Below are 144,179 nucleotides of genomic sequence, written 5' to 3'. Positions count from 1 at the left end.
GTTCTGGGACCTTTATATCCCACTAACATCGAATATCGAATTTAATATTTCGCAATCTGTCACTCTAATGCATGGCTCCTCTACACGATGGGCCAGCGCCGGCCGATCCAAGGGACGCAGCCATGCGGTAGAATAAGATAGCAATATCACTTGCTCCCTCTAACGCATAAAGAGGCAAATCATGAACAAATGAACGAATTTTGAGCTAGTAGACCAGCGGTGGAACAAAAATGGGTTTTGATAACATTAAAGTTTTTTCATTTTTGATATGTTATTGTAAGCATGTTAAATAACATTCATGTAAAAAGTTAGAAAATTTTAGGTGGAGCGTTCGGCCATATTTAAATTTTTAATTTTTGCTAAATAACTATGTAAATATAAAATTAAAGTTACAAAAAACTTTAACATATTCAATAACACTTTAATTTATTCACACTATTCGGTTTTTAGAAATCTGGAACAGCTGCTTTCTGGTGAACGTAAAAACAGGAATTATTATGAAAATACAGAATTAGAGTAGCTGATATTGCAAAATTACGATATTATCTATCAACTTAGTATACATGTAAAAAGTTAGAAATGTAGACAATGTGCTTGTCTAGATATTGATTTCTCGTTAAGCAGTATAGCCAATATTGAATTAAAGTTTGTAGAGTTAATATTACACGGTCATAATAAAGATCTTACTTCTCACACAAAAGATTAGAAATATAAAATCACGGCGACACTAAATACTGATACGTAAGTATGCATTCCGAGCTTATATTAAGTTACATTTCAAACGCGCGGCGTTTGCGCGCGCCGCGCTGTGCGCCGTGGCAGGAGGCAGCGATCGACGGTCGCGGGCTAGCGGTTAGCGCGGTGCCCTTAAAAATACGCAAAGCGTTTATAAAATTATTATCAATGGTAAATAGTTATTTTACACAGTACACTAATGGAAACTTACCTTCCCTTATTTATTTCTATATGTACTAGGGATTGCCCGCGGTTTCGTTTACGTAGAATTCGTTATCGTGTTAAGTACAGAAATAATAGATACATTTGAAAATTATTTTAGGTGCATTGTCATACAGATAACTACCCTTGTTAAAGTATTCTTCAAATTCAATACACAGGTGTCATTTCAATATAATTTTGCGTAATTTGGCGCTTTTAGGTTATAAATGACTAGCGACATATATTTTTTAAGAGCGATCATCTCCGATAATATTTACTTTATCATAAAATTAATTTCAAACTGACGTTATTCAATATTTATCATTTTAAAGTCAATATTACCAACCAACTGATCCAATTTACCTACGGTAACAACTCAAAATTTGCATCAAATTAAATGCCACTTTTCTTATCCGTTACGAACAATCAAGAGGGCCTTTACGAGCTGATGTGGTGAAAATTTTATTTAACCTTCGTCCCTTGAAACCTTCACTACGCTCAAGGTTCAACTTTACGAACCACTAACTACGCTCGTGGTTCAATTTTAGAATGTTTGAATTTGTGAATGCCTCGAACAGCCAAACTGTGGAATTAACTGTCCGATACGACCTTCAAACCTTCAAAGACCCCCATCTTAAAGGTCGGCAACGCGCTTGCAACCCTTCTGGTGTTGCGGGTGTCTATGGGCGGCGGTAATCGCTAACCACCAGATGATCCGTCTGCTCGTTTGCCTCCTATTTAATAAAAAAAAATGTTTCGCTTGTTTGGGTATCAATATTAGCACGAGCGGTTAATCAACAACTTTTCCCCTTGTAAAACAAATAAATAAGGTAGATGAGGTGCAGGCATATGAGGCTCGGCGGGTAACAAGGCCCAGCATTCAAAAATAGCAGTTGCTCCCTATTATTCCCAATTATTCTGAATTTGTACTTGTTGCTAAGAAGGCCCACTGTCAGTGCAGGTAAAAAGGTCTAGTCCCGGGCCTTATTGAACGTATGAGATGAAATATTAGATTAAAATATTTTAAGATAATTTTCAATATTTTTAATCTCTTATTAATAAGGTCGATTTGAAGAAACTTCTATGAAATTATGACTTATAAATAACACTTGCACTGCGTGGGCTGTCAAAATTGCTGCAGACTTTTCTTGGTCTAACTCTAATAATTTTTCACTTGCTTTATTGACCTAAAGACGTTTTAAAGAATCAAAAAGTCTAATAACATTGAGGCACTTATACTTTTTAAAGGCAGTAACTAATTACAAGTGACTTTTTTTTGTTAATACATAGGTAGGTATTTACGATCATCATCATATATTTAAGAGTATGACTCTTGTCGGTGGAGCAAATTCCATGTTTGGCGGTCCTCCGCCTTCTCTTTGACAGCCCGATACGACACGACTTTGATCTTTTCCTTTATTTGATCCATGTACGCTCTCCTTGGTCTTCCCCTCTTCCTGTTTGCTTCAACTTTCCCTTCTATGATATTTTTGATAAATTCGTCGTGTCGTATCAGGTGCCCAAGCATCCTTCCTCTTCTATTGTCTATAGTTCTTAACAAACTCCTCCTCTCTCCTACTACATAGGCCACACTGAATGTTTTGCACTACTGGCCACTGGTAAACATTTAAATTATGAATTGTATATTTAAAAAAAATACAGGCTTTTGATTATGGAATGTGACAAATGTTGGCGACAAATCGATCGTCTTTTGTTTTTAATGGCTTGTCAAAGTAAGTCAGTGCGTTGAACGTGGCTTTAACGCGAAAATATTTTTAGAGCTATGATTTTGTTATGATTTTAAAAGTTCGCTTACTCCGCAAGAGTGTAGTGCTTGCCTTCAAAATGCTTTTGGGATTGAAGCACCACATCTGAGCATCGTGAGGCGTTGGTATGGTGAATTTAGTAGAGACAGTATTATTCTAGATAATGATTTTCGTGAAGGTCGACCGTCCACGGCGATCATTCAAGGAAACGTGGCTACTGTGAGACGACTCATTGAAGAAAACCCACGAATCACCTATGACGAAATTTGAGGACAATTAGGGATAGGTATGAGACAAATACAAAAGATTTTACAAGAATATTTAAAAGTCGGGAAGCCTTGTTGTCTTTGGATTCCTCACGAATTAACTTCAGTCCAAAAACAGGTACTTTTTGACTGGTGCCGAGAAATGCTGCGTAAGTACAAGCAAGAAAGTTCAAATGCTGTATATAACATCGTTAGAGGAGATGAAATCTGGATTTACTGCTACGATCCGGAAAAGAGGCATTAGTCCAGTCAATGGGTCTTTCGAAGGTGACAGGAGGCCCATAGAAGTTCAACAAGCCAAAAGCGTTGCCAAACATTTTGATCGTCTGTTTTTTTTAAACGCGACTTTTTTGTACCGTACTTTTAAATAATAAAAGAACGTTAAATACTGAGTAGTACACTACCATTTGTGTGCCCGCAGTCATTGAAAAAGACCGCGAGAGACGACCGAGAAGCCGCATCCTCCTGCGTCATAATAATGCGTCCACCGATACCGCAATAAAGGCAAAAACATTTTTTAATTACGAAAACGTGGAAAATGTCTCTTATACGGATTATAATCCAGACATTGCACCCTGTGACTTCTATCTATTTCCCAAAATTAAGGATTTAATTTGGGGTTTGACATTTAAGACCCCGGATAAGGCAGTTACTACGTTTCATCACCACGTCGAAAACATGCAGTCAAGTGATTGGGCCTCATGCTTCCAAAAATGGTCTGAGCGAGTGAATATGTGCATAGAATGTAAAGGGAAACATTTTGAGAAGCAATAAATGTATTATTATGGTTATAAATGATTTAATTCAAAAGTTACGCAAAACTTTCAGTGCGGCCCTCGTATGCGTAAAACCTCTTCGTTAGTTTTCTTTTCTTTTACGATAGAATTGCGAAAAATAGATATTTTGCAACGAGTGACGAATTTTAAAACACGGTCAAAGGGAGTGTTTTAACGTGCTTATTATAGCACCGGTCGTAATGTAGCACCAGATGTACTGTAAAAATTATGTTAAAAGATAATACTTACTGTTACGAATAAATATTTTTACTGTAAAAAAATATCCCACCAAACACATTTTCATGTAAATTTTGTTGCTAAGACGAAACCATAAGACTCGCACTGTCAAAAAGTTGTCAGATCTCTTGTCGAGCCAAGCTTCAAACTCTACAAGCCCTAACTTCACTAACTCTACACCTTAGTCAAAATATGTGGCTTGGCTGTTTCGCTACCGCCACATGGGCATAAGGTGAAAAATTTATTAAATTCATTATTTTTAGGGTTCCGTACCTCAAAAGGAAAATACTGAACCCTTATAGGATCACTCGTGTGTCTGGCTGTCCGTCTGTCACAGCCTATTTGCTCCGCAACTACTGCACCAATAAGTTGAAATTTGGTATACACATGTAAGTCTCTAGCCCAAGGACATACACGTAAAGTAAATAATAGAAATTCAAATAAAGGGGTCACTTTTGAGATGAATGATAAATAGAAGAAAAAAAAATATATCTTGTTATAATTAATATAAGAGAATTAGAATATGAATTAATATAAGAGAATTTTGTTAGAATTTTAATTAGTATAAGATAGATATGTATATTGTCATGTTATTTTCTCGAACTCCCCATCGGCATACAAACCTCCTCAAGGTTTTGCCCACGATGGGTCTTGTAATAATAATGTACTTTATTTAGCTTATTGTTCAATAAATTAAAAAAAATATATATATATATATATATCAAACGAAGGGGCTCATTGTAAGAATCTCAGATATATTTTTTCATAATTTTAAAATAAATAGTTTAGAAGTTATTTAAGAAAATACGCAAAAAATGACCATTCCCCCTCCCCCCTTATCTACGAAACTACTGGGTCTAAAATTATGAAAAAAATACACATATTAGCTCTCTTCCTATAGATGACAGGAAAACCTATTAGAAATGTGCAGTCAAGCGTGAGTCGGACTTAAGTACCTAGTTTTCCGATACCTACGGGTTTTTTAAAGACTACTCACTTTTCTCTTAAAAAAATATATTGTTAAAAATTGTGTAATGTACAGAACCCTTGGAACGCGAGTGCGACTCGCATTTGGGCGGTTTTTGTATTATACTTACATACAATAGTTCTTGTAGAAACGAAACGGCCAAGCCACACACTTTTGGTGTAGAGCTAGTAAAGTTAGAGGGCTTGTAGAGTTAGAAGCTTGGCAAGAGATCTGATAACTTTTTGACAGTGCGAGCCTTATGGTTTCGTTTGGGCAACATTGTACATCAAAATGTTTTTGATGGGATTTCACTTCTTTTTGTAAGTTGTTTATGACAATCTTCCATCCCCTAATTTAAAGGGTTGGGGGTGATTTACTATTAAAAATCCTGAAATAAGTATCTGGGGGCATCTGTTACACAATGTACTTCCTACTGATTCCCCACCCCGTAAGGGTAAACTTTGGGGTTGAAATCTGCCTTCACCCCGTAAGGGTAAACTTTGAGGTTGAAATCTATTCTATATCCTTCCCCATGACAATACCTATCTACATACCAAATTTCAACTAAATCGGTTCAGCGATTATTGATTTCCCATACAAAATTAAACCCCATCTTCATCCCCTTAGGGATAAATTTTTTTTGAATTTATTTGTTGTTTGTGTACTAAAACTATCTTACATACCAAATTTCAGCTTCTTAAAGGACTTCAGGAAGTACCCGGTATTGATGATCATCAAGTGAGTGAGTCAGTGACGAAATCGAAGTTTTTAGATATGAATAAAATCTAAAGTATAAGAGCTATGCAATTGATATGCTTAATAAGTCCGAGAACTTTGTTTATCTGGTATAATCCAACCCCAAGTTATGAGGGTTCCAAAAAACGACGAAGCGCTTCGAGAAAAGGTAGATAGTGCCCTTGCGCTTTTCTCGTCTTGGCGGGGGCACTGCCGTGCCCCCAGATGTTAAAAGATGAGACTACTGTAACTAATAAAGATTTATGTTTAGTTACCTACTATTTTCGCGTAAACTAGACAATTTTTATATCTTTAGTTATTAAGACCCAAAATAATTATTTTCACTTATTATAAATAAATCCTCCTGTTATGAAGTATCAAATATTGTTATTTGTATATGTATAAGTCTTAAGTTAAAAACAATAAAATCTGTTATTACCTACTGTCAAAATGATTATTTTTTGCGGGATTAAGTAATACACTGGTAGTGTTCAATAAGGCCCATAATAGGACTTTTATAAAAGGTATATTTTCCAAGAGTATCGTAATATTTTTATAACTATTTTGGTATAATGAAGAAACTTAAATAAATGAGAAACCTATTTGAGTGAGTTTTTCATACTTCATATCCTGTTTATTAAAAAAAAACCATTTTAATTTAAGGTGGGCTGTATATAGGCATATACGGCCCACACGGAATATACAATAAGGTAAGTGAGGCCACTTACCTTATTGTATATTCAGGATGTATACCGTGTAATATTGATCAGTTGGTTTATAATATACATATTATGATATTGACGTTGAATAGGACAGGACATGACAATAGGAACCAGAAATAGGTATAGTTGGTCAAACCAATTTGTCAGTAAATAAAAACAAAAAACTATATTCATCCTTTTCTTTTGGGTGCTAGTACTAGTGTAAGTCAAAGATAGTATGATGATTCTCCCTGTCTATGTTTGAAATGAGACAGTCCTTTGACAAACTATGTATAGTAAAAAATGGTTGTGAATATCTTGTACATTTTTATTACAATATTAGTCAAGATAATGAAATATAGCTGGTCAAGCAAATCTTGTCACTACAAAAAGGCGCGAAATTCAAATTTTCTATGGAACGATATCCCTTCGCGCCTACATTTTTCAAATTTGCCGCCTCTTTCTACTGACAAGATCTGATTGACCAGCTGTAGGTATTTTTACTTAATAAGATATTTTAATTTCACGTAATGTCCGCATCTAATTTATATATGTATGTGCACGGTAAACAAACAAATGAATGATAAGAAAAGACAGACAGTGTTACTGAGCGGGAGGTGGGGCGAGGGGCGAAGTATAGGTAGGCTATGATAGGCTCTCGAGCGCCGCGCCGGCGACTGACGGACCAGCGCGGCGTATGTATGAATTTCGCGCCTTTTTAACTAGATTTTACTATTACAATGCAAGCTACACACAGAAATTTCTTACTTTCCATAATATGGCTGCGTATATTATTTTATAGTAATAGACTTATTTTTACAGACTCTAATTCAATATTAGATCTTATAGGACAAAAAACGTATATTAATTCTAAAGCATATATCTTATTCTTCTAGCTTTTTAGCTTGCCTATTAACTTATAAATTTAGATATGTTGTTGTGGATTTATTAAACTTTAATTCAATATCGACAAAATAATAAGCTAATTGTAGTTTGACAAAGAAGCACGTTAAAAAAATTTCTAATAATTTTACATTATAAAGCGTCATACATATTATAAACAATGGAACTTAAACATTGCACTTTAATTCAATATTAAAAAATCATTACTAAAAATATATAAATACCTAATTTATATCTAACGCTCGTTCTAACTTTTCATCATATATAGCATATATGCTTAAAAATATGTCCTATATCAGATAAGTATCACTTTTTCAACTTTAGAATTATCAAAACTTTTAGTGCAAAAATCCGGTCCCACTATTGAGCTATAGGCCCTGTTTCGTCGCGTGAACACAAATCAAACTTGACTCTTTTTAGGGTTCCGTACCCAAAGGGTAAAACGGGACCCTATTACTAAGACTTCGCTGTCCGTCCGTCCGTCCGGCCGTCCGTCTGTCACCAGGCTGTATCTCACGAACCGTGATAGCTAGACAGTTGAAATTTTCACAGATGATGTATTTCTGTTGCCGCTATAACAACAAATACTAAAAACAGAATAAAATAAAGATTTAAATGGGGCTCCCATACAACCAACGTGATTTTTGACCAAAGTTAAGCAACGTCGGGAGTGGTCAGTACTTGGATGGGTGACCGTTTTTTTTTTGCTTTTTTTGTTTTTTTTTTTTGCATTATGGTACGGAACCCTTCGTGCGCGAGTCCGACTCGCACTTGCCCGGTTTTTTCATACTATACTGAAGTGTCACAATATTTATACTCGTACATTAGAATAACAGCACCTTCTTGGCAATGGTCATATATTACTGGCTTAGGCTTTTTATTGTTCTGGGACCTTTATATCCCACTAACATCGAATATCGAAATTAATATTTCGCAATCTGCCACTCTAATAGGTATCGCTCTTGCCCATTCTTGCGATAAAGAGGCAAATCATGAACAAATGAACGAATTTTGCGCTAGGCCCTGTTTCGTCGCGTGAACACAAATCAAACTTGACTCTTTTTAGGGTTCCGTACCCAAAGGGTAAAAGGGACCCTATTATTAGGGTTCCGTACCCAAAGGGTAAACGGGACCCTATTACTAACACTTCGCTGTCCGTCCGTCCGTCCGTCCGTCCGTCCGTCTGTCACCAGGCTGTATCTCACGAACCGTGACAGCTAGACAGTTGAAAATTTCACAGATGATGTATTTCTGTTGCCGCTATAACAACAAATACTAAAAACAGAATAAAATAAAGATTTAAATGGGGCTCCCATACAACAAACGTGATTTTTGACCAAAATTAAGCAACGTCGGGAGTGGTCAGTACTTGGATGGGTGACCGTTTTTTTTTGCTTTTTTTTTGTTTTTTTTTTGCATTATGGTACGTGCGCCCTTCGTGCGCGAGTCCGACTCGCACTTGCCCGGTTTTTTTCCTTTTTAGAAGTGACGTAATTTACCGTCTACAATAATAAAACTCGGCATTCTCACAAGATTAACGAGACTATTTCTTTTCGTAACCTCAGAAGTACTACTTAGATTTCACTTCTATTGTGATTTGAAGCAGCTATGTTTTAGGAAGGTTTTTGTGCTCAGAAAAGTTGTGTAGGCGCTTTTTCTTGTTAGTGCCCATGATTAGTCTTAGGAAAGAATAACTTTGCGATCCTTATAACTTTTTTGATGAAATTACTATTTTGGGAGAAAACAGTTTCTACTAACTTTGTTTTGATGTCGATCGCTTCAGCATAATATATCGTAGGATTTGCTTTAAAAAAAAATCTATTTTATTGAAAATTTTGAAAAAAGGAAAACCTATAAACCTTATCTTTTATTGTGGGAATAACGTACTAAAATCATGAAGCCTTTGATGGATCGCTTTATCCACGTGATAAAACAACTGTCACTTTTTAACTCTGCGGGATAGAAAGAGACGGACCCCGTTTTATCACGCTGTCACGTAGACAAATACGACCATCATATCCGTACTGATCATGAATAATAGAAAACATTTAAAAGTGGAAAACATTCAAGTACTCTTTCTGTATGGACGAGTAGGTAACGTAGTATTTTTCCCTATTAAAATCTGGTTTACCGAAACAAGTAAGTACCTACTTAATTATTTACCTATTATAATTAAACTCATTTAAAATTTAAATATGCATTAGATCTACTGTTACATTAAATGTAATGTTAAATACTGTTGTTAGCATTATAGGCCCTTTGGTACTACTGTAAGCTTATAATTGTAATTGAGTAAATAAATAAATTGAATAAATAATTAAATACTCATGTTACCCATGTAACGCGCGATCATTGAGCACTTTTTGTTACTTACAAAATTTTGTCAAAAAATATCGCAAATATGATTCGATTTGCCTAACTGATTACTGATTTAACGCCTCACCGCTGATATTATCATGCTATATTATCTAGTACAAATTAGAGGTGTGCGCCGATGGCAAAATCATCGGCGGCGGCGTCCGATGATTTTTTGACCGGCGGCGGCGGCGTGATCGGCGTGAAATCGGCGTGGCATAATTTTTGATACTGCATGAGAACGTGGCTCTTACGTGGCTCTACATTAAAGCCTTCTGAGTATTTACTAGGCTATCCAAAGCATATTATGTGTGTTTTCTAAATTATTGCCGAAAATTATATCCCGGCATGTCACTTGGCAACCATTTATTACCAATACCTACCTAATGGTTACCAACGGTATGTTTAAATATTAAATTAAAAAGGATACTTTAAAACGCATCATTTTATTTTAGTATTTTTACTTACTTTTAAGCGAAATACAAATAAAACACAAAAAAATCTTTAAGTTGCCTTAAATCTATATTGACTTTTCCCAGCCGCTGTCGCCTCACTTAGGATTTGTTACGATATAATGATGAATACTTTACATTTGTCTGAACTGAAGTTTAACAGAAAACTATGTAAGACTAAAGATATCGTCGTTTTCGAAAGTAAACTTATCTGGCCGGTTGATTCGCTCAACATCAGAATGTCTTTGGAGTGTCCCGTTTTATAGAATATTAAGGTCTACTTTGTTTTCTTTACTCCTAGCTTAGTGAAGATATTTGGTGATTTAAGTTCCTATAAGTAGGTATCGTTGTTTAGGTGTAGCTTATTACGAAGCTTTAACCTGACTTTTATAATTTTGATTGAAATATATATTACTAAGTAAAAGAAGCTGATAATCACCATAAAATGACTAAGAATTGATCGTGTGTATTTTTAAATGAAATTGTACATTATGTGATAAATAAATCAAATCATATCTATCATATGATGACATTGATGTCTTGTTGATGACCCTCATGCGTGTCACCAGAATCATACGAGAAATCATAAAATACGCAATTACAGCGTGCTGGAGATTCTAAGAAGAAAATAGCATGTTTATGTCCTAGGATATGAACCTGCTATTTTCTTGACTTTAGTTCACTGATTAAATTGACAATAAAGAGACTATTGATGTAAAACAAAATGCGTTCTACAAAAAAGCTGTGCGATGAAATATCAAATAATAACCTGAGATCCAGAAACAAGATCTTGTTTAAATTAACGCTAAATCGTTATCACAGCTAACACCGCAACAACAAAAATTATGCTAATATGCTTCACTGGCAAATAATAAGCGAAAAAGCATAAGGATCTTTAAATTATACCTCTGACACTATCTACTCACTACGCAACATGGAATAAGACACGATAGGTATCAAAATTTCCCACGCCGATTATACGCCGGTCAAATATATCGGCGGCGGCGGCGTGGAAAAATCGTCGGCGGCGGCGGCGCGGCGGCGCGGCGCACATGTCTAGTACAAATCAAACTAATTTATTTGCATAAAATGTAGGTACCTAAGGTAGATAGGTACATAATAAACAGCAATATATTTTAACTTGTAGGCATCGGCTGCCATGTTCAATCACAGCACCAATAAAGGAGGCGAGGATCCAATTTCGAGGCCGTTTACAGCTCTGGATTTCATATAAAGGAGACACATTCAGATTTTGAAATATACATACGATATTAATCTTAGTGCGGCTTGCTCTCACTGTAATGTCACAAAAGGGACGCACGGCACACATACGAATATCAAATCAATATATATTTTTTTAAAGTATATGCGCTTCAATGGCTATTTGAATCAAACTAGATTGATATTTATGGGAGAACGAACTGCTTAACGATTTCATGAAAAGCCTAATACTTATGCGAATATTAATATCACAGCGGGAAAAAGGGTAGTTAAGTTAATATTACAAATTATTGTATCCATAAAGAATAATATTTTATTTATGTACCAATCTAGCTATGTTTATTACTATTATTTTAATATGTACTAGGTTTTTAGGGTTCCGTACCCGAAGGGTAAAACGGGACCCTATTACTAAGACTTCGCTGTCCGTCCGTCCGTCCGTCCGTCCGTCTGTCTGTCACCAGGCTGTATCTCACGAACCGTGATAGCTAGACAGTTGAAATTTTCACAGATGATGTATTTCTGTTGCCGCTATAACAACAAATACTAAAAACAGAATAAAATAAAGATTTAAGTGGGGCTCCCATACAGCAAACGTGATTTTTGACCAAAGTTAAGCAACGTCGGGCGTGGTCAGTACTTGGAAGTTGAATGGGTGACCGTTTTCTTTTTGCATTTTTTTCCGTTTTTTTTTTTGCCTTATAGTACGAATACGAAACCCTTCGTGCGCGAGTCCGACTCGCACTTGTTCGGTTTTTTAATTAGCTTTAATATGATTTTAAATTACATACATTTTAATAGCCATGATGGGACGCTGGTGCCTGGTGGCCTAGCGGTAAGAGCGGCACCTAAAAACTAGTGCCTAGGTACGCCAATTCTTAAAATTAGTTAGCAAGCGGATCATTTATTGCTGCACTGAACATTGGTAGCAATAATAACCTTAACTTTAGGAGCCGATATACAAGCGCGACACCCACATTGTGCAGCGAAGATTTGCATGATTACGTTTTTGCGAATCAACATCGGTAGCTTATTAATTCTTTGTTTACTTTTTTATTTACAACAAATTTATAACAAAATAATTACCTATTAATTACCTATACTGTCATATTTATCTTATAATTTTAGTACCTATAGCTTTTTTATTACCTACTTAATTTTACAGCGCATTGGCGATGGCGCCCCTTAGCTGTGATGCTGTAAAATTTTATTTCAATAAATATCAAATATCACTTTAACTGTATACATTTTATACCTTATTTCATACACTCCTGTGAGCTCACGAAGCCTTATTGCAAATCCTAAAACGGCTATATTGCCTGTGCCGTGATCCCCCTTACCTTTAATGTCAATAGATAAATGTCACCAATAATGTATAAAGGTTACCCACTTATATAAAGATGTCTCTTAGAGCATTTAATAACCGGAGTCGCCGTTAAGAGCTTACCTACCCCTCTACGGAAAACCTTGCACAATTGTGCAAACTTTTGTATGGACTGACGTTTATCTGACATGGCTATTTGTACGTTACAAAACATGTAGAAATAGCCATATATTTGATATCCCCCTCCCCCGCAAAAATTGGCAGACTGTTATGTACAGAAAATAAGAGCCAAGGCGTCTCCAGTTAAGTTAAGGAATGTGTTTATGAAATTACTTTAGAGTTTAGCCCAGGAAACGTCGAACGTCATTGGTCAGGAACGTTATTTTATCAACACATGAAATTTATACTAAATGCCATGCGAAGATATGCTACGTAATTCTGCACCCAACGTGTTTGGTTTGTAATTTCATTGTTAGAAACGCTGTAGTTACAAATTTTCTTTTACTGACACATTTCGATCTGCATCATATTATTTTGACATTTGAGGAGCGGTGGGTGAGCTCCGGTGTGCGGTGACACGAAATCACCTTGGAGCGAAGTGTTACACGCCATTAGTTTATCATGTCCCCTCCGGCTTAATGAGGATGTCGGTCCCTCGGCAGGGAGCCCCGTGGCCACAGTGGATACAGACGCAGCAGGCTCATATAACCGTAGGAATGCCGGTGCTGGCATCAGAAAAGAATAGCACCACCCCATCTCGTCCCGTGGGTGTCGTATAAGGCGACTAAGGGAAAATTGGCGACAGATATGCATATGAGCAGGGCTCGCCCGTATCCTTAGCGGGGTCCTTGCTCACACGAGCTGTGCGCGCGCCACATCGAAAAAAAAAGAAACCGTAGGTGGAATAGGTGCCACTAGTATTATTTGATCAGTGGTCATACTGACAAAAAATAGTTCAGTGCAAGTTTAGGATATTTTACCCCAAATGACCGGGGTTTTAATATTAGTACCAAAATTGTGGGAATTTATTCTCTTATTTTTTTTAGTTTTGGAAATAAAGAAGACAAAAATAACGTACTCATAGAACCAAAATCTGTTAATAACCCACCAGGGTATATATTGTGTATTATCATTACCTTAAATGTAAACAAACAATTTGCACATTTTCGGGTAGTTTTAACATTTATTTGTTAACGCTTATCTTGGCATCGTAACACCCGTGATACATGGAACTTAAAAAAATCTAGCAGGTTCACTGTATTACCTAACACAATAATTCTGACATCAATATGTCGAGCTACCCTCCTTACTTATAGAAAAAAATAATTGACACGAGTGTCATTGTAAATTAATTAGTAATAATCAACATGGCGCCACGAAAACAATAGATTTCGGTTCGTACTGGAAGTTTTGCATTTATTTCTTATGTTAGTATATATTTTTCCATAATCTACATTTTGATATCTTTACTGTCTCTTAGTGCATACATATTTACAATGCCTTCGAATTTAAAAACAATTAATACACAGAACCTTACATGAAACTGTTATGTATTATATTTGATACACTGCCAAGAACTCAGAAATGTACATATCGAAAGGATTGTATTACATTTAATACATTGCCAAGTTATCGTCAAAATATTTTTACATGATTTTTTTTTTTTGTGGGGTTACAAAACATGCTTCAATTATTTAATATTAGTTGTTGTATTATTTAGTTATTAAACTTTGATTTTTTTTAAGTACTAGATGTTATTTAACTATATGTATATTCGTACGCTGTAGCATTATTGCTACGCCGTAGCCCGTAGCACGGACAAATATGTGTATGGCAAAAAATGGCCCCAAAGTAAAAAAAATGTATTTTTTTTTACTTTTCATATTTTACTCAACTTTTTGCTGGCGACTTTTTTGAAACTTTACGGGATCTAATTTTCCGCCCATGTGATCAGGTATTCGTAGATATAATTTATTTTTACAGGTTTAATAGCCATTTGATGCTTTAGATTGCGTTTAATTAGCAGTAAATGCTAATTTCTGTTGCATTACATGTTTTATTTTTATTAAAATCTTCATTTTTCTTTTAAAAAGTAGGTAACTATTTTGTCGAGTTATTGGCATTGTATCAAATATGATACATTTGATTTTCCGAAACTGGAAAATCCTGGATTTTTTTTCTTATTTTTTAATAGTCTAGTATGCTAAATAGGTGACAAAAAACTAAAAAAATGTTTATATTTAAGATATTTTGAGCCTTGCCAAGATAAGGGTTAACCAACCAAATACAACACCGTCTGGATCTGTCAATGAACGACCTAACTTTCACCTACATTATTTGATCATGTAATGTCAACTGGCTTAAGGAGCCATTTAAGGGTAGATTTTGTTTATACTATTATTTAAATATCTGAATATTTTTCTCTTATCACAGGTAACAATTTACTTAAAAAGAGGTACTAATTACTATAATGTTATCTGTAACTTACTCTTGATGGAATAAATAATTTTTGATTTTTTTGATTAGATTTTTTGAATATACAGACTATAGTCGGTAATTATAGAAAATCGGATGCGATTAGTTGCAAGTTCTGTGGAGGTCTTAAGTTAAAGGAGAACCTGCCGGCGTATTATGGATGGCTTTATCCATCTTTATCCACGTGATAGAATAACTGTCACATTTAAAAACCCTGGGATAGAAAGTGACGGACACCGTTTTAACACGCTGTCACGTAGACAAGAACGACCAAGACCATCATATCCGTATTGGTCTACTGTATCTAGTCAACTATGGCCGCGAACTGACAGCTCGTCACAACTGGCTGTTTAGGCCCATTGTTAATATCCGCATCTGATCTAGATTTGTGTGCGTACACGTAGTTATCTTTTGACACACTGATGATCCAATTTGTATTTGTTTTGTAAAGCGATTCAGGTTCGAAAAAATACGAGTATGGTTGTCTGTAAAGTCGGTTTACGGACGATAATTTTGCGTGATAACGTCATAACAAAACATTACCATTAGGTATATTACGTAACGTTACCATGGAGATTTGTCCACAACGTTACCATCATGGAGATCTGTCCACAACGTGACACTTTTTCGTGCATGCTACCGGTGTTCATTTATAAGACGTTATCACGTCAAAAGTTCACTGCGCACTTCACCTAAGTAGAGTCCAGGGTAAAAAATATGGGTGCGCACAGTCATTATACTCAAAAATATGTCACATAAGCTGACAATAATCTATCTACTATCTGCTATCTGACATAAGTGTCAGCGAATTATGAACTAGGTATGGGACATATTTTTGAAAAGTTATATGCACCCATATTTTTACACTTGACGTTCTTATTTTGAAGAATCCGTTTTTATTTTTCAAATTTAATTTATATGTACATGTCTAACATTTCGGTTAGTATTTTATTAAAATATTAGTATTAATAATATCAAAGCTCATAATTCCTGAACGAGCAAATTGAAATCAGACCACATACCAATGCACCCAATAAAGTCTTCTAAAGAAGAAGATGATCTTGAATATTGTTTCACAGACCATTCTGAATCATTTACGTATAATATTAACAATTCTCATTAAAATAATAATAGGAAACAACCTAAGAGCGAACAAAGCCGTACGAATGTTCGTTTTCCACGATTCCCGCGAAGCCTTTGTGCTACTGTACTTACCTAAACGATGATGGAACATGCACAAAGACAAATGGAAAGCATTAGTTACTGGCCTGATATATAAAGGAAAATTACATAAACACGACACACAACATTTCGTCTGTAATAAGTGGGATTTCATATATTTATAATATCGAAGCGTTTTATTTGAAATTTGACGTTTGTTAATCATTAGGTAGACTCGATTACAATTCTCATCTTATCTTGTTTCAGAGAAGAATAAAAATAAATAGGTACTAGATAATAAAAATAAAAACACCTATAAATATTATGGGACATCACTCTTACAAAATACACACACTGACCCAGTCCCTGATACGATTCCAATATAATTCCACAGCACGTTAGAATTGGAAAAACATGTGAACATCGCATCTAGTTTCTAATAAGTAGCGGCACTATTTCCTATACCTATTTACTAGACTTGATTTGTTTTTAATTCAAACGTACTTTTTCATGCCGTTTCGAAACCTGAAAGTAGCTCTACTATGAGTTCCGTGAATGATAGTCGATAGTGAGAAAGTTAAGGAAAATGTATGGAGTAATTGTACAGTGCCTCTACCGGTCACGTAAAGAACTAAAAATTTCAATTTGTACCATGAGTTACAAACGTTTTTACGCGAGTTTTCCATACTTGCCTAACTTCACACCTAAAACGCTCTCTTTCTAATTATATAATGAAAAGTGAGCCAGAATTATTCTGCGTAAATACTTTACGCAAGTAAACGTGACAGATGTTATGGAAAAATACGTGCGTTTCCAACGTGACATTTCTGTCAACTTGAAAACACAACAAATACGCAGATTTTTCACGAATATTAATGCAATTTTCAACGTAATATGTATAAATTTATAACAGTATGTGAACTTCAAGCAAAACTTTAAGGGATAAATCAATTAATAGTTCGATAAAAGGCTGATTTAGTACAAAGGTAACGAGTTATACTTGACATCATATTTTCCTATTTCTACTGCTACATTTGCGAAAATCACATTGCTTACGAGCAGTTTTTGGTTTTAGGTATGAAGCTGATTGAAAACAACATTTCCATGAAAACCCGGATTGCATCATGTATGCATGCGTATGCATGTAGAAATTGTAGAAGTTACATATTTATTAAGAATTAAGGCTCAATACAAGGAGCGGTACATAGACATGTTGCTGTTTTTGTTGCTGGGTGCACAGAACACATAGTAAGAACATACCGCAAGACCTATTATAATATTTACACAAGAATTGCTACGTATTTTATTGAGCATTATTATCTTAAATAAAATAAAACATACAAATGTTCTGTGAGTTTATTAATTTTTCTTTACTAAGTAAGTATTATTTTATTTTCCGTTGTTCAAATTATTGTGTTTGGTACCTAGGTAATCGTTTTTCATGTCAACTTGGTAACAGGAAATATAAAACTTTCTTCAAAAACTTTTGCTGGTGGTTCAGAATCTGAAAATTTAAATAAGATTTAAACACATTTATTGCCAAAAACCCGCTGCGTGGGTTCATTTTGTATTGGAAATGGGGCGCTTGGCACTGAAATATACTCGAGATCATATAGGTACTATAAAATTAAGATTGCTATTAAGGTCATACGTAGGGTCTGTGCGGAAAGAGAAGAGTCGTAGGTAGAGTCTGTGCGGAAAGAGAAGAGTTGTGGAATGTATGGGGCCCCATACATTCCACAACTCTTCTCTTTCCGCACAGACTCTATAATGTATGGGCTCCCCTAAATTTCACGACTCTTCTCTTTCCGCACACTCTATTAGATAATGTTACTTAGCAGTATGAGACGGCCGCTGTCATGATGCGGACTGAAGCGGACCATTATAATACATACCTATTTTAATATTTTAAGATTTCTTCTCGTGTGTACTATTTTCATCATAGGTAATAAATATGTAACCAAAAGTAGCCTGTATAATCGCGCCGTATACTTTGCTTCCTATTTTTTAACACGCAAAGTCATAATTTTAACTCGATTATTAATGATATTTACGTAATTATCATATTATGCAAATTTTGTCTTGAATACAATATATTTTAATTTATACATTGTTTACTAACATTGATGTGTTTATTATTTTCGTAACTATGGCAACGTCAAATCTTTAAAAAATTGTAGAATGAAGGTTGAGTCAGTAACAAAGTGACAAAAATGGTCTTAGAGCATTTAATAACTGGAGTGGCCATTGAGTGCTTACTGTTAGGATTTAGGATTAGGGTTCCAAGCAGGAAAGAAAAGCTTGTTTTAACACCATATAGGTAATGTTTATTAATCTCAAGCAAGACTACATAGTAATGGCGTCTCATACGAGAAGAAAGAACACCTACATTTGTTTTATATTGACAACTGAATAAATCAAATATCATAGTCGTAGTAGTCTCGTAGGTATACTCTTTATTTTTTTGTTGACATTATTACTTACCCCTCTGCCGAAAAACTTGCACAATTGTGCGAACTTTTGTATGGACTGACATGGCTATTTGTACGTTACGTACAAATCATGTAGAAATAGCAATACATTTGACGTCCCCTCCCACGCAAAAATCGGCAGACTGTTTTGTAAAGAAAATGACAGCGATGACATCTCCCTTCTAAATGCTCTTAGTGGATGGTAGAGGTAAGGAATACAATCTCCATGTAATTAATAATGAAAAAGTGTCCGTCAAAAACCTTAAGAGGGAAGTATACTACGTAATCCTCCATATAAAAAGAGAAAACGTTTTTCCGCTTGTAAATACGAGTATCTTCCATTCTCCATGAATTTTAGTACGGTATTGATACAATGAAAAACTAGGTTTATGGGTTTTCTTTTTTTCGCTACTCTGGAGAGATTTAGAAAAATTATAATAGCTGACAGCGTGCCCAGTTTTTGCAAATATTCTCCCATAAAGGAGTTTTCTCATAAAGTCATAAAGGATTCTCCTTACCTCTACCCTCCATATTCACGGCTACCATCAGTATATGTAACATTACTTTCTGTGCATCTCACTTGCACTAATATGCGAGAGCGAGATGCATAGATAGTAAATTACGTAGACGTGAGAAAATGTATCAATTTTGTTATTTAGTTCTTTAAGTGAGTCCTACAGGCGCTGTATAAAACTCCGATATAACTCTTGCTCTGTTTTTTAGTATACTTAGAAAGGGACAGCACGTTTGGAGTGGAGTGAAGTTAGGTACATAAGACCGTAAAGAAACGTAAAATGTGACTCACGGCACGTTTATTCACTGAAAGTATGTGAAAAATACTCTGCCAACTGATGGTAGAGGCACAGTTGATTGATAAAGTTTTATAGGTTCCTTTCCGGGAGAGGTTAGGGTGAGAAATTCGTGTAGGTAAGAAACTAATTACATGTAGGTGAGGTGCGTTAAAGTTAGACACTCAGAAAACAATAAATCCGGTAACATATTTTGTAAGGTATGTACAGCTCAAGCTCGGACGTCTGAAAAATGAAAATATTTAAATCTTTGCCTTATTTTAATTTGATTTAAATAGTTGTTATAATACTGCACTAAACATACACAGTACTTAATAGGCATGAAACAAAAAGTCAAAGTCGGCGGCATTATCCGAAGACCGCAATAGACAGTTGTAGCCTGCAGTTGTCATCCGAACGTCTCCCATAGACAATAGACATCGGTCACCCACTAATTCTGGCGTCAGTTCAGTCCATCATTCCGGTCAGACAACAAGACTAGAAATGACTGTGTTGCGTTCTGTGTCCAAACGGCGACTGTGTCATAATTTTATCAGTCTGTTGTCAGTCTGGACTAATCTTGTAAACCGTGTCCATTTTCCATCATTCTGGCATCAGTCAAAACTCGAATAAGACTTATGACTGAACTGAGGGCCTACCGCGAATCACATTCGACGTGTTACCTCTCCGTCGCACTTGTAAATTCGTTCGCAAGTGTAACAGGGAGGCAATACTTTGAACGTGGTTCGCGGTAGGCCCTCTGACGCCAGAATTAGCGTGTAACCGATGTCACACCGACGCTCGCTGCTGGAATCGCCATCCGATTGTAATCTTATATTTGATCGCCTTTCCCCGTTGTTTATGTTTGCTATTTTATAGTAGGCAACGTTTAGCAAGTTTACGGTATAAAAGTGCTAATCGGAAAATAAATAGCTACTTTATATTGCACTAGCGCGCTGCATTTTATAGGCAACCGAAATAAAATTTTATGTGCCGCCTCGAACTGCCATTTTCTCTGTTTTATGCCACTTTTGTGCAACGGAAAGCATAGATAAGTGGGAATATTATTTTTAAGTTCGATAGGGGCATAATTTACAATTTTATTGCTGTCTGGGATTTCACTGTTCATATTCCAACCATCTGGTTGCTGGAAATGTAGGTATTAATATAATATAATAGTAACATAAGAAACCAAATATTTATTATGCAGCATGTGCATCCGAGGCACACGCCACCGGTTTAAGTCCACCGCCAGGTGGCTTGGGCTCGACGACGGTGCCGCCCTTCCACACATCGACTGAAATCCCTTTTCTACCCTACCTACATATGTCTTACCTAACCCTTTGCCTATGTACAAAAACCGCTTAATAATTTTATCGAAAGTTATACAAATCTAATAGCTGGAGTAACATAAAAGATACACTTTTATCCCGGAAATCATCCCAAGAAGGTTAGAAGTTAGTATCGAATATAACGAATATAGGTAGGTGAGTACATATTAAGGGCAAAGTTTATAAGGCAGCTGTGCGCCCGGCAATGACGTATGTCGTGTGGTTCTGAGTGTTGGCCACTCAAAAAATACCTAGTCGCTAAACTGCATGCAGCGGAGATGAGGATGCTGAGATGGGCTGGCGATGGCGGAGGAACGCTGTTGGATCATGTTAAGAATATCCACGTTAGAGGCAGTTTCAGAGTAACGCCAATCGAAGAAAAACTCACCGAAAATCGACCGATGAGTGAGAAGCCTAGGGCTCGCGGCAGGTCCAAGACAACATGGATAGGTCTTGTAAAAAAGGACCTTAAAGAAAAAAGAATACCACCATGCAGAGACGACCCAGTACAGACGCTCCTGGCGACGCCATATAAGGAGAGCCGACCCCAAGTAATGGGATAAGGCTAGGAAGAAGAAGAAGAAGAAGAAGAGGTAGGTAAGTACATAAAATGTAAATATTTTATAAATAAATAAGTTAGGTAATGCGAGGTAATGCTGCCAGCGTCTACGGCAACTTGCCGAAGGGCGTTTTTTTATTGTAGTTTAGGTTTTATTTTTATTAATTTAGTATAATTTTAGTTTATAAGTTTTTATACAACATTTATATTTATTTAATAAAAACATAACTGAAAAATACATATATAGAAGGAACATCGTTACTTTAGAAAATATAGAAGTTAATATATATATTCCCTATTTCGTCAACTATATCTATAAATTATCACCATGACTTGAAAAAAATAAATAAGTTAGGTACCTAGTCGAAAGTATCAATCTCGTTTACAACTTCAACAAGGTACCTACATGCTTACATACTCGTACCCCCTCTGCGTTGAGTCCTATTTATTAAATATGCCACCATAGGTAATGTATTTCCACGGTTCCTGTGTAACCTGTGATTGGACTGTACTTGTCGATCGTTGGGCCGAGTGGCTCGCCAGTCTGAGATAAATCTCAGTGGCAGGCAAAAATCGGATCCCTGGCACGTACAATTTTTATACTCAAATAAATGAAAATAAGAAGAAAAGACGGATTTTATGCTCAACGCAGCTTGACTTGAATAATATTGAAATAAAGATTTTGCTGTGCAGTGAAATAAACTCACAACACAATATTTAAATATTATTGCAAATAAATGAAATAGGCTTTGAATACAGTCAAGTTCATTCATATATTAAACGTTCAAGGATTTATTTTTATCTATTCATACGTAAAAATAAATAAATATATTATGGGATACCTTTACATGATGTTCAATTGTTCATAGGTACATGACTTAGTTCTACAGTAAGCTCAAAAGCCTTAACTTGCGGGTACTTTTCAGTACCTACCTACTTAGAGGACAAAATGTATCTATTTAGATATACCATGGTATTTATTACCACACCACACAAATAATGCTTTTACCGGGATTCGAACTTAGGACCATTATAAAGGGACCCACTAATTAACAGTCCGCCGGACGGTATCGGCCTGTCGGTTGTTCGGAACTGTCAAAATTTTGTTCTAACTGATAGGCCGATACCGTCCGGCGGACTGTTAATCTGTGGGCCCCTTAAGGCGGAGTTACTAAGCAACTAGCGGAACCTTATCATGCGAGTCATATAAGGTGAAAAACGCCAACATATTTGTAGACTACCTATGAATTCCCTGAAATTACCTGCAAACCTCTATCGTATGCAAAACATGTGTTTATCTCTTGTATAATGTAATTCGTGATAAAATTTGCATATCTATCCCGTAATCATGTCCTTTCCGGGTGTTTATGGTACACGCTTTCGTTCATTATAATCATTATACTTTTACATTTTTTGAACCCCAAATCCCTATTATGTAGGTATTAGTAACAAAAAGACGTTTTATTATTGCATTTTGTAAGCAGTTACGCCCTTTTGGATTAGCCAGGTTGTACTTGTAAATGCTTTGTTTATCCTTTTTAAAACTCCGTAGACCGTGATTAAAGGGGACGCGAGAATTATTACACTCATTTCCTTCTGAACCAAATGACCTTTATTAGACTTTCGAGAGGCACTGGCAGAATACCTAGATTTACTGGAATTTTTTGTATTCTACTCGCAGCTGTTTCTCGGGCCTTAATGAAGTGAAGTCTTTGAATTTAATAAAGATTTTTTGAGGTAGAATATTTTTTGGGGATGCAGAATTGGCTGAGCAGTATAGGTGGTCAAAATTATTTTAACATATCTTAATTGTTAGGCGAGTAAGAATGCAGCTCGCTGATCCACTTGTCTTCCTCTTTCTATACCTATTTAATTTATCATTATCGAATCATATCTTTCTGTTGCACGGCAACTTCTCATAGGGTTTAAGACTCGCCTGTCCTTACTTAACTAATGGATGAAACTTCTTCAGACGAAACAGGAGATGAGATTTAAATATTTTAGGTAAATATACCCGTCTCGCTAACAGAAGCGGCTCCTAAAACTAGTGCGATAAGGACAAGGCGAAAAATCGTGCGTAAAAGTCTCAAAAATCGAGGTTTCGTAATCGCCTGGTTCCTCCTCCAAAAATTAACCAATCATAACCAAATTTGGAAATCTAAATGATTATGAAATTATCTGTGTCTGACCGTTTTGCTTTTAATTGTTAGTCGAGTAAGAATGCAGCTCAAATGCAGCTCGCTGATCCACTTGTCCGCCTCTTTCTATACCTATTTAATTTATCATTATCGAATCATGCCTTTCTGTTGCACGGCAACTTCTCATAGGGTTCAAGACTCGCCTGTCCTTACTTAACTAATGGATGGAACTTCTTAATGTTATTATTGAAGTTGGTAGCTTGATAGTGCCACCGTGCGAGAGTTAATTATCAGAGTTTTGCAATCAGAGCCGTTTCCAGACGTTCTCAAACTTCCTCGGCTTGACGAAAGTTCGCTCCCTTTTCCTTGACATAAGTTCTTATTTACTAAATACTAAGGAGATACAACCTAACACTCTTTTTACATTCTAACTTAAGCTATTAAATAGGTTCTTTATTGCCATGGAAAAATAAACTTCTTCGAATCCGTCTGTCCTTTTCAAGACACATTCTGCTGAGAAGGACAGAGAACATTGTTGCGATATTTCCCTGTCCCTCTTGGCAGAAAGAAAACTGTAAAGATGTGTCCGGAAAAGAATATATGTAATAACCCCTTTATCCCTACTGACTGTACACCTCTCTTAAGTTTAATATTCGTTTTTTTAATGTATAAGTACCTAGGTCTAACAGAAGTCTATGAACTTCAGTAGTTACCTGAGAGAAAGTGGCTGATTGACAAAACTTTAAGAAACTCCAAAAGTTTTGAATTTTGTTTACACTTTGCTGGAGTATTCAGCCAAGCGTTTACCAAAAGTTTTTGTGGAACAGAATTGAGACAATACAGAGGCTGTAAAGTTGCCTTTCAGAATGAACTACACGAGTAATATTAAAGAAAAGTACATATATCATAGCATGAAGTTGTCCTCTAAATAGTTGAGTAAATATAAGTATATTTTACAGTTCCGTTAACAAAACAATAAAACTTTCCTTGCGTGTCTGCCGCACTCTTTATATAATTGTGCTTACTTACTAGAGCAGAGAAGGCGAGTTACAGGTAGACTACAACCAGTTTTCTTTTTAGATCCTGTCCATGCTGACCTTACCATGAGTTTACGCAGTCGCTGACGAAATATCCTAAATTTGTTTTAAGGGACGAACACACAATATTATGATGTATGTGCGTGTGGCCCACAGATTACCAGTTCGCCGGACGATATCAGTTGTCAGTCAGTTGTTCGAAACTATCGAAGCGTGCTGACAGGCTGAAATCGGCGAACTGGTAATCTGTGGGCCCCGTAAGTAAAATTGCTAGCAACGTCCAGTCAAGTTCAAAGTCACTGTTATAGGAAAATATTGTTTAATTTTTTGAAAAATTTTGAAATTAAAATTACGAGCGATTATTGTGATTAATACCAGTTGGATAACAGAACTCAAACATTATGTCAATTAATCAGTTACGAAGTGTCCTAAATAAAGTCTTATTTTTATATCAAAATGTTAAAGTACCTACCTACCTAACCTTTAAGTATCGGGGTTGTCGATGTGATATTAGATCTGGCATTTACTCTGCTAATGGATAGCTTATTAGCCCGACCCTGATTATGCGAGGACTCAAATTCGCCGAGTGCAATAAACCCTGCAGGCGTATTCCAGATTTGTATACTATGTAGATGTTCAAAGACATGGTTGCTATATTTTAATTATTTATTGATAACAGTCACATATGATCATATGCATTTCTAAAATGTGAGTTAAAAAGGTGTTCTGCCTTTTCGCAGAACTATTTTTGGCGGAATTTCATTTGCCAACCAACATTTCGCCGACGTTTCACTTTGACAAACTAACGATTAGCAAATTTTTGTATGACAACGTTTCAATTGATACTACCAAGTCACTGTTATAGGAAAATATTGTTTAATTTTTTGAAAAATTTTGAAATTAAAATTACGAGCGATTATTGTGATTAATACCAGTTGGATAACAGAACTCAAACATTATGTCAATTAATCAGTTACGAAGTGTCCTAAATAAAGTCTTATTTTTATATCAAAATGTTAAAGTACCTACCTACCTAACCTTTAAGTATCGGGGTTGTCGATGTGATATTAGATCTGGCATTTACTCTGCTAATGGATAGCTTATTAGCCCGACCCTGATTATGCGAGGACTCAAATTCGCCGAGTGCAATAAACCCTGCAGGCGTATTCCAGATTTGTATACTATGTAGATGTTCAAAGACATGGTTGCTATATTTTAATTATTTATTGATAACAGTCACATATGATCATATGCATTTCTAAAATGTGAGTTAAAAAGGTGTTCTGCCTTTTCGCAGAACTATTTTTGGCGGAATTTCATTTGCCAACCAACATTTCGCCGACGTTTCACTTTGACAAACTAACGATTAGCAAATTTTTGTATGACAACGTTTCAATTGGTAGTATTATTGTAAAGCAGATTATTATAACGCCTCTAAACTTTTGGGAGACTTATCATTTGTCAAATCTTTCACTTGGTCAAACAACTCTTGGACGAATAACGAGGCAAGTAACAAATAAGAAAAAGATACATAAGTACAAAAAAATCAAAAATGGCCGAGTTGTTGGATTTTTTATAATATAGGTATATTTTCATATTTGAAGCCAGTGGCAGCGAGCGAGCGAAGCGAGCGAGCAAGACCTTCCTGGGCAGAGCCGACTTGGATATGGTTAGGTTAGAAGACTAAGGCGGGAGCTTTGCTCCCGCCTTAGTCTTCGAGGTTTTTTTTTTTTTCGAGTTGGGAAGTGATAATCGGCCATACCATTTTCGGCGATAAATAAGAGAACCCTTGATTTGATGTGGTAGAGAAAATATGTAATTTTTTTTTATAAATATTTAGAGTTCATCAACGTGCACACTAGCGCCACAGCTAAATAATCGTAATTATTTAAATTTAACGAAAGATATTGATAAAAGGGGGCCGCTACGTACTGTATTGTTTCGTCAATTTATGCGTCCAAAGTTAAATTAAAAGGGCCGTTTTTGTTTTTAGTTCGTAGATCGACTAATCCAGCAACATAAAAACTACATAGTTTGATGTATTCAAAAGTACTTAAATACACAATACAGCACGTATCACCTTTTATCAATATCTTTCGTTAAAAAATATCAAGATTATTTAGCAGTGGCGCTAGTGTGCACGTTAATGGGCACTTAAATATGTTGTAAAGAGCCCAAGGGGAATGAAAGTCATGACGTCATTTCTGTCTTAATTGCAATCTAATTAACAACTGTATTCTAAGATCTTTGCGAGTCATTCAGTGTCTTAAGAAAAAAAACATTTAAGTGGTACAGGACTTCAATTTTATTTTTTTAACATATCCACACCTGTGGGATGGCTCAGCTAAATACCAACTCGCCGCTTTGGACTCAGTGGAGCGCAGAGCCAGGAGGATGATTGGCGACAAGAAGCTAACGGCTAAGCTTCAGTCTTTGGCCCATCGGCGGAAAGTCGCCAGCCTGTCGGTATTCTACAGGTTGCACTTCGGGGAGTGTGCCCAAGAGCTACACGAGCTTATTCCACCGTCCCCATTCTACCATCGGACTTTTAGACGCACGGCCGGTTTCCATCCTTACTTGGTAGATATTCCACCAATTCGCACGAAGCGCTTTGCTTCTTATGCGCACTGCCAAGGAATGGAATTCCTTGCCGGCGTCTATATTTCCGTGTTCTTATAACCCGGCAACCTTCAAATCAAGAGTGAACAGGCACCTTCTGGGCGAGCTCACTCCATCGTAGGCCACGCCTACGCCTCGGCTAGTCTGTGGCCATGAGTAAGCCCATTCATAATAAAAAAAAAATCTTCTGAAAACAAACACAAATTAGGGAAATTTATTTTATTTTAACATAATTTCTGTAAACAAACACAAATTAGGTAAAACTTCGCAAAACTTCGAAACAGTCTTTTGGCACAAAACAGATAAGTACAGAAGTCAATCACATGTATGTACTTCACTTTTCATACCTACGCTCGGCGGTCGCTCTAGGGTTGTTAACTATAGTTTATGCACAAAAAACTATCGTGGTAGTGGCACTCGTATCAGCTCGTATCTAGTTGTTTGATTTATTGTTGAGGATGGAACGGGAAGAATGGAAATATAAATTAACAATCACTAAAATATTTTAATTTTAATGTCATTATTAAACTGGTAGTTTAAAAAACGATAATTCACCGTTTAATGTTGAATTTAAACAACCATCTACTGAACAATTATAATAACTTTTTTTTTGTTTCTCCATTATTGCACAAAAAAGTTCATAGACGCGTGTCTCAAGCGGATGGTACTCGCGCTCGCAGTGGTCCCAACCGGTCCGAGATATCGTGTCCGTGAGCAGTGTCTATGTGTGCGTTGCTCGAGCGCACTTTGTATGTAGATTGATTTCTGTACCTACCTGTTTTGTGCTTTTGGTGCAAGACGTTTGGGGTCCTTTAAACTTAGTAAGTTGTTTCGTAAATTATTCGCACCACAGAATCTTCGTTTGACGACGTGGATACTTAAAATTTCGTAATTTATTGGTGAAATAGCAAACGAGGTCGTTTATTTATGAATATGTAAAGTAAACGATTAAGGAATTTCCTTCGGGCGTAGTATTGCATTATTTATTAACCTAGACTCTCGGGAGTCGCGGGCTTGGGAAAACTGAAAAGGTACTGGTCTGGAAGTGTATATAAGTACTTAAATCTGTTCCAGCCTGTTACAGTCAAGTACTCCCAATTTACTGTTTTAAATGACTAAAATTATGGTAAAAATGACTAGGACACAAATCAAATTGTTTTATTAAATATGTGTGCTATTTTAGAGAAAAATCAGAAACACTAGTACAGTACGTAGGTAATTATTAGTATTTAATAATACGAGTAAGTATTTAAATTCACTACATACATATATATATAAAACAAACTCCCCGGCCGCGTCTGTCTGCTTGTGTGTTTGTTCGGCGGCCAAGTGCGAGTCTTAATGCGGTTCACAGAATACATCTACTTACCAAGTTTCAACAGTATAGTTCTTATAGTATCGGAAAAAAGTGGCTGTGACATACGGACGGACAGACAGACGGACAGACGAATCCACAAGGGTTCCGTTTTTTGCCATTTGGCTACGGAACCCTAAAAACTACTGAATCTTATGCTGGGAAAGTGAACACCCACTTTATGAATGAATGAATCCTTGACGAATTGATATATCATTTCTGATGCCTGTATATAGTTTATTCTATGACAGACCAGGCGCCCTAACCAAGGTGACGAACGCTTGCGCTTCGCCATCGAATCGCTTTGTGTCTCTATCACTCTTCCATACTAGTGTGACAGTGATAGTTGCGTTTCGTTCGCTCCGTAGCGTTAGCAATTGGCATGTTGTCTACGGGGCCTTTTTATTCATGCGACTAGCCGTCACTGACGAATGTCGGTCAGCTTTAGGTCAAGGAAGGGTCACCGTGGTCACCGCATTGTCGGGGCAACTTTGGGCTATCTTTTCTGTTAGCCAGTCTTTATATTGTAGAGACCAAGAAAAGTCTGCAGCGGATTTGATAGCCCATCACGCAGTGCACGTGTTATTTTAAACGTCAAACTTCTATGAAATTATGACGTACATAGTCTAATAAAACATGGTCTTCTCTTCCCAGAGTGACACAAGCCTACGTCACAATAACATGGCCGCTATACAGGGTGATTCATGAGACGTGAGCAGGACTAATCCTGCCCACTCAGTAACTGATAATTGATCGATCACCGTCGTATTTAGGTGAAACAACCACACTTTTTCCTATTTTTTAACTTTTTGGCGAGGGAAAATTTAATTCTCTACAATCATGGTCACCCTACAAGACCTAATTAATAAAAATAAACCTCTTTAACCGTAATGACAGCATTATGATTACGAAGAAAATAAACTGTCAAACTTGAGTGAGATACGAGTTTTCAAAAGTAACCAGTCCGTGATGACATTCAATTTGACACAGAATATCGGTAGTTTAGTATTCTAACTGTAGGGTGACGATGCATGTCGTAAATAAATTAATAACTTTTTTTTTCAACACGACTAGAAAATTAACGTTAACCTCACTAATACTGATACGAAACAGTTGCTTATAATTTACGAAATGTGCAGTGTTAGTCCTGCTCACGTCTCCTGAATCACCCTGTATATAGCGCTATCGCATATTATCTTATAGCGCTGTCGCATGATGACGTAGGCTTGTGTCAGTCACCTGATGACCCTGATGACCTAGAAAAGACGGGAAGAGAGTACCAGGCGGAGTATATTATTATACCATGATGACGTATAAATAACACTTACACAGAGTACACTGTGTGGGCTATCAGATCCGCTGCTGACTATCCTTGCTCCGACTCTACACTCGAAAGTATTCATTTATGACCCATTTTGTAGCTACCTTGTCACAGTGACAATAGTACTTATGAGGCCTCTAGCGACTTTCATATTGATTGTCACTGTGACGAGGTATGAAGAGGGTCATAAATTAATATTTTCGACCGTACAGGGGTTCAGGGATTAGCGCGTCGCTCCGGCAGGCGTGGCTCACTCCGCGATTTCGTCGCTTTGCTACAGGCAGCTAAAAGTACATCCGTTCGACCCCAATTTTGGGGTTTGCCATAAGCCGCGCGTGGCGCTGTCGCCACCTAGCGGCCATATCTGGCCTGATCGTAACAGACGCGTTTTGTGTAGCGGCGTGCTATTTATACGATCCTCATCACTTTTGTAATGAAACATCCACACTTTGTCCTGTCAAAGTTGGTGCAGAGTTAGCTTAGACGGAATGTATAAATTGTAATTTGACGTCATTTGGTTAGATTAATCCATCAACGTGATAATAGTAACACAACTATCACATTAATATACAATAGGTATCTAAATAAACGGTTAAGGAAAAATTCAGAAACTAATTGTGGTTATTAGATAAATATGTACAAATCAGTTTTTTAAACTTCGATAAACAAATAGACATACTTAAAATAAATAGGTATTTAAAAAAATACTATGGGTACTATACTTCGTTTTTTTTAGCATTAGAAATTAGGTAAACAATCTTGATGTGTCTTTTAATTGAAAAACACATTTTAAAAATAAGTTATGGCAAATATGTAACAATTATGAATCTAATACGATCATTTATATTCTTCTGCTTTCATAAGTAATAGTTTTATATTTTTATAAAGCGTTTTTTTAATTAAAAGACATATCAAGATCGCTTACCTTCTTGCAAGTTCTTTCTAATCATAGATATAAACTATGGATGAGCGCATGCATACGAATTGCCTGTTGCGAGCTTCATGTCAGCAAAAAAGCGCCATCTGTTACACACTGCGTACAACTACGTGAGCTCGACTCTCGCGATAACTTTGTACGGGCGTACAAGGCTTGTTAAGTTTATTCGCGGTTTATATCAGAGGAGCGTCGAATAAGTTTATGGTTAATCAAAACGATATTTATTGTATTAAAATGGGCGAACTTATCCTTCTAAGTTTCCGTTCTTCTACGTTATTTCGTGATGTCATTATCGTCTCAGGCGGCAATGCAATATTTTAAACATTCGCGCCGTGCGGTGTGCCGCCCTGTGTAAAGGCTCCTCTTCACGTTGGGCCAACGCCAACGCCAACGAGAGACGCATTTATGCGTTAGAAGGAGCAAGTGATATTGCTATCTCATTCTACCGCATGGCTGCGTCCCTCGTTGGCGTTGGCGTTGGCCCAACGTGAAGAGGAGCCTTAAGCCGGCTCTGTCAAGGTCGACAAGTTGGCCGAGCTACTAGCTACAGCAGTACAGTTCGATAAGTACCTCCCGAGCTTTCGCGGGTAAAATGCGGCGAACAACTATTTCTGTCAGTTTCTTGTTTGCAAAACAGGTAGAGTAAAAAAGAAGGAATCTATACAGCAATACAAACTAACTAACTATTTTGGCTCAGTGATCCAAAGAGAATCTTGGCCTCCGAAACGAGAGCGTGCCACCTGTCCACAAACATGATGCAAAAATATAAGTAGGTAATGGAAAGTAATAAATACAGCGATGTGAATTAATCGGTGTTTGAAAATGCGCGCTTTGTTCCTAGCGCTCACCTGTTAAATTTTTTTGAGTTTTACCTACAGTTAATTAAAAACTTATACCTGACAAGAATTAATATACTAGGTACCTAAGTCAACGAATAAAACAATAACAAATACTTGATCTTGTTATTTTGAATGTTTTTAATAATTATGTAAAAGAAACGGGAACAAACTCTGTAAGTCAGACAATAGGTACTTTAATTTCGGTAATTATATCCGGTAGGTAATCAACTAATCATATTTAAGTAAATTTACCTATACAAATCACGCATTATGCATTTCTACTTCATAATAACTTCCAAAGAGAAATGACGTCCTTACAAGGTTAATGCATTAGCGCTATGACGTACGAGCGAACATCAGTTGCGCGTGAGAATGAAATAAAATTATCGTTTAAAATTGGTTTTAAGCAATAAATAAACCTAATTGGAAATTACTTACCGATGATATGAGGTCCCATTTTTTTTCTTATACTTCCTATAATGGTTTTTGCACCCTTTTACAACGCAATAAGGCATTTTTGTGTTATGCTGCGTGACAACTTTCTACTGCGCAATTCGCCACACGACTGAGCGCCGGGGTGTGATAAATGCAAATATCACACCCATGTAGCGGCCCCCTTTTTAGTGCTCGTTAGCCGCGTCCTTACGAAGTAATATATATGTCCATGTTTCTAATGCTAAAAAAAACGAACTATAGGCGACGATATTATGTATATTTTTTTCATAATTTTAGGTCACAGTAGTTTTGTAGATAAAGGGGGGAATGGTCTTAATTGGCTATTTTCTTAAATTACTTCTCAACTATTTATTTTAAAATTACAAAAAAATATGTTTGAGATTCTCAGAATGAGCTCTTTCATTGGTACTGTGATTATTTATTTATAACAAGCCTCTATATACAACAATGTTAAAATAATACTAACCACGTGATGTGCAAAATGTCTTGTGCATACTCAAAATCTTAATGCACATGCACACAAAGATTAATTGTGTACGATGTGTAAAGTTTATAGGCCAAGCAATAAGAAGGTATAGAGGGAAAAGCTAGGAACAGAAGTTACGGAGTCAAAAATTCTGTTCCTAGCATTTCCCTCTACAACGTTTTTTGAGCATTCATTTCCTGACCTATTAATTCGAAGACAAATTCGTGCTTCGACTTTGACAGGCTGATGTACTGACTCGTCTAGTAAAATCCAGATAGGAAAATCTCTAGAACGTTTGTATGGAAAATGACCACTAACGTATCCTCTTAAGCAAGTTAGTAGCTACCTACATATATTATAGGTACGTCACATGTTTATTCCAGTTTATCGTCAATAGTAAAAACTGGCGACCATATTGAACTTAATAGCAAACAACGTAAAGACCAACCTATTATAAATAAAAGGTAACCGGTTCATTCAATTATAGCCTTTAATGTGACGTCATAATGGCGAAATCAGGTTTTGCGGACGCTATGAATGACGCAGCCGGCAGGAGCGGCGCGTGAGTCACTCCGGTGTCCCTCCGTTGTATTGACAATGGCGACATAAATTAAAATGTATAGAACGTTCACTTTACGGCTCCGCCACGACATTGCGCGACTTGCGACGGCGGCAGCGATAACCATAGGTTGGAGCGAGACAGATATTGGACTTTTGGTTTCCACCTATGGTTGTCGCTGCCGCCGTCGCCAGTCGCGTGATGTCGTGGCCGAGCCGTAACAGTTAGGTTAGGTAGGTACTTATTTTAAATCATTATTTATTTTCATGGCATTTAATATTATTTATTATTATAGGTACTTATTTATTTTTTATGAAGTTCACTCCCTAACCTTGTTGTTGGTAATCTACCAACAAATGGCTTTTGACATTTTCTCGTCTACGGTGGCTGGTGGTTTAATTTTATTTTTTAAAGATATATTGGAAAAGACGTATAAGTAAAAAACATAAAAATATATTTGGGCCAACTGTACCTATATTACAACTTGTGATGCCCGTTAAAAAAAATGTTTATAATCAAGAATTAATGATACAAAATTATAGTGCTCCTTTTAATGTTCTTTTCGAAATTAAATAGGCATAAATACATTTTATATGTCACATTAGTAATGTGACATTACATTGGATAAAAAAATTACTGGGTCATAATTGACGTCAAAGTAGCCTAGCTAATTCGCGGATTAGCGAAGTAATATTTTGGTTTTAATTCACATAGAGTATAAAAGTGGACTATCTGCGCCTGTTTACTCTGTTGCCTGCGCATACGCATTGTGCGCTATCGTTCCTCGTTATGTCAGTGTGACACATGGCGTTGGACAGAACGCATGTGCGCCTACCCACCACTTTGGCGCGAATATTATTAAATGGTAAAAAAGTGCCCGATGTATAATCAAATTCTGTGATGACAGAGACCATTCGGTATATCACAAGGATTGTGTTTTTAACCATACTTTATTATGCAGTGATAAGTGTTTATAAAGAAATAAAAAGATATTTGAGTGTGTTCGAATACTTGGAACAATCGCACTGATCGGATTGCAGTTTTGAAAACAATACGGTAAGTTTTTCAAATAATCTATTGACGAGTTTACAACTACCTTACTTGTGATCAAAGTTTTTTTTTAAGTACTGTGCTTCACATCAAGTACCGACATACAGTTTTAATACGTCGAAATAAAAATTATAAATGAGTTAACGGTTATTTGAATTGAAAAAATAAATAAAGTAAACGTGAGATTTATACAGTCTGCTATTACTCAATGCTAGGTATACGTATGGTGATGATTTAAACAATATGATATTTCGTTCGTATTTATGTAATAAGAATTATATACTTACTTACAGGTAATTATCATAATTTACTAGATTTCGGGTGTTTGTCGCTTGGAATTACCCCAAAGCACTGTAGCAATTAAGTCTGTGTCATATTGAGCGCGTTCTTTCTTCCGTGGTTATATTAAACTTTCTAAGGAATTATGTATTTAATTTCAAAAATAAAGTTACGCTTCTTAGGTATGTCTATTCCTAGGAAACATTATCAAAAATGGTTTAGTAAATGAGTTGAAAATTCGTAAGAGGCAAATGGTAAAGACAAAGTTACTTTAGTATTTATAGTACCCATTACTTAGTATTCATATGAATTATTTCGTTTAGAAAGAAACTTACCTATCTACCTAATTTGAAATATTAAAACATAATATTTTTATGACAAATAAAAAGCATATTTTATATGTAAAAACACATTTCATGTATCCACGCTAATATTTACCTAAATATTACAAATTCCATCACTGATCGGTTCCTTTAATATGTTGTTAATCATTGACCTAATTTCAGAAACAATAGTTCAATCCCTACATTAGGTCAGGAAATTAATGGTCAAAAAACGTTGTAGAGAAACAGAAAGTATTTTCTAAAATATTTTGCATAGGTTGTATAGAATAGGGTAGGTTAGGTTAGGTTTGTGTTCTAATTTTTCAGAAATGTTAATATTTCCAGCACAGTAACAATTATGCGAAATGAGTTTTATGCGTAACATTACGTTAGGACAATCAATTATTAATATTATTACAATGCAACCCAATATGGACCCCTACTCAAGGTAGCACCTAGTAAATACCTACATATCAGTGTTGACAGCCAAACAGGGAAACTACGTTAGCAAAACCATGTTCACAATACTATTACTCACCTACCGTGACTTATGACAAATTACCCTAATAGACCCTGTAGTTCCTATTATTTGAAGCAGCTCGTCATTTCCCACTACGGACAAACAAAACAAGATGACTGATATTATACGTCTTTAAAAACCGGACAAGTGCGAGAAGGACTCGCCCAACGAGGGTTCCGTACACTCGTAAACAAAATACTAAAAATAGCATTTGTTGTTATAGCGGCATGAGATACAGTCGGGTGACGGACAGACAGACAGTTGAGGGTCCCGGTTTTACCCTTTGGGTAAGGAACCCTAAAAATCACGTTCCTTCAATATTCAGCGCCAACTATTAAATGGAAGTTGAGATTTTTTTGACATGTATGGAACTGAGACTTTGATCTGGTTCAAAATGACTCAACTTTCGTTCAAAGGATGCGGAACCCAAAACCGACAACAGAGCCTACCACGAACATCGAAAAATCGAAAATCTCGATCTGTTTTTCTGTCGCTCGAATATCCTAAATATTTAGATTTTTTGGTGTTGGCGGTAGGCCCTGAGAGGTCAAAGCACCAAACAAAATGGATGGAACTAAGAACCTGCTGCATTAAGGACTGTGTACACCGGGTGCGTGTGCGTAGACGTGCACGTACGCGTGGTAATATAAGGTTCCTTATGAGAGACGACACACCGCTTGCGTAACGTGTGCGTGCGCAGCTCCGTCATGTTAGCGCACTCGCACCTGCACGTCTGGCACACGCAGTTGGTGTGGCCTGGCCTTAAGTGGCGTCATCTGGGTATAAACTGACAATTATAGGAACCACTTTCCCGCAAAAGATTAATGACGGTCAAAGGCAAATCCTACTTTTCTACGCATATATCCGTTTAGCCCGAGCCGATCTAGTTTGTATTCAACAGATATGTACAAAGGTTGGTATTACCTACGTATTGAGTAATAACGTGCTTTGGCATAACAAATTTATTGGAAACTGGTTGAATATAGGATTTAATACAATTTTCTAAACGCGCTTCAAACACGGTTTCGGATTTTACTAAAATTATTTAACTTTATTATAAACTAGCTTTTGCCCGTGACATCGTCTTCGTGGGATTATAATTTGAGGCCCGTCAAACTATTTCCATACCATCTAAATCGGTTCAGCGGTTTAAATGTGGAAAGGTAACAGACACACATACAAATATACTTTCTCATTTATAATATTAAGTAGGGATATTAAGAAGTTATTATATTAAGTATATAAGAAAGAAGGATAAATAATTCGGAAAGCAAACTTTATCGGATTCAAAATAAATGTTGTCTCCTGTGTTTCCAAAGGTGCCCCAACAAACGGAGTGCCCCAACTTCTGGGAATTAAATTAGCTAAGCACTCTCGGCCTAGTTTTACATTTTACCAAGATTACCAGGTTGTGAGAGCGTAACTTTCAGAAACAGGAAATAACTATTAGCGCCTAAAACAGAAGTAAATAGGAAATCCCTGTCGCAAACAAAATCACTAACATGTATGCTGACATTGCTGACTTTTCCTAAGATTTTTTTAATAAACAAAACAAGTTAATGTAAGTTGTCAATAAACATATAAATGATAAATTAAAAAATAAATGAAAAACGATTTTTTTGCTGACGAAACTGCGCATACGTAGCGAGATTAGCGAGTGGTTCGATAAGTGATAAGTGGGAGCTTGAGCGTTGCGAGGGTTAAACAAACTTTGCTCCCGAGTGAAACACAAGATAATTAATCCCACCAATGCGGGGAAAATACTACTTGAAAGTAAAACAGGCATTTCAAATCATATCCAAATGAACGTTATTAAATATTTACCATTCAAATTATCTTAAAGTCAATTCAACAAGTCAACATGAGGAATTAACTCAAATCTTCCATCTGATTACTTTTTGGGACTCTTGTGTAGGTATAAAATGCAAATTTCTTGTCAGTTTTTGAAGAATAAGTAGGTATAAAGAAAGCTTTTACTAGCTGGTGTAGTGAAAAATAATTTTCCTGTTACCTACGCACTTCTTATTTAACCGCCATGAAAAAGTACCTACTTATTGTACAGTCAGCAATACTATTCGTTTAGCACCTTTGCATACAAGCTTCTAATCTATGCTCTTCATACTAAAAACAAACGGTTTTCTCTGCAGCTGACTGTACTTACCGCACCTTTGATATTGCTACACACACTATGGGCCCAATTCGGATTTTGAAATAGACATCTATTAGATATCTTTTAGACATCACCAAGATACGATAACGATATGTTTATGATCTAACCTGTCAAATTTGACATTTGCGCGATTCTGGAGGTACTCTTGAACGATTTCCACAAGATATGACTTAGAGATCCAATTCACATCTAATAGATATCTTACTCTATCTAACGTAAAAGTGACATTGGTTGCCCGAAATGCGCTGCAAAAGAGAACTATGTAGTTGATATCTAAACTATAACGTATCTAGAATGGATCTAGTACGTGTCGTCTCTTGTGAATATCTTGAAGTTTGAATACGGCAGTGTACTTACCGCAATACCTTTGATATTGCTACACACACTATAACTTCACTAGGTACAGTCAACGGTAAAAATATGGGTGTAGACAACTTACTCAAAAATATGTCCCATAGTTCTTAATTCACTGACATAAGAGTTATGGGACATATTTTTGAAATGATTTGTACACCCATATTTTTACCGTTGACTGTACAGGGCGAGTGAAGTGACGCCGCCAGTTCTACTTTTAGCACCGGATCAATCTGTAGTGTAGGTATATCCCTTTTGAGCTCGTAAATGTCATCCGGGTGAAAAATACGCGTGTTATGTTCCAACTAAAACCAGATACTTTTAACTCGCGGCCGTGATATCAAAGCTGATGCCGTAAAAAAGGAAATAAATTTTGATTTCGCTGTTTGTAGTTTTTCTTGGTATTAAAATATTATTTAGAGGAGTAATCCCCATTGCTGAATGATAGAAAAAATAGGTTGAGTCATTTGCTATCTTCCCAGGCTAAGAAATTTTTAATTTTGTGCACGATTTTTTTTTCAGCTCTATGCCAGTTTTTCGTAAATTTCAAATGTTTACTTGCGCAGTATTTAGTAAAAAAAACCATGGCCAATTTTTTTAGGCATGAGTAGATAGCAAATGACTTAACCTATCTGCCGTTTTAATTTGGCAAACGATGTACTAAACACCCTGTATAACTATAAAATAGGTACTGTTTGTTTCTTAAATAAAAAAAATGCATGCATGTATGTTTAAAAATTTGCGCATATGCAAATTATATAGGATTACTTACATATTCTGATCACTTCCTCGTGTGAATGTGACTTGCTTTGACTAGGTATGATAAACCTCTAGCCGCCCATACGTCAAACCTCGCCAAGCAAAAATAAATTTTATTTTGTCAACACAAAGTTCGAATTAGAATGGAACAGGAGACCTTTTTATAGGTCTCTGGGCGGCTAGAGGTTAAATAAAATTGCTAGGAACACTGGTCGCAGTAACGAGATTGTTGACAGCGAAATGGGAATGTCTGGAAATGAGGGCAAACAGGTAAGAACATATTACTAATGTAAATTATAACGGAGACTGTCAATATTGTTTACGAGTTTAAGCGTAAATCTTTTTATGTATGAAAGTTACGACAGATTACTTATATTCTTGTTTTTATTTACGTAATTGATACTGTTTTTGCAGTAATGGAATTATGTACCAACAACATACCGTCGTTGGGTTTAAGGTATGACAGTCCATTTCCATTTTCCAACGACAGCAGCACTACCATTCATTTTACTTTGGAAATTGACAATAACACCGACGCGTTCGTACTAGTATTAGTGCAGCTGCGGTCAGAAATGGAATGTTACCCTTAGCCATTAAAACAATTTAGGGTATTTGTTACAACATCTGACTAATCTGCCGGGACTGCCGGACTAGACTGACTACCTGGCTTTACAGGATGACCAAAAACACAAAAATAAGTTGCCAGTTGCATTCCCGTTGCCAGGGAGGTTTTGGGACTATACGTTTAATTTAATGTGTGTGTTTAATTAAAATTGCTTGATGTTTTAGGTTGAGTGACTGTTTTCTATACCTATTACCTATTCTAAATCTTCCATAAAAAGTAAAGTTGCTTGATGTTTTAGGTTGAGTGACTGTTTTCTATATTTTCGCTGATAAGGCTGGCTTTCCACTGAGACGGGGAGATGAGAGGAGACGTATGGGAATTAAGCAATAGTTTTGATTATAAATTTATAATCCAGTGGAGCGGAGAAGAAATGAGAATTACAACCAATGGTATTGATCGATTCCTGCACATTTCCACAGAATAAATAATAGTACTAGGTACAGAAGACTCACTCTCTAACAAAACGCGTCTGTTACGATCAGCACAGATATGGCCGCTAGGTGGCGACAGCGCCACGCGCGGCTTATGGCTTTCTCCAAAATTGGGGTCGAACGGATGTAGTTTTAGCTACCTGTAGCAAAGCGACGAAATCGCGGAGTGAGCCACGCCGGACATTTCTCATCTCCGTCTAAGGCCCCCCCACATCTAGCGTCTTTCGAACGTCGGCTTCTACAACTCTATGGCCGCTGCTCGACGCAACGTCGACGCAACTGCGCAGCGACGTCATTTTCCATAGCACTGACCAGACGCCGACAGACGCCGACGCTCGAAAGACGCTAGATGTGGGGGGGCCATAAGTGGAAAGGCAGCCTAATTAGCCTTTTTTTTTTCGTGCGTATTAAGTTACAAAACTTAATCACAGATGCTAAACTGCTCCTACACTAGTATTTCTATCTAAGTATTTGGTCCCATAGAGTCACTGGCCATCAATGTAGTCTTAATTACAGCCAAGGCCTTACTCCGTAGGTATCCCTTAATTCAGTAAAGCCACGTGTTGCACGCTGAATACACGAGACGCCATTTATCGGTCCTTTACACCCATAGGCTAAGTTACATAGACTCCGCAATACCATTACAATATTGCGTTTCGTTCGCTAAGGAGCGGTAAGGCTCCGTCACACCAGGCGCGTTTAGCGGGCGGCGAGTGAGCGGGGCGCGCCGCTTTTACATATAAAACGCTCACACCCCGCCCGGAAAACGCGCCTGTGTTACCTTTAACGACCGGGGACCTTTAACGATGGCACGTTGGCTACGCACCCCGGTATACTCCTAGAAGTAACGCGGCATCTTCTTCTTCTTCCTGGCGTTATCAAATTTTGAAATATTTGAAAGAACAATGGAATCTGTCCTACTTAAACTATGACCTTCTAGTAAGAAATTACTTATATGCGGCGACTTTAATATAAATATTTTGGAACATTCAACAATGTCTTGTAGATTGTTGAATCTTTTCAAATCGTTTAATCTCAACCACATGTTTATGGAGCCTACTAGAGTGACTGCTACTAGTGCCACCTGTATAGATAATATTTTCAGTGATATTTTTCCTATTACTAAAAAAGTTATCAGCAATTTAGAATCAGACCACTTAGGCCAATTAATGGTATTTGACGCCTTAAGGAAAAATACATTGAGAAAACAAATTACTTTTGTACCAGTAACCTCGGACCGCGTGGAAAGAATGAAGCAAAGTCTAGTTCAGGCGCTACCCTTTTTGTCTTCCGATATGAGTCCTAATAGTATGTATAATTCATTCTTTCACACTTTTATGGAACATTATAACGCGATATTTACTTCAAAATCGGTCGTAGTTAGTGGTGCATCTGTTTTTAGTGAGTGGGCTACTGCGGACTTACATCAACGGAGACGTGAACTGTATGCTTTGTATGAGGAACGGCGGTTTAATACGAGTGATGAATTTAAAGAACATGTCAAGGAATATTCGAAGAAGTTTAAAATAGATTGTCATATAGCTAAGCGGAATTATCTAAGTCAGAAAATTAAAAATAGTCCGGACATTATTAAAGCAACTTGGAAAGTTATTAATGTGGAGACTGGTCGCTCGAAACACACAATGAAAGAACTGAAACTAAATATTGATAACAAAATTATAGATTCCAATTTAGAAGTAGCTACTGAATTTGAAAAATTTTTCACCGAGGTACCAGTATCCACAACTAAGGATTTAAATTCATCACCCTCATCTGCTGTTACATTATTAAAAGATAACGCTCCAGAGTGTTGTAGAGACCTTCATTTTGAACATGTTTGTACCTCAGATGTAATAAAGGCGTTTAAATCAATTAATGTCAAAAAAACGAATGACCTCTGGGGAGTCTCTGTCCATGCTGTCAAATCCTTAGTAGAAATTGTAGCGCCTGACTTGGTAGTTATATTTAACAACAGTGTCGATTGCGGCGAGTTTCCTGATTTAATGAAACATAGTAAAATAACTCCTTTGTTTAAATCTGGTAGCAGCTCTGACCCCACTAACTTTAGACCGATATCTGTGCTACCAACATTCAGCAAGATTTTTGAAAAATTAGTTCTTTCACAATTAGTACGACATTTTAACGGCAATAATTTAATGCATAATAAGCAGTTTGGTTTCACACGGGGTCGCTCAACAACCGATGCTGGTGTTGAGCTAATTAAGCATATTTTCGATGCCTGGGAGGAGTCACGAGATGCTTTAGGTGTCTTCTGTGATTTGTCTAAGGCGTTCGACTGCGTTTGTCATGAAACATTGATCAGGAAACTACACTATTATGGAGTTAGAGGATCGGCACTGAATTTACTTAAGTCCTACTTAAATGGTAGAATACAAAGGGTCGATGTGAGTGGACAGCGATCACCGGGGTCATTGGTCTCTATGGGTGTACCACAGGGGTCAATATTGGGGCCTTTCCTGTTCCTTATCTACATAAATGACTTGCCATTCCTTGTAAAGACCCACCATGACATAGTATTGTTTGCAGACGACACCTCACTTATTTTCAAAGTCAAACGACAGCAACAAGCGTACAATGATGTAAACGATGCTATTTCAAAGGTAGTAAATTGGTTCAATGTTAATAATTTATTGTTAAATGAGAAAAAGACTGAATGTATTCAGTTTGTCACTAGTAGTGACGTAAGGCATGTGCAAACAAGTGTCATTGTGAAGGATGAGGAATTGGAATTAGTTGATAGTACAGTTTTTCTTGGTATAACTTTAGATTCTAAACTTCAGTGGGGTCCCCATATTGCTACTCTTTCGAGTAGACTGAGTTCTGCAGCTTTTGCAGTGAGCAAAATCCGTCAGTTAACTGATGTGAAAACAGCTCGATTAGTATATTTTAGTTACTTCCATAGCATTATGGCATATGGTATTTTACTGTGGGGCGGTGCTTCAGAGATAAATACCATTTTTGTTCTGCAGAAGCGGGCTATTCGAGCAATATATAAATTGAACCATAGAGACTCACTTAGAGATAAATTCAAGGAAATTGACATAATGACAGTGCACTGTCAATATATTTATGAGAATATTCTGTATGTACATAAAAATATTGTTAATTTTAGGAAAAATTGTGACATTCATAATATTAATACTAGAAATAAACATAAGCTCGCAGTGCCCTTCACACGGCTCCATAAAATTAAAAAATCATTCATGGGTAATTGTGTAAGATTTTATAATAAACTTCCAAACCATATTACTGAATTATCAATTAATAAATTTAAAAATTATGTAAAGCGTAAACTTATTTCTAAAGCTTATTATACCACACAAGACTACATGAGTGATAAAACAACGTGGGATTAATGGTGACTCGAAATAGATAATTCAATGTATGTACTTCTTTGTTAAGTTTTATTGACATTTGTTATTGACATTTAGATTTTATTCTAGAAACATTCTAGACTAGTATTTTTTATACAATTTTTTTTTATGTTTGACGATCTTTTTGTGAAATTCTTAGTATTAAATTTGATCTGTATAATAATCCAATATTACTATGGAATAATATTAACTTCAATAAATTGCTCTGATAATTAGCTTAAGATAATATATTATTATGTAAAACGTTCATAAGTGCTTGTTACTAGGCCTACATGAATAAAGTATTTTTGACTTTGACTTTGACTCTGTTATCCCGGCATTTTGTCACGGCTCATGGGAACCTGGGGTCCGCTTGACAACTAATCCCATCATTTGACGTAGCGGTATAAATATAACAAATGAATTTCTGGCCCATTTATATGTTTGATACACTGGAGACGGTGTCACCAATATGCGCTAATTTGAGCCCGTCTTTTCCTCAGGTGAGCTCACAGCGCTGTGCTGTCAGGTTTAGACATAATAAGTAAGCTATGAAGTCCATAACTACTTTAACTTCTTTTTTTTATGTTAAGCAATCACATTACAATAAATACCTATAAACTAACTTATATACTAAAACTACAAATAAACACGGCACAATACATAAATTGTTAAATAATCTAAAATAAACCACCCTGAATCGTACCCGGCTCAAAGGTCCCCATTATTCCCGCTGCGTTCCCTCGCTGAACTGCAATGGAAACCTGCTGGACCAGGCCGCGTAGCCAAGATGCCAATCGCTTACGCTCCGTAGCGATCGAAACGCAACTGTCACTGTCGCGCTAATATGGAAGAGTGATAGAGAGACATAATTGTTTTCACTGTCGAAGCGATAGCGATTGTAACCTTGGCTAGGCCGGCAGATACGACGCAGAGCGAGGATCGCAGCCCCTCTCGCGCAAACGACGCCCCAATTTCCTAAAAAAGGCGCGAGCCTCTGACCCCCACGGGCCTGCCGTCTCGATAGCCACCGGTACAAAGTCGTACGAGGATTCCAGCGCGGAATACTTCGCGTGCTTAGCCCTTGCCGTGGACTCCGCTGCTGAGCCAGCACAGCTTGTGGTCTGCCTCAAATGAGATGCAGCATACGTGCTAACACAAGTTGCATCCCACAAGAGGCAGCGCCCCCTCCGCCACGGAATCAAGGTAAGTCCATCTGGCCTCTTACCGTCTGTGCGGCTCAACCCTGGCGGCTCCAAAACGCACGGCACGTTAGCCGACACTAAAGCACGCCGCACGATCTCATTAATCGAGTGGTGCCTCGGGAATCGCCCAGCACACCTCTGGCAACTCAGACCGTGGTGCCCATCTTCCCCCACCATTACTCCACAACGGCAACGATGGGCCTCACACACCCTTGCCCCCAACCTGAGAGCCGCTGAAATCCTCAAAGAATCGTTGTCTAAGAGCGTCCCAAGCTGCGGCGAAGGCAAGGCCTGTAACCACGCTCCAGACTCTGGTCGCTCAAGGGCTTTAAGGCGAGCCACGTCAGCACCCGACGCAACACCCAACAGCGAGTCATAGACATGCTTGCTCCACAAGTCATCCCACTGCTTCTGAATAGTTGGATTGTCAGGCCGCATGTCACCGGGGATAGCATCCGACTATTTCGCTAGCGCATCAGAAACTAACGGGACCGGAAAATTGCCTACTACTTATTATATCCACAAACTCGCGGTCAACCAACTCTAAGGGGCCCACTGATTAACAGTCCGCCGCACGGTGTCGGCCTGTCAGTTGTTCGGAACTGTCAAAACAAAATTTTGTTAGGTATAACCGACAGGCCGATACCGTCCGGCCGATTGTTAATCAGTGGGCCCCTTACACTTGTCAAATCCGAGCGAGCCGAACTATTACTAAGTTGCATATCCAATATTATCCATATAAGGAGAAACTATTGAAAGTGACAGCGTCCGCGTCAACAATTCGACAGCAACAAGTGATCTGTGACTCTGCGTTCCTAACAGGAGCTGAGGGCCTACCGCGACCCTTTTTCGACGTGTTGCCTCTGTCGCACTTATAAATTCGTAAGAAAGTGTGACGGGGAGGCAACACGTCGAACGTGGTTCGCGGTAGGTCCTCTGAACTAATTTGGGAATAGGTACTAGTAACAGCTTTCCTTTGGATTATTGGGACTATTTCTTGCGGGCACGGACAAAATATTGGTAACGATTTAGTAACAATAATCACTTCAAAAATAGTTTGTTATTTATAGTTGGAAAGTAATAATAAGATTAATATTTAATCGTGTACTTATGAGCTCTTGAACTGCTCATACAATAGGGTTTTCTAATTACCTAATAATAATTAAATGAAAGTACGTAATAAAAGTAAACAGTAATTAATTAGTAATTACCTATAGGTAATTGCATAGATGCAATTTAGAGAGTAGAATAAGTGTTATTGATACCAATATTACTTTGGTAAAAAACTGTAGGTACTTACCTATAATATAGATATGTATGTACATATATTGAAATCACTTCAAGTCACGTATGTAATAAATAATGGTTATATTTTCCATCAAAGAACAAGGAGCTTTGTAGATATCGTTTGTTGACACATTTATTATGTGTCCCAACCAAATATTAAATATCGGTAAAAGAGAAAATAATGGCTTCCCGCTTACAAGCACTCAAAATATGTTTTTAAAGAGACACTAGGCTCGTGGGGTAAGGGGGGCACCGGGGTTCCACGAGGCACTCGGCAAACGCCTAATGCCAAGCTGACCCTCGCGCAAAGATTGGCCATAGCAACCCTACCAAAGTATCAAAATTTTAATAAGTAAATATTTTTAATTATTAGCTTTAGTTATTTTAACTGTAGTTCGTTTTAATTCATGTTATAATACTTATTAAATATACATCTCTTTTTTTAAAGCTATAAATATGAAATATTGAACTAAGCCCCAAAGGCCATGAACGGAGATACGCGATGACTAATTACGACAAATGACTCGTTATTTATGTTTCGAGATAGAGTGCCAACTTGACTTACAGTCCTTATCTCGTATTATTAATTATTTAATGGCACTTTGCTACTGTCGTAGTTTGTATATTACTCAAAATATTTGCATACAAAGTAAACAGGGAACAGAGGGAGCTATGCAGTGTTGCCAACTTGGCATAAATGATGCCAGATCTGGCATATTTTCAATCGCTTTGACACCAAAATTTTCCATTTAGCATCTGGCATATTATTTAGCATAATTTAGTCTAAGCCAAATTTGCACCGACTTGGCAGCAACAATATGCGCCATCGCCTTATGTGGTTCATATTTTCATATGAATTTTGACTTTAGTGGACGGATGGACGTCAACGGACTATATAAAGTTGGTCAAGCAGATCGTGTCATAAGAAGAAGGCGGCAAATATGAAAAATGTATGTGTTTTAAGTGACTAATTTCAAGTGATATTTTTGTTTTTGTTTTTTAGCATAGGTATTTCAAAAAGCTTTGGCATAATTTTGGCATAATCTAGACATTAGTCTAGCATTTTTTCAAAACCCGAGTTGGCAACACTGGAGCTATGAGCTATCACCGGGGTAAGACTGTCACTTGTATGGAATCCTCGAACTGTTTTTCTTGCCTCGAGCAAATTAAACTGCTTATAAAGTATGTTAGTCTTACCTAAGGCTGCCATCCGTCCGGGTTTCCCCGGATTTGTCCTAGTTTGGAGGCGGTCCGGGGGGCTTTCAAAAAGGACACTTTTTTATGTGCGGAAACACCTTATTGAATTTAATTGTTTACAAAGTACTAGAAAGTAATTATCGTGTACAAAGTAGGTAAAAACTGTATAAATTAAATACACGTCCCGGGAAAAAATGCGATTTACGCCAAATGTCCAGGTTTTTTAAGTCTTTGTCCGGATTCGGCGGATTTAGAGATGGCAGGGTCAAAAACAAAACTGTGTTCGCGTCTTTCCTGTACACATACACAAGAGTTAAACCACAGGAGAGAAAAATGTACTGTTCGCGCGAACACGCTAGATTTCTCTCCTGTGGGCAATAGTTAACAGCTTGTGGGCATGTAAGTAATGATTTTATCATAGTTCTCTAAATAAAAGGAGGACAGCTTTTCACGTGGATAAGGGTTAAACAAGAAAATTAACCTTTATAGCCCTTAACTCTTGTGTATGTCTACAGGAAAGACGCGAACACAGTGTTGTTTTTGACCCGGCAGCCTCAGTCTTACCCCACCTTATCTTACGCGAACATCGAAGTTTCTCTTGGTTATTCGGGTGATAGAGAGGCAGATTAGTAGGATTTTTCGATTTTGTTATGTTCGCCGTAAATTTTAAAGTGGCTGAGTGAGCTTACTAAAACATTTTATCAGACATAGCAGCTTCTAATTGTATTTTTGTCTTTCGATGCTTAACTTTTCTTTTTAAACGTATTATGTTTCAAACTCCTATTGAAGTTAAAAATATTAAAATTTACTTATGGATAGTTTGGAAGATTGTAGGTATTCTTTGATTTATATACACCTTTGATTCTTTAAATACCTACAGCGTGAACAAAGTTATGAGAGTGAAGTTGTTGGAACATTTCTGTGTGTAACATACAAATTACCTTAATTAAGCATTTCAAAGTTCCTTTAAGAAAGGTAATTTTGAACAATTAAGTACTTACCTAGCTTCCGTCTTCGTAATCAAAATGTCTTAACATGATTAATAGACGTAAACGTTCATCTTCCTTCAGTATTTTTAACTAGAAATTACAATTATTAATAAGCTGAGCGGTGCAGTTAATTGTTCCAATCCATGTTTTGACGCTGATGCTTTGTTTTTTCATAATGTTTCTTTTTTTCTAGAATATAAGAAACACTCATAATTAAGATTTACTCATAGACGCCAATTTGGATACAATTTGGTGGATAGACAGAGTACCTACCTTATTCTGTATAAGTACAAGCGCAATATCACCGTATGTCCTAAAAATCTCCCACTGAGCTACGTATAGGTAGTAACTCAACAGAAAATAATACTTACATTTTTTTCGCGACTAGTTGTGATTTAATCCCGCCCAGAGTGAAGAGCTCTCCACTTCAACCAAATTTTATCCAAATCTAACGAAAATCAATAACGTAATGGAATTCTACTATGTATTTTCTTTTAATTTTTTTTTTCATTCTACTATTTTTTTTACTATTTAGTTTTAAAGCAACAATGAATCTGAAGTAAGCATCTATTAAATGAGTCAACAGCTACATCATAACTAGAGCAAACGGTCAACTTGTAAATTAATTGCTCCTAACATTAATGAGCAATTTTTCGCATGACTTAATACCAGCGCAACCCCACTACTGACAACCGCCGTAACAGCCATTGGAAAGCCATCCTGAATTTAGACTTAGTTGCCCAAGAATAAGGTACATTATTGAATGATTATTGCAATGACTTACGTGTGTTACGCCTGGTAAGGCAGAGCGCATGGAGGTATACCGTTAGTCCAAGTTCGTTGCGTTTTAAAATAATAGCAGGTTGTTTGAAAATAATTGTAGGAACTGCGAGGAAAATTGTTGTGTTGCTTATATTTGGCGCTGGACATCCGCCTTTCTAAACATGGTAACTTTACCAATTTCTTCCGGTCTTTTGTTCAGAGGGACTATTTGATTCGAGAAAGTGACACATGACGACATGTCTACCATAGTTCATTGTCCAAGTTTATAAAAAGACTTTGATGATGTCTTGACCGAACTGTCAAATTTTGCTTAATTTGTACCTATATTTTTTGTATATGTACCTATTACTTAATTTGTTTCGTTGTACAATTTTGCATATTTTGCCTTGTCTGTAAACTTGAAAATTTTGACAGTTCGTTATCACAAAAGTTGTGATAGACATGTTACGCCATTTTAATTTTCTATACTTTATTATATAAATATCTTACTGATTTATTTTTATATGTGAAGCGGAAGCGATAACACTATATTGTGTTCTTGATCTCTGAGTTCTCTGACCATATTTTTATAAACATTCGTCTCATTCATGCGATTAGCATATCTTGCGTGGGTACTCTGCCTCTAGTTGTTATCTAAAGATGCCTTTAAGTATTAAAAGTGAGTTATTTTTTATTAAAACGGTATCTGTTGAATGAAACGAGCTTCATTGTAACATTTCTTTGAATTACATTTTCAAAGTCATACTGCTATGATTACCTCACTAAAGCTTCTGCTTAATGGTAGGTATTCATAAATTCATGAAATCGATGTTATTGGAGCCTAGCTCCTTAGAATCGAATCCACTCCTCTCTCTCTCTCTTTTATATCGCTTTAACGAAGTTAATGTATTCGTGAAATGATTTTGTAAAAAAAATCATGTATTTAAATTTAAAATTACCGTGCCCCCGGCCATTCGAACATAGATTTTTTTATAAACCTAATCACTCACGTAAGCTCACTCAAACTCACGTAATTCCGATCCGTTTTGAGGATCCTCAAAACGGATGCCAATTAGGCAAAAAATAATAATAATTAGGAGAACATGTACTGCTAGTATTCGATTAAATTACGTGGGTTACTCACAGTGGTTTACAATAATTTTAATATGTACAAAAGTGCCTGCCCCGTCTTCATTGCCTTTGCATGAGTATTTTTATTAAGCGCTGGGCATTGATATGAACAGTATGAACTCCCCTATTCCCTCGACACCGCGCAAGGTAACGAGTGGTCACAAGTGCCCAGTGCCCACCCGCATACCCGATTATACCCGGTTAATACCCCAATTAGGTTTTATTGTCATTTACCACGTTATTGCCCTTTGGGTGCGGATTAGCCCGTAGCTTTAAATACACCTAGATATTTGACCGAGCGCCGTTTAAGTAAAATAAAATAAACGCGGTATTAAAGTTGCAAATATGGCTACCGTCATAAAGATTATCCCCAGCCGGGTTTTGTCTTTTATTATGTATAAATTCCAGGAAGTTCTGTTATTGGCTATGCTATAAGTTCTCATGTTTTTTGTATATTATTTAATGTAAACACTGTTGAACTTCTCAATAAAAAAAAAACGTAATAAATATGTTTGGACATTTTACAAGTATTTTATTCCTAGTTTACTCAGCATAATAGTTTTATTGAGTTCCGGTATGGGACAATAAACATTATAATATTTATAATACACAACTATGACAGGTATGTGGTCTCTGCCTACCCCTCCGGGAAATAGGCGTGATTATATGTATGTATGACATATGTAGGTATGTTATTACTTGGTACCTAAGTGTTTTTATCCTTTACCATCCTCATCATCATCATCATCATCATCTCAGCCATAAGACGTCCACTGCTGAACATAGGCCTCCCCCTTTGGGGGGCTTTACCATCCTAATTGCGGTAAATTTCCCAGCCTACATAACTATTTTATAACTTCAAACTCATAACATTTTCCGGGTCGTATATAAGGATTTTTTTTACTAGAACATCGAAGACCAACATCAATTAACAGTAACTGCATAGGTATTTCAACGCACTAGAGACACCGCATTCCATTTATAAATCACAGATAATTTATATACCTATAAACAAAAGACGGCAATGCCTGCCTGCGTTTTCCTTACAAGTCAGCAACCTTATTTAGGGCATTCGTATATGATTTGACCTTTAAATTCATCGAGGCTTTTTCCCTAGTGCCTGAGTAGCGGGAATGCTAAACGGATATTCAAATGAACTGAAGCTTTAAATAGGCTGGTTGCATTTTAATAGCTTCGCGTGTGCAGGAATGTAAGTTAAATGAATAGGTTTTAACCCTCATTTACACCTACCTAGGCTTTGCATGATTAATATTGTCGTAAATAGCTATTAGGGTTCATGCATGTGTTGAATTAGTCTTTACGTTTAGGTTGCTATTTTTACTTTTGTATATTATGTTTTACTTTGTGCTCACATATTATGTCAAATGAATTGCGTGGAATGTTTTATATCTAGTTATAAGTCTAGGATTCATGCTCCTTTCATACGTGCTTAATATTGTATCTATTTATAAGTCTAGGATTCGTGCTCCTTTCATACGTGCTTATAATTAACGAGATTGACAGAAATAAATAAAACTCACTCTGCATATAATGCCCACTAGTTCAGAGATACAAATCGCCCGGCCATTCCTATATAAACCCGCGCCATTTGTAGCATATTCAGAGAACTCAGAGAGCTTAACTCTATCACTTGCCTGAACACTCTCCAGTAAATAAACTCAGATATATGTGTTTTTATTTCACACAACACATATTCCGGTAAATGGAGGTATAGCGGACTTCGAGACAGCACGACGGCCAGCGCGTTCCAGCGGCGATTTTCTACGCTTCACCCAACGAACCCCTCATCACGAAAAGTTACAGTCTACACTCCACAGTTTGGTCCTTTTGAAGCCGGATGAAGATAGAAAAACGTACGCGCTGAGTTTCAAGCGACATAGCTTAATTCAGAATCAAGAAAGAAACACGTACGCGCTGAGTTTCAAGCGACATTGCTTAACTCAGACGGCAAGAAAGAAACAAGTACGCGCTGAGTTTTAAGCGACATTGCTTGACTCAGACGGCAAGACTGAAAAAAGAACGCGCTGGGCCTAGAGGTTCGCTTCGGCTCAGACCCAACCCCAATACCTTTCCGTACCCATTTACCGGCTTGCCGGTCGGACCGTGCAGCGTGTAGGTCGTCCTCCGCTCACGTGTCCTGGCAACTTTCGTTGCATGTGTCACATGGTTGATACCCACACACTGCTTTCGAACGTTCTAGGCATTGCACTTTGCCATTGCGGGAGATTCAGTGCCACGAGGGATCCACGCTACGCTTAGGGCCTGACGTTACGCTCAGTAACGGTCAGTCATAGATATAGGCAGGTCAAGTTAGGGACCCCCGCGTGTGTTAAGTGAAGTGAAGTGGTTCCAGCCAGAAAGATGTCCGAAAAGGAAGCAAGGAGCCTACGACCACGCACCAAGGGCCCGCCTGCGCCCGCAGCCAACATGGACACCCCTACCCCCTCGTCCGGTAAGACTACGTCCGGCGAGACAAATACGTGGAGCAAGGGCACCAGTGGCAACCCGAATGCTACCGGTGGAAACGAGTCGGTACACTCGGAAGCGTTAGATGCCACGGTAGTAAATCGTAGTAGGTCAGGTACGCTAGTGAATAAAGACGCCGATGCGCCGCCGTCGCCGTCGCGGGCGCCGTCTAATCGCGATTCGCATAGGAGTCGCAAATCGGTTAGGGAACGCGATAATAAATTGGCCGTGCTAATGGCCGAGCTCGAGGTTCGTAAAGCCCGTCTAGCCGTTGCTAAGACAGAGTCCGACACTGCAAATGTACGGCTGCAGATTGCGCAATTGAAGGCGCAGTCTGTCGGCAGCAGTGACGCGACCGTCGAAGCTACTAAGACAAAGTCCGACACTGCAAATTTACGGCTGCAGGTTGCGCAACTGAAGGCGCAGTCTGTCGGCAGCAGTGACGTGACCGTCGAAGAACGTACCAGAAGTTGGGTAGAACGACAAGCGAGGTTACAGCACGAGATCGCACAGGAAAACGTTAAAATCCCGCCGCCGAAACAGACCGCGCCACCGCCGCCGCGGGCAGCCGTCGAACGGACTAGCAAACCAACCCCGCGCACTTTAGAGGTACCGCACGGTACCTACGCGCCAATGTACCATAAACCGCCGGAATTACCTGCATTCGGCGGAGATATCACCGAATGGATATCATTTAGGGCAGAGTTCGAAGATACGTCGCCCATGTTTAGTGCCGTCAATAACGTCAGTCGGATTAGGCGCGCACTTAAGGGCGAAGCTCGGACGGCCGTAAAATCAATAATGTACACGGTTCAGGATCCGTACGAGATAATGGAAGCGCTGGAGCGGCAGTTCGGCGACCCTGAGGAGATTGTTCTTACGGAAATTTATAACGTTAAACGCATGCCGCGTTTATCCGAAGACAATTCGAATATAACCTCATTCGCCGCGCATGTAGCGAATGCCGTCGCCACCATTAAATCCTTGCGTCAAGAGAAATACTTGCACGCGCCTGAGCTCGTGAATAAAATCGTGGATAAGTTGAATCTGATAGTGCGCTATGAATGGGCCAAATATAGGCAGTCTAACGTAGAATCACCCGGGTTAGTTGCGATATCCGAGTTTCTTAACGAAATTAGCACTGCGGCCAAGCGCATAAACCGACATAAGCCGTCCAACAGATCACGGAATGCAGTGAACGCGGTTTCCTCTGCGCGCGAACCGAGAAGATCGAGCCAAGCTCTCTCTGGGTCTCGCGCCCCCGCGTTCTACCGTGACACGTCTGACGAATCGCGGAGTTCAGGGAGTGCGGTTTCCTCTGTGCGCGAACCTAGAAGATCGAGCAAAGCTCTCTCTGGGTCTTGCGCCCCCGCATTCTACCGTGATACGTCTAGTGGATCGCGAAGTGAACGAAGCGCGGTTTCCTCTGTGCGCGGGCCCAGTCGATCGAGCAGCGCTCTCACTGGGTCTCGCGCCCCCGCGTCCTTTCGCGACTATAGTTCGGATTCGGAGTCAGATTCCCGCGAATCATACACACGTGATACGAGAAATAGATCGCGTTCTAATAAATCGACCGTAGCTCAAGTAAAGCACCGCGATAGTAATTTAAAGAAAAAGCCAGCGTCAACCACAGCTCAGCCCAGGCAGCAGACATCGTCTGTCTCTGTCTCGCGCGATGCGTGCGCCATATGTAAGAACGGCAAAGAACACAAAGTTAGTGAGTGTTCGAAATTTCTAGCCGCGACTATATCTGAGCGATGGGACTTGGCAAAGGGTGCTAAATTGTGCTGTAGATGTTTAGGCGCGACTCACCCTAAGCCTTATGGGTGCCAATATGTCGCGTGTGGCATGAATCAGTGCGAAGCCGGACATAATAAACTATTACACGGTCGAAACGCGGCCGCGTCCGCGAGCGGTAATAGAGTCCCGGCAGCACCTGCAGTACTCAATGTTAGACTGCCGCAGACGTGTCACAAAGTCATGCCTGTAGAGGTGTCGGAACCGTTAGGTACCGTCCAAACCCTCGCGCCACTTGACGAAGGCGCGACAATGACTTTGACGCTACACGGAACTGCGGACAGAATCGCGCCCGCGGTACAATTGGTTGGGCACGCAAAGCCTAATACCGCGGACGACGAGGCCTTACAACTTGTGAAACGGCATTCTGAGGTAGAATCATTAGGCGTTTCGCAAAAGTTGCCTCGGGTCGACCCCGACCAACGTGCGCTAGATTTACTAGAAGCCACCTGCGAAAAGATACCGGGGGAGCAAAGGTATCGCTCGGGCTTACTTTGGCGGTCAAATGACGAGAAACTCCCCAATAACCAAGCGCAAGCATTGCAACGGCCGTACAGTCTAGAACGAAAGCTAGACCACGATGCGAAACTTAAAGCCGAATATGCAAAGTGTATGTTGCTTGACAAAGGTTACGCGGAGAAAATAGACTCGCCACCGCCCCCCGAGGCACCCCGGACGTGGCCTCTGGCGCATTTCCCAACTTTTCACCCGCAACGCGGCAAAATGCGATTAGTTTGGGACACGGCCGCCACAGCTTGCGAACGTTCGCTTAACAGCGCGCTGTTGGCTGGCCCCGACCTGTTAAAGTCACTTTTTGGCGTATTAATGCGCTTCCGCGAAAGTAAAATCGCGGTGTTAGCCGACGTCAAACAGATGTTTTTACAGATCGAAATAATAGAGCAAGATCGCGATATGTTACGTTTCGTTTGGCGGACAGGGATCGATTGGGACAGGCCTATATCCGTCTCACTCGCACCCGCGTGGCGATCGTTCATTGATAATGTACGGTTAGTTCGCGCCACCGCTGGTAGTCTGGTTGCCGCCGAGGTTTTCAAAGCCGTATTGCTCGCTAAGAAAACGTAAAGAAACTGCATGAAGGTGACGTAGTAACGAGGAACGTGGCCCAGAGGCGTAATCGCCCAGCTATATCCTGGCCTGGATGGCCATTGTTCGCACACGCGCAGGTGACGTCCGCCGCCCAGTTTCTAGACTCATCCCCATTTACTCCGCGCATGAAGACGGTGTTAACACACGTGGGGCAGACTGTCGTAAATAGCTATTAGGGTTCATGCATGTGTTGAATTAGTCTTTACGTTTAGGTTGCTATTTTTACTTTTGTATATTATGTTTTACTTTGTGCTCACATATTATGTCAAATGAATTGCGTGGAATGTTTTATATCTAGTTATAAGTCTAGGATTCATGCTCCTTTCATACGTGCTTAATATTGTATCTATTTATAAGTCTAGGATTCGTGCTCCTTTCATACGTGCTTATAATTAACGAGATTGACAGAAATAAATAAAACTCACTCTGCATATAATGCCCACTAGTTCAGAGATACAAATCGCCCGGCCATTCCTATATAAACCCGCGCCATTTGTAGCATATTCAGAGAACTCAGAGAGCTTAACTCTATCACTTGCCTGAACACTCTCCAGTAAATAAACTCAGATATATGTGTTTTTATTTCACACAACACATATTCCGGTAAATGGAGGTATAGCGGACTTCGAGACAGCACGACGGCCAGCGCGTTCCAGCGGCGATTTTCTACGCTTCACCCAACGAACCCCTCATCACGAAAAGTTACAGTCTACACACCACAAATATGTATGTTCTATTTGAAGTAAAATCAATAGTACTATAAGTAAACTTGATATATCTGAAAAAGGAAATAAGTCTTACTAAAATATAGTAGGTACTTATAAGAAAAATTTATAAGAAAAAGTATTTTCATGTTGCTACTTTTTACAACAATTAATTTACATAAGAGTATCTGTACATTTACCTACCAAGTACCATACCCAATTACCCACCCATCGTTTAATGACCGTAAAACGGGGTGAGTAGGTTTCGCGGGGAGAGGTGGGTTATGAATGGGGAGAGAAGGTTTGAGAGGGAGGTGAGAAGGGATTTTAAGGCTACTGCTACAAAAATAATGTATTCCAATTTTAAATGGAGCTATAGTAATACGCATAATAAAAAAAATCGATCCAACAATCTTCCAAAATCACCTTTGTATGAAAACCCCTCTCACCCCTAATACGAGGCACTACGGGGTAAGGTGGGTTTTCCTCTTTATCGTCAAAGTTATGAAATATGAAACTGCCCAAAATAAAATAAAAACTAAAATACAAACGTCCGGAACACTTATTAGTTATTATACACCATTCAGTTTATATGTAAAAATAAAATATTATCGAGGTTTGAATTTCAGTTTTGACCCTACTCACCCCATTTTACGGTTGTTTAGATATTAACCTACATTTATTGAGTTTACAGGAAACATTTGTTCGCATAATTATTATTTTACTAATAAAATAGTAACCAATATTGTAGCTGCGTGGGAATGTCATAAAAAATAGTAGGTAATAGGTATGATATTACCTTGCATATAATGCGGAACTGCAAGGTCGAGGGGTCTTCAATTGACGCGCAGTAGTGACATGGCAAGTTGCGCAGGGCAAGCACGAAATATCATCTTCCTTGTATGTAGACATCATAGTAGATACCTACTTACATATAATAGAGTAATCTGACTTAGCAAACTTACTTACTTCGTTCAGTCATTATAGATTTTGACCCGTGAATAATTAGTTCTTGGATTTTTTTTTCGTAGGTCCCTTCGGGGGGTCACTGGGAGTGTAAATTCAAAAAGTATACTGAATGAGGCTCCTGCGTATATTCGAAAAACGGTTTTTCTTGAATAACTCTCGGAAGTCAAGAAACTGGCAGTGTGTAAACAAGAATATCGCGATTATTCCACCGACAAGATGATGATGGATCTGCATATAAACGTATATATTTACCTACGGGCACAGAATAAATAATAGTACTACGTACAGAAGACTCACTCTCTAACAAAACGCGTCTGTTAAGATCGTCACAGATATGGCCGCTAGGTGGCGATAGCGCCACGCGCGGCTTATGGCAAACCCCAAAATTGGGGCCGAACGGATGCACTTTTAGCTACCTGTAGCGAAGCGACGAAATCGCGGAGTGAGACACGCCTGCTACGGGTGGTATTCCACCTATCCAATTTATTTTTCCTATGTGTATTGCGTCTCACATTTTCCTTAATGAGAGAGTGAGACGTAATGACATTGGACAAAGAAATTGGATAGGTGGAATACCACCCTACGCAAACCTCACAAATGACACGTGTAACGCCGAAATTAAACGAAGAACGTCAACAGTTTACTGGAATCACTTTTCCTACACCTGTGCTGATATTTAGGGTTCCGTACCCAAAGGGTAAAACGGGACCCTATTACTAAGACTTCGCTGTCCGTCCGTCCGTCCGTCCGTCTGTCACCAGGCTGTATCTCACGAACCGTGATAGCTAGACAGTTGAAATTTTCACAGATGATGTATTTCTGTTGCCGCTATAACAACAAATACTAAAAACAGAATAAAATAAAGATTTAAGTGGGGCTCCCATACAACAAACGTGATTTTTGACCAAAGTTAAGCAACGTCGGGCGGGGTCAGTACTTGGATGGGTGACCGTTTTTTTTGCCATTTTTTGAATTATGGTACGGAACCCTTCGTGCGCGAGGCCGACTCGCACTTGCCCTGTTTTTTCCTTAAATCATACCCATTTCTCATTAAAATACCGTTTCCCACGCCCAAAGCCCAGAGGATCTACCGCGAACCATGTTCGACGTGTTGCCTCTCTGTCGCACTTGTATATTCGTACGTAAGTGTGACAGGGAGGCAACATGTCGAACGTGGTTGGCGGTAGGCCCTCAGGTTAAATTACATTGCTTTTCGTGACCTTCACAAGTTAATAATATTTGGAACGTGGAGGTATAAAATGTACTTATAGCTACAAAATTAAATTATCTTTTACGTAACTAGGTGATATGGGAGTCATTCACCTTAAATAAGCTCCTTAATAGAGATGCACCGGATATCCGGTATCCGGCCTATCCGGCTATTATAATATTTGAAACTTTCGCGTTTTGAACACATATTAACTCACACCCGTCTAACCCCGTCCCTCCCCCCGTCCCCCGCCCGTCTATAATGTGAGTTAATATCCGGCTATTATTTTACTATCCGGCCGGATACCGGATAGTACCATTGCTTGATTTCGGAGTAAACAAATTGGATTTAAGAAACAGACACGGTCATAATCGTACTTGTTTATTATTTTAAAACAATTTAATCATTCTACTGACTTGCACGCGCACTCATTTAATTCGAACCTAGAAATGAGTCCGCGCGAACGTTTACTAGGAAACAGGTGAAACCTGCAGAATATGCATCTGAAAAACCGAAATGTATTTAGGTATAGTTCCGCTGGCCGAATATTCGGCGGCCTGATACCGGATATTCGGCTGATGGTCAGGCCGTATATCCGGTATCCGGTATCCGGCCAAACAACTATCCGTTGCATCTCTACTCCTTAACGCTCAATCAGGAATTAATCACAGAGAAATACTTACAGAAAGTATTTTTAGGCGCGAAGTTTTCCGCCCGTATCGCCCAAGATTGATGATAACACACGGCGCGATTCGGGAAATGAATTAGATATTAACTAGATACGATATAGTAAAGATATGTGACGTCCCAAGGGTAAAGGTACCTTATGGCAGTTGTCGCTTGCGCTATTATTAACGCCGCTCCAATATTATTGCGGCACTATGTGACGTAAGCGCCGGCCGCCATAAGGTACCTTTTTCCATGGAACGTCACATATCTTCACTATTTCATATCTACTGAATCTCTCATTCATTTCCCGAATCGCGGCGCCGGCCGCCATCAGGTACCTTTTGCAGTGGAACGTCACATATCTTTACTATTTCATATCTAGTGAGTCTCTAATTCATTTCCCGAATAGAGCCGACAATCTATTAAGTACATAGTTGGGAACCGATCGATTTTCCGTGTATCAAACGGACTTCTTGTAAGTTTGGACGCTGACGAAACGATTTGTGTCATCGGTTTATGTAAACAGCTATGAGTCAGTCCTATAAAGTTGTGACTCCCACGTTATACAGTAAATTCTGGTGATTTAAAAACGCCTGTTACACCATTTTGAGCGTCACAGCGACGGCTATTCATGTTGTCAGCATTTAGCTTGTGAAATTTTCACTACCAATATCCAGGAAAAGTATTTAAAAAAAGGAGCAAGTTGTTCAGTTGGCAAAATTCGAATTTAAACTGTTGTGAGTCATAATAATATTGAATAATTTTACGCTGCTCGCACTGTTAATGCTCGAGAAGGGAGACCTATTAGGCTCTCCGAAACATGTCGCGCGAGTGACTAAAAACACACACTTTGCTTGTCCAAATTAACTAGGTATTTTCTTTATTCGTATAAGAAAAGAAATGCGAAGTTTTTATTCTACACTAATATTTTTTACATAGTAGCGCAAGGTGCGACCTTAAATAGATTTGCGCTCACAATTGGTCAACTACCATTTTAACCGGCGTTTAGCAATGACCGACTTTTCACGTCGACGTCACTCACAATGTTAATCAATTCCACAGATCCGGTAGTGCTCTATTAATCTGTTTCCACATGGCTAATCCTCACTGAGATGCTAGCATTTCTCGCTGTCGCAAACCAACTTACATTTACCGTTACCCAACATACTATCTCAACATTCCCATTCATTTTTCTGAATATAAACGTTTCTGCGCGGGTTTTATGACTACAAATTTAAGTTTGTAAACCAGCGGGCCTACCGCGAACACCGAAGTTCGCAAATTGAAAGTCTTATTACTCCAACGCTCCAACTAAGGAGTAATTAGAGTGACAGAGAAAGATGCCCGCAATTGGGTAGGTAAAGTTTTATGAAGATAGGCAAATTATATTTTTTCCCGATAGTATTCATTATAGCGATCACGGAAATGCAGCTCTTTTATTTTTATATCATTTTATTGATTAAATATAATTTTTTAAATGATCGATATGACGTTTGTGAGATGGAATGGCAGTTCCGACTAATTCCTTTGCACGTAGTAAATGGGACGGGAAAGAAAAAAAAAACGATGTCAACTGTCAGTGTCACTTAGCTCTCATTCCCGAAAAATAACGGACAAGCCTCATGTTACCTTGCGAATTGCTATTAATGTTATCATTGTGATTTTCGACGACCTCAGCACGACCCACGGACTTCTGATTCCCCACGACATCTGCGCGTATTTGGACAAAGATTGAATATACTTTCGATAACTTGGCACTGCATAATTATTGGACAACGTTTTCTTCCCCACCCCTACACGACGGCCCCTACGCTGACCCTTGGACAGAGTTTTGCAAGAAAAATAAGCGAGTTCATACGAGATTGCGAGCAGATTCTACAAATTTGAAATTATTATCATAACAGTGATAAGCACAATGCCGTTGAATTAGAGGAGGAATGGCCGTACAGGAGTACGTATCCGTGAAATACATAGGTACATAAAACTTTCTTCACTTGTGTTTTGATTTTTATTATTAAATTGCCATGAGCTGTTAAGTTCGTAAACAAGAAATCGGTCTAATTTTTTCTAACAATTTCAACCATCTGTTAGTTTTGTGTGGTTATCCTCATTTTATGAATGTTGTTCTTATTTTCAGGTGGATGTAAACATTCATTGGCGGTATTATACTGATGGCTAATTAGAACCATTGAGCCATGACATACTTCCTTGCAGTGTTATTCGGCTAAGCCTCAAGCATCCTGTGAATCTGAAGGATATAGTTATTTCCATAAAAAAGAGCAATCGAATTAGGACCAAGATATCCCGAGAATCTAAAGACATTTTATAAAAAATGCAATAAAATGAAAATGGGAGACTCTCTTATTTTAACAATGTTACAAGATCATGACAATGTTATGGTCTATACTTATTAAAATTTTAAAACCAACATGTCTTTATCTTTGACTTGAAAATGTACAAATGATTTGGGTTAAGTTTTATGAAATGCAACTTATGCTAAAAATCTATTATTAATTATATGTCAAATTATCGTGAACTCGATGTTGCTTAAGGCGTATCCAGATTAGTCAATTTTTCGCCAATCTGATTAAATTGCCCGATCGAATCGGGACGTACGGACGCAAACGCCAATTTGGCTCGCCCAATTCAACCGCCGATAATGACCAATAAAATGAGGTGCGGACACAAGAACACCAATTTGTGAGGCTAGTATTTTCGTTATGGGGCATTTATTCAATTTAAATGGGTCTAATATCACCATAAATCTAAAATTGGAGATTGACGCCAATTTCATTTCTGATCAAATCGACCGATTTGATCAGTCCCGTCTGGATACCGCTTTAGCACCGCGAAAGGGCGCTGCGCGGTGCGCGCGGATTGACGCATGCGCGTACCGTATGCTTTGTATCTATGGTAATATAATTTTAAAAAATATGCAAATAAAAGGCGGCAAAGTTTATTCGTTGTGCAATACTCAATAAGTTACCGCTTGTTATTTTAATACTCGTAATAAACAAAATGAGTTCAAGTGACGAAAACGACCTGGAATAGACGGCACACCGCCTCATTTGAAAGCAGAAGCAAACTTAATAATGAATAACTAGTTTCCTGCTAAGTCCTGGGACAAATACAACAGGACTTACGACATGCTCATGCTGTGGAAGGACACAAGAAGGACAGCCAAAACGCAAGAAACACCTACTCTGAAACTTCTGTGACCAAGTGAAAACTAAAAAGCCATCTACATTTAATATAAACTAAGAATAAGTATGCGTTGTTTTTTTAATTGTATTCGCGTCACTTTACCCCTATTAAATACGCTTTACTAAATTGAATTTGTTTTATTTCCTCACATAATTTGAGAATAGTGCTTACTATGTATACCTCAATGGAAGCAAAAATGTAGTATTTTTGCGAGTTGATTTGATACACTTGCTACTTGTGTATAGTGGCAAATGTATTAAACCCGCAATCAACACTAATCAATATGTAAACAGGCCCCAACGTGAAGCACATTTACCCTACAGACATACTTATCCATATTGACCATATTTGAACCTCTCAACTCTCTTCAAGGGCACGCCACACAGCGTGATTCTATATACTGTTGTAATGTTAATGCTTAAGGATAATAATTTGTGGATTTATGAAATAAAACGAAACGAAATTTACTGGATTTATATTATATTATTTTGGATTTATATTATAAGTTTTCTAAAGTACAGTCGCCATCAGATATATTGGTGCAGCTAGGGTGCTCATAAATATCTGAACACGCCTCTATTATCAGGGCGTGCGTGTTCAGATATTGTGAACACCTTGCCAAGCCCATATATAATAGCCAATAACGACCTAGTTATAAGACTATTACAATCTTAATCATTATGTATGTATAATACAACAATCACGTTTATATAGTCCTCACAAACGTATAAGTTACCATTTTGGCCAATATATCTTCAAAGCTTGGCACCGAATCGCTGTTAAAGACTTTGGTGTGCTCAAATACGCTGAATTTGGAAAGTAACGTTTGTACTTCCTACAAGACGGTACGACGCACTTTGAGTTCATCTCTGTAATATTCTATTTCCATTCGAACGTTTCCGGGATCGTCTCCATCTATTGTGTTGATACTGAGATCCAAAATGACTCGTGTAGCAGTCCAAGAGTCGTGGTGGAGGCGTTAATGAAAATGTTCTCCAAGAAGCAGTGCCAAGTAGTCGAAAGCAATCGTTATCATTATCAAAATATCCGTGTTGATCGTGCTAGGGACGTTAAAAATACTTATTCTAGAAATCACACCGACATCCAATTACAAGAAAACACAAATGTTTCGTCCGACCATTATTTTCCAATTATTTGCAAGTTATTTTCCAAGAATGACACTGACAGTTGACATCGATTTTTTTTCTATCTCGTCCCATTTACTAGGCGCAAAGGAATTAATTACTCGAATCTGCCATTCCATCTCACAAACGTCATATCGATCATTTAAAAAATTATATTTAATCAATAAAATGATATAAAAATAAAAGAGCTGCATTTCCGTGATCGCTATAATGAATACTATCGGGAAAAAATATAATTTGCCTATCTTCAAAAAACTTTACCTACCCAATTGTCAAACTTCGGCGTTGTCGGTACGTCCTCAGGTAAGCATGCGATTTAGACCTTTAATTCGTTAGCTTAAGTGCTATTGTGTTATCGATTACGTGGGTGGTTTGTTTGTAATGCCTCGTTCCGGCGTTTCGTAGGATAATGGTTTGGCAGAAGATTGATGGAGTCTTAAAAAGCGCGCGTTGTTGGCAGCAAATAAGGACGGTCATTGAGGAAACGGGAAATTGAGAGCGCTTATCAAATGGCGGTTATGTGCGTATATGGTATAGGTAAAATGCAAAGTGAAAATTTTCTGAGTTGGTTCACTTGGTTTTAATTGAAATAAAAGTCACAATTTTATTCAAGTTAGTTTTGGGCCATAGTCGGGAGATTTCGAACTATAGTTGGATGGTTTTACAGTACCCACGAAAATTCAAATTGCTAAATATTAACTTATTACAATATTTTTTTATGTGTGTAGGTTCAAATACAACACCGTTGATAAAGTTTAGAATCTGATACATAGGTTCATTAATTAGGTACATATCAGATTCTGTACTTTATCAATGGTGTTAACTCTTTACTCATCATTTGAAAAAGACAGTAGAAAGACAAATAAATAACTTATGAACTAAATACATCTATAAATAATACTAAATTAAAACTAACAACCCTAAATATATCTAAAATAAAATAAAGAATATAAAAACTACTCAAAGAGGCCTCCCCGCGCTACCCCCGGCGCAAAGGCGCCCATCACACTCGCTGCGTTACCGCGTTGAATTGCGATGGACAGCCTTTGCTAAATTAACATCATGACTCGTATCTGTATCTTTAGGTATTTAAATAAAAGTAAACAAAATCTATCACCAAATAGCTCCTTAAGCCAGTTGAGGGTAGATGAAAACATTACATGATCAAATAATGTAGGTTAAAGTCACGTCTTTCAGTGACTGATCCAGGCGGTTTGGTATTTGGTTGGTTAACCAATACATGTTATAACTACCCGAAAATGTACAAATTGTTTGTTTACTTTTATTTACCATTACTAACTGGTGGATCATTACTAACCTATAGTTCGTTTTTTTTAGCATTAGAAAAAAGGTAAACAATCTTGATGTGTCTTTTAATTGAAAAACACGTTTTTAAAATAAGTCACGGCAAATATGTAACAATTATGAATCAAATACGATCATTCATATTCTTCTGCTTTCATAAGTAATAGTTTTTGATTTTTAAAAAGCGTTTTTCAATTAAAAGACTTGTCAAGATCGCTTACCTTCTTGCAAGTTCTTTCTAATGCTAAAAAAAACGAACTATAAAGTTAAGACCTGTAACTAACCCTTTTTCTGCAAATAAATAGGAATCTGAATCTGAATCTGAATCTTAAATACCTAAAGATACCGAGTATACATACTTACCTAGTAAGTTAATTTTAGATATCCACCTAACTATTTTTGCCGCTGAATACCGATAACCACCATCTAAGGATGTAGCCTACACAGGAATGTAGGCTAATCGCTTCGCATTATCACAAATCGTTTACAAGCCGGCATTCCCCTAATCCAGGGGTCTCCGAACCCCGGCCCGCGACACGTTCCAATCCGGCCCGCCGACACCCAAAGCGAGTGAACACTGTCCGGCCCGCGGGAGCTAGGTTCCAGGGGTTCAGCATTAATTGAGAGTGAAACTGTTCCTAACAGCAGCAACCAGACGCCCTCCCCCGACGCAACAACCGACGATGGCAATATGGTCCTCAGATAAAAAAGTTTGGAGACCCCTGCCCTAATCGGTAAGATACATCTCCACCTCCGTATACAGAAGTAAATGTAGAAAGTCAGAGGTCGCGAACATTTGGACTGCTCCTCGTTAACGACCTATTGAAAGGTCAAAGTTCGACTGTATTTTTTTAGGGTTTCGTACCCAAAGGAAAAACAGGACCCTATTACTAAGACTTCACTATCCGTCTGTCTGTCACCAGGATATGTCTCATGAACCGTGATAGCTAGACAGTTGAAATTTTCACAGATGACTGTATTTCTGTTCCCGCTCTAACAACAAATATCTACTAAAAAGTACGGAACCCTCGATAGGCGAGTCCCACTTTTTCTTTACCAGGTACAAAAAAATCAGAGTAATTTAACTTTGAAATTTTGGCTAACAATAATTGGTATGCAAATTGACAAATTATAATGGCTATGATAACAATTTCATTTGTTCGAGCAATTGTATTTACATTGTGCAGTGGGACTTTTGACGACATTTGTGTGTATATGTAACGATAATTATTCTAATACAAATAGTCATAGCACACATAGGTTTTCGGCGAGGTACACATTTTAAACAGTAGCAACTTGTAGGTGGGTACAAGCACCATTGGTTGTCAACTTCTGGTAAGTACCCGAATTACAAAACTATAGGATCATTATCAACTTATTAGTCTTTCTAGACGTTTACACCACAAAATAAACATTATTTAAGCAGTTTGTAAACAAAACAACGACAAAAAAATACTATTATGACAGCTAGGTACCTAATTTTTTTATTTGTCTTCTAGCGCTAGCGTATGCAATATACATATAAGTAAAATATAAGAAGAAGGTGTTTTTTTTAGTTCGAATAGGCATCTCACTCCTAAAATAAGAAAAGTTTGTATTATGCTTACTGCGAAGAAAGTCATTTTGATAAAGGGAAAGCATTTTACCTTTCGATACAATCTTTAATAGGGTGGAAATTTTCACGTTTTCTTAACAGGGCATGGGCCCATACTTTATTCTGACGCAAAAATTCCAATGGCATTCCAATTTAATACAAATTTGAATGCATGTGTGCCTAGACAAGGTGACAATCGCTTGCGCTACATCGAAACGTTTTGAGGCGCTCTACAATTAAATAGTGCTAGCGGTTCGCCAAAAAACGCTGCAAACGGTGTTAAAAGTACGAAAATCGGTACGATTGATCTTTAGGCCCTTTGAATCAATTTGACCCGAAGCACCAAAGAAAGGAATACTAGTTATGACGTCATCTTTTAATTGTATGGGATAAAAAAAAATCAGAAACCTATCGTATCGTAAATGAAAGGGCTTTTTAAGCCGATTCTAAAAATATATTGGATCGGAGAAATCTATCGGTTTTGTAGTGACTGAAGCGGTTAAGCATAAAGGAATGCGATTTCAATGTTATTTTTACTCGTCTAAATTTTATGTAAGAATCTTTGGCTAAAGTGGAAGAAGGGAAACCTGTCACTGTCACATCACATAGTATCCTGAGTCTGCAACATTTGACTCGAGAAATATTTTATTTTTGCTGATTTTTATCTGCGTGTTACAACAAATGTCAGAATTTACACACGACGGAACATATTTATTTGATTCATGCGTAGAGGGATGGTTGAGGGTGACAGGTATTTCATTCTTTACTGTGGGCATAAAATAATATTTTCTCAAACATGCAATAAAATATTGATGTTATGTTCCTTATAATAGGCTGCGAAGTATGACGTTTCAGGTGCGGCTAGGACAAAAGGTCGTTAATGGAATTTCATACACATCTTGCAGGCCTAGGCCGGCAAAGTCCTCTTTTTAATTTTCATTTCACAGATATTTGTGACACAGCATCGTGGCATTCATCCATTAAAAAAAACTAGAGGCAGTATTTGCTTTATGGTTCGTAATGACACTCTGCCACTACGCCTATAAAAAAAAAAAAACAATGTTTGCTATAATTTGCAGTTTTATTTGTATAAAATCAACATGAACTTAATAAATAATACATTCTATAATTTTATAATTTTAAATTATAAATTTAACTACACAAATAAAAACATTTAAAATATTTCATCTAAACGTTATCGGTAAAAAGGTCTACTCAAACACGCGTAGTTATTTTTTTTAAATTGTTATGGAGGTAAAGTTGAAAAATATTCATTCTGTTTTATTGGATTTATGGTGCGTTGTTGATTTTTTGACTTTAATATGAGTTCCGACGAAATAATGAAATTAATATTAATTGTAATCGTAGGTGTTGGAATTGGCAGCGTAAGCAGAATTGATTTTAAATAACTTGCTGCCTCTGCCGCCAAGTCAAAGACGAAGTATGTATATGGTTGCTTATGGCAATTTTATTATTTGAGAAACTAAGAAAAATGGCTTACAGTTTATTAGAAACAGTTTTGTGGCATATTTTAAATGAATGTAACTACAAATTCGTCAACACTGTGGAAATTATACTTATTTACTCCATGCATAAAGCAACGATGTATGTGAAACATGATATCAACATGAAAGACTATGTAAACTTATGTGACGAAAACAACAGTCAGACGGATAAAAGGCGAAAAAATCAAAGATACATGAAAATATACGGGTAGTAAAAATACACGACTCGTGTAAAACATACGCGTGATAATGATATAGGTACGTGTTGGTTATATTTTGGGTGTAGTTTACTTTTAGTTTTTTCTATAAATAAAACTTGGGTTTCGTGGATTTTTTATTTTATTTATTTCATTGCATGTTTGAGAAAAGCACTATACATACCTCGGCGGGAAATGGGGTTGCCCGCGCTCAGACCTATCCGGCCTCGCTTCGCTCGGCCGTCTATATGTCTTCGGCCGGCAACCCCTTTCGTCCCGGCCTCTGTAGTAATGTACTATTTTTGGATCGTGAGTGTATAATTGTGCATTAATGACCAATTAAACTACGAGAATTTATTGTAATAAGACTTTAGTATAAGATTAAAACTAATTGCTATACCCTGTCAGGGTTCATGTTCACATATTTATTTATTTATTTAAAACAATTATTTTTACACGGCATTACTCGTACGGCATTCATATATTATGTGTACCTTGTATACTTATAATGTTGTACATGATTGCAATGATTAAATGAGTATGTTTTTTTTACTATTTAACAGTGAACGCATATATTTAGTATGGAAACCGCTTTTAGGAACATTACCGTTCAAATTCTCGGGCCAAATTAGCACACATACAAAATTACGCCTACATTTAAATAAGACGACGCGTTTACAGAGCCTGTAATCAAAGCTGGTAAACAAAATAATAGTCATCTTTATTACACTAATGGTACATAGCTAAGTGAAGATGAAATGCATATAATGTCAATAACTACCAATCAGCGACATTAATCCGCTAATAACCTTCTTGCTGTACGTACTGGCCGCTGAGAGTTTGCGGTTCATATTTGATTAGAATATGACTTGGACAGGGATAGGTTTATGCCATACATTGAAGAACCAGTCAAATAATTCACGTATAATAATTTAATGCAGATTAAAAGATAACTAGTTAAAATGTTGTTATGAAATGACAGACTAACTCAACATAAGTAAATATATCATTGTTGTATAAATGTATTCCGCTATGATAAGTATTTTGTATATTTTATTATCAATTTGTATGGCAGTGCGAAGTCACGTTCAGGTATAGTCTGTCCGTTTTTCTAAGATCAAGTACGCCATTGTAAATGTATCTTGATCTTAGAATTCGGACTGGCTATACATACAGCCTGCAAAATTTACATGGGTACACGAATCGGGTCAAAAATATTTGAATAGGCGGAGTCACAATAAATCCCCACTTTCAGTTCCAATGGAAATATTTTATATAGCCGGTGAAGCAAGTTTGTCAGTAGAAAAAGGTGCAATATTAAAATTTTGTATGGGACCACACCCGTTCGCGCGCTTACATTTTCTAAATTTGCCGCTCTTTGCTACTGACGGAAATGGCTTGAGAGAGAACCTACATATATGTGACGGTAGAGGGTGGATTCGAATGATCAACATCTTCAGATAATGTGTGTATTTGTTAAATTAATTCAGTGGAAGTTTATCTACATATAGGAGACCGGGTATGATTATCTCACGAGTTATATCTCATGAATAGAACATATTCTAGATATCTTTCCAGGCCTCCACTTAATTTCATGTCTCTCTAATTGGACAGCTTTTTTCCATAGTTCTCTGCGAATGGCATCTTGTGGGAATCTGAATGGAAAGTAATGTAAAATGATAATATCAAATTTGATTATTAATTTGAAATAATTAGGTAGTTTTTTTACAGCTCCATCTCATGAAATAAAAAAGGAAAATACAAATCTGTAAGAAAGAATTCATTACTACATTTATAATTATATAGAAAATACCTAAACCAAGCACAAGTTAATAAAATAGTCTACTTCATTTGGCATAACACCATCCCTATTATCCTCGCAATTTAAAAAGTCGTATGTTGTTATGAAAGTCGTATGCAGTTGTTACGTTTTAGCTTAGCACGGTAGTATTGAAAACAAATCGTCATGTTTATTCCAAATTTTACTGAAGTTATCTGTTTACTACAAGTGAAAAGTGATTCCACTATCCTTGGTATAAACTAAAATAACTTCTTCACTACTTCACGACACATGAAGACATTTTTAATTACAAAAAAACGTTGTTTTTATAAATCAATTTAGCCATCCGTCACTGACTGTCATCTCGGACGAACTGAAGTTGCGAATCGAATAGTTTGTAAGCACCGCCTACAATCGAATAGTTTACGTTGGGTCATAACTGAGCGGACAGAATACTTCCATGTATATCAGTTCGCTGCTATTTAACCACTTTACTTTCCAATATTACGTATGATTACGTTAAGCATTAACCATGGAGCGTTTATCTACATGTATCGTTTACATTTTTTGTTATTGATGCACTAGATATTTGCATAATATTAATAGCTTGATGTTCCGCATGGATATTGACACGAGCAGTTACATTCTTATTTCTAATTTTGTATTCATCGGAAAGAGCATCCCTAAATAGTCGAACTTATTACGTAATCTTGCTCGGTCGGAAATATAGGTACTTTGGTACCTAAGTAGCTACAACATTATCTTTTCAACTTAGGTCGGTCAGGTAGATACATTTATGTCCGTTGTAAGTTTTTCCGCTGTAGGTGTATGTAATATTTCCAAATTTGATTGTTCTTTTACAAAATAGGTAACATATCGATGTAGCAGTAGCGCGGAATATATAATAGTAGGTACAGTCAACGGTAAAAATATGGGTGTACAAATCATTTCAAAAATATGTCCCATAACTCTTATGTCGGTGAATTAAGAACTATGGGACATATTTTTGAGTAAGTTGTCTACACCCATATTTTTACCGTTGACTGTACTAGGTACAGAAGGTTCACTCTCTTCTCTTACAAAACGTCTATTACGACTGATATGACCGCTAGGTGGCACAAGCGCGAGCAGGCGTCCGTTTCTTAGCGGTGCGCGGCAACTACTATGGCTAGACACCAAAATTGGTGTGGGCCGCATCTACTTGTAGTGACGCGTCGAAATCGCGGAGTGAGCCACGCCTGGCAGTATGAAAGTTACTTACCCTTATTACGATTGTCGTAAACTCCTTGATACTACTTGTGAAAGGCGCTGAATAACCAAACCCCGGGGTGTAGTTAAACCTTTACGTGAATAACAACCTAACACTTGTCCTAGATATAATTTACTAACCTCCATAAAACAGGGTAATAAGCTGGCAGTAGAACGGATTTGGCAAGCTGATCAAACTAATACACAAGATGTTTATCAACCCCTATTTGCGAGGTCACTATAGTCAAGAATCACTCTATCTATAGGTGAAACCGCATGAAAATCCGTTCAGTTGTTTTTAGGATTCCGTATCCAAAGGTTAAAAGTTTTTAAAACGGGTCCCTATTACTAAGACTCCGCTGTCCGTCTGTCTGTCTGTCCGTCTGCGTCTGTCTGTTTGTCACCAGGCTGTATCTCATGAACCGTAATATTTAAGCGGGGCTCCCATACAATAAACGTGATTATTTGTCGTTTTTTGCGTAAATGCACTTCGCCGGTTTTTGAGTTTATCGCGAAAATACAAACACACAAATAGACAGACGCGGCGGGGGTCTTTGTTCGATAAGGTGTATTGATGATCATATACGATGTACTTACATATCAGTCACGAACGTAAAATCTAAATGTCAAACAGTTTAACGCTTTCTCTTCTAACACTTACCTTAAGTCTGCCGCCGTCGGGCTCTCTTAATGGTTATTGCAAGATATCTTACACTCAAAAATAACCATTATAGGCTAATCTTAATCTTAAAAAAAATTAAGTGTTATTTAAAGCTCTACTGCTCTATTTTTTGTCACAGATAACGTTACAGTTTTATCAATAGGGTTTAAGTAAAGTTCAAGAGAACATTAAAAAAGTAATATGGACGATTTAAATATGAACAAGTGTGTCTTTGACCATAATTATCAAGTTCTTGTTTAACAAATAGAACCATAAATAACTAGGTACGTTAACGTTCTAAACTCTTCTTCTTCTTCCTCGCGTCATCCCGGCATTTCGCCACGGCTCATGAGAGCCTGGGGTCCGCTTGACAACTAATCCCATGATTTAACGTAGGCACTAATTTTTACGAAAGCGACTGCCATCTGACCTTCCAACCCAGAGGGTAAACTAGGCCTTATTGGGATTAGTCCGGTTTCCTCACGATGTTTTCCTTCACCGAAAAGCGACTGGTATATAAATATCAAATGATATTTCGTACTTAAGTTCCGAAAAACTCATTGGTACGAGCCGGGGTTTGAACCCGCGACCTCCAGATTGCTAGTCGCACGCTCTCACCGCTAGGCCACCAGCGCTTCTTACGTTCTTACTGTTAACGTTCTAAACTGTTAGCAAAAAATTATAGCATATAGGTACGTAATAGTTTTTAATATAAGTAGCAGTGGCGGCGCGTCAAACATATCCATGGGCAAGCCGGGGCTAATTTGGCTTACATATTTCCATTACAACCCTGCTCAAATGTCCAAAAACAGGCAAGCCGGTAGGAATCGGCTTTTATGGACGCGCCGCCACTGATAAATAGTGTCCCACTGCTGGGCAAAAGCCTACCCCCTAGACTTCCAATCTTCCCGATTAATTGCGTCCAAGTAGTATAAAAACAAAACAGATTATAATGTCTAAGAAAAAAACCCTCTAGCTGGACAACTGAAATATATGAGACTGAACTTTGCCATTTTCTGTAAATACTAATGGATTATCAAACGTCAACTTTGCCAAAAATAATTTCCGCATCAGTGTACGGTACGGGGGCCATAAAGCGCCATCTACATCAGCTGTTAATCAACCAACCTTTGATATTAAGTATTGATCCCGTTAAAGAGTTATCACCAGTTAAGTACGTTTTGAGGTATCCACTTGTATTAGATAAGTTATCTGTAAATTATCGGGCATTACATAACCAATCCTTATCTAAAAATTGGTCATAAACCAATAGATTTATCGAAACGAGTTAATAGTTACTGCGGAATGAGCTTAAATAAGTTAAGAATCAAATAGGCCTCATATTAATTGAAGTCAAACTAAAAACTCGATACCTAATGGATATAAAATTTAAATCAGGCAACACGGCCCATGTTACACATACCTTATAAACTAACATACATATGTACTTGTACATTTTATAAACTTAAGGGCCACCCCACATCTGGCGTCTTTCGAGCGTCGGCGTCTACATTTCTATGGCCGCTACTCGACGCAACGTCGACGCAACTGCGCAGCGACGTCATTTTCCATAGCGCTGAGTGGCGCTGACCAGACGCCGACGCTCGAAGGACGCTAGATGTGGGGTGGCCCTAAAACTAAACCCTATTTAGGCCACAAAACGGCGTGGCTCCGTTGAATCGTCTGGTCTTGTGTCGGATTCGGCAGTGTATGTCTATCTATGTCTATGTAAATACTTATGTTTATGTCATCATTAAATGTTATGTTAAAGCACTCGGTGTCAGAAAGAACCGTACATTCAATCATGTCAACGCGATTATGATTAGTCTGATTGTATAAGTATAAAAGTGACATTCCATTTCCAACTGCAGCTGCAATACTGTTCATTTTCTATGGAAATTGACAGTGACAGCGACGCGTTTCCATAGTAAAATGAACAGTATTACAGCTGCAGTTGGAAATGGAATGTCACTCTAAGTAAGTAGGTATGTATCTGTAAACATTCCTTCATAAATTAATATTAATCATATTATCTCAACTATTCTTTGATGCTGAGTCAGTCACATTCTCTCACAGTATTTAAATGGTCATCGCTGACTCACATAGTTACGTTAGTAAATACTCTCGTATTCACAAAACAAAGGTTTCTCGGCGTCTGCAAATTGCACCTTCTTCTGTTGAACGAAGATTCAAATTTGCATGGTAAAATGTCCAATTACTTCAAAGTTGGTTAAGGTGTGTGTTGATTCATTATTGACTCAGTAAACATTATGTGTGCGGTCAGACATGTCGTAAGTTGGTAAGCTTATGTTGGCTAGACGTAGTAGCATTATTTTGACACTATTCAATATTTTATTAAGTCGGATTTAGTTCCTAGTGTTCTTCCTGCGAAGCTAACAATTATTGTTTCGTATTCACACTAGGCACATAAAAAAAGAATGTATTTACTTATGTATATTTCTGTAAGTATAGCTAGGTATATGTAAGTTTATCAATAAGTGTAATTTAGTATTCATCTCATGTCTTGATTAAAAATTTCATTTTCTCTTTATAAGATAATAAGACCCTACGCCTACGTAAGTGAAAATTTTAAAGTAGGATATCCATACAATTTCAGTACAATACAATTCAATGCTAATTGTACAAGCAACATACTCTTGAAATATGCTGGCCTGCTTTCTTTTGGTGAGAGTGAATCTTAAACCTTCGCGGTCACTGTTAATGATGTTAAATTTGAATGGTACCTGTGCTAAACTTGTTTTAAACAGTAGTAGTTATGGAGCGGAAGTTTTTCTATACAACCTAGACATCTGCAGATTGCAAGTGGCAATGCACCTTTGGCTTTTACGATGATAGTACGTATTTTTCTTGAAGGATTGAAGGTCGTATCGGTCCAGAAGTGAAGCGGGCGGCAGTCGATTCCACATTTTAGCTGGGCGAGACAGGAATATCCGAATCATACATACATAAGTACAATCACGCCCATTTCCCGGAGGGGTAGGCAAGGACCACGGATTTCCACGTGCTACGATCCTAACACCCATATACCCGAACCTATATGTCCGAATATTTTTTAAGAAACTCTTCATTAACCTTTTCCTGTTCGGTGACTAATGTACTATAGTCAGCAGCAGAAGTTGCTAAGGTCGTTCAAAATGATCTTGACGCGACTTTATTGTTAAGAGTCAATGTAAATTTGAACATCTCGGCCGCTTAGTAACTTCTGCTGCTGACTGTACCTACGCTGGAAATAAATTACTACATTAACAACTTAGCTTAGAACTTACGTAACTTCCAGTTTAACTTGTCCATCTTTGTTGATTAATCGAATTTCCCGGTAACATGGCTAGAATGTAGGTATATCTATAGTGAGAAAAACTCGCACAAATCCAAGCCTAAATAACATAAACACAAGGTATAATTTCGCCTGGCCGTAGTTCAGTTCACCATACTTAGTGGTTAGTGAGCGAGGTGACACTGTCATTTTCTAAATCGTGACTAAGACGTGCGGTTTTTTCTTCATGCAAAAACATTTGCCTTTCAAATTTTTGCCATGATTCATCAAGGTTTTAACAGAATGTATTCTGCTGGAAAGGGACCAGGTAAACAGTTAAAATGTTAATTGGTTAGATAGAAAACATTATTTTAAATGCTACAAAGACTGGTGACCTCGTTAGTAGGTACAAACTAGGTAAGCAAAAGCGTATCAAGTGCAGGTTGGACTGCAATTAACTACAAAGGAAAACTTTTTTGCACTCGGTCTTTGATGAGTTATTATAAAATCAAAATTTTTAAAAATATTTTACTTAGTGCACTTTGCTGAAACGTCGGAAAAAAGGTAAAATAATGTTTAAATAATTTTTGTGTACAAAACGCCAGAGTTTAAAGTGTTATAAGTAGGTATATACTTAGCGCGACTTGCACCTAACCCCGGGTTAACCGGTTAAACCTGGAGTTACCATGGTTACCAGTACAATTTGACACTAAGTTAACTGTTTATCCGCTAAACCTCGGCTTAGTGGGATGGTGCAATTTTTATTAAAACCGTTAACGTTAAGTATAGGCTAGTACTATTATTTATTCTGTAGTATAGGGAAGTATCTTTAATATTCTCTAAGTTTATTAACTTAAGTATCTCTAAACGTCAGGCCATTTTTAATTGACAGAAAAATAAGACCACCCACATATGAAATATGAATATACATACATGTGATTTAGCTACCCGAGTCAATGCATGTTATATGTTTGCTCAATATGATGAGAAACATCACACAATTTGCATTAGTGCATGACACGTGTGACATTCCTAAACAAGTGCTCATTATATGAACCAGTCAACCGCATTGGTATAAGATCTTATACTTAGGTACGCGGAAGCCTTTCATATATATGTACATACAACGTGTCAAAATTCTTTTCGTTGTCTCATTTTTTGTCCCCATAAAATGTGATGGTATGGAGTGTAGCTTTTTGTATGAGATGACAATTATTATTTTTTTTTTCTCATGTTAACTATAATCTACAGCTAGAAAAGTATGCAATAGCACTCGACTTTTTTTATTTATTTGATAGATTATACAAATACAGGCCTGACAAAGTGGTCAGAAACATGACAAAGAAAATAAGTTTGACCCCTGCTTGGGGCAAACCTTGAACGTAAATGCAATCACCAAAAACAGGGCAGGAGATTAAATTGTTTTTTTAAGCCTAGAGTGCTGTAAATTCTCGTACGTTTTATGACTTCCTTAGGTATAAAAGAAGCTAACCGAAATTAGGCATTTTAAGGTGAAAAGATAATTTACTCTTGTTTATACAACCCACCAGTGAAAAGCAAAATACCCTCGTGATATAGCAATAAAACTCCTTGGCAATATCCACCTGTAGATGTTTCATTTTATTGCTGAAAGGTCGTTCAACCGGGCTGTTATTATACTTGAGCATTAGAAGTTTATTGTACTGATAAACCGAGGATTCCTTATAACGGCGATGATCATTAAATCTTATTGAAAATCTGCCTACACAAGCTAAAGTGCGTTGTTCATCAAATTTCTTAGCATCGGATCAGATTACTATTGTTTTATGGTTACGTTACGAGATATGGCGCTTACAATTTACTCGTAGTATTTACACTTCTTCCTCCCGTTATCCCGGCATTCTGCCACGGCTCATGGGAGCCTGGGGTCCGCTTGGCAACTAATTCCATGATTTGACGTAGGCACTAGTTTTACGAAAGCGACTGCCATCTGACCTTCCAACCCAGAGGGTAAACTAGGCCTTATTGGGATTAGTCCGGTTTCCTCACGATGTTTTCCTTCACCGAATATCAAATGATATTTCGTACATAAGTTCCGAAAAACTCGATTGGCACGAGCCAGGGTTTGAACCCGCGACCTCCAGATTGCAAGTCGCACGCTCTTACCGCTAGGCCACCAGCGCGTATAGTTGCATCTGTACGGTAAATTATACGGCTATTGCTGAACCAAAGATTTCCTTTGGTAGGATTGGTCCTTAAGGCCTAAGGATGGATTTAAGAAGTGGAGCCACCGCGATTTTTGATGTTAGTTTTTTGAGGTTTTGGCAGCTTCTGCTCTGGAGGAAAATAGGGTCTCAATCTTTATAGAGGCATTAATTATGCTACTATTCCAAGTTTGGTACCATATTCGTATGACTTAAGGATGCCAAATTCATTTTAGGACTCATATTTGCACGATAAAGATGTTAAACTACGTAAAATAAAATAAAAAAGTAAACATTAGAGTATTTATTTAAAAAAAATCTAACACAAAAAATAAAAATAAAAATGGCACAATGATTCCTAGCCCTCGTCCTCCAATACCTCTGGATCCAATTCTAATCATCTTCGATGAGTGCTTCGCGGTCCATTACACTGTAAAAAATATAAAACAATGATTACCCAAAAAAGTTGAAACAAACAAGCAAGCGAACTAAAAGCGAAAGTTATTCGAACATAAATATACCTGGAATTATCGCAGTTGCCATTACAGGTCTTGCATAGGAGTGTGCATGGCATTCCTTCTCGCCTACAAGAACAACGGCCTCTACAGCTGTTCTTACATCCACATTTTACCAACTCTCGCGCCGCATCCCAGTTACTGTGCTGGGTTGTCCATATTGGCTGCCATTGTGCTTCCTTTTCAGTCCATCCCCAGTTTGATGGGGAGGGAATGGGTGAGGAGTCAAAAGCTTGTCCCCATATATAACCTGCTTGGTAGGCTGCCCTAAGTGTATGCATTTTAAGAGCATCTCTTGTAGGGGGGATATACTTATTCTGTAAAGCCTTATTCTTTGCGGCACTGCAAAGCCCAATCAGTGCGAGTGCGAGGCAATGTGGTATATAACTACATACCTAAATAGAATTGCGTATTATTTAAAATTCATATTACAACTAGCTGTTGCCCGCGACTTCGTCCGCGTGGAATGTTATCTTCAACATTTTACATCTTTAGTACCTATAATTTTCATATCCAAGCAATGTTGAAATTACTTTTCTTTTTTAGCAAGTTGTATGAAGTTTTAAGTCAAGTGAATTTTGATGTTGGTTGCTGAAATTACTTTTCTTATATTCTAATAATAGGTATGCCCTTATACAAAGATTCAAGTTCCACACTCACAAAATATCTGATCTTCATACAAACTTTCAACGCCTTTCTCACCACCTTAAGGGATGAATTTTCTAAAACGCTGAAATTAGTTTTCTTGTATTTTAATTTAATACCTTTTCACAAAGTTTCAAGTTCCAAGCTTAAAATTAAATTTGCACCCGAAGACGAACTTTCATTTCCTTTTTAACCCCCTTAGGGGTTAAAATTCCAAAAACGTTGCAATTACTTTTTTTGTAATCGGCTATTATGCCTTTTTAAGAAGTTTCAAAGCATTTGTAATGGATTCAAACATTCAACCCCTTTTAAACCCTGTTAAGGAATGAATTTTATAAAACGCTGAAATTACTTTTCCTGTCTTCTAATAATAGCCCTAAAAGTCCCGAGCTCGAAAAAAATTTTGATATCCATACAAACTTTCAACCCCTTTTTCACCACTTTAAGGGATGAATTTTCAAAAACGCTGAAATTATTTTTCTTGTATTTTAATAATATATCTTTTTACGAAGTTTCAAATTCCTAGCTTAAAAGAAAACTTTAACCCCATACAAACTTTCATCCCCTTTTTAACCCCCTTAGGGGTTGAATTTCTCAAAATCGCTTCTTATCTCTTGTACACTTTATAAATGTAATCTGGTGTGCAAATTTCAACTTTCTGGCTTTTGTAGTTTCGGCTCTGCGTTGATGAATCAGTCAGTCAGTCAGTCAGGACACTTGCATTTATATATATAGATTTATTTTTATTTTTTATTTTTACTATCTATTGACCTAAATATTATTTCAGAACTGACATTTAGACATTCGATTTAATCGAAAATGATACCAAACTTGACTTGTATACCTAAACCCTACGCAGTTATTAACCTCAGACTTTGTTAAGGCTAAAACCCCCCCTCCCCCCACCTGCATGAAAAATTCAGGTGGATCCACTTCGTAAACCTATCTTAGGGATCCAAAGATCAATCCTGCCAAAGGAAATCTTTGGTTCAGCAAAAGCCGTATTCTTCGTTTTTTTGTAGTGTACCATTTCCACTAGTAGTATTTACTACGAGGAGATATCATTGCACGCTCTATGGAATCGATTTTAGGTCGTATCTGTAAATATAAAAAAAAAAAAACTATTATGTAAATAAAAGGTAAGGATAAAGAATGACTCACGCTAGACCGTGTCCGGGCCGGGCCGGAGCCTCCGGTGTTTCATTTTCTATGGAAAGCACCACGTGATAACCGATCAGCCGTCATAGAAAATTACATGTCGGACGCCTCGGCCTGGGCCCGGCCCGGCCTAGCGTGAGTAGTCCTTAAAACGAAAGTAATAAAAAAGACAAGCCTTAGCTAGGTGACTAGGTTTTATAGAAAATCCAGGGAAAACCTCCGCGACCATACTTTACTTAGTTACAGTTAGTTTATTACTTTTGTGTAATAAAGTCAATCCTCTACGATTCTCATCTTTTGGTGATTTCTATCAGTTGAAGCCTTCGCCTTCACATGCGTTTGAGAATACCTTTACATAAATCTTAATAAAATTTGAGTGTTGAAATAAAAATCGAACATGTTAGTAAACCATATCAGAGAAAGTAAGGAAATGTAGGCCAAAAATCTACATTATCATTTTTAACGACAATATGATAAGAAAAAGTGCTATTTCCATTATCAGTGAGCAGTAATGATTTCTCGGGGCAACGAACTGCCAATTGGCTCGAACTCAATGATATAATGTAAACAGCTTTTTGAACAAACTTGGGATCATTTTATTACTCCTGCCATTTAAATGGACTCCGAAGTAAGATTCACCATTATAATGTAAATAGGTTGATGAAGTCCAAATTGAAGGGAAAATGATTTAAATTTTATGGGAAAGGATTAAATGAAGTTTAAGTTTAATGTTTCTTATCTCTTTGAGACACCTGTTGCGGCGTTAGATAGAGAATTTATGTCTTTTGATAATGTGTATATAGTTGATTTATGCTAGGTATATTGTGCTAATAGTACATACTTGTACGGATTTATAATATTAATCTCGTAACTGGCACTTCAGAAAATAAAAAGACGCCGCCAGTGTAATGTGGTCCATGCCGCAGGCCGATCTTTTAGACGGGGCATTTCTTTTATGATTGGGTCCTTTATAGGTTTTTTATTATGCTGAATTCATAGTTAGTTTAAATTAGTACTAATTTATTTATTTAATTTTTAATTCTAGTAATATCTAGTTGATATGTATTGGATTATAATAAATGTTGTAGACATAATTCAGATTTAAATTAAACGAAACACTGTAACCTTTACTCAAAAGACTATACTTAACAGCCCTTCAACGGGCACACTAGCGCCACAGCTAAATAATCGTGATTATTTAAATTTAACGAAATATATTGAAAAAAGGGGGCCGCTACGAGCTGTATTGTGTATTTAAGTACCTTTTGAATACATCAAACTAGTTTTTATGTTGCTGGTTTCGTCGATCTAGGAACTCAAAATAAAAACGGCCGTTTTAACTTTGGACGCATAGAATGACGAATCCAGCAACATAAAAACTAGTCTGATGTATTCAAAAGGTACTTACATACACAATACAGTACGTAGCGGCCCCCTTTTTTCAATATCTTTCGTTAAATTTAAATAATCACGATTATTTAGCTGTGGCGCTAGTGTGCCCGTTGAAGGGCTCTTAATCATTATTTAATGATTTTAAAATCATAATTTCTCTTCTTGTGAAATTCAGGTCATCACATACATAAACATTTACCTCACCTCCAGCAGTCGGTTAGTAAATTTCAATAAAAAACCACAATTGTAACTCTAGGGCAAGTTTAATCGAATAAAGCTGCAGCACGAATATTATTCCAATCGCATACTGGCACAGGCGAGTCGGCGTACGGCCTGATTAGAACTAAGTATAAGATACGTCAAAAATGTACTAAAGAACTTAAGATCTAACCTGTCAAATTTGACATTTGCTCGATTCTGGAGATACTCTTGAACGTTTTCCACAGGATATATATGACTTAGAGATCCAATCCACATATAATAGATATCTTACTCTATCTAACGTAAAAGTGACATTGGTTGCCCGAATTGCGCTGCTAAAGAGAACTAGTTGATATCTAAACTATAGCGTATCTAGAATGGATCTAGTACGTGTCGTCTCTTGTGAATATCTTGAAGTTCGAATACGGCAGTATGGCATTCAGAAGTCTGATCCGACACCGCATTAATAAACTTAAAGTTATAAAATCGGACGCACAGTTGATACGCAACTTAATAGTTAAGGTCGCTGTACACTGGTTCCTGCTTGCGTACCCATAGGAACATATGCCCAGGATAAAGTATATCAGCATGTAGGCGTCCATTAGACGATGGGCTTTGTTTAACATTTGTCTTGTTAAATTAGTTAATTGTCCGTGCATCGCTCTCTACGTGACCCTCTCCCCGCGTCCCGTGGGAGCGGTTAGTACAAGTTTCAATTTTAGTTTCGCTGGACGACGATTCGTTTTTTGTAAAACACTGATTTAAACTTCCGCAATTTTGACTTAAACTTTGATTTAAACTTTCCGACAACATTCATACATACATATAATCAAGCCTATTTCCCGGAGGAGTAGGCAGAGACAACGGATTTCCACTTGCTAAACTATCCTGACATACCTCTTTCGCTTCCCTCACTTTCATAACATTCCTCATACACGCTCGCCGGTTTAGGGTGCTCTTGACCTGGCCTTTCTTCAGGATTTCCCCAATCTGATCAGAAAAAGTCCTCCGAGGTCTACCCCTTCCAACAACGACGACAACAACGGGACGTCATCGCGTAAAAAATTAAGTTTTCATACGACTGCCCAAAAAAAATATTTAAAACGGTCGCTTCTAAAAACGTACAAAAGTCACGGATGGACCAGTTAAACTCGTAGGATATTAAACTACTCGCTTTTGATTCAGCCAATTGCCGTCGCCTACGCTCATTATCTTCATAAAATTCTCACCTCATGCGTCACCCAGAATGTCTGGTTAGAATTTTAACATCATTCCTATTCACGTAGGTCGAATGATACATTTTTTTAGCAATGACCTACCAATGAGGGAATTAGTGTCGGTAGGTGTGTACTAAAATGCTAATTAATGGTAGCAGCCTCTTAAATCAAGCGACAGGCGTAGCTAGTCTGACTACCTAATTGCAGGTCCTGAACCTGTGATCAGTCTTAAGTTTTGAGTTAGTTGATTAAATTTTCCGTTGACATGTTATAATTGACAGTAACAGCGCCCGGTTAAGGCTGCAGCGGTAATGCCGTAACAGGAATGAAACTGCAGTTGCTATCCGAATATTACCTTAATGGTAACATTCCATTTCTAACCGCAGCTGCACTACCGGTACTGAACGCGTCGCTGTCATTGTCAATTTCCATAGTAAAATTGACAGTAGTGCAGCTGTCGTTGGAAATGGAATGTTACCCTAATAATGGTGAAGATATGATGCGTTACAATTATCTTCCAAGCAAAGGGGAAAGACGTTGAAATTAGAGAGAGGGAAAGAGAGACGAGATAGAGCTCCTGTCAATGTCTAAGCGTAAGTACAGTCACTTGCAATAATATGTTACACAACGAAAGCCGCAAAATATCTGACACGATCTTTGTAGAACCATAAGAGCGTGTCACATATTTTTGCGGCCTTCGAAGAGTAATATATTTTTGCAGGTAACTGTACATAGGTCAACATTTCAAGGTGTTCTTTACAACAGACTGTTCTTTTCATAATCGCCATTCATTGATCGGGTAAGGTGAAGTCAAAGTCCGAACGGACGTATTCATTCATTGTCGCATTGACACATTATTTTCTAAGAATCCGAAATGTCAATTTTATTGAATGACTACACCGGAGGGTTATGACATGACACTGGTGACATCAACAACTTGTTAATGGCATTTGAGGTAATGAATGCCAGGAGCCTTAATAAAAGTCATTAACCTGCCGGCGTATTATGGATAGCTTTATCCATCTTTATCCACGTGATAAAATAACTGTCACTGTTTAACACCGTGGGATAGAAAGTGACGGGACACCGTTTTATCACGCTGTCACGTAGACAAGAACGACCATCATATCCGTACTGATCGCTACATCAATTATCTCAAGATAATTAACATATCTCCTACCGAACTAGTTCTCTCTTATACCTATGCTTAAAACCTACCATATAGCGCTAATTTCTGCCAGGGACCCATGACAAAACTTGAATTTGTTCTTAGTAAAATTTAATGCACCTGGGATTTGGAATTATGTTTGGTCTGTTGCTAATTTTGCTCAGAGAATATAATACCGGGTGTGGCCTGTAATATGAGCAAATAATTAAAATATAGATTGTACTCCTCAAACGGTGACACTTTTGTTCAACAACTTTTAAAAATTATAAAGTATTTAGACTCCCTATTTTTCATACAAAATAAATATTATCTTCAATGGACGCCATCGCCACGCAATGTTATTGTGATTGACGTTGCTTGTCACGCCTTAAACATGACAGAATTCGCAATACATTGCGTCCTAGAATAAACTTTAAAGTGTATTAAAAATCAAACCACAAGTTATTTTTAAAAGTCGCTGAACAAATGTTGGTCAGTATGAGGAGTACAACCTACAGTTTAATTTTTTGCTCATATTACAGGTCACACCCGGTATAATAAGTAAATGACAGATGCAAAGGCCCACAAAAAACTTAATATTATTTCTGTTAAACGTTACGAGCCGAGAAAATATATAGAAAAAAGCTTACTCGTACCCTGGATTTTGCACCTGAAAGTCGTTTTGCATAAAAAATCTTGAGTCACAAATCTGTAGACTGAAAATTTATTCTAAACCATTAGGGGCGCATTTGGCAAATTTGTCTCGACCCCTGATAGCCCTCCAGGGTGCTGAAGGTACTAAATTGCTCTTTACTTGCTAAATTTAGTTTAGGTAGCTGTTTGTTTTCTCTTTTGAACCTTGAGGTATAAAATTAAGCTTATCTCTAAAGTTTTATTATTTAACTTTAAACCTTATCTCATTAGTACTAAGTTTTATTTTGTTTGTGTTGAAGTAACACGTCGAATGCTGATTGCAGACTGGACTTTTGCAATTACGGGGATTCTAACGAGTACGAAAGACATTCGACAAAATTCAATCAAATAAATCAAGTCGTTCCTTGCGTGCCTTGAGTCTACACCGCATTTACCGAAAATAGGAATCTCTATCTTAATTAAATACCGTGGGCTCGAATAATCCGATCTTAATATAAATGTGTATTCTTGACCACATTTAGAAACTAAAATGTCATGGGCACAGGCCTCCTCTTATGAGCGAGAGGGCTTGGGCTATGGTCCCCACGCTAGCCCAATGCGGATTGGGGACTTCACATACGCCTTTGAATTTCTTCGCAGATGTATGCAGGTTTCCTCACGATGTTTTCCTTCACCGAAAAGCTAGTGGTATTAAATGATATTTCGTACATAAGTTCCGAAAAACTCATTGGTTATCGAGCCAGAACCCGCTTGAACCCTCGACCTCCGATTTGAAAGTCGCCGCTTATCTTAAATTAATCTTGTTTTAGAGATAATGATAATAAAATTCTTGTAAAAATTTGTTTCTGTAATAAGTTAATAACTCAGTGAAACGCCTTTTTGGCCGCAACGCTGCCACAAGTGGCTTGGTTTACTTTAAAATTGGTTTAAAATTAACAGTTTTACGGGCTTATTGTCGTCTTCAAAATCGTATTACACCCATATATATTATCGTGTATATGCCCAGCGGGAAAGATGCTCAAGTCCGCTAATTAACGGCGATGGGCAGTTGCAGAGCAATTGTTTAAACTCCAATTTAGTCCACTTAGTGCGCCCGCGCACCCGGCTGACTTAACACTCTAAATCCATCGCTAACGCTACGTCTTACGTAGGCGAACAACGCGCGAACGCGGCGCGGCGCGGCGCGGCGAAAGCGGCCGCCGCCGCGCCGCGCCGCGCCGCGCCGCCTGACATTCGCGTGCAAATCGCGCCGCACCGCGTTCGCAACGAGATCGCTTACGTAGGACACTTCTATGGGCATCAAAGGATTGATTTCGCCGCGCCGCGCCGCGCCGCGTTCGCGCGTTGTTCGCCTACGTAAGACGTAGCGTAACACACGGGCGAACATCATGTAGGTACAGTCATCATTAATAGTAGCGAATGAGAATACATTATCTAATAGCTTTTTAAGAAGAGAAATATCTCTATCTTAGTGCATTTAGTAACTGGAGACGCCTTGGCGATCATTTTCTGTACAAAATAGTCTGCCGGTTTTTTGCGGGGGAGGGGACGTGAAATGTACCTACTCGTATTGCTATTTCTACATGATTTGTACGTAACGTACAAATAGCCATGTCAGTCTAGACAAAAGTTTGCACAATTGTGCAGGTTTTCGGCAGAGGGTTAAGCTCATAAAGGCGAATCCGGTTATTAAAATTAAATGCTCTAAGTTCTCTATACCTAAATCAGAGTGTCGAAGATACTTTTGAACGGGAATTGTAAATATATATTTCTATTTGTAGAACTATTAGAGGGTGTCACATATTTCTGGCACTCCTGTTTCATTCGCTTCAATTGCTTCTGACTCTATATTCCTATACATAGTCAAGGGAATTTCATGTTTATAAAAATAAATGTTACCCTCTACTAAGCCACAAAGGCAATTTTTGCTCTGATGATATTCCATGGTTGATATTTCAATTGTCAGACTAAAAAGCCGCTAGCCGTGTATATCCTAGCATTTTTAGGAGTAAGTATTTTAAAATATTTTACATTTCAGTGTAGTTGAGTTACATTAGGATAAGCTGAGGCGATCACGGGATGAATTAGGTATTTAAAATATTCCCTATTGGCGTTGCAGGATACTGTGAATTTTTAGTGCGCTCATATATTGTGTCCAGGGACCCGATTTTGGATTTCGTCACTCGAAAATCTATATGGCGAAATGCTATTTTTGAAATACGAGCGATAGAAATTAGGAATCTAGTGGCATTGACCACTAGTAGTGGAGATAGTATTGAAAGGAGTCACAGAAACTCGCACAAGAGCTGTCGAAATTCAAAAATTGGCCCCTGATGTCCCTGATCCAATTCGCCTCAATCTACCCTATCTATACTTAACATGGTCATTAAGTCATTATCTTCATACCTCTAAATATTCGTAAGATTCACACTGTGAATGGATAAAATGAATGACCATTTACAATAAATACTTATTTGACACTATTTTACTAGTCAAATAAATACAAGTAACGCTATGATGTAGCATAAATCGAAACGGATTGATTTGAATGAGGCGTGACAACACCTTTATGTGTTTTTGTTATTTCATACTTGAATGGCTTCATTTGTTTGAAATCATACGCTTCAAAGTATGTTATCACAGGAGTAAATTAACGTACTTAACAGAGTAAGACTGGGGTGTTTTCGACCAATATCCGCGAACGGCGACCGGCGTTTCCTCTCGCGACCTGGCAATCCAATATTGTGTTCCTAAAACCGACACCGCCTAAGGGCGTTTCGTCTATTAATAGATCGCTTTAAGTATAAGTAGCTGTTACTCTGTTTAATTTCATTATTCCTATGGTTTTGTTTTGATAAAACGACATTGAACTTACAGACCGTTTAATAAAGACAGAGCCTTCAATTGTATTAATATTCCAGTATACAATATATATGTTGATTTCGCCTACTCTGGCCTATCTAGAAGCCAAACTTGAAAGACTTAAAGAAGAGGCTGATAGGATGGGCCTGCGAATCAACAGACGCAAGACAGTCAGCATGCGAGTTAAATCAAGGACAACGGATCCGCTATCACTGGGGGGCGAGAGCCTAGACTCGGTGTCAAAGTTTGTGTACCTAGGGAGCGTATTATCCTGCAAAGGTGGAGCGGATGAGGACATCGACAACAGGATAAAGAAGGCGAAAGCTGCGTTCGCGCAGTTAAAGGCTGTTTGGGAGTCGAATGTGCTCACGCGACGTGTTAAACTTTCCCTCTTCGAATCAATTGTGAAATCTGTGTTGCTTTTTGGCTGCGAAACGTGGAGAGTGACTAAGGGCCTAACGAATAAGCTTCAAGTCTTCGTCAACAAGTCCCTCAGGTCGATCCTTCGCGTTTTCTGGCCAAAAACTATGCGCAACGAAGACCTATGGCGTATATGCCGGCAAACACCCATCGGCCAAGAAATCGCGACACGGAAATGGAGATGGGTAGGGCATACTATTCGAAGAGGGGAAACAAATAACGCAACCATCGCTTTCGGTTGGAAACCGCCGGACGGAAGCCGTGGCCTCGGGCGCCCTGTACACTCTTGGCAGCGGTCCGTCACAAATGAACTACGAGCGGTCGGGTTGAGCTGGAGCGAGGCCAGAGCGGTCGCTGAAGATATTAGGAAGGCATGGCGCGAGCTTGTGAAGGCCCTTTGCACCTCTGGGGTGCCTTAGGACAACAACAACAACAACATACATATATATACTAATTAAATAATTAGGTAGTTATGATTAAGAGCGATTTAGTTGGTAAAAAAAGAACGTGAAAGAGATACCTATTTAATAACCATTGAAAATAATGAGATCATGTACCTATTAAGAGTAATATTAGAAAGAAGAGCATATTCGGTGCAGGGGAGTGGTGTTAACGGAATTGGTAAAAACAATTTCAACCCTAATAATTAATTAGCGTTAATTACATAAGTTAATATGAACCTTACATAATTTACAATTTCAGTTGGAATTATCTATACCAACTGCACCAAAAATGCTATAAAATTTACGATGTCTGCTAATAAGCCATGTTAGGTTTGACCATTGAATGCTCCGGATCTTAACAATGCAAATGACCCCGATGCACCCGTTTGATCGGTTATTTGGATCAATGCATACTATGCAACATCAATTAAACGGTTCGATCGATCGTCGACCCAATAAATAGGGCGCCCGAAGTTTGGGTTACGCTTCATTGATTTTAAATGTTGCGCCTAAGAGCGTCGAAGCTTATGGAAATCAGAGGGCATACCGCGAACCACGTTCGACGTATTCCCTGTCACACTTGCGTACGAATTTACAAGTGCGACAGAGAGGCAACACGTCGAACGTGGTTCGCGGTAGGCCCGCAGTGTCTTGTCAAGAGAATGCGAATGTTACTCTGGTCGTTCAACCTATCCGGCTAATCTACTCGTACATGGAAAAATACAGGGATTTTTTTCCACCTAAGTTTCAAAGGTTACAACTTGGTTATAACACCAATTTTGCCAAGCCGATAAAATATTCATGACTCCTACTTATGAATTTTACATACGCAATTCCATAGTCATTAATGTCCATTTAAAAACTAAAGTAACCGAAGATAATGCAACGCGATGTGACTGACGGGCCTTAATTGTCAGGTCGGTATAAATTGCCCCCAATCTTGGACTTACGAGTACGTCTCCTAATTCACAAAAAATGCTGTCTCAATTTCAACTGTGACCTCAAAATATTTAATAACTGTGTGCTATCAGGGATCAGGCTTGTACTGGGGAATTGCTAGAGGACGGAGCTATTAGGTATAGGTAAGTCGAATAACTCCGTCCCTTAGCAATTCAGTTTAGGTCCTAAACAGAATCGCAATAAGGACATCATGGTAAGGCCCCTGATCTTTGTGCAGTGCAATGCTCAGTGCAGTGACAGTAGTTGCTGTAGTTTGGTTTGGTCACGCCGGTAAGCAACCGTATTTGAGCAAATGGGCGAATATTCGAGCATTTTAAGCGTACGTAGGACAACGTGCAAGCTACTATCAATTGTTGACTCACATTGACCATCTTTAGTTTAGGTACGTAAATAATAATATGTTAATTGTAAGCAAAAGAGAGTGTCTCTAAGAACTTGTTCTTTAACAGTCTAGTTAAAATCAGTATTCACAGTTGATAGAATCAAAACTTGATAGAATCAACATGCGATTAAATCAAGAGTTGATTTTATTTGGATGCGAAATCTGACAGTTCTAGGCCCCAGGTGACCTAATATGTATAGATACGTGGTAGGTAATACGTAATAGGTACGTGTAACATTTAGTCAAATAATGTCTAATAAAAAATAATAATTGATCATGTCTGCGGTAATGATGTTATTACTTATCTGACCTGCGTCATTAAGCACCTCATTTAATAATGGGCACATGATCGGGAATTTCCTTAACCATTGCATGAACAATTGCCGTACAGGCAACCTTTATTATAATGAAGTAATGGGTGTGAGTAGGTTGTTATATTAATTACACTCCTTTGCTGCATTTCATTATGCTTTGCAAATGTACAGCAAGCACTAATACGTATAGTACGCATAAATTATCTGCTCTCCGATAAATTAGTACTTCTATCGTCATATTATATCACAGTCAAGTCAATAACTGTCGGAACAACAACTATTAGAACATGTGTATAAATCCAGTTAAAGTAAATAATAATGTGTGAAAATCGTGAAAGTTAAAATAAGTGATGTGTGTAACATAGTATTGTGAATTTAGGAAACATTGGGGACTTTCACGCCCTCAAGTTATTTGTAATTGTAAGTCGTACCTGCTATAATAAGTTTAAGAAACTTTTACTAGTGCCGTGCATTCTAGTGTGACTTGACCGACCATAATTTTTAAAGAAGATTTTGCTCCATGTGTTTAAATATATTTTGCAGTTAATAATAAAATATTTTCGTTTGTTTCAGATTTCAAAATGGATGAGAATATAATAAACGAGACCTTATACGGCAGCCAAAGTGAACTTTCAAAGTGAGTTATTTTTATTTTTCCTAATAACCCTTTTTGTTATTTTCCGAAGTAAGAAAACTCATAATACTTTCACATTACTCGTACACTTATTGGCTATTTGTCGACTTCAAAGACATGTTATGTTATGAAAGGATTTCGTGGAAATACTTAATAGGTACTTAATAGTACTGTAAACGTCAATAAGTATTATATATATTGCCTGTATGTAAATACCAGTGGCGGCGCGTCCATAAAAGCCGATTCCCACCGGCTTGCCTGTTTTTGGATGTTTGAGCAGAGTTGTAAATGAAATACAGTGAAACCTGGTTAATTGGCACCTGGATAAATGGAAAACCTCAATAATTGCAACCAAAAGTCCGGTCCCGGTCCCTTGAGACCAAAAGGCCTCTATAATTGAAATTTTGGAACCTCTATAATTGCAATTTAGATTTTAGTGCTTTTCGTAATTTTGCCTCTATAATTGACCACATCGCAACATAAGACCTCTATAATTGACACTGTGTTAAAAAGTTCGTTATTTTTGCTCTTGTTTTTACCTCTATTATTGAAACCAGTCTTACTTATTACCTCTGTAATTGAAATAATGTAGTTGTAGACAGCAGAAACAATATTTTAATAGCAATGATCATTTTATTTATATCTCCATCCAGAATTCAATTTATTTATTGGGTATCTATCACAGCCTGTAGTAGGTGAAATAATTTTGATCAATAAAAAACAAAGTAGGTATGCTTTTTACATTCTAATAAAACTTTCTTTTACAATTCAAGGGAATTTTTTAAACCCAAATGATAAGAAAATAAAATGGTAATTAATGTATTGTAAAAGTGCAAGTATAGACAAAAGCAATATATAGACCAGAAACCCAGAACGTAAGCGTGTAAATCTACTTTAAATGGTTATTTGCACCTCCATAAAAGAAATTTGTCAGAACGCAACCTCTATTATACCGAAGATATCCCGGACATCAGTCTGTACGAGATTAGGATGGCCCTGAAGCAGCTTAAGAACAACAAGGCGCCGGGCAAAGACGGAATCACTTCAGAGCTTCTGAGAGCGGGTGGAACACCGGTACTTAAAGTCCTCCAGAAGCTCTTTAATTCCGTCTTGTCCGAGGGCATAACGCCTGAAACATGGAATAGAGGCGAGGTGGTGCTGTTCTTCAAAAAAGGTGATAACAACCTATTGAAGAACTACAGACCCATCACGCTTCTGAGCCATGTCTATAAGCTGTTTTCAAGGGTCATCACGAACCGTCTCGAACACAGACTTGATGACTTCCAGCCTCCCGAACAAGCCGGTTTCCGAAAAGGCTATAGTACCATAGACCACATCCATACGCTGCGGCAAGTTATACAGAAGACCGAAGAGTATAACTTGCCATTATGCTTAGTGTTTGTGGACTATGAGAAAGCCTTCGATTCGGTGGAAACATGGGCGGTGCTTGAGTCTCTTCAGCGATGCCATATTGACTATCGGTACATCGAAGTGTTGAAGTGTTTGTATAGTAACGCCACCATGTCGGTCCGAGTACAGGAGCAGAGCACGAGGGCGATTCCATTGCGAAGAGGCGTAAGGCAGGGAGACGTTATCTCTCCGAAACTGTTTACTGCCGTAATGGAAGACGCCTTCAAGCTCCTGGAATGGGAAGGACTTGGCATCAACATCAACGGCGAATACATCACTCACCTTCGGTTTGCCGACGATATCGTAGTCATGGCAAAGTCGATGGAGGAACTCAGCATGATGCTCGATGACCTCAACCGAGTTTCACAACGGGTGGGCTTGAAAATGAACATGGACAAGACGAAACTTATGTCAAATGCCAATGTTGTGCCCATCCCAGTCTCTGTTGGGAACTCGGTACTCGAAGTTGTTGACTCGTACATCTACCTAGGACAAGTAGTCCAATTGGGTAGGTCCAACTTCGAGAAAGAGGTCAACCGCCGAATCCAACTCGGTTGGGCAGCGTTCGGGAAACTACGTAATGTCTTTTCGTCCGACATACCTCAGTGCCTCAAGACGAAAGTCTTTAATCAATGTGTGTTACCAGTGATGACTTACGGCTCCGAAACGTGGTCTTTCACTATCGGCCTCATCTCAAAACTCAAAGTCGCTCAACGAGCTATGGAGAGGGCTATGCTCGGAGTTTCTCTACGTGATCGAATCAGAAATGAGGAGATCCGTAGACGAACTAAAGTCACCGACATAGCCCACCGGATTAGCAAGCTGAAGTGGCAATGGGCAGGCCACATTGCACGCAGAGAAGATGGCCGATGGGGTCGTAAAGTGCTCGAGTGGAGACCACGGACTAGCAAGCGCAGCGTAGGACGTCCATCCACAAGATGGACAGACGATCTTGTTAAGGTCGCCGGAAGACGCTGGATGCGGGTCGCTTCCAACCGGCACGTATGGAGGTCCAAGGGGGAGGCCTATGTTCAGCAGTGGACGTCTTATGGCTGAGATGATGATGATGATGAACCTCTATTAATGAAAACCTCTATAATTGACACAACGATTTTTTGAACCTCGTTAATTGACGCGACCTGCTTAAATGAAAAACCTGGTTAATTGACAAAAAATGGCCGGTCCCTTGAGATTGCAATTATCCAGGTTCCACTGTATGTAAGTCAAATTAGCCCCGGCTTGCCTATGAATATGTTTGACGCGCCGCCACTGGTAAATACTAAAGGAAATAGAAATGTTTTTTTCTAATACAAGATTGATATTTACTATCTACTACTTACTATTCCGACCCATATTTTCATATCAACCGCACGGAACTTTGTAAATAATGTAACGAACTCAATACAAATAGAGTCATCTAGACAAATCCGTCCGATAAATCTAACGTGAAAGCTTCTACTGAAGGATTGAAATATGGCTGTGTTCGTCTAAATTATGTCTTGTCATGTGTACACAGATTTATTTGATTTTTCCTTATCTTTCACAATTTATTTCTTATTTCCCGTCACGTGATGTTTTCGGAAGTGAATTTTCTTTTTCGTATTCAAAGAACAAGATATCTAGTTTGATATAATATACCGATTAGGTGTTTTGCTCGCAGATTTATACTACGCTACGAATCTACTATTTAGATCATTTAGATATAGGTAGTCAGTGTAACGTATAAATGTTAACAAACAACGGAGATTCATTGATCAATGTTTAATAAATATCAACATTGCTTATATTATGAGCGAGTCTTAAAAACAATTACCTAATATAACTATGAATTATTATTAGTTAAATTATACATTTTATACTCTGAAATTCCAGAAAAGAACATTAAGTACTTAGGTATAAAACAGCATAGTTTTTAAAACATAAAAAACCGCAATCAAACTAAAAATCCAACAAAAGGTTCGCTGTTTTGTCCAGTCCAGACATGGATTTCAATATAAAAGCTGGTAAGAATGGGGTTCCACGAAACAGGAAACTGCTCAAAGCCTTTCCGTTTACCTTTGTTTTAACCGCGCTTTTGTACCTACGCTAACTCGCTGAAGTTAATTGTTTGGCTGAGAGTCAGGTTTCACTTATTTTATACATATAAAAAACAGGACGCAAAATACGTGAAGTTTTAAATAAAGTTTGAAAACTAAAGCGCAGCGTAGCGAGAGGATGCATAATAAATTATGGTTGACGGCTCGATTCGGAAAATTAATTACATCTCTACTAGACTTCAACAAGTTACGACATGGATAATTTAAAGATATTTGTAAGATAGATATGTCAAATTTGACGTTTCCGCGATTCTGGAGGTCCTCTTGAACGATTTCGACAAGTTATGACTTAGATATCCAAGTCACATCTAGTCGATATCTAATGTAGATCTAGTTGATCTCTAAATCGTCTCTAGATCTTGTGATTATCTCGAAATCCGAATAGGCCTGTGAGTATGTACCGTCTATCGATTCTATGATATCTTGCGCGTCGCTCTCGCACTATAGTCCGATAGCAATAACTTTTGAAGTTATAAGATTATTAATGTTGCCTATTTTTTACATATAGTTTTCAGACCATATACTAAACCTAATAATAATAATTTGTGTCATCCTAGGTATTTGCTTAGGTAGAAATTTAAGTATTTCTTTTTTTAAACAGCATTCGGTAAAAATAATATTCGAGATGAAATTCTTTGTTTCCCTGTAAAAGCAAAGTGGCTTCTGACGTACACACGCATTTTGTGTCATTTTCATCCACGGGTATAATGACATTTAATAAATACCTAATAGTGAACCTAAAATGCCTAAAATAAAATTATAGTCGGTAAGTGAAGTGTTGTACTTCACAGGATATTATAATATGTTATTCAAACAAATGTGTGTCAAATTCATCCACCGCTTTTATTTTTAATCTTTTTTTTTCTTATAAACTTCATGTATCTGCCACAAAAAAATATTCATGTTATTAAGTTTATGTCTACATTATTATAATGCCACATCGAGACAACATTCATAATTTGGGTCATTTTTAACAACGGTTTTTTACTATTTGGCAAAATAAAACTTTGCATGAACGGCGTACGCGGGGAAGGCTACCTACGCGGGTAGCGAGTACCTACGTGCTCCCTTGGAGTGGCCGGCGTTGGCCCATCTTGTAGAGGAGCCATTACAGTGTATTTATTTCATTCGGAGGCATAATTATTATATTAAGTCTTTTCATAGTGTGGGAGTAGGTATGTTGTCAGTATATTTAAAAATAAAATGTAGGCTCCTCATACTGACCAACATTCGTGACGTTCGCAATCAAAAGGTACCACTTTATCCTTGCCATAAGGACTCTCTGACAGGTTATTTGTATAAAGATACAATAAAATTTCGTCTTTATGGTAAAGGACAAAGTGGTCCCTACCTTTTGAATGAGAATGTTACATCAGCAACTTTTAAAAATAACTTTTATTCGATATTTAGTACACTTTTTAAGATTATTTTAAGACGCAATGTATTGCTAATTTTGTGATGTATAAAGCGTGGCAAGCAACGCCAATTACAATGATGACGGTGTACATTGAATACAAAACTTCATAAATTTTAAAAGTTATTGATAAAAATATGTTCCTTTGAGGAGCAGAATATTTTCTGTTAGAACGATTATGAAACAATTGAATGAATGAATGATTTTATAGGACATTCTTACACAGATTGGCTTAGTCGATAAACAACGATATTATAGAATATAAGAAATTATGTATATATATATATAATATACTATAAGAAATTCCACTGCGAGTAAAACGATGATAGTTGCTGAAAAACACCGAGCTAAGGTTTTTAATTTGAAGAGAAATGTAAGTCCGTGTCGCTAAGTCCATGTTACTTGTTTTAAATTTAGAGTTTAGAAACTAATTCGTGGTAGTAAACGATACAAATATTAGAAAAGTCCTTTACAACCTTGTTCGCTTCATATACTTATGGTAAAATCATTTTAGGGCGGGTCATAAAGGGCAAGTAAAATAAAAATTGTCAATAGTAAAATATGTCCTTTACGACCATATTGACCACACGAGATACGATATGAAAAATCATCAAGACAAATGAAGGGCTTAAAGGACGACAAAATACATGTAAGTGATTTACAATCATATTTATATTTAGCGGTAACCTTAACGATAATATCTATGAATTTCTAATTTATAACTGGTCATTTACGCCCCTTTAGATAAGCTGTTTTTACAAGCTCATAGTGCAAAAATTTGGTCGTAAAGGCAACTTTTTAAGAGATATCAAAAATTTCACTATACAGAACGAAAGCGCTTGGAATTCTGAACAAAACCGACTACCGTATAACGACTACCGTAGGCTCAAAGGGCGTAAGGGACAAAATTGCAAAAATGCTGTTATACTCAGTATTTTTTTCTCTATCGAATAGTATATTTAACGTATTGATAACTTGAAAAAAATGTCCGTTAAGCCCTATGAAAAATCAATGCTTGAACACAGTTTTCCAACGCATTTGGCCGTATCTATTCAAAAAAATGTTGTGAGACATTTTGGCGTAACTCCCAACTTTGTGTAGGATACGCCCTTTTGCATCGGAAATTTTTGAGTGCTAAATGTACGTTACGCCCACAACTAATGTACAAAAAATGTATAACTATTGTATATTTATGCGAGACAGAGATTCAATGTAAGAGATATGCCTGCGCCCCCATACTATGTATAATTTCGGGTTTATAATTGTTGCTTTTTTGTGTTTACGTGGGCCGGCCGGATACCGGATAGTAACATTGCTTGATTTCGGAGTAATAAAATTGGATTTAAGAAACAGACACGGTCATAATCGTACTTATTTATTATTTTAAAACAATTTAATCATTCCACTGACTTGTACGCGCACTCATTTCGAACCTAGAAATGAGTGTGCGCGAACTTTTACTAGGAAACAGGTCAAACCTGCAGAATACGCACCTGAAAAACCGAAACGTAGGTATAGTTCCTCTGACCGGATATTCGGCGGCCGGATACTGGATATTCGGCCGATGGTCAGGCCGAATATCCGGTATCCGGTATCCGGCCAAACAACTATCCCTTGCATCTCTAGTACTTTTTCATCAGTTTTATAAAAATAATAAAACATGACTATGTATATTCAAATGATAATTATGGCGTTTAATTAAGGTTAGACTGATAACTATTAGTTTTGTTTGTGACTGGGTCATTGGTAATATTAATTAAGACGTCATATTAATATTTTTTTGTTTAAACCCTAATTTACAGGATTAACCTTATGAAAGTTACTGTCTTAATTGCATTTAAATCCATAGAAGTACGTAAGCCTGGCCGCATGCCTTTTTCTACTCTAATATAATGTCATAAATATGCGATCATATTCAATAAGTTTTACTGAATAGACATACGAAATTTCAAAACCACTACTGTACCTAATAGTACTTTAGTATGTATAAAAGTAAAATTTATAATCCAATTAACATTGCAAACAGAAATAACGCGTAATACTTTCTATAGTAAAATTAATTTGTTACAAATTGTTGTATATCAATATATACAGGGTGTCCAGTAATTAATTAACAACCTTCTAACCATCGACAGGGCACCTCAGGCTGGTCCAGAGAATGCACTTATAGGTCTAGTAAAAGTTTCGTGGTTTTCGAGATAATCGCACTTTTATGTCTTTTTACTAGTTAGCACCATACTTCACTTTAACCACCATCTAGGCCATAATCTTTGTTTGTAGAAATGTAAATAGCATGTGTGATACCATTTTAGAATCAGTATTAGATAAACTATTTTTAAAAAAGTTGGCCACTCTGTTCTCCATACGTTTTTTTTTTTCACCACAAGCGATCAGACTTCTTAAAAATGTTAGAGTCCAATGTATTTTTTTGGATTAAGGTCTTCTAAAAATATACCTTGGCTATGGAAAAACTGTATTGCCTATCGGTTCAGTTAGCAGGCCTATTTGAGAATATTTTTCAAAAAACAGAAGGTAAAAATCTTTTCATTTATGTCCTAAGCGATCATTACAGTGAAACAAGGAACCAAAATTAGAAAAGTGCGATTATCTCGAAAACCACAAAACTTTTACTAAACCTATAAGTGCATTTTCTGGACCAGCCTAAGGTGCCCTGTCGATGGTTAGAAGGTTGTCCATTAATTACTGGACACCCTGTAAAAATGGTAGGACAGCAGTGATTATGTTGAAGTAATCATCATCATCATTGTTCTTAAGAGCCTAGCTCTTGTCGGTGGAGTATTCGCCATTCCGTTCTTTTCTCTGCCACTGTTTTGAGCTCATGGTACGTCATTACATTAATTTTCTCTTTGGCCTGGTCAATATATGCACGTCTCGGTCTTCCTCTGCCTCTCTGTTCTTCTATTCTGCCTTCAATTATAGATTTTATGTAAGTATCGTGACGTATCAGGTGCCCCAACATGTTTCCCCTTCGGATTTCAATTGTTTTTAGCAGAGATCTCTTCTCACCTACCAAATTTAATTAAATTAATATACTTGAAGTAATTAACAAATAAAAAAAACATTGTTTTTGTAGTGTGTAAAAAAACATTGTTTTCTCAAAAACGACCTTTTCCACGTTTAAGTATCCAAAATAACAAAAATGGGGAAAACTTGACAGTGAATACATACATCTCTATAATTTTTCAGATAAAAAATGGAAATTATAGTACTTAGAAGTACAGTGTTCCCTAAATGCAAGTTGCGAATATTGCCATGAAATTGTTGAATTTACGCCAAATGGTACTAAAACAGTTTAATTTTTAGTACATTACGCCCTGTTTCTGATAAGATAAACATTAAAGAAGAGGCATAATGGACGCCTTTTTAAAAATAGTCGTGTTTTTTGGCGTAACGGACATGCTATTTTTGTAAATAAGCATTGTATTCAAGAAATCAGTTTAAAAGACCTCAAAAAGTTAGGAATAAGCCACATACATGCATCAGTTAATTCAAACAAACAAAAAAGGTCTGATTTTTTTCTCAAAACAAAACTGATTTTTGGCTCTCCTGGAAAGATATCCTGGCGTTTTGTCAGTTAAACCCTTTGAGGCTACGGTAGTGGATATAACTCATTTTCGCCAAAATGTCCTTTACGCCAATTGAACCCAAAGGTAATTATTATCCAAGAACCTTGAACTATCAAAAGTGTTGGTAATTATTATTTAAGGTAAATGTATTCAAAACATCAGAATAAACAGGCATTAAATAACCTCAATACGTGTAATTAATAATATCTATTATAAAAAAATGCTAAGAACAAAAAATACATTAAAAAAATAATGTGCATAATTTACGTTAAGTATGGAAAGACTGGTTTGTGCTATTTATAATGAAAAAAAAATGATTATATTAAAATTTATTAGTCCATATAATTAAGATATATTGAAGTTAGACTTGATTAGATATAGAAATCAAATTTTGAGAACATTAATATAAATTAAGTTCAAGACGTAATATTTTTATCAAAGAATGAAAGTTACCTCAAGTCACGGTATTAATAAGCAAATTTTACTCAAGTGGTACCTATTCCCTGTCATTGTCACAAGTATATGCGTAACCATAATGTGTATAGATTTATAAACAGACCTTAATTCTCGCAATAAGATGTACTTACTTACAGTTCTTTTGATAAATGGTGACATTGTACAATATTTATAAGTTCTCTTTGTAGTATAACTTTGCATAAGTTGCGTTAATTTGGCGCGCAGGCGAAGTAAACATGCGTTGCGTACGCAACGTGTGGTTTTTAGAGAGAGGCCCTTACCCGCCGCCACGCCAAGGTCGCGCCGCGCCCGCCGCGCCCGCTCCCCGTGCATGGCCCGCGTTGCCCGTTAAGAGCCACCCGCTAGCGTCGTATGAACGCGAACATTATTTTTGTATTATTTGTTTATGCAATGGATGAAACTGACACAAATTCATATTTCTTATTTATCCCGCCTTTTATATTAATAAGGTGTGAACTCTAGTAACCTTAATATTCTTTTGTTATGGTAATAGCTTGTTAGAACAAAATTATCAAAAATCTTATGAAGCTGTGCCTCAATAAGACACAAAAACATGTAATGTCCATATTGACACGATTAAATGCGACGTCAGCAATTTTTTTTAACTTTAATTATTTTTGAGTAATTTTGAATAGTATGACATAGTATCCGATTGCAATGGATCTAATTGACACAAACTATGTTTTCACATTAAAAAAACTATCCTAAATGCGACACAGTTACATGTTTTCTCTCGAATATTCTTTTCTCCAAAATATTTCAAAATAAAAATAATTACCACAAATTATTAAATAACTTAAAAAGCAAATAATATCTGTGACACAAAACAAAATGTAAGATTAACAGCTTAAAACAGCATTCGTAAGCGAAAAAAAATTTGACTTTAATAATACTTTAAGTTAGGGCTCAAAATATAGCCAGCGCTGCAGGACTACTAGTTTACATAATGTGAGAAGCTGACGTTTACAATAATACTTTAAGTAGATTTTAGGGTTTTTTTTTGTTAGGTTTAGTTTTAGTTATTTTATTTTATAAGGTACTTTAAGTATTGAGTTATATTTTTTACGTTAAATAAACAGAGAAGATCATAATAACAGATGATATAAAAGTGCGACCATCATCCGCCGAATTAGCTAAATTAGATGCGAAGCGCAGTTTACTGATTTTATTCAGAATTAGTAAAGATGCGGGAGATGTTTGTGGACCGGTGTTTATCGTATTCTAGTTTAAATACTTCATGGTATACTTTTTAGCAGTGAAAGATCTTACTTGCATTTTCATGATTCATCAAATTATCAAATCAATAACAGATTTCGAAAATCTGATGCAGCTTTTAAGATACACGCGACTCTTGGACACACCGCTACAACTTCGAGCAAGCCTATCTACTTCACGTCTTCAATTCACAAAAGACTTCCTGTTCCTTTCATGCCATCTTACCCTACCGGGACTCTTGTTTTGAATATAGTATCAAAGCGATGTATTTATTGTTATTAATTGGAATGTAAATAACTTAGCATATTTTATGAATTGTTTGAAATTAGGGCTCCCGAGTCCCAATTTCTCCTAACGAGGCTTAGGAAGAGGCAAGGTGGAATTATTTATTCGTCGACAATATTATAAACAAGGTGTTTTCTAACTATTTCTGGAAGAAATTCTTTGGAGTTCGACAGTTCGTGTTTGTACCGTAATAAAGTGTATTTATTATATATAGTTAAGCTTTGAAGTTTCGAGCACGACATTGCAGTCGGGTGCCAGGAAAAAGTCTGGCACCGTATTGTTACTGCTCCATTTTCCTCTCTGAATATTAACAATATTAAAAATATTATGACACAATTTGATGTACTTTAACCATAGTGAAGGGGTCGTTTGATTTTTTTCATATTTTTAATTATTAAATATAAGAGTTAGAAGCAAATGCTATGGTTAATATACATCAAATTATGTAATGTCAATCCGGGTGGAAAATTAAAAAAACGTAGTCCCCGTTTGTAATGTGTCATTCAATGGAACTTGCTAACTATGTAAACAAACCACCATAGAGGCAATTTCAATATGTTTACATAGTAAGCAAGTTCCATAAAATGACAATTTATGCAGAAACGGCCGTCCTTTCCTAACGTGAATGGGTCAAACAGAAAACTGTGTTACGTCTTTCCTGTAGACATACACAAGAGTTAAGGGCTAAAGAGAAAACTAGTGTGTTCGCGTGAACTGTACATTTTTCTCTCTTGTGGGCAATAGTTAACAGCTTGTGGGCATGTAAGTAATGATTTTATCATAGTTCTCTAAATAAAAGGAGGACCTTTTCACGTGGATAAGGGTTAAATAAGAAAATTAACCTTTATAGCCCTTAACTCTCGTGTATGTCTACAGGAAAGATGTAACACAGTTATCTGTTTGACCCGAATATTCCCTTATCTTCCAGATTCTCACCGGGCCTGCTCACGTTTGCGGCAATAATGACGGGTCTCATCATGCTAGTGGGGCTCTTCGGCAACCTACTCACCGTGGTGGCCCTGCTTAAGTGCCCTAAAGTGCGCAACGTGGCCGCAGCGTTCATTATCAGGTACGTTTGTTGGTAAACCCGAAACTAGCAACTACACAAGCTTTGTAAGCATGTTCGCCGGCTGTTCGGCCATAACCGTATATGTATTGGCAGTCTTGGAAATTTAGGCAATGGAATTGTAGAAAAGTCACCGCTGCTACCTTAAAATAAGGCTAGCTTATCAAAATTACATATCGACGCTTAAGAATCAATACTGTCTAACTAACATTTTTGACGTTTTTTACCTTCTAATGCAGTTAGGTGCAGAAAAAAATAACGAATTAGCATGCTAAAATTGTCTAAATTTTAAATTACTTGTTACCTAGACAGTATTGATTCTTAAGCGTCGATATGTATACCTAAATAAAATACGTTTGCGACTATTATTGTTTCGTCAAAATATGAAATAACATTGTCACAGTAAAAACTTTGAGAAAAATTCATCCAACCATCCATCCTTCCATCCAACCACACTACTTTTTTTTTGAAAAGGTAAACATTTGACCATAATCCCACCTCATGATAAGTGCCGACAAACTCGACAAAGTGTTCAACGATAAAAACTGTTAAGTGACGAAAATTTGTATCGAAAATGAGTTAAGTTATCGAATTTTCCCTAATAGGTACCATACCTACCCAAATAATATCTACCCAAGAATCACGTGAGGCTCAAATTCTGTAATAAAATATGTAACGTCATAGTCAGAGTCACGTGTGAGTATAATATCCATTTGTATGTTATATTCTGCGGTAATGATAGCTTGGGAGTTTCCATTGTGTACATTTTTCCTATAAGTAATGCAGTTAACATCAATGCAAAACTCCACCGCAACATAAAACTAGTTTGATGTATTCAATACCTACTTAAATATAAAATACAGTACGCAGCGGCCCTCTCTTTTAAATCTCTCTTTCTGTGGTCGCTCCCTCATGACTGAGGATCGTGGTCATCGGTGGATGTGGATGCTCCACACCTGGTCTTTATGATCTGCCTCCAACGGTGCCTGTTCACGCATCTCTGACAACCGAGCAAAAGTTGGTTGAGGATGGGGCCCCTTTTAATTGTTCGCTCTATCTTGTTAGAGATCGTCCTCGGCTTCGTTACCCTCCGTGTTTCCAACAATGATCAGCTTTTCAAGGCTTTCATCTCCCCTCCTCATTATGTGGCCGAGGTAGGACAGTATGCGCTGCTGGCAGACTGTGGATAGGCGAGTTCGGACACGAAGCTGTGAAAGGATCGATTGGTGCGCATTGCGATCCTAGGTGTCCTCAACATACGCCTCCAGCATCTCGAATGCATCGATCCTTTGCCTTTCTCGGGCTCGTATCGTCCACGACTCCACGTTAAATACCTGTCGGTAAATTTAAATAATCACGATAATTTAGCAGTAACGCTAATGCACGTTGATGGGCTCTTAAACTAAATTGTAAACTTTTTCAGTCTCTGCTGCGCCGACTTCCTATTCTGCGCCATGGTGCTTCCCTTCGCGATCTCCGGCTTCTGGCAGCAGAAATGGTCCCACGGCGACGTGCTTTGCAAGCTGGTGCCGTTCCTAAGATACGGGAACGTCGGAGTTTCGCTGCTGAGCATCGCTCTCATCACGCTGAACCGGTAAGAACGACTGTTGGGGAATTTTGTGAGGTGTTTGTGTCACAGCTTACTAAAAAGGGGGAGGCTTAGTCGTTCAGGTGACGCGAGCGAAAACGCGAAAAGTAGTCAAGTGGCGGTGTGGACTTGCGAAAAAGCAGTCACTTGGCGGGGCCCCGATCTCTTGATCCGACCATTCACGGGTTGACTGCCACTTGAAGTGTTAGGGGAGTCTCTGACCATCTTATTCAACTAGGGGTGTGGCCAAGATAGGAATGGTTAATTGTAAAATGATCACGTTTTTTTTCGTTCGCATTACTCGTACTCGCTGAATTGGTTTGATTATCATATAAAGCCCGCTCCACACTCGTGCACGAATCGCGGCGCGACGCCGCGAACGCGAGTGTGGAGTCGATTTCGCTAATCTGAGAATACGGCTCCACACTCTACCATTGTTGTTTGTGTCTCATTAATAACCGTTTGAGATTGTTTTATAAAATATAAATAGACAAAAGGGAGTTTAGGGTTAATAAATAAAGCTCAATTTCGTGTGATATATAAATAGGTTTATTATTTATTTTAAACTTTATTGCACATCAAAAAAGTACAAAAATCGGACTTAATCACTTGTGGCATTCTTTACCAGTCAAATCAGAATCAGTCAGATTTTTGTGATATCAGCAAAAAATATTTTACAAACTTTTTTTGACAATTAACTATGCAAAGTCTGACTCAAATCTAAATAGGCAAAAAGTAGTTTACGCAGTATACGGTGACAGAGTTTTATCACGCCGCTGTTTTGTGTCTTGATATTAACTAATTCAATACGAAATAACCATGAAACTTAAGTCATATACTTATATACCTACCCTAAAGTCGTTGAACCTGGTTATTGAAAAGCCCAACAACATCCCCGTCAGAGCTATTTCCAATTTCTTTGTTTGAGTTTAATTGTAATTTTCTAACAAACTGGAATCAACACGTCGAATAGAATTTCGATGGAATCAATTATTCCGTCAAACACAGCTGCTGGAACAAAATCGGTATTTTCATTTTGATTTTAACATCTACAAGTATTCATAAAAGTTTTGATAATAATAATAGTTTAGAATTTTTGTTTTTGTTTTGATAAAGATAATAATTATACTTTCTTTGAATAAAAGAATAACTTATACAGCGTGCCATCCAATGGGTTTTATTTAACGGCCCGGGCCGAGGCAAACGATAAGATTTCGTTTTTATGGCAGGTGACCGGTGATCACGTGATGCTTCTATAGGAAACGAAGTGTCGAATACCTCGCCCCAGACCCGGGCGGGTCTAACGTGGCCTATTCTTGAAATGTAAGATTCGATTCTAGTAGACTGACCTACTTTTAAATATAGCAAGTCTTTTAGACTAGCCTAACTACTGGTCCAAATAATGGTAAATATTAAAATATATTGCTTAATGTTTCATTACTATTTTGTTCAACTATGACACTTAGGGTCACTTGCACCATCCCACTAACCCGAGGTTAAGCGGTTAAACCGTTAACCCAGTTTCAAATTTTACTAGTAACCATGGTAACTCCAGGTTTAGCCGATTAACCCCGGGTTACTGAACCTTACGGACGGACTCTATGAGCCTTGGAAGATTTCACACAGTTTTTTAGAGCACCGCACAAAACTGTTCGCGGTGCTCATGGGATCACTTCGGTCTTACAAATCGGTTAAGTGCGTTTTTCTCAAAGACCATTTGATGTAGGTACCTACAATTTGGAATAGTTATGGCAAGTACCATTACTAACACTATGAATAAGTGAAAACTGCTTATTTCTGATTTTAGGGGGAAATTTAGGGGTTGAGAGGGGTAGGCTGAATTATATTATCAATTGTAAGAATCGTGTGGGTACCATTAGAAAGGTTGTTTTTGTTTTCAGATACATAATGATCGCTCACCACAGCTGCTACGCGCGCGTGTACCGCAAGTACAACATCGCGCTTATGATCGTCTTCTCGTGGTTGTTCGCGTACGGCATGCAGATACCGACGCTGATTGGGATATGGGGTAAGGAAGAAGCAATATAACAATATTGCACGAGCCACAACTTAAAAAAGTTTTTGGCAAAAATTTCATTTTTAGTACAAGCTTTTATCGCCGACTGTACTTTTTTTTCTACAGGCAACTAATACTCATCGAGGCAATTCTAAGAACCCCAAACACAAAATTCTGCCGCCTTAAGAAAAAAAACCATAAGTGACAATTTTTGCGAAATTGAGTTATTGACACCCTCGAAATCAGGAAGAAAAATGTGATTTTTCTATCTAGCAGTTATTTCTTTATCTCTAACAGGTCACGATTTAGACAAGCATAACTACACACCATTTTGGTAAAGTTACTGCCTTTTTGAGAAAGAAAAAGCATAAGTATATATTCATAGACAGAAAAGTACTAAATTGACGACTTGTGTTTCTTTCCTTTGTCTTGAATTTGAGCCCAACAATTATTTCACAAGAAGAAAAACCATAATATTGGTTTTCTATAAAATTTCTATGTAAAAAACCCATAAGTTGACAGAAGTGTTCATTCTTGTTAGTATAAAATAATTATTAGTCATAACTCTGGGAATCTGAAAAAACATAAGTTGCACGTTATGTTTTTTCTATCTCGTATGACTCTTCCTTATGCTTTTTCTGCTTACTGTCGGTTGCAAAAAAAGTAAACTTGTGCTTTATTTATTAAATGTTGTGGTCAGTTATGCTTTATCAGGCTAGTAGGTAGTCCCCCTCCGGTCCCCTATAAGGACAGATTTTGGCCGGTTCACTCCTGGTTACTTTCCTTCGGCAGAGGTTGCGCGTACAACGCACGTATTAATTACTCCTATGCCTACTTCAAAAAATATTAGAAGTGTTAATGTGTATACGTGATTGTAATAAGTATCAAAAATTATTTGTAAGTATACTTATATCCATGTTACGTTTCTCATCTCGTCGCGTATTCCAGATTTTGCCTAAATTTTTGAATAACTTTAGGTATATTTGTCACGGTCATTCTAGTAGGTACTTTTTTTTTAAAGAGGGGAAATGCTTTACGCGTACCACCCGGCGCGGGACGGGCCGGGATGGTTATGTGGGACTCCCTGTTGTGGGCTAATGAGACCCCAGGTTTACCCACTAAAACCCCTCTGTTGCCGCCTCGCTGCTATATGGCGAGGTCCCAGGAACGCTGAAGTACTCTTCCGCAACCTCGCCAGATTCTAGTAGGTACCTACGTTAAGGCTTGGCGCGCGTATTCAAATGTTTACCTATGCGTATCTGGAATTAACATTATCTCTTTATTTATATTGGTGTTAAGTAGCTTGTCTATTGAGACTAAAACATATTATAACCCTGACCACGAATTTAAGGTACAATGGCTTAAAATAACGTGGCTTAAAGTTTCGATCCTATGTGTGATCACTCCGGCACCACCGAGCTTTATGTATGTTGCAAAATAACACTTACAGTTTTGCATTGGCACATGGCTTAATTTTATTTTAGTATGGGATGCACCGCCCAATGTCATGCTTGTTCATGAAACAGGCCTTTCCCAACTATTTATTTTTCATTATGTTTGTTTCATGAGTATCGCTTTGTTGTTATTTTTATGATTGCAAGTTTTGTTATAATGAAATAAAATTGAGAATTATCTGAGTGTTTGAGCTTATCTAACATTCTAATTCTAAACATATTTTATTCTAGAACACAAAGGCTGTTTGTGCTTGCTTCTTGGCTGTGGGTGCGTTTTTTTTGTTTTGGTTATCAGATTACTAATGGTAACATTCCATTTCTAACCGCAGCTGCACTACCGGTACTGAACGCGTCGCTGTCATTGTCAATTTCCATAGTAAAATGAACAGTATTGCAGCTGTCGTTGGAAATGGACTGTCACTTTAACGATGCGGCAGTCGTCCAGGAGCAGACGGTTGCTTCTTATGGCCAGATGTGACATTCAAGAAAATAATGTCTAGCCACAAACATCAGCAGCATCTCAATAAATTAAGGACTAGTACTTAGTACAATCTACTTGTACCTCATTTCAGTTTTGTATTACATTATGACATTTTAAAGCTAATAGCATTTTTACTTAGGTAGTGCAGTCTAATTGTGCATTTTTTAAGTTTTATATTGCATTATTAATCAAATATCTCTAAAAATATTTCCTTTTTTTTCTTTAAATAAATAATTATGAATCTTTATCGTATTTTTAAGAACTCCTTTAACGAGATAAATTATAATTTGATAACGTTAACGAAGCAAAAAAACATAAAGTACCCAATTGTGCTTTTTCAGCTTCGAGATCGGTCAGTAACATAAGCACAACTGTGTACTTGTGTTTTTATTTCTTAGACATCGTAGTGCAAAACTAACACAAAAACCATAAGTACACACTTATGTCATTTAATGTTAGTAAAGGTATTTTTATTTTATTTATATCACGAGGCAGTAACAATTTTTTCTAAATAACTTATTTAAATAAATATATATCGAATAATTTACAACGCATAAAAATTCTACATAATTACTTTGTTCATTAACAAAAGTTTCAACTTTGTACTTTGAATTTAACCTATTTGAACAGGAGTGCAAAGTTTTTTGGCTTTTTCTCGAAACTTACTTTTTGTCAGTTATGGTTTTTTTTCTTAAGGCGGCAGAAATAGGTTTTGTTGTTTTATCACAGAGTTGCTATGGCCACCTCCGGTCTCCATCATCAGATCAGCTCGATGATACAATAATATTGCATTGTCACCCGACTTACAAATGTATGCAAAATTTCAGCCCAATCGGAAACCGGGAAGTGGATCAAATCTAACTTGATTACACACAGACAACGGTCAGGTGAAACTAAATAAAAGCTTGTAGATACACAAATAAAGATATATGATTCAAAATCAAAACACCACCACATCATTTTGTCCGTACTTCCCCTAAATTATTAATCCATTCGCCTTCCTCTAAAAAGCGAGCGCCTTATCGCCTTACCAGTATTCGTTTGATACTCAGGATTCAAGATTTAAGATATTTATTCATAAACAACTCAGTCAACCAATCAGTATCTAGGGAGACTATTCACATAAGGGTAAAACCGAAAAAGATGGCCGTACGGGAAAGCTAGAAAATATTTTTTTTTTCAAATAGAAATAAGCCGGGTGGCCATCTCCTCCGTATAAAAGAACTAACTATGGCTAACTACCCTGGAGTGCCCTGGAATTATCCCAAAACTAATCATCAAGGAAGGTTACTCCTACTTAAATATACCCCTTTTACATTATCTTTAAAATTATCCTTATTTTACAGGTAAATTTGACTACGATAAGGAACTCGGAACGTGTTCAATAGTACCTGATGATAACGGCCGCTCCTCGAAGACCGCTCTCTTCGTCATCGCTTTCTTGGTGCCGGCTCTGCTGATTTTGATGTGCTATGCGAGGATCTTCTGGGTCGTGCATAGGTGTGTATGAGTGTACTCTTTCGCCCGATCTTACCTAACAAGCTAGATAAAACCCATCTGTCAAATGCGTGCATTCCCAAAGTACCTACCTGGGGACCCAGATGGCAATCGGATACCAACAACGCCAAACGAATAGATCTAGACACGCGGCAGCGTGTCAAGCCAAGTTCAAGCAAAGGAACTGGCTAGCCAGCGCCGAGTGTAATATTACACGAACCACTTGGTGCCACTTTTGACCCTTCTATAACTCAAAACATCTTTGACGTAAACACATAAAACTACGTGTGTTTATTTATATCCATAAGGATATCTAGAAGCCCAAATTTCATGAAGCTAGCTCAAACGGTTATAAAGGTATGAAGGTCAAAAAGTCGTAAATTTTAAGACTGACTTATGACTTATAGTACCTAAACCTAACCTACTTCCAGATGACCTAGAAGGATGAAATTTGGAATCCAGCTTGGTTATTGTGTGTAACCGTAGGAAAAAATCTAAAAATAAAATAAAGTTAAAAAATAGGGGGGGTCCCCATACAAAAAACCCACTTTTTATTGGGACTGACATATAAGTACCTAAACCTAACCTACTTCCAGATGACCTAGAAGGATGAAATTTGGAATCCAGCTCGGTTATTGTGTGTAACCGTAGGAAAAAATCTAAAAATAAAATAAAGTTTAAAAATAGGGGGGGTCCCCATACAAAAAAACCATTTTTTATTGGGACTGACATATAAGTACCTAAACCTAACCTACTTCCAGATGACCTAGAAGGATGAAATTTGGAATCCAGCTCGGTTATTGTGTGTAAGCGTAGGAAAAAATCTAAAAATAAAAAAAAGTTAAAAAATAGGGGGGGTCCCCATACAAAAAAATATTTTTTTATTGTAGCGTTGGAACCGTTACAAGCAGATATTTGAAACTACCCCAATATATGTATTATTATATTTGCTATATTAAAATAAAGTTTAGTCAAAAAATAAGTGGTGTCCCCATACAAAAAACTTGTAATACGCTCTAAACAACCGGCCAACGGTGTGTCGTCGGCGGCGCGCGACACCACATAATTATACAAAGAACAGAAGTAAAAACCATACAGCGGAAACACAAGAAAAAACATTAAATCTCAATACCTGCCTAGTTTTCTTTACAAAAAGTATTGATATCCCACCAAAAACATAAATGTAAAAAAGGAGAGCCAAGTTCAATACAAAAATTATGCTTGGCTGTGGGGCTCGCCGCAAAAAGAATGGAGATCTAAATGAGTGCCACTGCCAAGTTCTATGCAAAATCCAAATATGTATTTATAGGAACAAAATAACATTATAAACAAGTATTAAACTCTATTTCTTTGCTTTATTGGATACCTATAACAATTGCTGTTATTTAAAAAAATGTGAGATCTTAAAGTAGGTTAGATTTGGCTTGGCCAGGTTTTATCAGAATTACAATATAAATAAAATGATTGATATAATGAAAACTGGCCAAGTCAAATCTAACTTACTTTAAGATGTCACATTTTTTTAAATAACAGCAATTGTTATAGGTATCCAATAAAGCAAAGAAATAGAGTTTAATACTTGTTTATAATGTTATTTTGTTCCTATAAATACATATTTGGATTTTGCATAGAACTTGGCAGTGGCACTCATTTAGATCTCCATTCTTTTTGCGGCGAGCCCCACAGCCAAGCATAATTTTTGTATTGAACTTGGCTCTCCTTTTTTACATTTATGTTTTTGGTGGGATAAAATATAAGTACCGCGATGACAGATGCTACGAAAAGTCACATGACTATTTCCATACATGCATTATTTAATTTAATGTTCTTAACTTCTTTGTAAAACTTACGAACTAACAGCAACTATATCTTTTCAGCTCTGAACAACGCATGCGGGAACACCAACGCTCGCAAAACGCCAGCCCAGGCTCACTTAACACAGACAAGCGTTCAACCGTTAAAGACAACAGAGAAACCAAGGCGCGTAGGAACGAGTGGCGAATCACCAAGATGGTGCTCGCTATTTTCCTGTCGTTCCTGGTGTGTTACCTGCCCATCACTATCGCTAAGGTCGCTGACAACCATGTACAATATCCCGGTAAGAAGACATTTACATTTGTTTTACCTATTTCAAGGCCCGGGCTCGTTCAATACAGACAAGCGTTCAACCGTTAAAGACAACAGAGAAACCAAGGCGCGTAGGAACGAGTGGCGAATCACCAATATGGTGCTCGCTATCTTCCTATCGATCCTGGTGTGTTACTTGACGATAACCATCGCTAAGGTCGCTGACAACCATGTACAATATCCCGGTAAGAAGACATTTAATATCTATCTTGTTTTACCTAGTTCAAGGCCCGGGCTCGTTCAATACAGACGAGCGTTCAACCATTAAAGTCAACAGGGAAGCGAAGGCGCGTAGGAACGAGTGGCGCATCACCAATATGGTGCTCGCTATCTTCCTGTCTTTCCTCGTGTGTTACCTGCCGATCACCATCGCTAAGGTCGCTGACAACCATGTACAATATCCCGGTAAGAAGACATTTACATTTGTTTTACCTATTTCAAGGCCCGGGCTCGTTCAATACAGACGAGCGTTGAACCATTAAAGTCAACAGGGAAGCGAAGGCGCGTAGGAACGAGTGGCGCATCACCAATATGGTGCTCGCTATCTTCCTATCGATCCTGGTGTGTTACTTGACGATAACCATCGCTAAGGTCGCTGACAACCATGTACAATATCCCGGTAAGACATTTAATACACATGTTGACTCTTTGTGGCTTGCTTAGTAACAACACAGACAAGCGTTCAACCATTAAAGACAACAGGGAAACGAAGGCGCGTAGGAACAAGTGGCGCATCACCAATATGGTGCTCGCTAATCTTCCTATCGCTCCTGGTGTGTTACTTGCCGATAACCATTGCTAAGGTCACTGACAACCATGTTCAATATCCCGGTAAGAAGGCGTTTAATGTCCACGTTAATTTATATTATGGCCCGGTCTCACTCACACGAGAGTCAAGCGGTCCATTATTTAAGACAACAGGGAAACCAACTACATACAAAAAATCTTACCTATATACATATTTCACGTAAATAATGGTAATTTAAAAATTACTTAAATAGGTTTATTTTCCTTAACGCTCAAGGAAAGAAGAATAGGTAGGTAAGTTAGTAGTTAAGTTAGTGTCAATTTAATAAATTCCCAGTAAACAAGGTGTAGTACACGTGTAAATAATGTTGTAATGTTGTAAAAAAACGCCATAGATTGGCTTCATTTTAGAAAAGATAGTGATTATACAAATAAATATTGAATACAAAAACAATAAAATTGCCGCAGAGCTAACTCCTAAGCGTCACTTGCACCATCCCACTAACCCAGGGCTAAGCCGTTAAACCGTTAACCCAGTGTCAAATTGTACTGGTAACCATGTTAACTCCAGGTTTAACCGGGTAACCCCGGGTTAGTGAATGTTGTCCTAAGGAATTTAATTTTTCTAAGTGTCCCACAGGGAGACAATTAGGTGAGTAGTTAAAAATGCATCCAGATCTGGCACGCGTGCAATGTAAAAATAGTGACTTCGTATATTTATTTACCTATCCAATTAATTAATAAACTTCCTTCCAGTATTCCACATCGCCGGCTACCTCCTTCTGTACGCGAGCGCCTGCGTAAACCCGATCATCTACGTCATAATGAACGCGCAATACCGCGCCGCGTACGCAGCGGCGCTGTGCTGCCCTCTCTCGAGGTTGTCGGGGCTCACCAGCGGTGCGTATCCCTCGTCGCCCGCATGCCCCAACACCAGGAAAACGGAGCGCACGTCTGCATTCGCCTCGTATATTAGAACTTGAAGGTATCACGACATGAAACTTGCAATCTGGAGACTATTGAACGGTTCTTCCGGCCTAGCCAAGGTTACAATCGCTATCGCTTCGACAACGAAAAGATTCGCTCGCTCGCATCGCTCCGTAGCGAACGAAACGCAATTGTCACTGCCACATTAATATGGAAGAGCGATAGAGAGACGCAAAGCGATTCGATGGCGAAGCGCAAGCGATTGTCACCTTGGCTGGACCGCCAGATATAGCTTTATCCACTAACCGCCCAGAGGCCTTTTAAAAGATTTCCATTCCATTATATTTGATTCTTTATTTTGACAAAGCAAACTTATTGCATTCCCATGGCAAGTTCTATCGTTTCGGCGGCTACGGCGCCAACATTTTTTTTTTAATTTTCCGCTTTTTCTACTGACGGAAATGGCTTGACAGACTATACCTAACAATTAAGTTGACAACACAACATGAAATATTTAATGTTTTTTTTTTAATGTCATGGTATGGATTTGTATTAAGTATATTTTCAGTTAGATTTGCAATCATCTCAATCTATTAAACAATAGCAGCCTCACATAATAAACATGGAACCGTCTCAATAGTTTCAGGATTGCTTCTGCAATGTGCTGTGAACATACTCGCATGTTCCGTTACAATCTTCGATTAAATTGAATATCGACTCTATCTTAGTCGACTCTTTGTTGAAATAGAGAAGAAAAATCCAATCCAACCTCCTAATTTTTATTTCTAGTCATGGTTCTTAAAGTGTTTTTAACATCTACTTACCTACTTATATCTCTTTGTTTCATGTTAGCTAGAATGACTTTAACGAACACAAAACTTTCAACAGTTTCATATTATTTCAAATTCTTTGTGTCGATAAATGCTATTCTTATACAGGAAACATTACCTATACTGAAAAGGAAATATTAGTAATAGTAACATGTGGCAATGTATTTATAGTTGGAGATGGTGACGGAACAAGCTCCGATGTTCTCACAGCGCGTAGCATGAATGCATTTGCATACACATACGCATTATTCAAATAAACACTACATCGAATGATTCCATAGATGGCACGTTTCATCGTTCATTTTCTGTAATTTCTATTGTCAGTTTTGTTATACAGTTTGGAAACACTGGCATGGCAGATGTGAAAGCACGTAACAATGCAACTAATGACCATCATTTCCACCTGTATTCAATCAGTTGATATAAGTATTTACTTAGGTGTAACAAGTGAGCAAAATTGTTGTTTGATAATAGTTATATTCATAAAATAGTGTTTTTATTTAAATCTTGAGCGGAGAGGTTCAAACAAAAGACACGAGATGCAATTATGTAACTTTGGCATCTCATGGCAAAAAACATATTTGCTCGTTATTGATTGAATTTGCATCTTGACGTCTTTCAAACTTACCTTACTTATCAGAAATCAGAAATCAGAAATTTATTTGCTAAAAACATGGTCATTACAAAGGTATTTACAACAGAGGTATTGAGTTTCACATGCTTTGTCAGTAAAGACATGCAAATATAAACACTTATTCTAGTCTAAACTATACAAAGATAAAAAATATTTGCTCAGGGATCCTTATCTTAATTACCTACGATAATATAGATTTGATGTAGATATATTTTTGTAGCTCCACAAGAAAGTTTAGTAACTATGGAGTCACTTATCCTATCTTATGCCTATCAAAAGCTCTCCCATTCCATTTTATTTTAAATCGTTATTTTAACAAATCTAAATTTAATTTTTCTCGGCAAGTTTTAACGTGTGGATGGCTAGAGGATAACATACTGTAGTGCCTCCTTCGTATTTATTTCCATACAAGCATATAACTTTAATTTTAAGACAAGTAATTAGTCCCACATTCTTTTTAGAGAAATGGAACGAGCGTCACGGATACAGCTACAGCAACACACGAACGGCGCTCAGCCAAGTGTCACTGGGGGAATCCAGAGCGGACCCCAGGGCCTCCACGATCCCCGCGGGCCCGCGCCGGTAGACCCCCGGCCGGCCCCAACCGGCTCGAGCACGCCGCTATCCGGCTCGACCACGAAAATCTCGAGCACGCCGAAATCAAGCTTGAAAATGAGCACACCAAGCTCGAACACGCCGATAATGAAACCAAGCTCTCTAAAAGTCGGGCCGGCGCGTGTGAGCCCTGTAGGACACAAGATCAGGTTCCAGATTGGCAGCTACGGACAGGGTGCTGATAGGACGACCAATATATAGCGCTCGTCGCTCGCTAAAAGAACTGACCAAAGATAATTCCAAAGAGTATTTTAATTAGAAAAGCACTGCTTTACGCCAAATATTTTGCCAAAATATTTTGATTTTAAGATTTGACGATAATAACAAACGTAACTAGACTAAGACGCACTGAGATTCCATCAGAATGAAGTATTCATAGTTTTAACTTTTTTCACATATACATTTTATTTTTATTTTTTAATGCCTATGTATATAATTTTTAAACAAAGTCCGTCCTGCTAGCGAGCGACGAGTTGTTATAATGGTAATATAGTTTTAATTATTTGTAAATATTTATATTACATTTGTAAAGTGATATTTAAATGAAATACAAATGTATCTCCGATGAATTTTACATGTTGCAACTGTTTTAAAAAAACAGTTATCATGTTTTGTTATACATTCCTTTTATCTGAAGTTTAGATCTGTTTTCTATTTATTTTTAAGTGAATACACATTCCAAACATGTTTTAATTTTACAACCGATACTAAATATAGAAGTGGCTGTTTAACATACTAAAAATGAATTATGCAACCTTCAAAGTTTCACCAGCAGTCGTGTCGTCGGCAAATACGAGTGCGGGCAATTTATTCGAGAAGGGAAAACAGAAAGTTTTCACAATTTGATATATACTGAAACAATGGAAACACACCGAACTTGTCAGTAGAAAAAGGCGGGAAACCACAGATTATATAATAGTTCGCGAAACTCATATTTTCTATGGGACGTAAAGCCTTTGCGCTTATTTTTTTATAATTTGCCGCCTTTGGCAACTAACAAAGTAGCTTTAAGTATAATCTACAAACTAGCGCCGCGCCGCACTAATTTAGCCCCTGTAATCTCTCGTAGGTATTAGCAGTATGTAATTCTACAAAATATCAAGATTTATGATATGAATGACGCTTGTAACAATTAACTAAATGCGTAGACTAGAATAGACCATAAAAGTATGAGATTTAGACACCTGTTATAAACATGTACCTACCTACAGTTAGCATCAAATATACCTGCAAAAGTGGTCAAATAGTTCGTTACGCGACGTTTACGGTAGTACTATTAGTTATTCTGTGGTTACACCATATACCTATTTAGTACGGTGTGACGAAATATTTGGCCACTTGGCTGCTACAATATATTTGACGCTGACCGTACCTACCTATGCTAAGCCACGCTAAGCTAATAGTTTTGCTGACTGTACCTACCAGAAACACCACAGGAACACGGATTTATGTCGGAAACCACTACTGTGTGTTTGCCTGCAACTTTTCCATTCTATCTACCCTCCAACGGATTTCCTGGAAACCGCGCTCCATTACGTTCCACTGTGTGTACCCGCCTTTATTTTATTACCTACGTAGTGTCTATTGTCACTAAGATTTAAAAAAAAGAACAAAATACGCTGATTGGGTTTTAAATACTGAAATAGATCGTCAGTAGGAAAAGGTGAGAAATTTAAATTTTCTATGGGAGATCAACCCTTCGCGCCTTTTTTTTTAATGATAATAGTCAGTATTTTACTCGATTATTGAAATATATCTATCATAATAATTGTAAGCAAAGGTATAATTATGATTTTTTATACTGTGTATAAACTAGAAAAGTGAAAAATGTCTATATGGTGAAACTTGTGAAAAACAATAATAAATTAGAATCTAAATGCCATATTAGTATTTAAGATCAGATCAATTATGAAATTGTATTAATAAAATTGACAATCATAATAAAAAGTTAGGTAGATATACTCAAATATTTGCATTATTTATTACTTTATATTTACTTAGTTACTACTTAAGTTTCAAACATGGACAAATTTTGATACAAAATAAATGAAATTTGAAACGATGACTTATATAGTTTTACTTTAATGAACCAATTCTTTGTCGCAATAAGTTTATTGACTGGCAAATAAATCCGCTTTCACCTTTCCTTTTCCATTTCTAATGCTAGAACATGGCTAGAACAAAACGTAAATAAGTAGGTACCTACATAGATATATATAGTATTTAAAAATTACGTCTCAGCGAGCTGTCACTGTAATCACTTTTGTTTAGTGTACGATTAATCGATTCTCTATTCTATAAGGCGCATGGCATGGGGGCTATTCATAAATTACGTCATTTCAAATTAGGGGGGGGGGGGTCTGGACATCGGATGACGGTAGCATGAAGTAGGAGGAAATGGGGTCATTTGAAGCATGATTTTTGGTTGATTATAGGGGGGGGGGGGGGGGTTAAAAATCGTCAAATATCGATGACGTAATTTATGGACAGCCCCATGGCTGCCGTCAGTGACGTAGCTAGAGGGCGGGGGGCGGTCCGACCGTGAACATCAGTAGTGCCACCTATATATTATATTCGTAAAAAGAAAGCGATGGAGTAAATCCTGAGCTATTTAACAAAAATTACAATTACACTTTTTAAATATATTTTACAATTTTGATTGAATTTTGGGGTGACACCCACAATTTCCGCACCGGGTGCCACCCATGCTAGCTACACCACTGGCTGCCGTGTCATGAAATGATTGTTCCGCGCCACTGCCAAAAGTTTTCTAAAATGGAACACGCAACGAATCGGTTATGGACCTCTATCTTCTGTCACTCTCTTTCATCTTATATAATTAATATAATTAAAAATCATAATGGATCTGGAAGAGCGCCATCTACAATTCGTTTTTCGGGCCGGGCTTCCCCACTGAGTAAGTACAGCGCAGTAAGTACAGCGGCAGCGCTTGAAAGTTTCAAGCGCTGCCGTAGTTTCAAGAAACTACCCTACCTAATATACGAGTAGACGGTCAAAAAAGTTTGGCAGTAGAAAAGGGCGCGAAATTCAAATTTTCTCTGGCTTGACAGAGTATAAAATTTACACGGAAGAAAGAATGAGCGCGCCGCGCTCTGACGGGAAACGGCATGTGCCTGGATTAGTATGAGAACCTATGTCGCCAAAACGCTGTCACAAAAATTGGCCATATTTTCTTATTTCGATAGGGATTATGAGCCCTTGCCCATCACAATATTTTGAACTTTACAGTCAAGAAAATTATGTCGAAATTGCACTACGATTTTTATTTTTTGTAAAAATACACAAATCATTGACAAATTGTCATTTACGCTCTATCCCTTTTACACTTGCATGGCTTTTCCAAGAGTGAATGCGATAGGATAAAATATTCGACTATGAGGTTGACACATGCGATAGGGATGTGCATGATTCGGTGTGATATCGATAAACGCTTATTAATGATCAATGTACACGTAAACTATTCAATTTTTTTATACATATGTAACTATTACTATATTTTCGACGATTAGGTACCTATAGTGCGTCAAGCAAATCTTGTCAGTAGCAATGTAAAGCAAACTAAAGTAGGGCAACACTCAAAGAGTAGTATTGCGCTAAGAAAAGCAGCAATGTACAATGTACATCGAACCAAAACTTTTTTTTCCGCTGAGCGCGCCTTGTCACGTACGTCAATTCAAATTGTCACTCGCGGATTCTCTATTGAAAATGGTTGAAATTGTTATTAATACGTATGGACGGATAATTTAAAAGCGGTGTGTGATGTTGATAAAAATGATTAACTAATTTGAAGATCTCAAAATAAAATTGTAAGTGGACTATGCCGTTAAACAAGAATTTATGAATAAAATCATTGCTTCAGCAGGTAGATGTCATACTGGATTTTCATACTTTATTAGATTTCTCAGTTGGCACTGTAGGCATTGTAGGCACCTTAGCTTTAATTAAGCACAGTCTTGTTTAATATATTGGTATTTAATGGTGACACAGCAGAAATATCTCTTGAAATAGAATCGATTCAGAATGTAAACATTGTAAATCATTTGTAAACAAACAAGATGATGGCTGTCATTCACGATCCACATTCCACAGATAAAACACAGATGACACGCGATTTTCGAATTATTCGTGTGTTCGAATAATTCGAAAATCGCGCGGGTGTTGCTAACCCGCGATTTTTCAAATTTGCCGCCGTTTGCTACTGACAAGATTTGCTTGACCCAGTATAGGTACTTACTTATTAATAATAAAATCTCGTATTGAAAGTAATCACCCCACAACAATATTACTTTGTAATGGCGCGAAATAATAACCTGCTAGCCAATTAGTGCTAACCCGTTGTGAACTTATAGTTTTTTTAAATTAAATCAAACTTCTTATCCTCCCACCGCGATGCGTGTGTGCGTGCATAGCGCCCTCCAGACTATGCGCGTGAATCGCGAGCGAAGCCGCGAACGCGAGTGTGGAGTCTAGTTCGCTGATATGCGAAATCGACTCCAGACTCGCGTTCGCGGCTTCGCGCCGCGATTCGCGCACGAGTGTGGAGCGGGCTCATGAAAAATACGCAAGTTGCTTATTTTTTACCTGCAATTAATATTCTCACTAGATGCGTGCGTATAAATACGCAAGTAAGTGTAAGTGTAGTTAATAAGTGTTCACAATACTTATTAACTAGCACGTTATTATGTTAAGGCATAACAAACCAATAATCTTGTGTCATCCATCAATATGAATCTCCGATATAAGCTCGTATGCAAAATTATTAAAAAACGCTAATTAAAAACAATACACTTAGACGGTTATCACAATAATATAATGCGGATAGAAATGCCGCTCTGATGTATGAGCAAGATAGCACTATGCACGTTTTTACCGGAGCATGGTGCGTACTCGAGCGTTTTCACAAATCGTTGTTGGTGACGTATGTGGAATTCCACTTTGGGAAATATTTTAAATTATTTTATGGTGTAGCTAATTAGATAGTTTATTGTTTGAGGTGCATAAAAATACTAAATTTATTGAGATATATTAACAATTCCAGTAAATAATCGCAATTAATCTCGTGTCAGGCTAGGTCAAGGTTCCATTACGTCACTGATTTTGCGATTGATAAAAAAAATACAGGAAGGGTTAAAGTGTTTTAATTTTTATTCATCAAAATATAAACAAAAGAATCTTTCAAAAAAAAATATAAACGTCTTCTAAATAAAACAAAACAACCCCGTTTTTATCAAAAAACTTTCCCTTACGCTACTTTTCAGTACTTTTTACTATATATTATTGTCTACAGCTTGATAAATGACTAATATTTTAATGAAATATTAATAAATCTCTGATACATAATAAAGTTAAATAACTTTTACAAATTAACATCTTAAAATCGTAAGAATATTGTATATAATATCTTAAGAAATACATCACAGCCATAGCAGGACATATTAGGCCAGTCGGCCCAGTGGCGTAAGCTAGAACACAAAATGGGGTTTAGGAACTATAAGGCAATGTTCATACTGCTTTGCATTTTCAAAAAATAAAGTAAACTACCAGAATTATTTTATTTGTGACCACCTCCACAGCTCCGATGTTATGATGGTGACTGTACATCTTGTAATTTTACATTGTACAGTGGGTCTGACGAGGTTATAATACGCACACAATATATAAATTTATTACCTTTAGCAAATTAGCTTCGTTATGAAACGACCCTAAGAATTCCATTACGTCACTTTTTATTTCCATTCACGCTATGGTGGCGTAATGGAGGTAACGTATTAACGACAACGCAACATTAAAATGTAAATTGCAAATTATCTATTAGATCTTCAATTGAATGTGTTATTTATTCGGAATAACGAATAAATAACAAGTTCAACAAATTAAAAAGTTTTAAGTAGAGGATTATCTTACCTTATTAAAATCAGGCGTCGTATTGGAAGTTTTGTTTTTGACTGAATGCCACGCGACCACTCTAAACTCATAATGCGCATCAACTGCCGTAGTTTTCAACAAAATGGCGGCTGCTATTGCCTTGAAATGTTGCCTTAATTCAAAATCAGATCGTATTTGTTTAAAAAAATGTTGCCAAGCCTTTAAAACTGCGGTGGCGTAGTATGGAAATTCCACTGTACGCTATTCTGCAGGACAGGACAAAATACGTTGTTTTTAATTAAATTTGTACTGTACTACTCGAGTTTAAGGTTTAGAATTGAGGATTAGTTTATTGTTGATCAGAAAAATAGCCGTTACTTTGAAATAGTCTTGGAATAATATTTTTTTTCTTACTCTGATCTTTGCCTGGGTAGTATAGGACACGTCAAAATTGGACTACTTTTTTAAGGTTTTTCGGTTTTATTTAAAATTTTGCAATGCTAAATGCGTTATTTTAGGACCAATAAAAAGCCTAATGAGTTGTTTAATTGAAAAGTATAACATTTTATCATACGTCTGGGTAATATTCAAGAAAATAGCTAAGGAAGTCATGGGACACGACTTTTTCGTATGAACAACGATTTGTGAAAACGCCCACTCGCATCCAATGTGAAGAACGCTTTAAGATTTGTGCAAGAGTGTGAAGCGGGCTTTAGACTGACCAGCAAATACACGGCAGTAAAATTATGTGACAGCTTAAAACTGACAATTGACAAATATGTTTGGATACAATACTATAAGAAAAACTTTAAATCAAATAATCCATTGAATAGGAATAAATAAGTAAGAACATATTTTGTAACATAATATAAAATGTGCATAAGCGACGACTTTTTCGATATAATCATCCAGAGGCAAAACAAAAATAAATTATTAAGAACATTATTGTATGAACATAAACAAACCGAACTGTGTATTTATACGAATATCGACATCGATAACTTTTTTGATATGGTCCTCGCACTTGGCCGAATAGCGCAGCCGTACATGACTTTTACGCTAAGTAGATATCAACCTTATCTCATTTACATAAATTTGATTTTTGTACTAAACAATCCAAAAATCCTTGCGGAAACCGAAAATGCAAAAAATATTGAAATATTACTTGAAATAATACTTACCGATGATATGAAATGCCTCCATATCTAATATTTTTTATTCGGCTATTATTTTTACACTCCAAAATGGAGCAGCACGGCATATTCGTAATTATTTCTATTTTTTACTGGAATCGTTTTCACATCTGACATGTCAAAAGCGCCATACTGAACTGTCATATGACTGACAATAGTATGTGCTGAAAGTGAATGCAGCTAACCTTAATCTTGCCACACGCTATAGACGTACGTTTCACTTCTATTACTTCTTTGTTTTGTGAAAATTTATTTACATTTATACAGTCATATATAGGTATAGATGGTCAAGCAAATCTTGTCAGTAGAAAAAGGCGCGAAATTCAAATTTTCTATGAGACGCTATCCCTTCGCGCCTACATTTTTCAAATTTGCCGCCTTTTTCTACTGACAAGATCTGCTTGACCAAGTTATAGTATAAGTAGGTGCTCAGAATTGCATGATTGCTTGAAGTCATTTTTATAATCTCCCTTTCTGTAGTTTGTCAAAGGACTGTATCATTTCAATCATAGACAGAGAGAATTATACTATATTTGTCTTACACTAGTACTAGTACTAGCACCCAAAAGAAATGGATGAGTACAGTTTTGCTGGTTCTTACAGGGTTCTTACTGACTGACAAATTGGTTTGACCAACTATACTTGGTCTATAGGTATATAGCTATATATATCACTTGCATATTCGAGCGATAGAGAGGCAGATAATGTTTCGCGGTAGATCCTCTGGCATGTAATACTCGCGTATTGGTTGGTACAGTATCATTTAAACATTGACGCATATCGCAACAAATATTCCAAAACACAAACAAATGTATGCAGCAAAGAGAATATAACCACGTATGCAGTAATATTCTTGCACAGACTAACCGGCGGTTTTCTGGCATTTTCATGCATTTTTGTAAGCAATTTCTAAACGAAAACGAATTTGCTTTTTCTACTCCGATCCACGCAAGTTATAATTTTTTGGTATAAAAATAATAATTATAGCCAACTAATTATCAAAGGATTGCTACAATAACTTACTAATTATATCATTAACTATGCTTTTAGTAATATAAATTTTATTTATTTGCAGACAACCTTTCTTTGCCACGCTCACAGCTGCTATGAACAATAATACTAAGGGAAGGTAGTGATGTGCGGATTGGAACGTAGTTTTCGTCTGCAACAAAAGTGACAACTGAAGAAAAGAAATAATCCGTAAAATTAAATTACGGGCTGTAAATAGCTATTAATTGTAGATTTACAATGTCCTATTTAAAATATTAAAGTGTTAGTTAGTGTACTAAGTTTTAGTAAGAAGCGTTTATTGTGAAAGGACAGATTAACTCGGCATCGAAATGGACGTCGTCGGCAGTGAGATTGGCCAAAAGATGCGGGTAAATAGGCTCTGTTACATATTTTAACTGCTTGTAATAACTCCTTTCAGAGTATAAATCTTATTTGTAAACTATACTAACCCTTGTAACACTCTATTATCGTATACAAGTTACATTTCCCCTTGCACTTCATTGTCATCTGGTGGAGTGTAGCATAACCATACAATTTAAAATATAACTAACACGGCAGCATAGTTCCGCAGCGTGTTAGAATAACTGAACCCTAACGCCTAGAAATCTATTTAAACTTTAAAGCCTCAGATATCCTCACACTACCTGAATACAAATCTGGCAACTTAAAATATCAAGTTACTGATTACCTACCTCCACTTAGTAGAAGTTTTGTGTAATTAATTTATTAAAATGTACTTACTGTAAAAAATAGCTTGATCAATAACTGTTTCTTGTTATCATCCTGTCTGGCAGGGGAGAAGAAAAGACACTGTAGAAAACACAGAATACTGGCTACTGACTTGTTTCGATTAGATTAGTCCATGCATATATTGCATGTGCCCCTAGGGATCCTAGGCTCTAGAGCAAAAAGCTTATAATACTAAGCTTTTGCAGTTTTAAAAGGCCCAAAACTAGGTACCACAGAACTACATGTTTGGTGAAGACAAATTATTAGGGATGTACCGACTAGTCGCCGACTAGTCGGGAAAGCCGACTATCCGGCCACATTTGTAGTCGGCGATTAGTCGGCGACTAGTCGGCAAAAATGGCCGATTAGTCGGCACTTTATTAGTGAAAGAAAAACAGAAAAAAGAAACCATCAGTCAATATTTACCATATGTTTTATGCCCATTTTACCAAAATACCTATTCAGGGTGTGGAAAATTTTGTAAAGATAAAGATACAGATAAAAAAATAGTTTATTCAAGTAGGCATATTACAATGCGCTTATGAACGTCAAATAAACCTGACCTATTTATATAATTGACCGTTTAATCGTTATCGTATGGTAGTGGGCTGGTGTTTTCTTCTACAGGGCGATCTCAACTGATCCTCGTGTAATTTCATGGCAAAGTTCTATACTTAAAGGATTTTATTATAATTCAGTTTTTGTTTTTATTAATGTTATTCTATTAATGTTATTGCAAAATTTAGAGACTTATAAACAGGGCACGTTGCTCGTAAAGACGCTGACCACAGGGTATAGGTTCTTAACTGGCGACTACGTACGAGAAATACCTTTTGAAATACCTCCTACAAGTTGTACCTACTGACGGTCTGCTCAGGATCGCAAAATAAAAGAAAGACAGGAATTAAACGAGGATTCTTGTGATAGGTCTTTGAACCTGTAGAGAACACCTTTTAGCCAAGCTAATATATGAATAGCGCAACCAAAAGAGCAAAACTATTGTTTTTCACCTGAACTTATACGAAACTAATGATCTGGCCGACTAGCCGACCGACTAATCGGCCATTCGAGCGCCGATTAGTCGGCTAGTCGGCTAGTCGGCCAAATCAATAGTCGGTACATCACTACAAATTATACATGGTGGCTAAAAAATTACTGCATTCCCGTTGCCAGGGAGGTGTTGAAATTATACTGAGTAACTTTTACTATTTATGGGACCAACCCTGAAATCGCGAAAAAAGTTACCTGCCCCTATAAATGGACCAGCCAAAATGTATGAAACAGCCAAATTTTTCTTTTTCTCAAATTCGGGGTTGGTTCCATAGTAAAAGTTACTCAGTATAATCCCAAAACCTGTCAGGGGGCAATGGGAGTGCAATTATGTTTTAGCCACTCTGTATAAAAATCATGGTTGTAAAAACATTGGAAAGATGTAATATAAACCATGACCATAATTTATATGAAGAAGTTGTTTGATGAGACTAGAAATAAATATTTTGGGACGCCCATTAAGATTGGCCTTAAAGGTCATTAAGATTGTGTGAGAAGTTGCATACAAGTTATGCTACAGTGCATTATTAAATTAGTAACAAAATAAATCTAATTGCTACATGCAAAACAATGTTGGCTACCTCAACCTCATACTACATGGTGATCACACTGATGCGAACTGGCATGACAGCACTATGTGCGTATATAGCTATGTCCTGCACACAATGTGAAGACCACTTACGGCTGGTAACCAACTTGGTGAACAACCCAGTATGATTGCATCATATTATAAACAATCTTTAGTGTTAGAAGACATCACTTACATCTGATATATGTTTGATTTCAGTCTGCCATCAAGGCCAAACTCACTGAACTGGGCTGTTATGTTGGTAAGTGTAAATAACTGTTCACTTTTACTTTTGTTTATTTCAGAGTGCTCATATGGGGTGGCTCAAAAATATGTTGACAATAGTTTTGACTTCTAGATATTGTTGTTAAGTTTAACAAAATGTTTTGCATCTCTGTATCAAAGTTATTTTGAAAATGATGCTTATTGTTTTAGTTAATTGATTGTACTTTAATTTGTTTTATGACAATTTGTAAAGGTTTAAATTATTGTTAGGGTTTTTAAAGATATCTGACGTATTTACAGACGATGAGCTCCCAGACTACGTCATGGTCATGGTGGCTAACAAGCGCACGCGCGCTCAGATGGAGGATGACCTTCAGTTGTTTCTCGGGGACAACACTGAGCTGTTTGTCAACTGGTTGCATCAGGTGCTGAAGAAGTTGCAAGAGGTCACCGTTACAGCACCAATTAGTGAGTATTTGCCTATTTATGAATCTTTTTAACTTATGTACCTCCTTATGTACGAAATATCATTTGTTATTGCCAGTCGCTTTTCGGTGAAGGAAAAAAATTGTGAGGAAACCGGACTAATCCCAATAAGGCCTAGTTTCCCCTCTGGGTTTGAAGGTCAGATGGCAGTCACTTTCGTAAAAACTAGTGCATACGTCAAATCGTGGGATTAGTTGTCAAGCAGACCCCAAGCTCTCATGAGCTGTGGCAAAATGCTGGGATAACGCATGGAAGAAGGAGGAGTGAATCTTTTTAACATGTACTCACTGTACTCGGTAGAGCTGATTGTGAGCTTAAAATGGTAAGTCTCTATTGCTCAGTTGGCTGGTGTCTGGCAAGTTGGAGTCTCGCGAGGGAGTGAACTAGTCCATATTTCCTTCTAAAAATAGTAATTCCTTTGTTTGTAGTTGTTTGTATTTGTAGTTTAATAACTCGTTCTTGGACCAATGGTTTTTCTTGAAACTCATTGCCATATTAAGTTAAGGGCAATTTTTAAGAGTTAACTTAAATTTTTATTTCCACAAATTTTCATTTTTCATTTCAAATTACTTAAATATTTTTCTTTTAAATTTGTTTGTGGTCCCTGTTTGGGTAAAGGCCTGGTTTACTTAAATTATCCCTTAATATTTTTTTTTAATTCTTGCAATCATGTTTTAGAAGTATATGTACACTATTTTATTTGTTGGAAATTGTGTTGTCTTACTTACGTAGAAATAATAACAACAAGAAACAATTTATCAATTTCAGAAGTTGCAGAAACCGAGAAGATCAAAGACAGTTCATCATCAAAAGAAAAGAAATCTAAAGATAAAAAAGACAAGGATAAATCTAAAAAATCCGAGAGTTCTAAAAAGTCCAAAAAGAAGGACAAAGAAAAAATACACAAGAAAAAAGATAAAGATTCCAAAAAAGTTCATAAGAGCAAGAAGAAGAGTAAAAAGCATGAAATGATTAGGCCAAATGTACCACCTCTGCTCATGAACATAGAAAAAGAATCTGAACCATCCATTACTGATGTATTTGCTGGTCAGATCTTGAAGAACCATGGAATTACTTTAGAGACACCTAAAATAGACCCAAAAATAGATAAGAAGCCTTCTATACCAGAATTAAAACGACCAATATTACCCATTATAGATCCTGCTACTATAAGTTCTCAGCCGGAACCTTCTCAATCTAGTATGGAGAGTATTACCACAATCAGTGATCAAGAGATTGAGGAAGTGTCTCCGACTCCCACTCCTGCCATACCTACCGTACCAGCGCCAAGGGATGAACAAATTAAGGAAATGAATGAGATTGAAGCTAAGATCCAAGGCTTGAAGCAGAAATTAGCAGAGCAATTAGATTCCATGTCTGATGATGAGGATTTTCTGACCATAAGGACTGAAGCTGAGGAGTTGATGAATGACTTTGCTGAAGATGTATATCAGGTATGACATTCATTCATTAACCCTTTGCACACGACGCCTATCTCGAGAGCTTATCACCAGGGATCGGAAATTCGGATGCTTTTATACCTAAACACCGCGTTGTTGTTAAGTAGTATGGAGGCGGACTCAATTTAATTTTGCTAATAAACTTCCCGGGATTTCCCGGAATACCGGAAATTGGGATACATATACACATACGTATTCAAGTATTTAATAACATATTTTAGTTGTGTCGTTTTACAAAATAGTATGTGGTTTGTTTAACTACATAACAGTACCTACACTATTCTTTAACATCAAACTAAATATGTTAAGTTACATATTATTCTTATGAAAAATAATGGTACTAAAGTTAGTATTTTTGTTAAATCACTAAATTAAAACAAAATATACATAGTCATACAAAATTGAACATGTAATCAGCCTACAGCGACACACGTGGTATATTTACATTTCCGTCATTGTCTAATGTTTAGCAATTAGAAAAGGATGGCAATACAACAATTGCTTGAAAGCGGCGTCTTTCACTGTATGATAGGGTATTAGATAAGAATCCAGGTAGTTTTTAAGGGTTGGGTTACAGGTAAGAAGTACCTAGGAAGGTAGGAAGTTAATTAAATATATGTTATTGAAAAATTAAATGGATTTTATTTGTTTGTTCGAGATATAGAATACCTAATAAGAACATACAAAGTGTAACAAAAATAGTAGTCAATCGTTTTCTGATAAGAAAAGAATAATTAAGGAAACAGAAATTACATAAAAAAACATTGAAATGGGAAGATGTACCTTCCCCATACAAAAAAAATGTTTTTATATTTGAAAAGAGTTTCTCCTAATATTCCATAATCAAAACACGATACCTATTAGCCCTTAAAGGATTCATCACATTTTTTTTGTTACATCCTGTTTGTACTTATAACTGTTTTATTATGTTAACAAAATTGCTGTAAATAGTCATAAACTAAATATTTTTACAGTTATCAGTATTTCCTTTTATACAATCCCGGAATCCTGGAACTTAAATAATTAACATATTTTTAACCTTTTGAACGCCACAGACGGCAATTGACGTCAACGCAATATCGTGACAACGATGCCAAAGACGGCATTTGACGTCGATCGTTTTTTAATGAAAATCTACTGAAAAACACCCCACTTTTAGGTTGGCATTATTTATTCACAATACTAATGAATTTTATCCCCGTGGCGTCAGTGGCACGGCAAATGGATGCGCCGTTTGGCGTTCAAAAGGTTGAGAAGCCGACTCCATACTTGCTGGGATTTTTCCGGGAATTCGCTAATTGTAGGTATAAAAGCATCCGAATTTCCGATTCCTGCTTATCACGAGCTCTTTCGATCCTAATACAAGAAAAAAGTGTCCTCAAAATTACATAAAAACATTTTTTGTTCGTTTTGTTACGGTTATAAAAAATTCATCAAAAATTTTTTGTCAGTAAAAAAGCTTCTGCTTCTGGGTAGAAATAATATAAAAAATTCCAAATTTGGTTATAACTTTCAATAGAAATGCCCATTATATTACTTAGTAGGATCAGGGGGGTGTCACTACGCAGTTTAGGTACATTTGGCCGGCGCGCGGCGTATGGCAGTGGGCTGCCGCGCGCCGCTCGGCTCGCATGATAGTCGTGTCACGTGGCGCTCGCACAAAATTGAAAATACACAATGACTTCGAAACCTATATCTCGATCTAATCGGTATAAAATATATTGTTCTGTTTACGGATGTCTGAAGAACAAGAAAGCAGAAATAACATTTTATTAAATTCCGGACGATATTGAAAGATGAATTTAAACTTTAAAACATAACATAAATACTAAGTAATCAAATTCGATAACTAATTCGTTTTGTTTGCATAAAACTAAAGCGGTTTAGACCAATTTAAAATGATTATTGGTCGCCCAGAAACAATATTAGGAACTGACCGACATATTTTCAAAGGAATGCTGTGGCATACTTAACTACCCTATTCCGTAAGAATCAGACATACTATCTCCGGATAAAAAAATTATGTTTACAGAATCAACGTTTGTAATTCCTACATATTAATCTTAATAATAATAAATTGGTAGGTATAGGTACAAAAACTTGTCAAGTTTCAACCCTGTGCCGACACTCACAGCTCGGCCATAAAACTGCGGCGCGCAAGGAAGATTCACGGTTCGTGCGCGGTTACGTAGGTATATAAGTTTCAATTTTGCTTGCAGGCGGCGAGAATAGGTACAATTTTATACCTAAATGTGACTTTTGTGACCGAGTGAATGTTCTGTACGGTAGTACTATTAGTTATTCTGTGGTAGGATATAAAGTTATCCTAGGAATGTCTGCATTGGTAATTTGTACTTAGTGTACCTAGGTAACTAGGTATACTGTGACTATCAATTTGTTTAGGTTTCACTTTATGGTTAGTAATCGCGCAAAGCATGAAATTGCACTATCCGCTTCGTCTCACCTCGCACAGTGTTTCGTCTAGAACAAGCTAGGTGGACAAAAGTCGTTATCAAATTATCTCTAATGAGTCATTAGATATGATAAACAACATGTTGAAACCCCCAAACCCATTAATAGATTATGTCTAACTTTCTAATTTTATGAGCCATAGGGTGCAGAAGTCAGCTAATGAGGTAAGTGCAATTGCACAATTTAATCAGTTGCAATTTTGTGATGCGTTCAACGACATCTCTTACAAGTAAAACGTTATTTTATGAAAAGGTTTGGTGATAGATCTTATAACTGAAGGTAAGCACTTTATATTTTTCATAAAAACATGTTCATATCAGTTGTAATAATGCTCGTATAGAGCAATAAATATGCACTTAAAAACGTGGTGAGATTTTCTTCATTTTAGAACTTTGATAGACTAGCAAATACTTGACACCGCTTGACACCGGTCTAGATTTTTGATATTATTTACTTGCATAATTCTATTTTATGATGGTGTATATTTCATTTTGCATAAATTTGCATAACATTTTTTTTTCATTTTTTTTGCAGAACACGTTCTCTCTATTTTAAGGAAGGGGTTTTTGAAGAATGGACAAATAAGGGGAAAAACGACTAAAATTTCCACCTTTATCAGTTTATATTGGTAAAATATGAGTTACGAGATTTCAAAGAAGAGTCTGAGAGACGGTTAAAAAATATTTTAACCAGTTATTCATCAAAACTGAATACCAAGTGGAATAGTGCGTCAAGATTTAAAGAAGCAATTTGTGAAAAAGTTTAAAAGTGGTATGGATGGCCAAAATATAGAATTACGAGTGTACATAACTAGACCAAGTGCATCAACGTCGTCTGAAAATGTTAATCCTGCAGGAAGACCCAAATTAAACTTCAAAAGTTCCCCTTTTAAAACGGAAAAAACGCTGAGTTAAAGATCTGGTACAATTACGTACCTATTTTTTAACTGCTGCCGAAATCCCGATTGATTCGTGATCGGCAGCAAATAAAACACGGCAAAAATGTTAAAAAATATTAGAGAAAGTCCACATAAGCCAACGTAGTCTTGTTCTTACGACAGCAGTAGGTACTTCAATGAATTCTAGGCAGCTAAGTGTTAATGAGGCATTAGCATATTATATTGAGTCAAAATCGACAAATACAAACTTACAAGCAGACTAAAATGTGGTCAATGAAGGCTGATTATCATAAATATTCATCATATGATTATTTGCCCAATGCAAAAGGTACAAGCGTGTTATTTCCTTCAGAAGAACTTTAAAAAACTTACGCAAAACAAGGAAAACAATTATTATTCTGATATAATACATGAGTTAGAACAGATTATAAGTTATTAATAATTAACAAATTAATTATTAATAATAAGTTAAGTTTTAATTAATTTTCTATATTACATTTTTATTTTTTTGTATATTTTAAAGTAAATACTATGAAAATAATGTATCTAATGAACTGTAAAATTTTGTTTATTATTGTGTTAATAATTTATTTGCAAAAAAATATATAATTAATTTAAATATATATTTTATTTTAATTTTTTTACTTTTTTTCATGGTATTTTAAAATTTTTAGTAAATTATATTTAATTAAGCAATACTAACCATAATACTACCCAAAAACACAAAAAAATAATTTTGTCCACCTAGCTTGTTCTAGACGAAACACTGTGCCTCGCCCGTAGAAATCAAAAGCTAATTTACTTCTCTTCCGTGAAAATCCAGTCATGGTTTCTTTATTTGTCTTGAAATCTTTGGTTTATTTTTATGGGTACAACCGATTTCTTGAAAATGACTGGACCATTTTGTTATTTTTTTTTCGTGTGATACTTCACAGTTGATACCATTGCCATCTCAGGATCTGATGATGGGAGCCTGGAGAAATCGAGGGAACTCTTGAAATATCTTAGATACAGTCAGCGTCATACTATTATAGTACGTAGCATCCAAAGTATTCGAATACGCCATACATATAATATGGTGTACCGAACTATTTGAATACTTTAGATGCTTACTATACGACGCTGACTGTACACCCATAGAGATTTGAGTAGGTACTCGACATACTTAGTGACTCTGTGGGCTGTAGACTTCGCGAACCCCCATAGCTCCGCCATTTTAAAAATTCCAAAAACTGAATCGTTAAAAAATCGAACCTACTCATCAAATTTCACGAGAATCGGTTGAAAATTGCGACCTGTAGACCAGAACATCCGGACATACGAAAGAATTTTTGCCCAACTGACACGGAGACCTTCGTTTTCACTCGGTTAATTAACATGTGCATTTGTGATCAGAAGTGGCGTTTGGTAAAAGACTAAACAATGATGGCATTTTACTGGCCCAATGTTCTATTTTTCACTAGGTTCTATGTTTCACTTTTATCGAACTGAAATTTGAACATTGTCATAATGACATTAAGTCGAATTTCAATTATCTGGAAAATGTAACATAGAACCCTGTAATATTGGGCCAGCGATGTGTAATAATTGTAAGTCAGTTTTTTCCTATTAAAGATAGTAACTTTCTTTTAAACTTTGTTACAGGAAATATCTCAAGCGGCGCCCCGCGCCCCCGCCACCCCTCCCCTCTCCCTCAAGTCCCCCTCCCCCTCCCCCGCCCCCTCGCCTAAAGCGCCCCCCAAAGAGGTAGAAACCCTCCCCCAGATAGAACTCAAGCTGCCCAAGAGACCGGTGAGAGAGAGGCTCGGTGCGAGACAGGAGAAAGTTGAGAAGGCAGATAGTCCAGAAAGGTTGTTAATTACGCATTAAGGTAGTAAGGAGAGTGGTGTACTCGTACTATACTTATTTATTTATTAATAAGGTTTTAATTTTTGTAGGTGATATTACTTTACAAAATGTGCCATTTTCAAACAAGATCTCTTGTTGGCAAGTAGAGATGTGGCGAATCTTACTAAAAGGAATTTGAACCGTCTATAGACTCTATAGTAATCGTCGAGCAGTAGTTAATTATTCTGTCGCGACTTCACTGCGTCACTTCCGCTATACATCTCAAAATGAACCGTATACGCTACTCATAAGGTTTAGAATGGCTCGAGATGGGATTTATAGGTACCTAGTTGCTTTTCGATGCTTTTCAATGCAAGCTTAACCAACTTCAAAAAGGAGGAGGGTCTAAATTACGCCCGGATAGGTATATTTTTAAGCATGGTTTCCGATTTATCGAAGACGGCTGGACCGATTTCAAAATAATATTTTTTATTATTATAAAGTGTAGTTGGTTCCATTATCATCACGCCAAGTTTTTATTTCTAGGAAAATCATGGGAGCCCTTCAAATAGTATAGTATCACCTACATCTAGGTATTTCTTAGTAACTAGTGCATTTGTAATAGGGTATTTTCCTACTAGTCAAATCAGTTACTTTTTTAGAACTGTCAAAACGATTTGATGGAATTTATATGAAACATTACATCGTGACGTCACGGTTAACTCGCCTACTATTTATACTTCTATCCGATTTATTAAATAGATCTTGTGTTTAAAAATAACTGTGTTTTTCTAATAATTATCTGGTGCTTTATTTCATACATAGTGTAAAATAATTTATTTTAAATACAGTATAATACCCTATTGGAAACCAACATTTGTGAAGTAGGTAGAACTGGTTATTATTATTATTATTGTGGTGTTGTGGGCCTTTGAGTGTCGCATCGACCAGCATTGATCTATTGTGACGGCCCTTTAAAGTTCATTACTAATGCCCGTTGCATCCAGAAAGTTCCAGATTCTTTGGGCCGTAATGTTCTCTACCTCATAGGGTTGCACTACGTGTCGCCCTAGGTAGGTACTTCTTTTTGACATTAGTGGTCCACAAGAGCAGAGAATATGCATTGCAGTCTCCTCTGACTCCTGACAGAACCTGCATGTCGCATCTTGTTTCTTCCCAATTTGAAACATATGTTTATTCAACTTACAGTGTCCAGTCAGTATTCTGGTCACCGCGCAGGTTTTGTGCCTTTTGAGTCCTAAAAGCTCCTTAGCAGTTCTGCTGTAGAACTGGTTACCACAAAGTTATGGCATTACTACTGTTTTCTAAAGTCGATTATTTTTTCGTTTAAGATTATTTTAGAACAAATCATTTCAGATTCACGCCCGACAGAGAGCCGGAGCCAAAGAAGGCACGGAGCCGCTTAGACGAGCCGCCGGAAAAGCAGCGCAAGCATGATGATGATGATGATAAGCATGACACCAGCTCTAAAAGGATTTCGTCCAAGTAAGCTGATCAATCTCCTTCATTGTTCTAAGGCAGTATAAAAAAATTGCCAGTTGAATTTTAAATTAATTGTAAAGGAAATATGGTTGGATTTCTCTTGTTTTCAAATAGAACGAAACAAAAAAGAAGCCACTCCGTTCAATTTGAAAATAAGTTAAATTACATTATAGTTATTCACGATACAAGTGCGGAAAAGAGGAAATTCGAAACGAGTGGTGGTAAATTAAAACACGACCGAAGGGAGTGTTTCAAATCTTCACGAGTCGCGAATTACCTATTCTCACGTGTATTGTACAACGTTTTACAGTACATATGGCCCTTTAAACTTTTGACATACGTACGAAAAGTGCTATTTTACGCACTAGTGCGGGAAATAGGACCATATGTACTGTAAAAGTTATTAGTATTACGCGTATTAGGACCGTGGCCTTATACCCTCGGTATAGTTAAGATACTGGATGCATATGCCTACTAACCTTTGTATTTGAGATGTATTGAAAAGATTGCATTTTTGTTTCTAAATATAATTCAAAATTACTCCTTTTGATGAAAGAGACACGGCGATATTTATAGTTACTCGCCCAGCGGTGAGCTATAAATATCGCCGTGTCTCTTTTATTTACACGGGAGTGCTTATCTTTTGTTCGTGTTTATAGCCGATAGCTCATAGCTTACTAGCTCGCGGTGGGACCAGTGCCTTATCCGTGCAATCAATATCTTATCATGGATTCGTGTCCTATGTGCGACCGGTTTAACTTGAATCAGGCGTGGCTCACTCCGCGATTTCGTCGCTTTGCTACAGGTAGCTAAAACTACATCCGTTCGACCCCAATTTTGGGGTTTGCCATAAGCCGCGCGTGGCGCTGTCGCCACCTAGCGGCCATATCTGTGCTGATCGTGACAGACGCGTTTTGTTAGAGAGTGAGTCTTCTGTACCTAGTACTATTATTTATTCTGTGGTTTTGTATTTATATCGGAGTATCGTTAATAATGGCGTATCTTATCATGTATGTGTGGCGTATGTTATGTCCTATGTGCGACCGGTTTAGGGCCCCCCCACATCTAGCGTCTTTCGAGCGTCGGCGTCTACAACTGTATGGCCGCGCTCGACGCAACGTCCACGCAACGTCGACGCAACTGCGCAGCGACGTCATTTTCCATAGCGCTGACCAGACGCCGACAGACGCTGACGCTCGAAAGACGCTAGATGTGGGGGGGCCCTTAAATGTAATATTTGTTGCAGAGTGGCGGTGCTAGAGCGCGCGCCGCGAGTGTGCGCGAGCGTGGTGCTGGTGCGGCCGCGGCCGCGCGCGCCGGCGCCCAGCAACAGCTTACTGCTGCGCGCCGTCGCCGACGCACACAAGAGCCTGCTCAATGTGAGTCCTCCTTCCCAGGTTACCATCCCATACAAATCGTTTATTGACCAAATATTTTTTGCAATTGACATCACAGAACTTAGCACTAACTTAACAAAAAATTAGATTTTACTATAACTCTTTTCGTCCTGGTGGTCATCTATACCAACCACCTATTTACAGACATCCCCTTCAAAATTGAGTAAAAAGTGTTTTCCCTTATTTTAAGTCGTCATAAGCCATACACTACTGCACGCTTTTATTACTAAAAATTTTATAATTAATAAAAATTTGTGACACAAAGGGTTAAACTAATATCCTCCATCGGCCCCAAACTAGGCGCAGCCTGTATCTCGGGAACCGGAATAATAGATTTTACCGCAATCCGGTCATTCTAACGTTTACAGCCATAGTTCAAATTAGGCCTAGATGAAATAACGCCAAGAACACTAAATTCCAAACCCTCACCTTACATGGCGACCTTACCGGGATATGAAAATGTTTTATTTTACATTTTTAGCCCTTATGAATTTCCCGATCAATAACAGCGTAGCGTATGCATTAACATTACTTAATTACTTCATTAATTGTCTACTTGAGTCATATTTTAATTAATTGATATAAGAGCTATTGGATAAAATTGAAATATTATATGATAGCATTGCTATGTAAGATGAGGATTTAAATAAATATTATAGGACATTCTTACACAGATTGACTAAGTCCCACAGTAAGCTCAAGAAAGCTTTGGTTTAGTTTTGGTTTGGAAAGATTTGGTTTAATAGAAAATAATATTTTATTACTGCACTATTAAATGGCACTAATATACATCATATGAGCTGCATAAATCTATTATACACCGGGTCTCTATTGTTTCCCAAATAGTTTTAAGTATTGTTTGTCCGAATTTTCGTTAGTCATAATTGGTTTTTCTCAGAAACGCGTAACTTTTCAGGATTGCCATAAAACAAACCTAACCTAACCTAACCTATCTATAGAATAACCTTAGGAAAATCCTGAAAAGTGAACGGTTTCAGTTTTATGACTAACGATAATATGACAAACAATACATTATGACTTAAAACTTTATGGGAAACAAAGGGACCCCTTATACACCACATGAAAGTGCGTAAACACTTCAACAGTGGACGTCCTGCTGATATGATATCCATCATCTATTCATCTCTTGTTGCAGATACCGCCAAAAGTAGAAGCAGAGCCGGCGAAAGTGAAACGAGCCCTCGTAAAGCCGATGCGACGATGTGTCGATGCTCAGAAAATAGTCATACAAGTGCACGCTGATAATCACACCGAAGCGACCAACAAGACGGACAGCGAGAAACAAAAGTAAGTTTTCACACACACACACGCACACGCGCGCACACGCACACGCACACACACACACACACAGACACACACACACACACACACACACACACACACACACACACACACACACACACACACACAGGGCTCTAACGCTCTCCACGGCCGATTCGGCCACGGCGGCTGCTATCAACTCCGTTGCCGTCTCTGGTGTGCTCGCAAGTCGCTGACGTAGCCGATCTTGTTACTAAAAGTTCGCGACATTATAATGTATTGCCGCAGGTGGTCTGGCTTTTACTTCGTCGCGCTTGGCATCCATCTCTAAGCGCCGTCGCTATTCAAAATCAGTTACGTTGGCATTTATTGCTGCCCGCGCGCCATTCCGTCCGTATGTCCTGCTGCTCCTATCGCGAGGGCTCTATACGACATGCTAGAGCTCTCTAGGGACCGTGTAAACTGTAGGAGTCCACACAGACACTCCATATTTATAAGCGAGAAATTTCTAAATGTAAGATTCCGGTTCGGGCCACAAAATGTGCAAGAGAGCACGCGTGAACAGTAGGGGGCAGCATCTGCTTTGGTGTAGTTTCGATATTAAGTTTTAACTTTTCGATTTATACCACAAGGTGACAAGCCGTTCAACATGCACAGTGTGATCGCAGATCAACACGCAGATTGATTACTAACCAGAATAAAATTAACAATATTCGACTTAGGGCCACTTGCACCATCCCACTAACCCGGGGTTAACCGGTTAAACCTGGAGTTACCACGATTACCAATAGGTACAATTTGACACTGGGTTAACGGTTTAACCGGTTAACCCCGGGTTAGTGGAATGGTGCAAGTGGCGCTTAGTATGTAACAAATGATCAATTGTCTTTGTATCGTCGCTTAAATGGGCAGAACGGCATTGTCAACCTCGTATGCCTAATCCTCGTAGAAGAAGCCGGAAAAAATAAGGGAGTACTTATTTTTTCCGGCTTCTTCTAAATATAAAATATAATTTTACTTTTTCCCTTCACATCGAGGTTGGTCACTAGCCTATAATTTTATCATGTGTCACAGATCGCCCCTCGAGAAAGATGATTTCTCGCCAGCTTTATTTACCAAGAAGATCGTCAATACCGACTACGTGCCGCCGCGCAAGGATCCACGGACGTCCAGTGTGCGAGACGATACCCTAGTCATAGAAACACTGTAAGTTTATGACACAGTTTATTGTTTTTTTTTTTGTATTTAATGACATAGAACGTCGTAGCCGTCATGTCATATGAAATCAAAAGCCTTTTCAAGGTGTCATAAGGGGTTTACCCTTGAATTGCCGACAGACATTTCATCGAATGTTATTTCGAAGACAACGTTTCAAGTATTTTCATTTCATCGACAAGTTATTGCGTCGAAGAATCGATACTAGTAAATTTAAATCGGGGACTTTTAATTGGTACTTGAGTTATTTTGTATATTGTTTATATCGTGGTATTTCTTTACGGGTTTTCTTATTTCATTTTGTATTGTATTTCATACAATTTATTACGCGTAAAGTGACTTCAATTTGTAATATTTCGTTATCGAAATTAAACGCAGTCATGTCAGTCGGCTCACTCTGCGCGATTATAGCTATGTTATGTGGGTAGTTTAAGATATAAAATTGTTTATCTGGACAGACATAATTTTGAGAAAGCGGTAATTTTAAGTTTGCATTCTAATTTTGAAGATAATTATAATTTTACAAGGCTGCCATTTTCATTTTGGGCAAATTATAAATAAGTTGGTAGCAATAATTTAAGCCGTTCATTTCTGTGTAGGGTCGCAGTTCTAACCTAACCTAAACCTACTTTGAAAGCCGTTCGTTTATGTGTGGGGTCGCAATTCTAACCTAACCTAAACCTACTTTAAAAACCGTTCGATTCTGTGTGGGGTTGCAGTTCTAACCTAACCTAAACCTACTTTGAAAGCCGTTCGTTTATGTGTGGGGTCGCAATTCTAACCTAACCTAAACCTACTTTAAAAACTGTTCGATTCTGTGTGGGGTCGCAGTTCTAACCTAACCTAAACCTACTTTGAAAGCCGTTCGTCTCTGCGTGGGGTCGCAGTTCTAACCTAACCTAAACCGACTTTGATAGCCGTTCGTTTCTGTGTGGGGCGCAGTTCTAACCTAACCTAAATCTAAAATTCTTACAACAGAAAAATGTATAAATGTATAGTACGACATATAAAATTAAAAATGTATTAAAGTAATACGTCGAACAAATGAATTGCAATGTTTAGTAGTTGTGCCAATTAAAATAATTTGAAACGAATTAGCGATTAAGTAATATTCGTTGTATAGTATTTCTACGCAGTAATAAAAATTGAAGTAAATAGTATATGAAACAAAATAACGCCAAACAATATTACTAGTACTAACGTTTCGATGAATCGTTGTCGATGAAATAATATTCGATGAAAAGATTGTCGGCAAAACAAGGGTACACCGTCATAAGGACATAAAAATATGTCACCCCACTCCCCTTTCTTTAATAGGGTATTTGACTGCTAGTCAAATCAGTTTCTTTTTTCGAACTGTCAAAACGATATGGAATTTATAGTTTTATACGGGTTTTAAAATAGAAATTGAGACTAAAAATAACCGCTGTCTACGTTTCTTTATTTATCTTCTGGTGCTTTATTTCTTGCATGGTGTAAAATAATTTATTTTAAATACAGTCAAATACCCTATTGTTAAGGGCATTAACATACCTATTTTATATGTTTTGTGATTCCTACTTTATAAAAAACATTTTCTCAAGCAATTTGTTGTCATCTTCCTAAACTATCATATTTTATTTGTTTACAGAAATATCCACAACCCAACAGTGGACAAACAAAAAGACACACAATTTATTGTAACCATGGACGGATATGATCCTAACGTGTTCCTCGCTAAGAAACTATTGACCGAAGGTCTCTTAGACGATGATGACAAAAACAAAACACCTACTGACACTGACTCAAATACTAAAGAAAAGCATGATAAAGATAATAAAGAAAAAGTTGAAGAAAGAACAGAAACAATTAAGAATAAAGAAGCAGTAAAAGAATCCGAAAGAAAAGATCTACCAATAGACACTAAGGTAGCAAAACATAACAAGAAAGATTCAAAAGATAAAGAAGTAACAACAAGTGCAGTTCAGAAAAAGCGTTTAAGTGATACTAGCGAAGAGAGTGACACACAAGTTATTATTAACCCAGAGACAGAAAACAATACCGAAACGGAACAAGAAAAACTAGAAGTGTCGCCGACTGTTAGAAAGAGGAAGAAGTCCCCGATAGTGTTTGATGTGGAAAAGAAAGAGAAGAAGGAGAGAGCGAGAGAGAGGACGGAGAGCGCTGGTAGTGATAATCACGTTACGGTGACAACGACCACTAATACACACAAATATGACTCAGTTCCTTCGTGTAAGTACCAAGAAAAATGTGCTTAAAACCTCAGGTTCTTATGCTTTTACTGTTATTAAAGTAGGCTGTGCTTTTATCTTTTTAACCACTTGTTCATAAATGCGCTACAAATCTCAATTAGCTAATAATCGTTTGTCTTTATCTGTCATTTTGACTTAATGTATTTGTAAGAAAGGGATAAAATATAATTTAACTAAATCAGGCCCGTGAAGTTTTATGAATAAGGCGGTTAAACCTTCCTTCCATACCAATACAATCCACAGTCAAAGGAATTTGAACCTTCTTTGTACGAACTAAATTACTATACACCGTGTTTTTTTTTATTTCCGTTAATTTCAAGGGTGCATCCCTGAGCTTAAATCAAGTAACTTTCTCAAAGACACCGATATTCTAATTAACTCCATTTCGGAGATAATCAATAATTTTTTTTTTCCTATAAGGCCTCTACAAGCGTGTACACTTGCCTTAGGGCTGGTTTACATATTGATTAGTGTTTAGAATGAGTTCATACATTTGCTACTAAACTTAAGTACAATCTCGGTCGATCGATGTTCGAAATGACATTGATATGTCAAAGGTTTCAATTGTTTGGTTGAGTTAAATGTAATGCCCGTGTTATAACAACGCTATATGCTACATTTAATTACTTTTTAAACTTAATTTTTCTTTTTTAAACCAAAAAAAAATTTTTTTTTTTTAAATTAACTATGCCATTTAGTTATCTTAAATGTACTTAACCATACCCCGCAGTTAACGGAATTCAATAAAAACACGGTGTATTTTCATGTATCTTAGGGTGGTATTCTACCTGTCCAATGCGCATTGCGTCTCAGTCTCTCATTGGGCAAAATGTGAGACAAAACACACATTGTACATTGAAACTGGACAGGTGGAATACCACCCTTATCACTACATATTAGGTCAGATTAATCTGAAACGATATTCTGACGTTTTTACATTTTCAGTGTCAGCGGCGGAACGCGCCGTGGTGCCGTGCCGCGCGTTCCCCGCGTGCCGCTACGGCAGCGCGTGCGCCTTCCTCCACCCGCGCTGCAAGTTCGCGGCCGCCTGCACCCGCCGGGACTGCGTCTACACTCACACGCAGCCGCCCAAGCTCGTCGGTGAGTCCTGTCTCTCTACAGTCACCTGCAATAATATGTTACTTCTTTTAGAGACTTTTATTGCTGATAAAATGAACTTTTTAGAAACCAAATAATTAAAAAATCCGTTGTTTTTTTCTTTCAGCACCAACGGTATTTCTTGTGTTTTGATTTGGTTATTGTAAAATATTTGCCCAAACTGTTAACTGACAATTCGTAAACCTTATTACAAAAGGCATAAGGTCCACCGATGGACAGTTGAGAATGTTGCTGTTTGTACAAACGGGAGAACCTCAAAAAGTGCTCTGACTTGACGAGAACATAAGCATCGGGGCTAGTACAGCCTGGCAAAAGAGTAGAAATTAAAAAGTGGCAACACTGTAGTGTCCGTTTCCAATCATAAAAGAACGGGACGACACTACTGTGCTGCCACTTTTTTAGGGTTCCGTACCCAAAGGGTAAAACGGGACCCTATTACTAAGACTTCGCTGTCCGTCCGTCCGTCCGTCCGTCTGTCCGTCTGTCTGTCACCAGGCTGTATCTCACGAACCGTGATAGCTAGACAGTTGAAATTTTCACAGATGATGTATTTCTGTTGCCGCTATAACAACAAATACTAAAAACAGAATAAAATAAAGATTTAAGTGGGACTCCCATACAGCAAACGTGATTGTTGACCAAAGTTAAGCAACGTCGGGCGTGGTCAGTACTTGGATGGGTGACCGTTTTATTTTTCCATTTTTTTGCCGTTTTTTTTTTGCTTTATGGTACGGAACCCTTCGTGCGCGAGTCCGACTCGCACTTGCCCGGTTTTAATTATATAAATACAATTTTAACTCCACAATTTTGTCCCCAGCATCCCACGTAGTCCCAGCAGCGAGTTTCAAGACCATCCAGCCTTCAGCCCTGCCCACGATTTGCAAGTTCTACCCCAACTGCGTCAACCCTGTATGCCACTTCGCGCACCCAAAGCCTTGTCGGTACGGGAAGGGGTGCTTGAATAAGGCGGAGTGCAACTTCTATCATCCTGACTCTAATAAGTGGAGATATCCAGTATAGTCACGTAGATTTAGTCAAAATATGAAATTATTCTAATTAAAACTGTTGTTTTATTCAACCAACACATACAGAAGGCGATTTTTGAATTTCGATCGATCGATTTCGTCACTCAAAAACCGGCGGAAAACGGCAAAATGCTTATTTTTGCATTACGAGAAATAGAAATTAGGAATCTAGTGGTATTGACCATTCGACTTCAATTTCTATTAGTAGAATTTAAATGCATAGTAGTGGAGATATTATTGAACGAAATAAGCAAAAATCGGCCCCCAGGCCAGAGTAATATACGTAAAGAAAGAGACCATACATCAGTTTTCTAACCAAAAAGCAAGTTATATCGTAGTCGCCGTCTAACGTCAAGTACTGGAACTATCAGTACCCATACTTGACACCAGATGTCACAAATGTCGCTACTGACAAAAAATTTACAACTAATATTATAAGCAGGAGTTGAAAATAGACTTCCAGTTAATCCGGTTATAATATTAGCTGAACATTGTTGAGCATTACGATTTCGCGAAAATCGTTTGCCGCGACATCTATTGTCAACTAGCAACGTACCGTACCTACAAATTCCGCTACTTGACGCTAGATGTCGACTACGAAATAACTCGCGTTTTGGTAAGAATACTGCCGGTCTAGCCAAGGTGACAATCGCTATCGCTTCGACAACGAAACGCTTTATGTCTCTCTATCACTCTTCCATAATAGTGCGACAGTGACAGTTGCGTGTCGATCGCTACGGAGCGTAAGCGATTGGCATGTTGGCTAGGCGGCCTGATGTATGGAGTTGTTACTCTTTCTCTTTCTTTACATAAATTACCTACTCTATGGTACAGGCATACAGACAGGGACTTACTGTGAGACACCGGCACCACGTCTCTGATTCATTCGTCAGAAACCTTTAGCGCAAATGAAATCACAACAGGAAATGATAAAGGTCATCTCAATTCGGACAATAGATTCTATTTACTTCGTCCCTATTACTGTTTAGGCGAATGAAGATCAGTGTGGGTGACAAAAGGGCGTGGACTTGCAAATAGGTAAGGTAGGATGGCGAATTGGCGACTGCAGCAGCGTTAGTTTGCCTTTCTGGTTTCTTGACCTTTTTTATTCTCGAGGCACGGGAATTCTCGGCCAGGATTTCACGAGTATCTCTAGAAATTTTGAATGTTTTAAAAAACACCATGTTATTTTAAATGTTTTGCTTTAGTACAAATCAGACTCATAGCAGACTCGTAGGTGAGATCAATAATAAAACAAATGGTAAGTTTTTAGTTACCTACCATAAATTACTCTTAATCAACAACTATAGTTGCCGGCCGCCTATGTGCTATGCTATAGTGTATTTTTTACTTTCATAGGTATTTACAAAATGTAAACAAAGAATATTCAAGTCAATTATTTTTACTCGATGTGAAATGCTTTAAATTTACTACGTAATATCACAATATTAATATTTACCTATGCACATTGCTTGGCGTTTTCTATAACCGATTCCTTGTAACATATTTTACCGCAGCGGCCATGGGGTGTATTCGAGAACGGACATTTGACGTATCAGGGGAATATCCAGTTGATGCGGATAAATCATGACTTGTGGAATCGCGTACAATCACCACCTGTCAGTGAACTCTATCCACACTAGAGGTGGGGGTGTTGTACTGAAATAGTTTTTGGGACAGGTTTTTCCTAATGGACGACGTTTTGTTTGTCGAGTATTTAAAAGCACGGACTCTATTTTTCGAAATATAACAAATATGAAGTTGCCAACACCTCGTACCTCCATTCTTATTTTTACTTTAAGTAAAATATTTTTTTGTTAACAGACAGTCGTCTGGGTGTCTGTTGGATCAAAAAATAATGGAAATAATTTTTACATTGTTAATATGTCATTTGATTAATGGCCTTGACTCAAAACGTCACGATACGTCAGATCAGACTAATGAAAAGTCGATATTTGCATAAATAACCCTTATTTGTAAGTCGCTTAAGTACGGTAAACACGTAAATTGCCTATTTGGGGTGGTACACGTAAAACTGGTATTTTCATAGAAACGTACTTTTGGTACGCATTTTGCCAACGTGTCCCAGCTCTAGTTAGGATCACAATGTATCGCAAGTTGTTACATTTGACAACTTGTGATCGTAACTGTCAATGAAACTAGACTTTTTTGTCGATGGGTATGGCTGCCATATTTGGATTTATGACATTCAAAAGGGGATCCTACGGCATAGAGTAAACTGCATGCTCATTTTTCTACAATACTTTGATTCTTCTACTGGACGCAAGATGGAGTTAGCAGTCAAATTTCGATCTTGGCGTTATAAAAGTAAACCGCAAGAACATGACATGCAGTTGCGTGGGTGTAGATCTATCATGAAACGAACATGTGACAATTGTCTATGATTAAAAAAATAATTGACAAATAATAATATAAAGCGATACAATACTACTTCAAAATGGCAAAAAGAAAACAGATTTATTATAAACATACTTACAAATCATATAGGTAAAAAGTATAATTTTT

General features: G+C 37.4%; 3 protein-coding genes across 4 annotated transcripts; all 3 read left to right on the top strand.

Moving 5' to 3' along the window:
* Positions 1 to 33,893: 33,893 nt before the first annotated feature.
* On the top strand, positions 33,894 to 116,121 carry LOC134671410 (G-protein coupled receptor moody-like). Of its 2 annotated transcripts, none has more exons than XM_063529264.1 (9): positions 33,894 to 34,206; positions 89,529 to 89,592; positions 101,002 to 101,142; positions 102,563 to 102,733; positions 104,629 to 104,756; positions 108,026 to 108,179; positions 110,054 to 110,274; positions 111,807 to 111,950; positions 113,905 to 116,121. In XM_063529264.1, the coding sequence occupies exons 2-9, from the start codon at positions 89,537 to 89,539 to the stop codon at positions 114,255 to 114,257; spliced, it is 1,368 nt and encodes a 455-aa protein (XP_063385334.1). In that variant the 5' UTR covers positions 33,894 to 34,206; positions 89,529 to 89,536; the 3' UTR covers positions 114,258 to 116,121. The 2 variants fall into 2 exon arrangements, with proteins under 2 accessions (XP_063385334.1, XP_063385335.1); XM_063529265.1 differs by having other exon boundaries at positions 111,807 to 112,035; positions 113,903 to 114,040.
* Positions 51,989 to 54,973, top strand: LOC134671602 (uncharacterized). Its single transcript, XM_063529460.1, has 2 exons — positions 51,989 to 52,470; positions 52,531 to 54,973. Exons 1-2 carry the CDS (start codon positions 51,989 to 51,991, stop codon positions 54,971 to 54,973), a joined length of 2,925 nt encoding a protein of 974 aa, XP_063385530.1.
* Positions 116,122 to 122,290: 6,169 nt separating the features above from the next.
* LOC134671391 (zinc finger CCCH domain-containing protein 14) lies at positions 122,291 to 141,690 on the top strand. The gene is made up of 12 exons (XM_063529232.1): positions 122,291 to 122,514; positions 124,713 to 124,755; positions 125,019 to 125,186; positions 125,973 to 126,658; positions 131,679 to 131,884; positions 133,239 to 133,367; positions 134,611 to 134,743; positions 135,918 to 136,069; positions 137,117 to 137,248; positions 138,888 to 139,489; positions 140,455 to 140,610; positions 141,446 to 141,690. The coding sequence occupies exons 1-12, from the start codon at positions 122,476 to 122,478 to the stop codon at positions 141,646 to 141,648; spliced, it is 2,649 nt and encodes an 882-aa protein (XP_063385302.1). The 5' UTR covers positions 122,291 to 122,475; the 3' UTR covers positions 141,649 to 141,690.
* Positions 141,691 to 144,179: the final 2,489 nt, after the last annotated feature.

Source organism: Cydia fagiglandana, chromosome 15, assembly GCF_963556715.1.
Source record: "Cydia fagiglandana chromosome 15, ilCydFagi1.1, whole genome shotgun sequence".
In the NCBI taxonomy this organism is placed as follows: domain Eukaryota; kingdom Metazoa; phylum Arthropoda; class Insecta; order Lepidoptera; family Tortricidae; genus Cydia; species Cydia fagiglandana.
This window is presented reverse-complemented; position numbering and strand designations above follow the sequence as displayed.

What these genes read in the sequence shown, in the direction of transcription:
- LOC134671602 (XM_063529460.1), top strand. Translation starts at nt 51,989, where the DNA reads ATGTCCGAAAAGGAAGCAAGGAGCCTACGACCACGCACCAAGGGCCCG. An exon ending in GTCGAAGCTACTAAGACAAA is followed by an intron (nt 52,471 to 52,530) that starts GTCCGACACTGC and finishes GTCTGTCGGCAG; the next exon opens with CAGTGACGTGACCGTCGAAG.
- LOC134671410 (XM_063529264.1), top strand. Translation starts at nt 89,537, where the DNA reads ATGGATGAGAATATAATAAACGAGACCTTATACGGCAGCCAAAGTGAA. An exon ending in GCTCTCATCACGCTGAACCG is followed by an intron (nt 102,734 to 104,628) that starts GTAAGAACGACT and finishes TTTTGTTTTCAG; the next exon opens with ATACATAATGATCGCTCACC. An exon ending in GACGCTGATTGGGATATGGG is followed by an intron (nt 104,757 to 108,025) that starts GTAAGGAAGAAG and finishes CTTATTTTACAG; the next exon opens with GTAAATTTGACTACGATAAG.
- LOC134671391 (XM_063529232.1), top strand. Translation starts at nt 122,476, where the DNA reads ATGGACGTCGTCGGCAGTGAGATTGGCCAAAAGATGCGG. An exon ending in AAGGCAGATAGTCCAGAAAG is followed by an intron (nt 131,885 to 133,238) that starts GTTGTTAATTAC and finishes AAATCATTTCAG; the next exon opens with ATTCACGCCCGACAGAGAGC. An exon ending in ACCCTAGTCATAGAAACACT is followed by an intron (nt 137,249 to 138,887) that starts GTAAGTTTATGA and finishes ATTTGTTTACAG; the next exon opens with AAATATCCACAACCCAACAG.